At 40.0% G+C, this 133,713-nt stretch overlaps 3 protein-coding genes, 1 non-coding gene and 1 pseudogene across 6 annotated transcripts; 2 read left to right on the top strand and 3 right to left on the bottom strand.

Moving 5' to 3' along the window:
- The first annotated feature begins 326 nt into the window (after positions 1-326).
- ZNF667 (zinc finger protein 667) lies at positions 327-27,518 on the top strand. The gene is made up of 4 exons (XM_063088615.1): positions 327-487; positions 17,479-17,605; positions 19,803-19,895; positions 24,683-27,518. Exons 1-4 carry the CDS (start codon positions 353-355, stop codon positions 26,260-26,262), a joined length of 1,935 nt encoding a protein of 644 aa, XP_062944685.1. The 5' UTR covers positions 327-352; the 3' UTR covers positions 26,263-27,518.
- A 12,285-nt stretch (positions 27,519-39,803) lies between these two features.
- ZNF583 (zinc finger protein 583) lies at positions 39,804-62,702 on the bottom strand. Of its 3 annotated transcripts, none has more exons than XM_063088618.1 (5): positions 62,585-62,702; positions 60,223-60,323; positions 50,347-50,473; positions 49,953-50,051; positions 39,804-42,237 (listed from the first exon to the last, which is right to left on the bottom strand). In XM_063088618.1, exons 2-5 carry the CDS (start codon positions 60,229-60,231, stop codon positions 40,763-40,765), a joined length of 1,710 nt encoding a protein of 569 aa, XP_062944688.1. In that variant the 5' UTR covers positions 60,232-60,323; positions 62,585-62,702; the 3' UTR covers positions 39,804-40,762. The 3 variants fall into 3 exon arrangements, with proteins under 3 accessions (XP_062944688.1, XP_062944686.1, XP_062944687.1); XM_063088616.1 differs by having other exon boundaries at positions 62,476-62,598; XM_063088617.1 differs by lacking the exons at positions 60,223-60,323; positions 62,585-62,702 and having other exon boundaries at positions 49,953-50,048; positions 50,347-50,485.
- Positions 62,703-85,670: 22,968 nt separating this feature from the next.
- LOC134374155 (U6 spliceosomal RNA) lies at positions 85,671-85,777 on the bottom strand. Its single transcript, XR_010023031.1, has one exon. It is a non-coding gene; the product is annotated as a U6 spliceosomal RNA (small nuclear RNA).
- Positions 85,778-97,526: 11,749 nt separating this feature from the next.
- On the top strand, positions 97,527-111,236 carry ZNF582 (zinc finger protein 582). Its single transcript, XM_063088621.1, has 5 exons — positions 97,527-97,567; positions 99,173-99,261; positions 100,706-100,832; positions 101,079-101,174; positions 108,630-111,236. Exons 2-5 carry the CDS (start codon positions 99,253-99,255, stop codon positions 109,949-109,951), a joined length of 1,554 nt encoding a protein of 517 aa, XP_062944691.1. The 5' UTR covers positions 97,527-97,567; positions 99,173-99,252; the 3' UTR covers positions 109,952-111,236.
- LOC134371666 (solute carrier family 25 member 36-like) lies at positions 106,732-108,135 on the bottom strand (annotated as a pseudogene).
- Positions 111,237-133,713: the final 22,477 nt, after the last annotated feature.

A 133,713-nucleotide genomic window follows, 5' to 3' on the forward strand; every position in this document is an offset into this window, starting at 1 on the left:
GACTTCATTGGGGGGGCCTCTGAGGTGACCCTCGGGACTGCCCAAAGAAGGCCGTGTGCGCGCACGCTACCATCCCTCTTGTGTGGGTTTGCGAAGGGGCGGGGCCTTGCTTTGGTGGCTTTGGACGGTGACGCCCTCTTCCCCTCAAGGATGACTCTGATTGCCTGGGCGTGCGTGCGTAACTTCTTACGTGTGGAAGGGGCGGGGACTCAGGCCAGGGTCTGGGGGAACGAGTCCCGAGAGAGGTGAGTGTGAGCGCGAGCGCGTGCGCGCCGCGTAGCCCTGTTTAGGGGCGGGGCCTCGAGCTCCCGCTGGTGGCCTGGGGGCGTGGCCACGCGTACGTGTTGCGCAGATGAGGGGTCCTGGGCAGCGCTGGGCCCCGGGGGTCCCAGAGCGGAGTGAACTGGCGCTGTGGACGCAGAGAGCACGAGGTTCCTGCGCAGTTGCTATAGTGGGCGCTGCAGGGGCCAGGCCGGGGAAGACGGAGGTGAGGATGATTGAGAGCGTGTGATTGTGTGTCTGTCAGAGCCTGGAGCTGTGTGCCCGCTAATGCGTGAAATTGCGTGTCCAGGATTGCGTGGGGCGGTGGGCCCGAGACTGCGTGGGCTTCCGTGCTCGGCGACTACGTAAAGTGGTGTGCCCGATATTTCGTGGGATTATGTGCCCCCGAAGGTGTGCGGTTGCACGCCCGAGATTCCATGGGCTTCTGTCCCCACGATTGCGTGGGGTTGTGCACCTGCACTGGGTTGTGTGGGTGCAGTTGTGCCCTTATGACTCTGTGGAGTTTTGTGCCAGTGATTGTGTAGTGGATTCTGAGTCTGAGGTGAATGGCGCCAGCCGGGAGGTGAGGTGAGGGGTTGTGTCGGTGGCTCTGTGTGTGTTTGTTCGATGGAGTCGGCCTGTGTGGTGAAAGGAGCTGTGTCTCAGGACCACTTGTATATGAGTATGTCACTACGTAATCTGTGGCCTTTGTATGAGATGATAGAGCCTGTAGGGAGCTGGGAGTAGGTGTGTAAGTGCGGCTCTGAGGATTTCTGTTGTTGGAACGCATGTGCGTAGGACAGACTGATATGGCCGTTTATCATAGTCTGGGGTGACTGTGTGATTTGACCGTCGATCTGCCACAATATCAGTGGCTTTACGGTCGTGAGTATGTGGTGGTGTGTGACTATGTGATTGTGCCATCTTGGTGTATATCTCACTAACTGTGCAAACAGGTGTCCTTTTGGAGAGAATTATGAGAGGCTGTACAGGCATGACTGCGTATTTTGAGAAACTGTGAAACTGATTGTGCGAGGTTTTCATCCTGGTTAAAGTAGGATAATAATAGCACCTGCCTGGATGTTGGGAAGATTAAATGGGATAACATAGTTATAACAGCCTGCACAGAGCTTGCACATACTAAGCACTGCCTAAGTGTGGATGTTTGTTGTAGTGCTAATGGTCGGTTTTCTTTGGCCCTGTGCAGAGGTAAGGCTGTAGTGGTGAATCATGGAAGAGTTTGTGTCTCTGAACTTGGGACTGGGCATTCTTCGTCCTCACTAGCAGAGGATCTGACCATCTCCCGATTGAGCAGTGGTGCCGCCTCAGTAGACAGGCATCTGCGTTGTCTGTTTCTGAATGAATGTCCATTTGAGGAGAAGGCAAAGTCCACCCTGGACCCTGGGACCCTGGGTTGTGTGTCTCCTTCCTAATCAGGGTAGCTTGGGGAGTTAAGAGCATGGACTCTGAGGCCTCACTGCCTGACACTGACTCCTGGTTTCACCACTCACTACCTGTGTAAATTTGGGAGAGCTCACTTAAATCCACCACCTCTCAGTTTCACCTGCAAAACAGTGGTAATAGAACCAACGTCAGGTTTCTGATGAGCATTAAGTAGAACAGTGCCTTGCACAAAGAAATGATATATGAATTGTCATTATTTTTATTATTAGCATAGTAACCCTAGGGTTTTCACACTCAGAGAATAAAATCCAAAGGTAGAAAAGCAAAAAAAAAAAAAAAAAAAACCAAAGAGCCCCAGAGTAAAGGTTTCAGGTCAAGAGACAAAATAACCCTAAAGTTTAGGTCAGGGTAGTTCCATATAACACAGGGGTCTGGAAACATCTCTATGTCCATACCAGGGTTTCTCACCCTCCTCACTATGGACATTTTGGGCCAGATAATTTTTTGTTGGGGGGTGGAAGGGGGGCTGTCCAATATAATACAGGATGTTGAGCAGCAGCCACCAGATGTCAGTAGCACTTCCCTCCCAGTTGCAGCAAGCAAAAATGTCTCCAGACATTGCCAAGTGTCCTTTTGGGGCAAAATCATCCTGATTGAGAATTGCCGGTGTAAAGGACCGTGATGTAGGCACACTGTGGACAGACCCAGGGTATAACGATAGGGAAGAAAGCAAGGGGACTGGGGAAAGAGAGGAGGGAAGAGTTAATAAAGGGATATCGTTCTGAGATGAGAAGAAAGGTATCCATGGGCCAGGCACCCATGCTATCCTCTCAACATGACAGACAAGGCTCCTGCGCACCTGGAGCTTGCATTTAATAGGAGAGAGAAAAATAAAATCTATAACAAGTGGTAGATATTTTGAAAAGTAAAGCAGGGTGAAGGGATTAATGGGGTGACGGCAGGTGCTATTTTCAGAATCAACATCCAGGCTTCCCCTGGGCATCTCAGTCAACTCTAGAGCCAGGAATGGCCACTATCAGTGACTTCTTTGGAATCCCATGATCAGGGAATCTAAGAGTTTGGCTTTGAGCTTATCAAAGAGATTTCCAGTGCTGAGGTGTGGGCTTCAACAGGGAGAAGTCATATCTCCAGCCGTATTCCTGAGGCTCTGAGACTGAGGCAGTGGTTCTAAACTATGGCTTCCCATTAGCATCACCTTGGAAAGCTTTTTTAAAAAAAAAAAAAAAAAAAATAGCAACACCTTGACTAAATCCCCAGAGATTCTGATTTACTTGGTCTGGCATGGTGCATAGCCATAGTATTTATTAAAAAGCTCCCAAGAGACTCTAATGTACACGCAGGTTGAGAGCTACAGCTCTGAGTGCCTGCGGCACACCAAGTTCCTCTGGGGCCTCTAGGAATGAGAGAGATTGATTTCAAGGCGGGCAGGGGAGGATGCAAGTGACCAGTGCTACGTTGTCTTATCAAAACCAGTCCTCACAGCTGCACTTCCCTGCAATGGGGATATTTCTAGTACCATTGTACAAGCGAGGAACCAAATCTGTTCCTGGGCAAAGCAGAGAAGTGGCAGGCCTGACATTCATGTGCAAAGCCAATGTTCTTTCTATACAGCTGTGCTGGGGTCTTTGAAGAAAGTCTCTATGTTTATCTCTGGCCTCTGGGGCTGGCCTGTTTAGGGGAGGGGTGTCAAATATCTTCCAATATTTGACAGGTGGCATAGCAGAAGTAGACTGAAAGTGATGGAGCTCTGCTGGTCCATTTAGCTGGCTGGTTTTCAGGTATTTCAGGACCAGCCCCCAACTCAACATCCAGCACAGCTTGCAGGATCAGAGGGGTGCCAGGGCAGGAGAGGAAGAACCTTCAGTTGTTTTCCCTTGAGGGGAGGCAAAGCCAGTGACCAGTACTCTTTGAAGCATGTTTCTATCCAGATTTTAGCCATACTCACCTTGGAAGGCTATAGCTTTGTGCCTTTCAAAGCCATTTCCCATCTATCATCTGGGACTCAAAAACAGGCCAGGCTTACAGCCCTGCCCTGATGTGGTGTGTGGGAATCCAGCCTTTATTTTATTTTATTTTTATTTTATTTTATCTTTGCTTCTTGTTTTAAAGACATAATTATGCATGCATCAGGCAAAATGCCAAAGCATAGGGAGGAAAAAGTGAGTTTCAGAATTCCTTTTCAACGCCATGTGACCCGAGTCCCTTCTTCAGGGACAGTCACTGTCACCAACTCATTGTTTATCCTCCCAGAGCCTTTTTAAACTCGTGTTTATATCCTGTGGTTTTTTTTTCTGTATCTTTTCCCCCTCATAACCCTATATTCTGGAGATCATTTCACATAGAGCAGGTTTTTCTACTTCAGCACGGTTGACATTTTTAGCCAGATCATTCTTTTTGTGGGAGCTGTCCTGTGTATTGTAGGATGTTGAGCAGCATCCCTGGCCTCTACCCACTAGATGCCAGGAGCACCCCCATCCCCCAGTTGTGACAACACATTGCAAGTGTCCCTGGAGGACAGTATCGCCCCCAGTTAAGAATCAGTAATATGGTGCTACCTTGTTCCTTTTAAGGTCTCCATGGTGTCTCATTATGTGCATGTAATATTCACTTAGCCATTTTCCTATTGATGGGCAATTAGGTTGTTTCCAATCTCTTGATAGTAGTAGTAATAATAATAAATATAACTAACATTTGTTTAGTGCTGGTCCTGCTTCCTGGCACAACGCTAAGTGTGTTACATGTTTTAACTCATTTGATCTTCACCACAACCCTGTGGAGTCATTACTGTTGTTTGCCCCATGTTATAGATAAGGAAGGTAAGGCCCAGAGAGGATACATAGAGTGTCTGAAGTCACACAGATCATGAGTGGCACAGTTAGAAGGTGAACCCAGACAGCCTGGGTCTAGACCTACTCCCTTTCCCAAGAGACTGTACTGCCTCTTTCTACAAAACCTGCCACAATGAATATCCTTGTCTATCTGTCATTTTACACATACGCAAGGATGTCCAAAAACAAATACCAGAAATGAGGTTGCTGGGTTAAAGGGTATTACACGTATCTTCAGTCTTAATGACCTTGCCAACCTGCCTTCCATTGAAGTTGTACCAATTTCTCTCTTTCCAGTACTGTATGAGAATTCTAACCCCGGCCTTTTTGGCGAGTCTCAGTCTTCCTTGGTCTCCTGGATGCTTGATCTATACTGAGTTAAAAAAGAAAAGGAAGGCAAGCAATTACCATGTGCTGGTTGCTGAAGATATCTCACATAAACATCCTAACAGCAGAGGGTGAGGTAGATTTTCTCTACCCTCGTTGTACAGATGAGCAAACGGAGGCTTTGTGTAGCTTTCCCACAGCTAGTAATGGGCAGAGACAAGCTTTGAATCCAGAGTTACCTAATATCAAACCGCTATTCTTTCCTCCCCAGCAGTGCTGAGTTCCTTGGAGAAAATTGCTTTGTGGACAAGAATGCTTCTTAAATTTGGGGTATATGGGTGAGTGCAAATAGCCACATACCCCAAATTTAAAATGAGAACAGCAGGATAAACACAGTACAACTTCTGGAGCAATCCATTTTACCAGAGTAATTGGATGGGAAAAACCAAGTGATGTACTAATCAAGTAAATCATTTAAAACGTGATTTTTATATTATCAAAAACTCATTTATTATGAAGTAAAATGTAAAAGTTCACATGGATGTTTCAAAATGATACCAAAGACTTCAGAAGAGTTTTCTGTTATGGGGCAGTTGCTTTGGGGTACGTCTCAGACCACAGAGATAGGCACTAATCCTTCTCTGTTATTCAAGGGTATTAGTTGAAAGTTTGAGAATTCCCAGACAAAGGGTAGAGCTTTGTTTTGAGAGGCCCTGTGTCAGTAGTATGCTGGAGCTGGCTAGCACCAGGTCACACAGGCCCATTGTGCATGTATTATTCTATTTTCTGTTGCTTATAACAGAATACCTGAAATTGGATAGTCTATAAGAAAATGAAATTTATTTCTTACAGTTTCAGAGGCTGGGAAGTCCAAGGTTCAGGGGGCACATCTGATGAGGGCCTTCTTGGTGGGGACTCCCTACAGAGTCCCTGGTAACACGGAATATCAGATGGCAAGAATGGCAGGAGTGAGAGCTAGCGTGCTCACTTGCTCTCTTTATAAAGCTACTAGTCTGCTTCCTGATGACCCATTAAACCATTGACCCATTAATCCATTAATGGATTAATCCACTCATAAAGGCATACTCCTCATGATTCAATAATCTCTTGAAGGCGCCACCTTCCAGCACCACCACATTGGGAATCAAGGTCCCGTATGAGCTTTGGAGGGAACAATCATTTAGAACATACCAGCGCACGTGTCCCCCCTGCCTCATGTTCAGTGGCATCAGTTTGGTAGCTTATAGTCAACCATGGTGAGAATATTTACACCGTGGAAATTGGCAAAATGCTGCAAATCACCCACCCCACCTCACCCCCTTCAAGCTGCTTGTTACACATTCACTAGCACACCACTGTCCTGGGGTCTAATACAGAGAGCCCAGAACTGAGATGTCCAGGATTCTAGGGCAGGCAGGCAGGCCCCTTTGTCTCCGTTTTCTGTATGAGAGAAACCTTGCTCAGAGCAGTCAGAAAATTGAAGGCCAGGCTACTCAGTTTGTCACTGAGCCACAGTTCCTACACCTTAACATCGTATGTTCCAATTTCCCCCAAATCCTGTGGCCACTCTGATATAACAAAGGGAAATAGCTTATCACTATGGGGACATTTTCAGGAAGCAGTTCATCACATTGACACCTGTTGTATCCTGCCAGGGAGGACAGCAGAGGTGTTTTCTGTGCAGACTGCTGCACAAAGAGGGCAGATTGTGCCACTTGTGGTTAGGGGCTCAGATCTAAGCTCCATCAGTTAAAGCTCTGTGACAACAATCATCTTCCCTCTCTCATCCCCATGGTGAAAAATATGAACCCTGCATGATAGGTTTGCTATAAAGATTAAAGAAGATTGTGTAACACATATAAAGTATCCAGCACAGCTTTCATTCTCATCATCATTATTAACTGAGGAGGTGACGTTGCCACCCAGGTATTGAGCACATTCAACACACCTGAGCACTTACTTACGTAGAGCACATGAACAGAAGGACAGTAAATGTGACCTTTTACCCCAAACTCACAGCCCATAGAACTGGCCCCACTCAGCACTAATAACTTCAACAATGTTAATAAATATGACTTACCTCCATTGAGCACTGACTGTGGTATTATTTCATCTCATTCCTCACAACAACAGTCCTCCATCCTCCCTTTGCTGACATAAAGAGGAAGGTAAAGGCCCAGCAAGTTTCAGTAACTTGCCCAAGGTCACAAGCTACGCACACAAGAATGCTGGTCAAATCACAGTGTCCATTGGAGGACGAAGTAAAGCCAAAAGGCAAATGTAACAATAGAATGTGTTTCTCATGTAACGAAGTGGCACCTGGTGCCTGTCAAAGGGCACCTACCCTGGCCAAGAGGATTGGGGAAGGCTCCTTGAAGAAGTGATGATAAAGTTAGTATTTACTGTGAGCCATTCAGTCATTTAGTTAGCAAACAGTTAAGCCCCTTCCATGTGCTGGACACTGGTCCAAGGTACTGGTGATATACAGAGAGCCCTGTACTCAGGGTATATGCACTGGGTGGGTGGAGACAAGACTATGAGCACTAGACATAATAAGTAAATTTTGTAGCATGTTGGTGATAATGGCTGTGGAAAAAAGTACAAAACAAAACTAGAACTGGGTAAGGAAGAGCAGCAGTGATGGGTAGGTGGGATCGAGAGCAGGTTGCATTATAAATAGAAGAGTTAAGGTGAGCCTCGCTGAGAAGATGGATTCAAGCAAAGACAGAAGGAAGTGAGGAACTGACGAAGGGTTGTGGCAGCCCATTTAAGGACTGGCAACAAGGCACCAGCATGGGGGTGGGGGGAGGGGCATAAGTTTGAATCTTTTTCATTCTCACAGCAATTTCAGAAGTAGATTCCTTATTGTTATCATTTAACAGGTGAGGAAATTGCAGCACAGAGAGGTTGTGTAATTTTCCCAAGGTAACACAGCTAAGAACAGTTGTCACACCCAAGTGGTCTGACCCCAGAGTGATGTGACTAGCACTGTCCCGGCTGCCCGGCCCTTCCCTCCAATCCTGGTTAAAACAAGGCAGGGCCCCAAGCTCCCTTGTACAACCTCGATCTCTAGATCTTTGAGTCTGTGCATGAGGCAGGGCTGGTTGGTGTTCCAGGGCTCCTTTCTGCCCTGTTGGAGTGATCTTACAGGCCAACCTCAGCGATCGCCAGCCGGTCTCTTCATCTCACCATAGCCCATCTCTGAGATTCCTCTGAATTGCACATTTTTCCAGCACCAGGTCAATGACAAAGCAAAAGAAAACTGTTTGTTGGTTACATGAACTGGAAAGAAATGGCAGAAGGGTCACTGTGTGTGTTTCCTGTTGCCTCTGTGACAAATTGCCACAAAGTTAATGGCTTCAGACTGTCCATTTATTCTTTTGCAGTTCTGAAAGGCAGAAGTATAAAATGTTGTCCACAGGTACTTGTATTCTCTTCTTCCATCTTCAAAGTCAGCGGAATAGCATCTTCCTGTTGCTTTGCCTCCCACGGATTTGTCACCCCTTTCCCCCTGGGTGACGGAGCCACCAAAGATTACTTAAAGCCCATCTGTTTTGAGCAGTGAGAAGCCCCAGAAAGGAGTTAATATCCCAAAACTTCCTCAAGCACGAGGAGTCATTTCTTCCATTTGGGAAATTAACCACGAATTGGGATTCTATTCCTGCATTTATTCTCCAGACCAAGAAGTTACAGGAAGAGACATAGGTGGGGTTTTGCTAAGTACAGTTTAACAAGTTTTACAATAGAAGCTGGTAACATTCAGTAAAAAACAAGTCAGGTGGCATTCTGTTAGGCAATTAAGTGATCCACTAACAAAGGCTTGATTTAGCCAATATTCCTTTTCCCTCTAGCAGCTTTTTAGTAACTTTACATATCAATTAGTAACTTGTCTGTCTTAGAACCAGCAGCCTTGCTGTGTTACAATTCTTATCTTGCAAGGGAGACTCAATGCCCTGGGGGAAACATCCTGTCCTTTGCAAGGTCAATATTTGAAACTGCAAGGCTTTGGAAAACTAGGCCCTGTGAGGTACATTTGCTTTATGAATCCTCTACATCTTCCAATCTCTCTTTCTCTGACTCTGACCCCCCTGCCTCCCTCTTATAAGGACCCTTGGAATTATATTGAGCCCACCTGGATAATCCAAGATAATCTCCCAACTCCAAAATCCTTAGTCACATCTGCAGAGTCTCTTTTGTCCTGTAAAATACCATATTCATAGGTTCTGGTGATTAGGATGTGGACATCTTTGGGGGGCCATAACTCTGCTACCACAGTTACTAATGACCCAGGGCCTCCATTCCCCCTGCCCCAGCCCCAGGCAGGTCAAGTCAGGCATCCCCTCAGCGTGGTGTTGCATGTGTGGGGCATGGTGTTAATTAACAGCCCCTCCTGGACCATGGCTCAACCTCAGGGGACCCTGCCCCTACTTGTCCAGTGAGAGTGCCAGAGGAGTGGGCTGTGGCTCGGGCGGCATCCTGAGGGGTTGGAAAGTCCCACCTGTAGCTGCCTCCTGCTGGGACCAGGGCATTGATCTTGTGCCCCACCTTGGAACCAGCTTCTCACTGGTCCCCCTGTGAGGCTGATACAGCCAAGGGGTGTGGGGAGGGCAGTTACCTCTTACTGGCTCACATGTCAGTGTCCCTAAGACCACCTCCCGGGTCTGACCATTTTGCTAGGAGGACTCTCAGGACTCAGCTTATAGTTGTATTCACAGCTATGATTTATTACAGCAAAGGATGTAAAGAAATAGCAAAGGGAAAAGTTGTATGGGGCAAAGTTCAGAGGAAGCCAGGCATGAGGTCCCAGGTATTCTCTCCCAGTGGAATCCCGTGGGGCACACTAATTCCCCTAGTAATGAGTTATAACAACAACATGTTTAATGTTGTCTACCCACAATGCTCATCAGGGTCTTAGTGTCCAGGTTTGTTATTGTGAGCTGGTCATGTAGGCACCCTCTGCCTCACACAACAGATATACACCAGAGATATTGTGGGTTTGGTTTCAGACTACCCCAATAACAAATAGCACAACAAAGCAAGTCACATGAATTTGTTAGTTTCCCAGTGCGTATAAAAGTTATGTTCACACTAAAGTGTGCAATAACATTGTTTCTTTAAAAAAACAATGTATATACCTTAATGTAAAAATATTGTTAAAAATGCTAGCAGTCATCATCTGAGCTTTTGGCAGGTTCTCTTTTTGCTGGTGGAGCGTCTTGCCTCAATGTTGATGGCTGCTGACTGATCAGTGTGATGGTTGCTGAATGTTGGGGTGGCTGTGGCAATTTTTTAAAATCAGGCAACAGTGAAGTTTGCCACATTGATTGACTCTTCCTTTCATGAAAAAATTTCTCTGTAATATACCATGCCATTTGATAGCGTTTTACCCACAGTAGAACTTCTTTCAAGATATTGGAGTCGATCCTATGAAACTTTGCTGCTGCTTTATCAACTAAATCTATATAGTATTCTAAATCCTTTGTTGTCATTTCAGCAATGTTCACAACATCTCAAACAGGAGTAGATCCCATCTCAAGAAACCAGTTTCTTTGCTCACCCATAAGAAGCAACTCCTCATCCTCTAAAGTTTTAACATGAGACCATGAGATCACAGCAATTCTGTCACATCTTCAGGCTCCACTTCTAATTCTAGTTCTCTTGCTGTTTCTACCACATCTGCGGTTACTTCATCCACTGAAGTCTTGAACCCCTCAAAGTCATCTATGAGGGTTTGAATCAGCTTCTTCCAAACCCCTGTTAATATTGATATTTTGACCTCCAATGAATTAGAAATTTCTTAATGGCATCTAGAATGGTGAGTCTTTTCTGTAAGGTTTTCAATTTACTTTGCCCAGATCTATCAGAGGAATCACTATCTATAACAGCTATAGCCTTACAAAATGTATTTCTTAAATAATAAGACATGAAAGTAAAAATTACTCCTTGATCTGTGGACTGCAAAATGGATGTTGAAAACAACAATCTTCTTGTACATCTACATCAGAGCTCTTGGGTGACCAGGTGCATTGTCAATGAGCAGTCATATTTTGAAAGGAATCTTTGTTTCTGAGCAGCAGGTCCACAGTGGCTTGAATTGTGTCCCCCGAAAGTTTAATGTGTTCGAGGCTGTGTTCCCCACTGTGACAGTGTTAAGAGGTTGGGAAATCCTATTATGCTGATTGAAAGGTGGGGCCTTGAAGAGGTGATTAGATTGTGAGGACCTTGCCATGTGAATGATTTAATGGTGGTCATGGGTGTGGTTCTGAGGGCTTTAAAAGGAGAGCACCTGAGGAGCTATCTCTCTGCTCTACCATTCTGCCATGTGAGACTGTTGCATCACTGTTACTACCAACAAGGCCAGATGTGTTCCCTGGACTTTGGACTTCCCAACTTCCAAAACTAAGCAATAAATTTCCTTTTCTTACTAAGTATCCAATTTCAGGTACTTTGTTATAAGCAACAGATTAATACAGGGTGAGCTTAAAATAAACAGTAAGCTTAAAATATTCAGTAAACTGTGCTGTAAACAGATGTGTTGTTATCCAGGCTTTGTTGTTCCATTACTAGAGCACAGGCAGTGTAGATTTAGCATAATTCTTAAGGGCTCTAGGATTTTCAGAATGGTAAGTGAGCACTGGCTTCAATTTAAAGTCATCTGCTTCATTAGCCTCTAACAAGTGAGTTAGCCTGTCCTTTGAAGCTTTGAAGCTAGGCATTGATTTCTCCTCTCTAGCTATGAAAATCCTAGATGGCATCTTCTTCCAATATTAGGCCATTTCATCTACTTTGAAAATCTGTTGTTTTGCCACCTTCATCAATGATCTTAGCTAGATCTTCCAGATAACTTGCTGCAGCTTCTGCATCAGCACTTGCTGATTCACCTTGCACTTTTACAAGATGGAAAGCTTTTAAGCTTCTTTCCTTAAACCTCATGAACCAAATTCTGCTAGCTTCCAACTTTTCTTCTGCACCTTCCTCACCTCTCCCCCATCATAGAACTGAAGAGAGAGTTAGGGCCTTGCTCTGGATTAGGCTTTGGCTTAAGGGAATGTTGTGGCTGGTTTGATCTTCTAGCCAGACCACTCAAACTTTCTCCATATCAACAGTATGACTGTTTTTGCTTTCTTATTATTTTTGTGTTCACTGGAGTAACACTTTTAGTTTCCTTCAAGGACTTTTTCTTTGCATTCACAATTTGGCCATTTGGTGCAAGGGGCCTACCTTTCAGCCAGTCTTAGCTTTTGACATGCCTCCCTCACTAAGTGTAATCATTTCTAGCTTTTGATTTAAAGTGAGAGATGTGCAGTTCTTTCACTTGAACACTGAGAGGCCATTATAGGGCTATTAATTGGCCTAATTTTAATATTGTCATGTCTCAGGGAATAGGGAGGCCCAGGAGAGGGAAAGAGACTGCAGAAGGGCCAGTGGATGGAGCAGTCAGAACACACAACATTTATTGACTAAGTTTGTCATCTTATATGGGTGTGGTTCGTGATGTCCAAAAAGAATTATAGTAATAACATCAGAGGTCACTGATGACATCACCATAACAGATATAATAATAATTTAAAAGTTCGAAATGTGAGAATTACCAAAATGTAACACAGAGACACGAAGTGAGCACATGCTATTGGAAAAAATGGCGCCAGGAGATTTGCCAGACTCAGAGTTGCCACAGACCTTCAGTTTGTAAAAAATGCAGTATCTGAGAAGCTCAATAAAGTGAAGTGCAATAAAACAAGGTATGCCTGTGCCGTGATTTCAGACTTCCAGAAGGAAAGCAGATGTTCAGTATAAGTCATAATTTTTGTACAAACAGTGAGGCACAGTGGGCTACTCTTATTACTCAGAGAAGGTTTTATATCAAGATAGGGAACTGTCTTCCAGCCAGGTTCCCAGACACCAATTCAGGGCCAGCTTTACATGCAGGCCTCTCTCAGGAGAACAGCCTCAAGCCTGCTGTGTTGGCTGCTCTCTGCACAGCTTGTTTCCTCACACCTGGGCAGAGGGGAGAGCAGAGCACAGCATGGGTAAGAGCCAGGCATCTGGAGCAAATGCCCCAGTTTAAACCCTGGCTCTGCCACTTTTCTGCCTTATGGTCTTGGAGAAGTGATTCCTACCTCTCTGAGCTTCCACTACCTCATCGGATAAATGGCATTAATAATAGTACAAGGGGTCTTCCAAAAGTTCACGAAATGATTCCTATTGTCTTTTAATTCTATTTTTCCATGAACTTTTTGAAATACCCTCGTACTTGCCACCGTGGTTGGTGTGAGAATTAAAATGATAAACCTCAGAGTGGTGCTTGGCACATGTAAGTACTCAGTAATTATTAATCTTGTTAATAATTAATCTTAGTATTTATTACTTATTACTGTTACTTGTTATTATTGCTTTATCCCACAAAGAGAAGCATAATAAACCAAGCATTCTTCTGAGTGGGTTCTCTTAAACAGTACAAGGTCATGTTATGATTCATATTTTGCATCAAAACATACCTGTTATCTAACTGTGAATGTAAGCATGGCTTTCCCACCCCCAGGAGAGGAAGAAGAAACCATCTGTAGAGGCAAGCGTCCATATTTCCATTTGCAAGACCGCATCTTCCTGTACCTTTTTCATAAAAAGTCACAAAAAGAGCTTTGGGGGATGTAGCCACTGTGGTTGGCACATGGGTGTAATGATGGCATTCTTCAGAGGTGTGTGCTGAATTGTCATCATGTCTACAACTTTTAAACAATTTTTTTTTTAAGCATATGGAAAATGTTACATTTGGTGAAGAGTAATCAGGCATTCATTGTGCTATTCTTTTACTCTTCTCTAGATTTCAAGCTTTCCACAATGAGGAAAATACAAAGTCTGGCCTCATTTCTGCCCTCCTCCAAAAGATAAGTTAGAGGATTATGGAAGGGCTGCCCGCAGAACTGTTTCTCTATGATGAGGTTACATGATAAGATGGTTGAATTCCACCTCAGTTTCAGCACACAAGGTAGCACATTCAGGTCGTAGTTATTGCGTTAGTCAACAGTATTTATTGAGCTCCAGCTCTGTGCCAGGTGAGTTCTCAGCCCTGGAAGTAAAGCAGTGAACAAAACAGTCAAGGTCCTTTTTGCTCATCAAGGCCAAATCATTGTGGGAGGAGGGCATATTAACCACATAAACACATGCACACGCAAGCTTTTTTCAGAGATCAGTAAGTGCTATGAAGAAAACAAAATAATACACAAATATAGAGTCTATATTATGAAGCAGCACTATTCCACAGAAACATAACTTAAGGCATGTAATTTTAAATTTTCCAGTAGCCACAGCAAGAAATGTAAAAAGAAACATTCATCATTAAAGTTAATTTCAATGACACTATTTAACTCAGTTTATCCAAAATATTACCATTTCAACATGTAATCAATATAAACAGTTGACAGTGAGATATTTTGCATTCTTTCTTTCATACTGAGTCTTCGAAATCCCATACAAATTTTATATGTATGGCCCATTTCAATCTGGACACTTAATTTTCACTGGAGATACTTGATCTGTACTTAAATTTTACAAAATTTACCCTTGGAAAAGTAGAGTCACATACCCAACTTGTTCCAAACGTACTTAAAAGTTTTACAGTAACTGTATCAAGTATCAGTTTTTCATTTTACATTCATAACAAATTATTTTTAATTAAAAGTTTACCAATTATTTAAAATTTTATTTTATTAAATATTGCTTAATAGTAAATTGAATTAAATCATTAAAATTAGTTCCTCAGTTGCAGCAGCCTTATTTCCAGTGCTCAGTTATCACATATGACTAGTGGCATTCATCTTGGACAGTGCAGGTATAGACTGATTCAGGACAGAGACTCCTTTAGACTCTTTTAGTTGGGTAGAGGAGGACTTTTTTCAGGAGGTAATATTTGATCACATCTCACCTCCTTCACTCCTCCTACCCTGGTCCACACCACGAGCATTTCCCCCTGGATTTATACATAGCTGTCCAATGAATCCCCTCATCAGCTGTCCCCTGCTAACACACACAGTTTATTTGCCACATAGCCACTCCCCAGATTTTAAGTGTTAAGTTGTATTATGTTACTCCTCTGCCCAGCTCTCCCCCAATGATGTCTTGTTGCACTTAGGATCAAGTCCAAACTGTTTATCACCCCCTTCATGGACTGGCCACTCCTGCCCTCAGGCACCTCCTCCCCCATCTTACTCTGCTTTGGCCTGCTGACCTTGCTTCCCTCCACACTCAAAGCCTGCACCTGCCACAAGGCCTTTGCACCTGTCATACCTCTACCTGGAATGCTCTTCCCCTATCACCCATATGGCTCACACTTTCACTGCATTCAGACCTCAGCTCAATGTTGCCTCCTTGGAGAGGCCTTCCCTAACCACCCCATCACTCTCTAGCCCTGGCCCTTTTTTCTTCATAGAGATGATCTCAGCTATAATTGTGGTCTGTATGGACTTATTTTCCCTACTGGAATATAAGGTGCTTAAAAGCTGGTACTTTTCCACTCTAACTCACTGCGCTTTCCCCGGAACCTGGGACAGCACCTGACACCTAGTAGATGCTCAATAAATACTTGTCAGATGGACGCCAGGTGTTTGAGTACTTCTCATTTGCCTCCTGATCAGGAGCCTGCTGTGATCTTAGGAACAGACAGTGTTGGCTGTGTCCTTCCTGACCCTGAGAGAGGAAAGGAATGTGCCAGATGTTCTGACTTCCATTTTTGTAGGCATGTATGTATGTTTCCAGGTGAGGGGCTTGGGGACTCTTGAACCACCCAAAAGGCCCAATTGGCCTCATGAACTCTCTTCTCCCCCAGCCCCGCCTTACCAGCACTGTTCCTCTCTCTGAATCTGGAAAGGATGCCTGCTGCACGAAGGAAATCCAAATCCAAGGTAAGTGGTGAATCCTCTAACTTTGGGAACATTCTGTTTTGTCAGATGTGGACCATTTGCTTTCCTTCCATGGAGAATTCCTGCCTGTGAAAGACCCATCCAACAACCGTTATCCAATTTTCTCCCATCACCACGGAGGTTGGGAGCCTGAGGAGGGCCCAGCAGCCCTTTCTCCATTCTTCTCAGTGCTCATGTGACCATTCTCCTGCTCGTTCATCATCTCCAGGGGCTCTGTCAGTGCTGGGAAAAATACCTTCCCTGGAGGGAAAAAGAGCCACTGTGATTTCTTGATGGAGATGAATGCCCAAGTGAGACCTCTGAGGCAGAGGGATTCAACGTGTGCCGCGGAGTTAATCTCATCTTTTCACATTGCTTTTCCTTGTAAAGCCCATATATACATGGAGGAAATCTCTCTAGTTAAGGTTCCAAGTCAAGGAGGAACCACATAGCCCTTTTATTCAGTTTGAATGCATTGGAGTGAGGGCCGTGAGGAGGCATGGTCAGCCTCCTGTGATCTGCATACCTCAGCCCTGTAGGTGATCAAGTATTTTTCTACAAATGCAATTTCCCATAACAAATGCTTCTGCACTCCGAGTTATATGCATTAGCTCCCACTCACCACTATGATAAACTAACCACAAATTCAATAGCTCAAAACAGCACGCATTTATTATTGCACAGTTCTGTGGGTCAGAGCCCAGGCATGGCATAGTAGCATGTGCCAGTACTTCCTTTCTTTTCATTGCTGAATAAATTTGTTGTGTTTAGACCTCATCTTGTCTATCCATTCATCAATTGATGGGCATTTGGGTTGTTTCCACTCTTTGGCTGTTATGAGTATGCTGCTGTGAACATTCATGTACAAGTTTTTGTGTGGACATATGTTTTTATTTCTTTTGGGTATATGCCTGGTAGTGGAATTACTGAGTCCTCTGCTGTGAGTCTCACAGGGCTGAAATCTAGGTCTTGGCTGGCTGCGTTCTCATTCGGGGATCAGGTTCTCTTCCAGTCTTGCTGAATATTGGCAGGATTTAGTTCCTTCTCATGCTTTCCATGTGGCCCCCTTTTTCCACCTTTAAGCCAGCAACAACCAATAACCAAGTTGAGTCCAGGATAGTCGCCCTATTTTAAGGTCTCCCCATGTTAAGGTCAATGGTTAGTAACCTTGATTACATGCTCAAAAAACATTTACCCATGTGCAACATATGAGGGTACTTCAAAAAGTTCATGGAATATTTATGTTGTGTTTTAATTCTATTCTACGAACTTTCTGAAGTACTCTTGCATTGACATGCTCTTTAGAGAGCGTTAGGTTGGGAGCTTGAAGTGGGAGCCAGACTCTCCAAGTTGAACCCCACCACCTCCATAATAGCTATGAGACCTCTAGTAAGTTACCTTACCTCTCTGGGCCAGTTTCCTTGTCTATCCGTAACATACTGTGATCCTGTCGGTAGTGCCCCATCACTGGTTAGTGTGAGCACTAAATGAGCCAGTATGATTGGGTGCTTAGAAAAATGACTTGATTTTGTAAATGCCCAGCAGATCCAAGTTGCTATGCTTTGTTATACAACATAGTCTTTAGTAATAGCTATGTCATCACATTGTTTTTTAATTTATTTAAGACACCTGCCCCCTTTGGCCTCAGAACCCCAAATGCTTCCTGAATGTTTCCTGATACCATGTGATGTGTGGAAGCACAAGCTCTTGGTGAATGGACGTGTGATTTTCCATTTCAGGCACCAGTGACATTTGGGGACTTGGCCATCTACTTCTCCCGGGAGGAGTGGGAATGCCTGAGCCCCATTCAGAAGGATTTGTATGAAGATGTCATGTTAGAGAACTACCGGAACCTGGTTTCACTCGGTAAGGCTCTCCTTCCGCCATAATCCAGAATCAGCCTGTTGAGGGCCCTGTATCAGTCAGGGTCTAGTCGGGAAAATGGAAGCCACTCGAGTTTTTTATTTCTTTTTATTTTTAACAGCTTTATTGAGATATAATTCACATACTATACAGTTCACCCACATAGTGCATACAATGCAGTGGTTTTTAGTATATCACAAAGCTGTTCATCCATTACCACAATCAATTTTAGAACATTTTCATTACCCCCAAAAGAAACCCAAACCGATACCACAATCACTTCATTTCCCCTTTCCCATTCATCCCCTCCTCCCCAAAGATTAGGCAACTACTAGTCCACTTTCTGTCTGTATGGATTTGCCTATTCTGGGCCTTTCAGACAGGTGGAATCATAGTATGTGGCTTCTTTCACTTAGCATGTTTTCAAGGTTCATCCATGTTGTGGCATGTGCCAATACTTCATTTCTTTTTATTGCCTAATAATACTCCGTTATGTGAATAGACCACATCTTCTCTGTCCATTCATCAACTGATGGGCATTTGGATTGTTTCCACTCTTTGGCTGTGAACATTCATGTACAAGTTTTTGTGTGGACGTATGTTTTCATTTCTCTTGGGTATATACTTAGGAGTGGAATTGTTAGGTTATATGGAAATTCTGTATGTAACCTTTTAAGTATAACCTAGTCATTTTAAGAGAATTTAATATAAGAAATTGTTTTAACAGATGCTGTTAAAAGGTGACTAGTGGACAGTGATGTAATGCAGAGACGTGTAACTGCTGGATGCTGCCACCGTTCCTTGGGCTGGAAGGCCAAAGGAAAGAGTTTGGGGTTTTTAGGAGTAAAAGAAAGGGCCCTATAGAGCCAGAACTCAGACTTCTGAAGGAGGAGGTGGTGCACTGCTTGGTTGGTTTATACTTCTGAAGTGGTGAGCTGAGGGTAGTTCTGGGAGTGCAGGAAAAAATAAAACCAGAAATTGAAACCAACAGAGCTGCTATTGGTGGACATTGACAGGAAGCAGCTGGCAAAGGGGAAGTGTAGATTGCAAAGCCTGAGCCCTGGCATCACAAAACAGATCTTAGAAGCGTGGGGGTTGGAGCTGAAAGACAAGAGCTTAAAGACAACAGCTTAATAAACAGCCTTAAGAGTGTCTGACCCAATTTTCAGGAAAATAGTTGGCTTTTTAGAATTAGAACAACTCTACTGGCTATAAATGTATTTTCATCCTCCCTGTATGAGATTTAAAAAACCAAACTGTTGTTCCTACCTTCAAGCTCACCATTCAATACGGAGCACTCCAACACCAGATGTGTGGAGGTTTTCTCCTACATACCAAGCAGTTCTTCAGTGGACACCAGCTGGGTATCCTATAATTTAATTCAATTCTGTCACTATCTACCTGGAGATAGCATCACATCCCAAAGGTTAAGGGCTGATTCCCACAAGACCATCCCCCATTTCAGATGCCAGTTGCAAGTGTGGGCCTCTGGAACTTCTGACTGATCAAGTATAAATTGGGGGTTCCTTTGACCCACTTCTCAGGTTTATCATTTGTTAGAGCAGCTTACAGAACTCAGGAAAGCCCTGTACTTACAATTACTGGTTTAGTATAAAGGATATTACAAAGGATACAGATGGACAGCCAAATGGAAGAGATGCATAAGGCAAGGTATCAGGGAAGGGGTGCCACCCTCCAAATGTTCAGCAACCTTGAAGCTATCTGAATCCAGTCCTTTTGGGTTTTTGTGGAAGCTTCATTACATAGGCAAGGTTGATTAAATAACTGGTCATTGGTGATCAGCTCAACCTTCAACCCCTCTCCCCTACCCTGAGGGAGAACTGGAAGTCGGGCTGAAAGTTTCACCCTCTAATCATGTGATTGGTTCCCCTGGCAACCAGTCCCCATCAAGAGGCTTTCCAAGAGCCCCCAGCCACCAGTTATCTCATTAGCATACAAAAAGACGTTTATCACTTTGGAGATTTGAAGGGTTGTAGGAACTAAATGCCAGGAAACAAATAAAGACCAAATATTGATTTCTTATTATAAATCACAATATTACACTCTCCATTCTCCAGCTGCCCTTCACATCCTCTGTGCTTCCTTCATGCTAATAAACCCTTATTCTTTGACAAGGGCTTGGCTGTGACTTTTGTGCTGCCCACATTGTGGTCACTTCCCATGTTTGTCCTGTGTGCAGGTCTTTCCTTTCGGAGGCCAAATGTGATCACCTTATTGGAGAAAGGGAAAGCGCCCTGGATAGTGGAGCCAGTGAGAAAGCGCCCGGGCCCTGGTGAGTGACAGAACTGAAGCATATGTCTTAGTCTGTTTAGGCTGCTATAATAATACCATAAACTGGGTGTCTTATGAACAACAGAAATTTCTCTCACAGATCTGGAGGCTGGGAAGTCCATGATCAAGGCAGATTCAGTTTCTGGTAAGAGCCCATTTCCTGGTTCATAGACAGCACCTTCTCACTCTACCCTCACATGGTGGAAGGGGCAAGGGAGCTCTCAGGCCTCTTTTATCAGGGCACTCAGACCATGCATGAGGATTCCACCCTCACAACCTGATTCACTACCCAAAGGCCTCACCTTCTAACGCCCTCACCTTGAGGCTTAGGATTTCAACAGGTGAATTTTGGGGGGACACAAACATTCAGTCTATTGCAGTGTAGAAGTAGGCATTCTGTGTAAGAGCCCATGTGATTACGAGGTGGCAACCTCTTTAAGATGTTATTTGAGAGCCCCCTGCCCCCACCTCAAAGACCCCAGGCTTACACAGAGAATGCAGGTCACTTAAGTATGAGTCCTAGTGGGAGAATAACCAACATTTAATAAGCCCTTACTAGGTATCAGGCACTCTTCTAAGTATAGGTTCCTCCCAACAACTCTATAAGGTGGGTGCTATTATTACCCCTACTTTACAGATAAGCAAACTGAGGTTTAGAGAGGTTCAGTGATTTACCCAAGGTCACCCAGCTAGGAAGTGTCAGTGGAGCTGGGTTTGAAGCCCAGACTCCAGTCTGTATCCAGAAGCTCAGCTCCTCCCACTGTCATCCACACCTATCCCTCGCCTGTGTTTCTTTTACATTTCCCTTCAGAGAAAGTGTATTCCAACCTCTCTGGTGATAACACTAACCATGATAATGTTCAAATTTGCATCATTTTTGCATGCTTTAAAAAAAAAAAAAGTTAATTTTTTACACAACTGTTCTTTGGCTACTTTTCAAGGACTCATTTCCTTTACATGCCCTTTGGTTGGCCATGTTAGGCCTTCTTTTATTTGTTTTTTTAAGTAGCATTTGTAGAGTTTCTGCTTGGACAGGACATGCTGTTCTAGGAGCTAGGGACCAGCAGAGTGCTGTAAGCTGGGAGGAAGGGGCACTAACTCAGGCATCTGACTTTGGTGACTTCCAAGTTCTAAGAGTGTGTAATAAGAAGAAGCCAGACGGCAGATGGAAGGACCATCTTCACGTCAACGTGAAAGGAGGAGAAATGTCCTTCATTAAAATTCGGTTTTTTAGTTATAGAAGAAATTTAGCTACATTACATAAAGTTTGGAACAAGGAAAGACAAAAACAGTTACACATATTTATCACTGATAACTGTACTTGCTTATTTCATGAAATTGATTTTCATGGCTATTATCATAAAGTTCATATATTTCTGCTTTTTTCACTTGTTTTAGTAGAAATGTTCTGTTAGTAGACTCTTGTGACCTGTTTTCCATTTAGATTCTAATTCCTTATTAATCTCAACATATCTATATGAGAGTACTTCAAAAACTATGTGGAATAATAGAATTAAAAGATGATATGAATCTTTCCATGAATTTTTGAAGACCCCTCACATAAGTGGTTTTGCCATTGTGGTTTGAATCACGGAAGTAGGATCACTGGGCCAAAGGGTAGAACTACTTTTCATACTCTGGATACTTCTGAATTGCTTTTCAGAAGAATTGTCAAATTGCCAACCCTCAATAAATAACCTGGGCATAAGTCTCCATTGAGCTTTTCTAGTAGACAGCATAACTCACATGTTGTTGCAATTTGTTGCTGGAGGAATGAAGCGTAGCCCTTGTGATTCCAGGGGGAGAAGACTCCTGGAAGCTCATGCCTGGTTTCCTCTCGACTTTGCCCCATTAACCTGTTCCCTTTGCTGATTTTACTTTGTATCCTTTCACTGTAATAAATTATAGCCATGAGTATAACTAAAAAAGAATTATCAAATCAGTGCCATCAACAGTAATGGGATTATAGTGTCAGTTTGATTCCCATACTCACTGGTAGTGGATACTGTTGTTAAAACTTTTCTCTTAAGTTACTAAAATAAGTTAATATCAGTCAGCATTTATTGCAGACTTACTATGTGCAGGTTCTTTGTGAAGGCCTATAAGTTCATTATCTCATTTAATCCTCACAACACTTGTAGGAACCTCTGTCATTCCCATGTGACAGAAGAGAGTCGGAGTCCTAGGTTAAATAACTTTCCCAGGATCTCCCATCCAGGAAGTGCTGGAGCAAGGTTTGGAGCTCTGGCAGTTTGCCTGTTGAGCCCATATGGATATACTGGTTATCCACACTGGTCTATGTACACTGGGTAGACCATACTTCTTTTTTTTTCTTTTTAGCTTTTGTAATTAACTTTAATATAGAAAAGACATTAACCATTTGACATCCCATTTTATTTCAAATATTTCCGTATTCTGTCCTGTGGCTTTTTATTTTACTTACCTCTTATTTTTCTATCTGGGTATATGAAAGTTTTTTTCATTTTCATGTGGCTGAAGGTGTTGTCATTCACATTGTAATTTCTCGTGTTATTTCTATAATTAGAAATTTGTCTGCTTTCTAGAATTTGGGATATATTCCATATTATCTTATTTTAGTTTGTTGCTAATTGTTTTATATTTTAATATTAAACTAATAATTAATTTACCTGGGATTAATTTTGGTATATGCTGTGGTTTAAGGGACTTCCAGATTGAAAACAGGGAGAGGAGCTAATGGGATATGTTAGTATTCGACACAAGAAAGAGTGAGATCCTGATTAAAAGAAGATGCAAAAAAAAAAAAAAGAAGGCAGGAATTTGAGGAAAATGTGGGTGGGAGAAGCAGCAGAATTTATGTGACTTATGGAATATGAGGCAGAAAAGATTATAGGATAAATCCTGGATTTCTTGTCTGGCTGATGCCACTAGCTTCACTGTGAAAGTTTCAGTTATCTCCCTTCTTTCATTCTCCATTTTTGCCAGATTATTTTGTGATACTTCTACTAATAATAACTATAATGGTAGCTACTGCCAGATATTAAACAACTGCAGGTCCACAAAGCTTTCTCTAGAACCCTTGGAGTGAGATGTGTTTCATATTCAAAATTGTTCAGATTTTAGAAAAGTAAACAGGTCATATTGTGTAACACACACAGTAGGGGTTGGAGCAATACACCCAAATCAAATACATTAATATTTCCACAAAAAAATGTAACTGGTTAGCTTCCTATATACAATAAATGAAGGCTATGAATAGCCTCATTGTACTTCAGGGGGTTTTGTTCCAAATGTTCAAACACACACACACACAGAAAAAAAAAAAGCAAGAAAGAAAAAAGAAAAGAAAGCTTTGGCTCTCAGATTTTTTTAATACTGGAATGGCAGATAGGAAGGTATAGTATGTGCCAGAAATTTTGTACATGTTATTTTCAATTCTCACAAAAAAACTGTGAGGTAGGTAATTATATCTGCATTTCAAAGAACATAATGCTGATAGTAATAAAAGGTAAAGAGAGTTTTTCATGGTGATGCAGGTAAATGACAAGCACTTCAGTAAATTCCAAGTATGCTTTTCAAGCACAGCTGTCCAGTAGAAATATAATGTGAGCCGCATATGTAATTAAAATTTTTCTAGTATCTATGTTAAGATAAATTTTAAAAAATAGGTCAAATTAATTTTAATAATATATTTTATTTAACCTGTGTATCCAAAATACTATGACATGTAATCAATATTTTTATAATGAAATATTTTACTTACTTCTTTGTGTACTAAGTCTTCACAATCTGGTGTGTGTTTATTTTTTTATTTTTTTTATTTTTATTTTTTTTTTGTATTTTTTGTGACCGGCACTCAGCCAGTGAGTGCACCGGCCATTCCTATATAGGATCCGAACCCGCGGCGGGAGCGTTGCCGCGCTCCCAGCGCCGCACTCTCCCGAGTGCGCCACGGGCTCGGCCCTGGTGTGTGTTTATACTCATAATACATCTCAAATCAGACCAGCCATATTTCAAGTGCTCAGTAGCTACACATGACTAGTGGCTACTGTATTGAATAACATGGTTCTAAAGTCTGTGTTCTGTTTATTGTGCCATATACACTCAAATTTATAATCAGTGTGCCACACATGTACTTTACCTTTTTTTTTAGAGTTTTTCCTACTTTTCTGAGTTAAGTTTTTACCCTTCTAAATATCTAAATGCTCGATTCTAATTACTACTAGGTTTTTTTAAAGATTTGATTTTAGGAATACATTTTTAAAATTTATGACTTTATTGAGGTATAATTTACATATCATAAAATTCACCCTTTTAAGAGTATAATTCATTGATTTTTCATAAATTTACCAAGTAGTGTAACCATCCCCATAATCTAGTTTTAGAATATTTTCATCACCCCAGTGAGATCTTTCATGCATATTTACAGTTAATCTTTCTTCCCACCTCCAGCCCCAGGCAATCACGTCTGTTTATATAGATTTGCCTTTTCTAAACAATTCATATGATAAAAATATCTAATGAATAACCTATGGAGTTTAATGTGGTATATGGTATAAAATTTATCCTATAAATAAAACTTTGATTTATTCATTTTCAAATTGCAAACTCCCCTGAATTCCAGTTATTAAATATTTCTGAGAAGCCCTTAGTATGGTAATGGAAACAATAATAAGACACTAAAAAGTTATTGTTCTGGTTAGTATCATGGTTATTATGACTGAGGTGGACAGTGACTGCATTTATATTATACAAACTTCATTTTTCCCGCACAGGGAAACAAACATTTAATTTCTTGATGTCTTTCAGACTCAGGGCCTAAGTGCGAGACCAAGAAGTTACCTCCAAATCAATGCAACCAGTCTGGGCAAAGCATCTATCACAAACCAGTTTCTGCACAACAAAAAGTTCCCATAGGGAAGAAGGGCCACAACAAAAATTCAGCCCTAATAAAACCCAAGAAAGGTCATTCAGGGAAGAAATCTTTAAAATGTAATGACTGTGGGAAAACCTTTAGTCGAAGCTTATCTCTTAAACTTCATCAGAATTCTCATATTGGAGAGAGGCCTTATGAATGCAGTAATTGTAGAAAAGCTTTTAGACAGATCTCATCCCTCATTCTTCATCAGAGAATTCATGATGGAAAAAATATCCATGAATGTGATAAATGTAGGAAAAAATTCAATCAGAAAACCACCCTTATTCTGCATAGGAGAATTCATGATGGAAAGGAAACCTTTATTTGTGGGAAGGCCTTGCATCAATTCCCATCTCTCAGTACACATCAGAAAATTCACATCGTTGAGAACATCCACCAGTGCAGAAAATGTGGGAAAGCCTTCAGTCGGATGTCATCCCTTTTACTTCATAAGAGAATTCACAATGTAAAGAAAATACATACATGCAATCAATGTGGGAAAGTCTTCAAAAAGAAATCAGTCCTTGTTATACATAAAAGAATTCATACTGGAGAGAGAACCCTTGAAAGTGAGAAGGTCTTATCTCAGAGTCTACAGAAGAGAAGGCACCATTTAGAGAATCCTTATAAATGCAGAAAATGTGGGAAATCCTTTAATAAGATTTCACCCCTTATGCTTCATCAGAAAATTCACACTTCAGAGAAACCCTTCAAATGTAATAAATGTGAGAAAGTCTTCAAGCGGCTTTCAACCCTTGTTCTGCATCTAAGAACTCACAATGGAAAGAAACTATACAGATGCAATAAATGTGAGAAGGTCTGCAATCGGCATTCATCCCTTATTCAACATCAAAAAGTTCATAAAAAGAAAAAGAAACTCTTTGAATGTAAGGAATGTGGGAAGATGTTTTGTGGAACTGCAAACCTTAAAATACATCAGAACATTCATTCTGAAGAGAAACCTTTTAAATGCAATAAGTGTAGTAAAGTTTTTGGCCGCCAGTCATTTCTTATTGAACATCAGAGAATTCATACTGGTGAAAAACCCTATCAGTGTGAAGAATGTGGGAAAGCCTTCAGTCATCGAATATCTCTTACTCGACATAAGAGAATTCATACTGAAGATAGACCCTATGAATGTGATCAGTGTGGGAAGGCCTTCAGTCAGAGTGCACACCTTGCCCAACATGAAAGAATTCACACCGGAGAGAAGCCATATACATGCAAAACATGCGGGAAAGCCTTTAGTCAGCGCACATCCCTTATTCTACATGAAAGAAGTCACACTGGAGAGAAACCCTATGAGTGTAATGAATGTGGGAAGGCATTTAGCAGTGGTTCAGACCTTATTCGACATCAGAGAAGTCATTCTTCAGAGAAACCCTATGAATGTAGTAAATGTGGGAAGGCATATAGTCGGAGCTCATCCCTGATTCGACATCAGAATACACATTCCGAAGAAAAAGCCTAAGTGGTTTTAAATCCGTGAAAGTAAAGAAAGAGGCTGTTAAAGAAGCAGAGTCAGAGGCATGGGAAAAAAGGTATTTGTCTATAACATATATTTTGTATATATGGGACCATTTCATGATGTCACTTTGAAAGCCAAAGAGCAAAAGTCATTGGTGACTTTTGACCTGAGGATTTGAAATCAACTAAGGCAAGCTTAGAAAATTGGATCTGTTGTTATGACTGAAGACCATTTTTTATTTTATAAGAATTACTGATATTTTATTTCTAGTGTAGTGTTAATGATGTTTCATTGGTCACAAGAAAGTGGAATTGTGAAGTCCATTTTTGTGAATGGGACTTAAGACTGATTTAAGGTCACGTGAAAAGAGTATGAGTCTGTTCCTCAGAACTAGAACTATCAAATGTAAGGAACGTCCTCGTAAAACAGGATGCCACTTTCAGCTGACAGAAACTTGTGGGTGAAAGTAAAGAAGAGTGAATCTTTAGGGCTGTAAAGATAGCACTCATAATGGCATGGAGCAAAGAGTCATTACCATATTGTCTCCATGGATATGAGGATAGATAATCTTCAGAATGTAAAAATCTAACATGCCTGAGACAGGCTAACAGGAAAAGAACAAGGATGTCTCAAAGACTGAGAAACTTCTGAGCAGGGAGAAATTATTTGTTATTGTTTTATGTGAAAATAAATTGTCTGTATTTTTGTGAATAAACATCAGTATTTTTATGTAATGCTTGTGTGCAACAAGTGTTTGGTGGAATGTGGATTGTTATGGACTGTTTGAGTCCCCCCAAAATTAATGTGTTGAAGCCCTAACCCAAATGTGATGGTATTTGAAAATAAGACCTTTGGGAGGCACTTAGGTTGAGATGAAGTTGTGAGGATAGGGCTTTCATGATGGTATTATTGCTTTTATAAGAGACATCAGAGAGCTTGCTCTTTCTCTGCACCATGTGAGAAGGGCACAATGAGAAGGCAGCCATCTGCAAACCAGGAAGAGAGCTCTCACCAGAACCTGACCATACTGGCACCCTGATCTTGGACTTTCAGCTTCCAGAACTCTGAGAAGTAAGTTTCAGTTCTTTAAGCCACTCTGTTTATGGTATTTTTGTTATGGCAGCCCAAGCTGACTAATACATGGGGAAAACCCTAAATCTGGGCTCTCTTTCTGTCAGCTGTTCACCATATATAATAGCTTTCAGTCCCCTTGCTCCAGCTTGTGCAAAAATATGTAAGAAATAAAATCAAAGATTTTTTTTTGGTTTTTGGTTTTTTGTAATTATATATAGTTGGACTCTTCTGTGTAAGTTTTCCTTCTTTAAAAGCTGTTTTTGAGAACACCTGTACCTTGTTAAAATGACTTGGTGAAATGTATGTCCACAATGGCTAGGTCATTCTAACTTTGACCACAACTGAGAAAAAACAACCAAAATTGTGAGGAGTGAGTATGCATGCTGGATAACAGAACAACTAACTTTCTATTTAAATTTGTCCGTTTAGATTTATAAGTAAGCATAAAAACTCACCACGTGGAGCAAATGGGTGAGCAAACAGCACAGAGGAGGCTCATGGAGAAGCATGTGTTTCCTTCCTCCCCTTTTATACACACACACACACACCTCTCTCTCTCTACCTTGTTAATTCCTCTGCCAATCTGCCACAGAGGTTGGTTTCAGGTCAGTGGTCATATACCTGAAGAGTGGGGAGGAGCAAGAGGATGCCCTGCCCACGGTCACCTACTTTCATCAATATTCTCTCATTGTTTATTGTATTTCTTGCCCATCTTGGGGATTTCAAGAATGCATTGGAATGACAATACATTACAAAATAAAATCTAACTTGGAATTGGTTGTGAGAATTGCTTATCACTGCTTTGTTTATGACCTAGCCAAAATCCTCACTTTATCTTGTTTGGCTCATTCACTCAAAACTCCTCCTCTTCGGTTCTTAAAAGCACTTCTGAGGGTACCATGAAAGTAAAGTAACTCCAGGCACGTGTGTGCTCTCAACTACTAGGAACTTAGTTAATTCCTAAAGAATTGAAATCTTTGTTTTAATGTTTTTGCATTACATGAGTTTTAAAAATGCATCCAAATTAAGAAAAATCGTTTGTTCTTTTTTAAAATCCTGAAAACTTAATTGACAAAAGTATTTTGTTTTATCACTAGACTGGTGTCAGAGAGCCCATTATGCCAGTATTTTGCTTCTAAGAGACACCTGTGGATTTCCAGTTCTCCTTTAGCAAACATTTTGCTGCACATTTGTTGTGCATGAATCTATTTGTGTACCAATCACTGCTATAAGTGATTATATAAGCTAATAGGATGTATAAGCTAATAAGACACTATTCTTGCACACAAGCACTTACAGTTTACTAGGGAATATAGGATGCTGAAATACAGGAATAGGTATAAGGTAAACAGGTAGCATGGAGAAGAGGAGGATGAACTCCACGGTGATGGAGAATATGTAGACAGGGATCGCTTTTACAGATGGTGATAGAATTAAAGGAAGAACAGGAATTTATTAGGCACACAAAAGGCTATTGAAAGCAGCGAGAAAAGTACAAATGCATGAAATAATGGCAGAGTATTTGGAGAGTTACAACTTCCAGCATTTACTGCAGTGACTGGCACATAGTTAAGTGGTAAGCACTCAATAAATATTTAAATGAAAAAGTGAAAACAGTATAGCTGGACTGTCTCTGAGTCATAATCCAAAGGGCACACATAAACCTGGAGATGACCCAGACATTGAGATAAACCTTGAGAAAACCAGCCCTCACCCTAAAAATAAGAAATCACTAGTGGTATGTGAAGCCTGTGGTAAACTTAGGGTAACCCCAGCAACAATAAATCTTAAACCTAGCCCAATTCCTGACTATATTAATGTAACTTCCCCTGCCCCCATACACATACTAAAAGCTTAGTAGAAGGAAAGACATGCCCTTTCCAGTAATTAAATCTATTTACCTTTGTTTTTATTGCCCTATATGAGATACCTGGCTTTCAGAAAAAAAAAAAAAAAAATGCAAGAGAAATCAATACTTCCCCATCTCAGAGCTAAACTTAAAAATAACATAGCTGTTGGACTATCTGACAAGGAATTTAAAATAGCTATGAGTAATATGTTAAATGTTGTAATATAAAATGTGCACAACAGGTAAGATTAGATGGGTAATTTGAGCAGAGAGATGAAAACCATAAGAAAAAATCAAATGGAAATAGAAGTGAAAAACATAGTAACAGATGAACAATGTTTTCATCAGTTTATTAGTATACTTGACACAGCAAAGGAAAAGTGAGCTTGAAGATAGGTCAATAAACATTACCCACCAAAGTACAACGGGAGGGAGGAAGGGGACAAAAAAGAATAGAGTGTCCAAGGGCTGTGGGTAAGTATCTATTGGTTCAACACACATGTAACTGGAATTTCAGATGGCATAGAGTGAGAAAATGGGGCAGAATAAATACTTGAAGAAATAATGGCCAAGAAATTTCCAAAGTTAATGACCCCAGAACACAACTCTATGAAGCTAAGAGAACACAAAAAAAGATAAATACCAAAGGGACTCACACACGAAATATACCTAGGCATACGTTCAAACTGCTGAAAACAGAAAATCTGAAGGAAGCCCGAGGGGGAAGAAAAGATATTACATACAGAGAAACAAAGATAAGGAAGAATTACAGCAGTCTTATCAGAAACAGTGCAAGCTAGAGGACAATGTAGATACCCTTAAAGTACTGGGAAAAAAAAAAAAAAAAAACTCTCAAATTGACAGAAAAAGACTTTCTCAGAGTAACAAAACAATACATTACCAGAAGACCTACTGTACAAGAAATTTTAAATGAAGTTTGAAGAAGTAATATGAAACAACAGATACTTGGATATACACAAAGATATGAAGAGAGATGGAATAAATGAAGGTAAAATAATTGTTCTTTAATCTGAAATATAACTTGCTATCTAAAACAATGAGTAAAAAATGTGTTCATAGCTTATGTAAAAATATATGACAGAAGCACAAAAAATGGGAGGGAGAAAATGGGAATACATTATATAAGATATTTACATGTTAAGTGGTATATTATTTGAAGGTATAGTCTAATTAAAAATGTATTAATTAAAATCTATTATAAATCCTAGAGTAAAAATTTTCAAATGATGTAAATAGTTATTAGGATAAAATAAGAAAATTAAAAATGCTCAGCACAGTTGAAGGCAGAGAGGGAATAAAAACCAAAGAACAGATGGAACAATTAGAAAAGAGTTAACGGGATGGATAAATTTTAATTCAACTATATAAAAAATTACATCAAATGTTAGTGTTCTAAGCTTACCAGTTAAAAGACAGAGCGACTGTAAGATTGAATGAAAAAGCAGGACCCAGCTATATATCCTGTCTACCAGAAACCCACTTTAAATATAAAGGCATAGATAAAAGTAAATAGTGGGCAAAGGACAGACCGTGCAAACGCTAACAAAAAGCTGAAATCAGTATGTTAGATGAAGTAGACTTCAGAACAAGGAATATATTCAGGGATAAAGAGAGACATTACTTAATGGAAAGGGGTCAGTTTTCCAGAAAAACATAACAATCCTAAATGTATATGCATTGGATTACAGAGGTACAAGTTACAAGAAAGAACAATGGACAGAACTGAAAGACAAATCCACAAGTGTGATTAGAGACTTCATCACTTCTCTTGATAATTAATAGAACAAGTAGACAGTTCGGTAATGGGCCACAATAATCAACCACATTGTATATCGACAAAATAAAATAAAATAACAAGTAGACAGAAAATCAGTAAGGATATGAAAGACCTGAATGACATGATCAATCAACTTGACCTAGTTTACATCTATAAAACATTCCACTTAACAAGAGCAGAGTACACATTATATTTAACTGCACATGAAACATTCCCCAAGACAGACCATAAAACAAATATTAATAAATTTTTAAAAATTAGTTATCATACAAAGTATATCCCTTGAATGTAATAGAATTAAACTAGCAATAAAAGAGATATCTGAAAATATTTTAAAGAATTAAAATTCTTTTAAATTTATCACAAATTTTATTTCTTTAATAGTTATAGAACTGTTCTGATTATCTATTCTTGAGTAAACTTTGGTAGTTTGACTCAAGAAATTTTTAAATTTTAATGAAGTTGTCAAATTTATTTACATAAGATTTATAAAATTCTTTTGTCATTTACTTAATAATTATAAAATTTATAGTGCTGTCACCCTCTGCCATTCCAGATATTGGTAACTTGTATATTCTCTTTTTTTTTTTTTCCTGATTTGTCTGAATGAAGATTTATTGGTTTTATTGACCTTCTCAAAGAACCAACTATTGTTTTTCTGCTTTCTATTTCTTGATTTCCATTTTTATTTTTGTTATTTCCATTCTCATGCTAACTTTGGATTTCATTTCTCTTTCTTTCTAATTTATTAAGGTGAAAGTTGAAGTCACTAATTTGAAATATTTTTATAAAACAGGCATTTAGTACTATTATATTTCTAAGTACTGTGTTAGCTGCACCCCACACATTTTGGTATGCTGTGTTCCAAGTTTCATTCAACTCAAAGTACTTCCATTTTCCCCTTTGATTTCTTGTTTGGCCCCATGGGTTACTGAAAAGTGTGCAATTTTGGTCCAAATATTTGGTGATTTGCCAGTTATCTTTCTGTTACTGATTTTTAAGTTAATTTCATCTGCTCAAAAAATTATTTTGTATGACTTGAATTCTTTTAAATTTATTAGGATTTGTTTTAAGGCCTGCAACATGGTCTATCTTGGTAAATGTTTTGGGTGCATTTGAAAAGAATGTGTATTCTACTGTTCTTGGTGTGGACTGTTCTATAAATGTTAATTAGGCCAAGTTGGCTAATAGTGTTCTTCAAGTCTTTACTATCCTCACTGGTTTTCTGTCTCCGTGTCCTATTGAGAGAGCCATGTTGAAATCTCCAATCATAACTGTGGATTTGTCTGTTTCTCCTTGTAGTTCTATCAGTTCTTTCCCCCACTTCAGGTAGTTTCCTCACATCCACCTTCTTATCATTACTCAGGTAAAAACTAGAGGAGGAACGCTATGCAGATTTCTGGGCTTTATTTATCTGAGAGCACTCTCTTCTCAGGCACTATATCCTGTGAACTCTAGCCACATTGATCTCCCAGCTCCCATTTCCATCACCTCAATTCAGGGAGACCTGTACCACAACCTGGAAACTCTCCAGTCAGTAATCTGGAAAAATCGTTATGACTCACCTCATTTACTTCCCATTTCTCATGAATTATTCTTTCATTGCCTTATGTCCATTGTCTTGAACACCAAGCTTTCATATATTTTTTCCAGTTTTTTTAGTATTTCAGGTGGGAGGTTAAACCATTCCCTATAACTCCATCTTTGCCAGAAGTGCAGATCTCAGGTAAGCATTTAGAGAGGGCAGGAATCACTATGGACCTAGAATTTTTAATGTTTAAACAATGTTTTTTAACATTAACATGTTGAAATTAACATTCTTATACATATGATTTTGAAAAGTTTTACCAATATTTTGAGGATAAATTATTTTGTCAAAAAGTGGGTATATTTTAATAGATATTGCCAACTTGCCTTTCCTTACCAACCTAGTACCTATCTAGAGTGAAGAGGGATTCTAAGAGGAATTTTATGTACCTTTGTCCAGTGCTACCTACACCTTGACCCTCAGGTCAGGATATAGCAGGAGTTTTTCAGAATTACGTCCATCTACTTTTTCGTCCATTATGCTACTTTACCAGAGGGCAGATAGTGCCAAAGATGCTAGTATGTTCTTTCAGCTTCTGTGTTTCATTTTTAAGTATGTGATATGAAGTGGTACCACTTTCCATTTTCAATGAGGCTGTCACACTATTTCTTTTTATTCAGTTTTAGTACAGGGAAGTTCTGTACATTTGCATCTACCATTATTGAATAGGACTGTGAAAGGCTGGATTTATAAATTTTTGAATGAGGGGAGCTCTTCCTGAACTAGTTATTTATCAAAAAGGGCAGTACTTCAGACTAGCAGGAAGTTTGTTTTAGCGAATTTCTCAAACCTTAATGTGTATAGATCACCTGAGGATCTTGTAAGAATACAGATTCAGAATTGTTAGGTCTGGGATAGGGCCCAACATCCGAGAATTCTAACAAACTCTCAGGTGCTGCTGATGCTGATGCTGCTGGTCCATGGCCCACACTTTGAGTAGCAAGAATTTAGCCTTTACTTTGCAGCCCTGCACATCATTGGCAGTATTTTCTCTCCTCTGTCACATGATAAAATTGCCTTTTCAACACTCATGTTTCTTCATTGAGCCCTTTTCCTACTAATCCCTGCCACTCTATAATTGCAAATAGTGTTTAGGGACACTTCTAAAGCCAGACCGTTCACAGTGATACTGTGGCTCCAGTCAAGGTGCCCTTTCTTTTGCCCTTACAGAGGCACCACTTCTTTGGGGGAATTTTGTGCTCTTTGGTGCAACAGCAGTTTCCTTTCCCAGGATTCTCACTACATTTAGCAGCCCTTATTTTTGGTTTTTGAAGCCCAGAATTATAGATGTTTCTTCACTTCACCAAAGGTGGAGCTTCCACATCTGTTTCGTATTCTTCTTGTTTTAACTTAGTTTCAGAAAGGAGAAACAAACAGAGATGTCTTGGTTCCACCCTGTTAAATTCAGAAGTTAGAAAATATTTTTAAAGAGTCCTCATACATATATTCAAACTTGCCTCCTCGTGGGAATACACCAGTCTATCATTCTTCCTGGGAAAATTAAATTTCCTTACTTGAAAGTCACATTCTTTGTAGGTCAGGTCTGCCATATGGATACTTTATATATGTAAACAGCCTCAATTTCCGTGCGTTGTTTCTACCCGACACCTTCTGTGAGGAAGGCCTTCTTGGGGTCTTAAAAAGGACTCTCTTGAAATCCCCTGGCAAGTAAAGTCTAGGTGAGGCTCAGCCATTTCTTGTGACCCCATCCCCAGCGTCTTGCTGTGGGGGTTGTTTTGGCTAGCATGCAGCCCTCTCAGGATTACTGGCAAGACAGCTTAATTACAAATCACTTTGTACTGTGTACATTTAGCCCATCGATATTTAACTTAACCCTTACAACAGGGTCTGAGGCAGCAAGCACCCTTTAATCAGTTAATGTTTCTGCAGCAAAAGATAAGAATATTCACAGTAAGTGGGATGAATGTCTTTAAGTAGCCTCATGTCAGTTCAGTTTTGCACTTATGAGAACCGATTCTCAACCCACCTCCACCTGGCCCCCAATCCATGGGATTTTTGTGAAGTGGTGAGTTCAGTAATCTAATTTCCCTGACAAAGAGGAGATAGACCCAGGCTGGGCAGAGTGCTCCATACCATGGACCCAATGATTAGTCCAGAGTGGGCACACAGCCTAAGCTGTAAAAAATTATAACCCCTGGCCCCACCAGGGATTGACATGGAGGCAGACAGAGGCAGAGAGAAAGACACATTTAGGGCCAACCCCGTGGCGCACTCGGGAGAGTGTGGCGCTGGGAGCACGGAGCACAGCAGCGCTCCCGCCACGGGTTTGGATCCTACATAGGGATGGCCGGTGTGCTCACTGGCTGGGCACGGTGCGACCGGTCACAAAAAAGACAAAAAAAAAAAAAAAGAAAGAGACATTAAAAACTCTAAGGACCTTCTAGATCTATTATCAGATGCCATTTCTTTCCCACCAAGAAACAGAACCTGGAGAGAATGAAACACCTGAAAGCAAAGCTGAGTTACAACTCTGATAAGTTCAGGCACTTAAATCCAGCTTGTCTGAGGCTGTGCTCTACACTTTATAGTTACGTGGGCCAACAAACACCTTTTCCCTAAACGAATTTGAATTTGGTTTCTGCCAATCCTGACTACAGTTGCTGTTTCTGGATTTATTAACTTCATATATTCCTTCTGAATCTTTCTTTTGAAAGATGAGGATTTAACTCATCGCACCAAGTGTTCCATGTTAGCTGCTCCGTTATATTTTAACATGAAATATAGCTAATCTATATTTATTATTCTATCAACTTTAGACAGATCTCTTGAATCCTCTCTATGTACGATGAGAATACTATAGCCCCTTATCCTTGCTTCAGTTTGTCATTTCTCCATCTACCTTTTATCATCCAATTTTATCAGCTATATTTTCCTTTTACACTGTTAAGTAGATGTTTATGGTATAGATATACTTTAGCGATTTGTCTCTATATTTTAAATATAGAAAATAAAATAGCATTGTATTACTATCACCATGTAAATATTATTCTCTGAAGAGCAAGAGCCAAGTAATGTGTGAAGATTATATTTCCTTCTCTGCAGATCCAATGTTATGGTCCCAGTACCCACTTAAAGGAGATTATTCTAATATCAGTCAAATGAATTTTCTTTTTCCATGTTCTAGTTGCTTTCCAAAATCATGCCATATTTTATGGGAACTTGCTTCATATTGAGACCATGATATCTGGTATGGCTTTTTCTTTGTTTTTCCCAGAGCCAATAACTGCCTCTCTCCTTCCTAAGAACAAAATTTGCCACTACCCTGTTGCTAAGATCTTCCAGCTTCATATGAATTCTGTTTAATGGAACCCATATCATTCTTCATGAAGAATTTCTTCACTGAGTCCCTGAATTCTTAGGCTACCTGTAATTTGATCTGGTTGCTTTTTATGCTTGTTGAAGAGTAATCATCCTAGTTATCACCAGCACCACTCTGGGTTGGAGCCATTGTTTACTGAAGACTGTACTGCTGTTTCTTCCTTTTCTATACACATTTTGCTAGAGCTAAGCTTTTAAAACCCTAACAAAGGACATGAGGAAGTAAACTGAAATAAACTGCATGTCCAAAAATATCAATATTTGGCCTCATACTTTAATTATTACTGGCTGGGTATAGACTTCTAGGTTCAAAGTAATTTACCTTGTAACTTGGAAGGTGATATTCTGTATCCTATCATCAAATATTGCTGATGGGAGGGAGGGCTAAAGCTAGCTTGATTATTTGTCTTTTTTAGGTGACCTAGACATTTTTTGAAAGCTTTTAGAATGTCCTCATCTTTAGTATTCTGAAATTCCACAAGCAAGTTTCTGGATGTTTTCTTTTATTCCTATTGTGGTTTTCCCAACTCAGCCTGTCCAATATTTAGCGTGCTCTTTCAAGCTGAACACTCATGCCTTCCTTCAGTTTGGAAAGATTCTAAAACATTTATTCAATACCTTCTTATATTTTCCGTTTTTTTTCCTGGAATATAGTCAGGTGTTGGACCTTCTAAATTTCCATGTCCCTCTTTGTTCCTCATTTTCTGTCTTTTTAATTTATGTACTTGGAGAGTTTCCTTAATTGTCTTTGAGATCTTTGTTAAGTTTATTACAGCAGTAATTTTATTTTTTTAATTCTTAGTTTTGTAATCTAGTTGTTCCCTCCTTTTTTATAGCTTCCCACTGTTTAAAATGCAACTGTTCAAATGTCAGACTAAGATAATTTTTCTGTTTTTTTCTATTATCTTATGACTTTCCCCACCCTGGATTTAGTCTGTCTCTTGGTCTTTATTGTGCTGATAATTTATTTCACATGTGATGATCCTTAGCTATCTGTTCACATTTAATAATAACATGGTTTGATTACCCTAGGTAAATGGCAAGGAATTCTTTGGATATTCTCACTGTAGGTTTGTTTCCCAGAATGGGAAGCGTTGGTAAGTCAATGAGTCCCCAAATTCCAAAAATTTGTTTTAATTTAGGCCATCAACTCTTCACTCTAGCTGCGCTAAGTTCTCCATAAGTTCAATTTTATCCACCTTTGACCAGAACATCCAATCCCATTCCCTCCTCAGAAGAAACACTTATCAGTTGGGTGTCTGTTCACTTTTCCTAAGTATTTGCATACTTATATAAATGCAACAGAAATATATTTTTAAATATATAATACTATTCTTCAAAATGTTCCCTTTCAACCAGTAAGTCTTTTAATGAAATCTATATTATGCCCTTTTTTTAAAACTGCTGCATAGAATTTAAAATTTATTTTTAAATGATAAATAATCATCATGTATATTTATGGGTACAATGTGATGTGTTGTGCTGCTTATAATTTCTAGCCATGACTCTACTGATGGAAATTGTTTCTAATGTTTCATGTATTAACTATACTGCCCTCAAAAGTAGCAATAGTAGTGAACATTTCAAAATCTTTACTGCCTCCAAAGTAGCAGTGATGAGTGTACTTATTTCTCCACACCACTGCCAATATTTGATATTACAATGTTTAAATTTGCATTCTTAATACTAGTGAGGTTAAGCAGGGACTTATTTATAGGCCATTTGTATTTCTTCTATGATTTGCCCATTCTTATCCTTTTCACATTTTTATACTTGCTTAGCTGACCTTTACTTATTCATAGGTGTCCTTAAATCTTTCCCTGTGTATTACATTGCAAAAACGTTTCTGTCTTCCTGTTGCTTATCTTTCAACTTCTTAAAAAGCATGCTATCTTTTGATGTCATCAACTTCATAAACCTTTTCCTTTATGGTGTTTGTGTCTAATGTAGAAAGACGTGCCCAACACCAAAGTCATAAACATGTCCTACTATATTTTCTAATACTTTTGTTTAGTAATTTACTTTCATTTTTAGGTTTTTTGTTTTTGTTTTTGTTTTTACCTAGAACTCATTTTTTTGTGAATGGTATAAATTAAAGGTCCCATTCAATTTACTTGTAGAAGACAGGGTGGAGTGGGGAAGCCGTTGGCAAGGGCTAGTAATATAATTTTCACAAAGAAAAGCTTTTAACAGCCTTGTCATCATACCTCCTTGTTATCCCCAGCCTCTACACAAGTCAACGCCAAGCCTGAACTTCTCTAGGAATGTTTTAGGTAGATTGGCTCCCATTATTAAATCCTTCTGCCATTCAAACATTTCAGGTAAAGTTAAAAAAAAAAAAATTCAGGTAGCAGCTTCTGCTACATTTCATGAATGCTGTTCAAACTTTTGTCTTTTGCAAAATTTAACTCTTTCATCCACTGATGACCCTCATCTTTCTGGGGTTGTTTTTGTTTTTGCTTTTTGGTAACTTTTTTGTTGTCCTATTTAATGGGATCTGGAAGGAAGACAAAGTTGTGTGCTTAGTTTTTTTAATTGCAAAAGAAAATCTTGGTTTTCCCCAACTGAGCTAACCAGCCAGCCCCTCCCAATGAAAATTCTCATATTGACAAATTGCACAGAAAGACTGTAAAAATTCATACCTCCCCACATCAGTGCATAGAAGTATCTCCTTTCTTATTTCACAATGCAAATTTTTATCAATATATTGAAAATCAGATATTTCAAAGGTATTACTTGTATTTCTTCTGAACCTAGTGAGATTCAGTACTTATCACCTGTTTATCAGTCACTTGTTTCCTTCTTATATCCTTTGCCCATGGTGGGAAGAGAAGTAACATTTTCTGATTATAGGAGCACGTTTATGTTAAGAATATGAATTTCATAAGTTATAGATGCTACAATAATTTTCTCCCATTCTAAGGTTTAAAAAATCTTTTAACATTGTTTATATATATAATGTTTTAACATATGTTTATGATAGTATAAACATAAAAACTTTGTAAAGTTCTTATGCAGTCAAACCTATGAATTCGTGCAGGAGGGAGGGGAAGGGACACTTCTCGATCTCACATCATGTTTACGAAGATTGTTCTCATTCCATGATTATAAAGTATTACAGTGTCCTCAATAACTTTGTTCCACATTTAAGTAAACCACTTGGAAGTGACTTTTATGTATAGAATGAGATTATTTTTATACAGAGCAGAATCGATTTTCCCAATACTGTCAAACCACTGATGTGAAATGTCCCTTTTATTATATAGTTTCTTTATGTATCTGTATGAATGTGTATTTGTGAATTGTATGTTCACACACATAAAATGTTTCAAACCTTGAAAAATGATTCATAGGATTTTTTTGGGTAAAAGAAACTATAGATTAATTTGTGGGCTGCTAACATCTATATGATACTGTGTCTTCCCACAGAGGAGGATAAAATGTCTATTTATTAAAATCTTCCTTTTCATCCTCCATTAAACTTTCATCATTCTGTATCTATATTCATACATGAATTGGTTACTACATTGATTGGATACTGAAAGCCTTCAGGAATCAGGAAGTAATATAGAGAGTAAAACACGTCAGACATAAGGGTACAGGGAGTGGTTTCAATTTTGGAGAACTGGAAAACACAAGCCCTCCTAAAAGTATTGATATTCATTTTAAACTCACCGCATACTAAACCAAACATGTGTGTGGGCAGCCAGTTTGAGTATTGACCTATAGTTTTGATTTCTTTTCTCCTCTAGTTTTGAAATTTTAGAAATTTAACAACATCTTGTAGTATAAATGACACAGGTTTGATACAATTCACCCACTTAGAATTAGGAAAAGGGTCAAACTTTATTTTCTATTTTTCATTGGTTACTGATCATTTCAAGTTTTCTGCCTTTTTTAAAAAAATTCTATTTTGTCTTTGTTTACATGTAAATGATAGATACATCTCAGTAAATTCTATCTTATTAAAAATATGGCTTCTTAGAACTGCTGAATATCTAATGAAGTAGTTTTCTTAACAATTGTCATATATCTATGTATTTATACTGAAACAGAAGCCACCATCTTACCCTGTATCTTGGAATCTAATGTCAATCATATTATATTAGACATCCTCATCACCTACCTTTAGAACAATCACTAGTCTTCCTAATAAAAAAATCTTTTCAATCTCCAAGTCCTGAGCTGCTGCTTCTCTTTTTATTTCTCAAATGACCATGGCTGAGATGATCAGCTCTTCTTTGTATACCATAGTATCTTTTTATTTTACATTAACGTTTCAGTTATTATTTTATGCTAGGCACTCTGCTGAGCAATTTACATGCATTGTTTCATTTAATTATCCTATTAACTTCTGAGGTAGTATCATTATTATTCCCATAACACAAATAGACTGAAGCACACCAAGGACAAAATGCTCCACCAACATTAGAGGATTAGAAAGTGGAAGAGCAAGGATTGGATCAACCCAGCTCTATTTGATGCTGAAATACAAGTTAATTCTGGATAACTATCCAGAGAATAAGATGGACACTGACATGAGACAGGGCTTTGAAAGGTAGTCTGGAATCGGGGCTGGGGGATGAGGGGGTGGTCTTTTAGATTATTTTGAGGAATGTTTGTTTTAACCTAAGAACTACAGGATACCACCAAGAGATTTTAATGAGAGAAATGATAGAATCAAACATTTTTAAATGCAAATTTGGCTGCAATGTGGACAACTTATAGAGGCAATGGTGAAAGCAGGGAGACCAATTAGAAAGGTATCTCTATATACCATGTCCAATAGATTAATGTGTACTGGATAAAGATGATGAAATGGAAATGTTTTTATGGGGTCAGGCTCCAGACATATTTAGGAGATAAAACCTACAGATCTTGGCAACTGATTGGATGTGGAGGGTGAAGGAGAGGAAAGAGTCAAGAATGACTCCATAGTATGAATTCTCTCATGATGAGCAAGGTGTGCACGCTGCCTGAAAGATTTCCTGCAATCTTTACATTCATAGGGTCTCTCTCCAGTATGAATTCTCTGATGTAGAGTAAGAGATCCACTATAGCTAAAGGCTTTTCCACAAACATTACATTCATAAGGTTTCTCACCAGTATGAATTCTCTGATGTTGAGCAAGGCCTGCATTCTGGCTAAATGTTTTCCTACATTCTTTACACATGTAGGGTTTTTCTCCAGTATGACTTCTCTGATGTTGTGCAAGTGATGAACTATTGCTAAAGGCTTTCCCACATTCAATACATTCATAGGGTTTCTCTCCAGTATGAACCCTCTGATGTTGATCAAGGTATGCGATCTGGCTGAAGGCTTTCCTACATACTTTGCATTCATAAGGTTTTTCTCCAGTATGAACTCTCTGATGTTGGGCAAGGTGTGCATACTGGCTGAAGGCTTTCCTACATTCCTTACATTCGTAGGGCCTCTCTCCAGTATGAATTCTCTGATGTACAATTAGGTATCCACGATGGCTAAAGGCTTTCCCACACACATTACATACATAAGGTTTCTCTCCTGTATGAATTCTCTGATGCTGGGCAAGAAATGAACCATTACTAAAGGCCTTTCCACATTCTATACATTCAAAAGGTCTCTCTCCAGTATGAACTCTCTGATGTTGGGTCAGGTGTGCAATCTGACTGAAGGCTTTTTTACATTCTTTACACTGATAAGGTTTCTCTCCAGTATGAACTCTCTGATGTTGAGCAAGGTGTGCATTCTGGCTGAAGGCTTTCCTACATTCTTTACATTCATAGGGTTTCTCCCCAGTATGTATTCTTTTATGTTGAGCTAGGTTTGCACTCTGGCTGAAGGTTTTCCCACATTCAACACATGCATAGGGCTTCTCTCCAGTATGAATTCTCTGATGAAGTGTAAGGGATGAGCTCTGGTTGAAAACTTTCTCACATTCATTACATTTCAAAAGTTTCTTTTCTACATAGACTTTCTTATGTTTCTTTTCAACAGATTTTTTTCGGTAAGTTCTCTTTTGTGGCTCATGCTTATGTACTCTTTCTTTGGTGGGAAAACTCTTTTGTTTATCAAGTATTGCATCCTGATGAAATGCTTGCCAGGACTTATTATATTCATTACTTTGATCTTCAGGGAGGATTTCTTTATGAGTGATGATCAATTGACTAGAATGTACTTCCTGACTTCCCAACTGGTTCTTAAACCAGTCCTCACTTTCATATTCTCCCAAACCTGGGCAGACAAGGCGATAATTACTATGGTTTCTTGCCATTGTCACTTTTTTGGATAATTCTTCGTAAATATCTTGCTTTGATGAAAATTCACTGCTTTTGAATGCATACTCCCAATCTAAAAGATATCGAGAAAACAAATGTCTTTTGTATTTATTCATTAGAAGAAAAGAAACTTCTAACACAAAAATAGATGAGTAAAATACATAAGTTTAAGGAATTAAGAGTTCTTAATGCATTCTAAAAAGTATGAGATTATAAAGAATGAGAACTTAAAGTTCGTTAAGTAAATAAATTAACCAGTAAGGTAAATATAAAGAAAACTTAGATTATCTAAAAGCACAATCATCATTTTATATCTAACAGTCTTCAATACCTTTCCTCTCTTGCCATAAGGATGTTATCCTGCATTCAAGCTATGTTAAAGCATTCAAGCCAATTTTACAATGTCAATAATGTCACTAAAAAACCTCCATTGGATCCCCAGATCTAAAGAAAACATGAGGCAGCCTCAGAATGTACATGAAGCTCTATGGTTGTTCATGAGTCTATAGTTAAACTTTTGCAGTTAGAAAAACATCTTCCTGAAACTCATTTTCTATGTAAAAAATTCCAACCAAATGCAAATTTCCAAGTGATCCCTGAAGCTAAGATGCCTTCATATAAAAGGAATTTTGTATCAAACTGTTTGCTTTTATTAACCTAGCACAGGCCTTAATTTGCCTTCTCCTTTACAGTCCTAAATCAGATCATCTCATTCTTCTGCTCAAGACTTTCAAGTGGTTTCTCACATTTATAATAAAACCAAAATTCCTACTGTTTGCTTTTATTAACCTAGCACAGGCCTTAATTTGCCTTCTCCTTTACAGTCCTAAATCAGATCATCTCATTCTTCTGCTCAAGACTTTCAAGTGGTTTCTCACATTTATAATAAAACCAAAATTCCTACCATGGTTTACAAAATTCTACATGATCTGGTACTCTCTGACCTTGTCTTCCACTAATCTCATGCTTGTGTACTCCACTTAAGCCATATGGGCACTCATTTCATCCCCACTTTAAGAACACTGCACTTGCTGTTTCTCTACCTGGAAAGCACTTCCTCCAGATATTTGCTTGACCCATTCCCTCAACGTACTTCTTCACTTGAGTTTCTGCTCCTATATTACCTCATCAGTATGGCCTTCCCTGACCACTCAGTATAAAATATTACATCCTGCTCTACACTTTATAGCACTTAACTTATTTAACATTATATTACATGCTAACTTGCTCTCTATCCTGTCTAAAAAGTAAACTTTTCATGTTCGGGAATTATTTTTCACCCTTGAATACCCAGTGCCTAGAATAAGCTGGGCCAATAGATGGTGTTTAATATCTGTGGAATAAATAATGAATCAATAATACATGAAACATCATACTAATTCATCCTTTAATCAGAATGATCTGCTTGCATGAATGGGGTAAATGTCTGAAATGAAATGGAATGCTACCACTGAACTGGACATATTAAACAGAGTAATGAGATTTGGTAGGAAAGAAAAATCTAAAGACAACATGCTCAAATTGAGGCTGCTAACTCCTGCTGCCCTGCTTCAATGATCTTCCAAACTCCACCCTCCCCTCTATACAAACAATTACAAATCACACTCATGAATGCTCCCTAGAATGTCAACATGAAGATGAAATCCTGAAGACTCATAGCTAGAGAAGTAATATAAAATGACTGGCTGGAAGCACTGAATCTAGTTAAACAGAACTAAGAATCAGAATTAAGATGATAAAACTGTGATAAGAAAGTAAAAATGCAGATATAGTCATTCATAGTATTAATTCTCATTAGACCAAAAAGTTAAGAATGTGTATTATAATCATTACAGCCATGATTCTCAAATTTTAGAGTGCATCAGAATTACCTGGAGAACTTTTGAAAATACAGATTTCTGTGCCCCATGAAAAGAATTTCTGATTAAGTAGTTCTGGGATGAAGGTTAAGAATCTGCACTTCTTATGAGTTCCCAGGTAATACTGCTTGCCTCAAGACCACATTTTGAGTAACACCACCCTACAGCAGCCACTGAAAACATAATGTGAAAAGGTATACCTAAAAAGCCAACAGATAAGTTAAAAAGAAATTCTAAAAAATATTCAAACAATCCAAAAGAAGATAGGAAAGGGTGAATAGAGCAACAAAAGTAAAAGAAAAAGCAAAGAGAACATAATAGAATGGTAGACCCAAATCTAATTATTTATATAATTTGAACTACATATTCAATTAAAAGGGAGAGTTTAAAAGAATGGATGAAAAAGGAAGACCCAATTATATGCTGTCTACACAAAACTCACATGAAATATAAAGGTAAAAGTAAACAGTAAATAGAGAAAGATTTAACATGCAGTGTAAGTAGGCTAGAGCAACTATATTCATATCAGATAAAACAGACTTCCAAACAAAGTATCATCAAAGATAAAGACGGATATATCATAATGATGAAAGGGCCAATTTATCAGGAAGAAACAATAATCATTAATGTGTACACACTGTGCCTTAATATATATAAAACAAAAATTGACAATGTAAGTGAGAAATAGGCAATTCCATAATCATACTAGGTGATTTTAACATGCTGTGCTCAGTAATTGACAAAACTAGATGAAAATTAGTAAATACATACAGGATATCAACAGGATTAACTACCTTCACCTAGTTTATATTTATAGGACACAACACTGAACAACCATACAATATGCTATTCAAGTGCTTAAAGGTCACTAATGATGTCTAGTAAACTCCAAACATCTGGGAACTAAACAGTATATTTTTAGATGACTCATGGGTCAAAGAGTATTACAAGAGAAATTAGAAAATAATCTTGAATTGATTGATATTTTAATACAACATATCAAAATTTGTGAGAAACAGCTAAAACAGTACTTAAAGGAAAATCTATAGCTCTAAAATGCTTGTATTAGAAAAAAATTAAAAGTCTAAAAATCAACAATCTGAGGTGTCAACTCAAGAAGTGAGGGAAAAAACAAAATAAACCCAAGGAAAGTAGACAGAAACAAAGAAGCTAAGAAGAGAAATTAACAAAATAGAAAATAAACAGAGACAATAAAGCCAAATGTAGGTTCTTTGAAAAGATCACTGATCAAAAGGAGAAAAAGAATGCAATCAGCAACATGAGAACTGAAAGAGAAGTTATCACTACATATCCCACAGATGTTAAAAGATAAGAGAATATTATAAACAACTTATGTTAATAAATTAGACAACTCAGATGGAATGCACAAATCCCTTGAAAGATACAGCCTAGCAAAGCTGATTCATGAAGAAATACATAACCTGAATAACCCTATCAATTAAATATTTTAATATATCAATGAAATATGTATCAATTTATTATTATACATTTATGAATATATAGTTTATATATTTATTTATAAATTTGTAAATAAATAAATTTACTATAATATATTTATTTATCACAGTGAATATATATCAATTAAAGCTGCTACATAAAAAACCAGGCACAGATGTCTTCATTGGTGAATTCTACCAAACATTTAACATTTAAGAAAGAAATAATACCATTCTATCCAAACTCTTTCAGAAAATAGAAGAGGATAAAATACTTCCCAATGTGCTTTCATAAGGCCAGCATTATCTTGATAGTAAACATAAAGAAATCACAAGAAAGTAAACCTACAAACCAATGTAGCACATGAACATAAATGCAAAATCTTTCATAAAAGCAAATCAAATCCAGGAAAATATGAAAAGCACAATCTTTACTAAGTACAGTTTATCCCAGGAATGCAAGATTGATTTAATATTTGAAACTCAATGTAATTCACCATATTAACATATTAAAGAAGAAAAACCACATGATCATTTCAATAAACATAGAAAGAGTAGTAGGCCCACTTATTATAAAAATTTTTGTCAAATCAGGAATAGAAAGAAACTTCTTCAGATTGATCAAGGGTATCTAAGAAAAACCTACAGCTTACATCAACTTAATGGTGAAAGAGAGAATACATTCCCCCTTAAAACTGAAACAACACAAGCATATCTGCTCTTACCCCTTCTATTCCACATTGTACAGGAGGTCCTATTCATTGCAAAAAGTCAAGAAAAAGAAGGCATAAGGATCAGAGAAGAAGAAATAAAAACTGCATTTGCAGATGGCAGGATTGTCTATGCAAAAAATCCTCAGAAACCTGTAAAACAACTACTAGAATAACTATTACATGAATCTAGCAAGGTCATAAAATATAAAATTAATTTAAAAAAATCTACATTTTTGCATACCAGCAAAAAACCATTGGAAAACGGAATTAAAAAATATTCTATTGGAACCAAAAAAGAAAAAAAAAAAAAAAGACTCAGGAAAAAAAAATCTAAAAAACATAACCCCAATACACTGGATACTACAAAATATTCCTAAGAGAAATTTTTAAAGACTGTAATAAATGGCTTAATAAGTCATACTCATAAATTGGAGGACTCAATGATGTTAAGATGTCAATTCTTCCCCAATTGATGTACAGATTCAACATAATCCTAACCAAAATCAAAGTTTTTCCTGTAGAAATTCTCAATGTCATACTAAAATTTATATGAAATGCAAATGATTAAAATAGTCAAAGCAATTCTGCAAATTGCACTAATATAAAATTTACTGTGAAGCTACAGTAATCAAGACTGTGTGGTACTGGTGAAAGGACATACATATAGATCAATATAGTCCACAACTAGACACATGCATATGTGGTCAACTGATTTTCAGCAAAGGTACCAAGGCAATACAAAGCAGAAAGGAAAGTCTTTTTCAACAAAGGGTACTGGAGCAACTGTATATCCATACAGAAAAAAATGAACTTCAACATTTATCTAACACAAAACACAAAAATTAGCCCAAAATGGAACACAGGCCTAAATGTAAAAGCTAAAACAACAAAACTTCTAGAAGAAAACCTTTGTGACTTGGCAGTAGCAAGAATTTCTTAGATATGACATAAGAAGCACCAACCAAGAAAAATTAATAAACTTGACTTTACAAAAATTGAAACTTTGGCTCCACCACAGACAGCAGTAGAAAAATAAAAAGGCAAGCCACAATTGGCATACATATATCCCAACACATATAAATGACAAAGAACTTTTTTAAGACTATAAACAGAACTCTTACAACTCAGTTAGACAAACAACCAAATAAAACATGGGCCAAAGATTTGAACAAACTCTTCATGAAAGATATATGCATGGCCAATATGCATACGAAAAGATTCTCAACCTTATTAGTTATCACAGAAATGCATACTAAAACCACAATACAACATTGGAGTGACTAAAATTAAAAATACTACTGACAATACCAAGATATGGTGAGGATGTGAAGTGACTGGAACTCTCACACACTGCTAGAGGGAACATGAAATGGTACAATCCCTTTGGAAAACTGTTTAGCAGTTTCTTACAAAGTTAAGCATAAACCTATTACATGACTCAGTTCTTCCACTCTTAGGCATTTACCCAAGAGAAATGAAAACACATGTCCACATGAAGTCCTATATATGACAGCTTTGTAGCAGCTTTATTTTTAATAAATAAATAAATATAAATAGCTTTATTTATAATAACTAAATAAATATAAATTTAGTTATTTATAATAACTGAAAACAACCCACATGTCCATCACTAGATGAATGAATAAACACTTGAATGCATACTATTCAATGGAATACTATTCAGCAGTAAAAAGAATAATCTATTTATACATGCAACAATATGGATGAATTTCAAAATCATTATGCTGAGTGAAATAAGCCAGACATAACAGGATGCATACTATATGATTCCATTTAGTTCAGATGCACAAACTAATCTAAAATGACAAAGATCAGATTAGCGTATATTTGGAACTGGGAATGGAGAGAAGGATGGACTGCAAAGAGATACAAACAGTCTTTTGGGGTGATGGAAATGCTATGTTTCTTGACTGTGGTGATAATTTCATGGCTATATGCAACTGTTAGAACTCATCAAATTGTACAATTTATATGAATACAGTTCATGGAAATAATTGTACGTAATTCCTTAACAATAATACTATCTGGCCAAATACAATAAAACAATATGATCAAAATACAATAAGACCAGAAAACTCTCTTTCAAACCACTCTCAAGTAAAAGGTAAATTTTTAAAATGTGGATTATCTAGGAAACAGCAATAACAAAAACACTAAATATCAGAATATATAGGAGACAGCTGAAGATAAACTCAGAGGAGAATTCATAGCTCTTAATAATCTTTCAATAAGAGAGAATGAAATGAATAGGTTAAGCTATCACTTCAGCAATATGGAGAAGAACAAAATAAACAAGAGAACTGGAAGGAAAGAAGCAGTAAAGAGAAAAGCAAAAAACAGAGAATTAGAAAAGAGAAGAATGGTAACACTAATAGATAAATCCATAAACTGAGTCTTTAAAAACAAAGAGCTCCCCCAAATAGGTTGAGTTTTGTAGACCTGGCAGTGTCATTAGACAAGTTCTTTGTCATTATGTGTGTTGGGATATACGTATGTCAATTGTGGCTTGCCTTTTTATTTTTCTACTGCTGTCTGTGGTGGAGCCAAAGTGTTCAATTTTTGTAAAGCCCAATTTATGAGTAGCAACCTAATAAAGAAATCGTTTTTTAAAAAAAATAGCTATATGGGGCTGGCTTGTTAGCTCAGTTGGTTAGAGCATGGTGCTGATAACACCAAGGTCCACAGTTCGATCCCTGTACAAATAAATAAATAAACAAGATAAAAATAAAACAGAATAGCTGTACAAAATACGAGAAAATTGGAAACCATTATAGATATAACAAGAATATAATACACTTTGTTCAAATTCATGGAAATAAATCTGATAACCTAAATGAAAAGGACAATTAATTATCTAGGAAAATAAAAATGCATAAAATTTAACCAAAGACAGAAACTGTAGAGAGGCCATTTACCACAAAGGACACTGAGAAAGTTGACAAAGACCCACGTCCCCATAAAGGCCTCAGCATCAGGCTTTATCTCTCAAACTCTTAAGACCAGTGATCTCATTCATTCACACTGACATCTCTAAATCAGATGTTTTTTCTGAGCCTCTGTCTCCAAATCTAATCACAAGTTGCATCTCTTTACTTGGAAATCTCCCCATCCCATAAAAATGTCCCCAGCCAAATTCATCATCTTGCCTCCTACCAATCTATTCTTTCTTCTGCTTATTGTTATTAAATGCTATCATCTTCCAGTCACCCAGACTTGAAAATAAAACTGATAATATCTTAACTGATAATGCTTTCTTTTTTCTTTGATGGTTTTTATAAACATCTGAATAATCCCAAGAATTTAGCAGAATGCTCTGCTCAAAGCAGAAACTCAGTGAGTCTTGGTAAAAGAATAAGTGAATAAATAAATGCATCAATCCTTAAATCTAAAAGGAATGAGTAAATGAAAAGGGAAAAAAAAAGTCTGTATTTTTTCTAAATGAAATGAAGCAACTTGTGCAAAACTAAAAGGCAAGGATAAGGAGACACAGCGAGATCTGGATTCAGAAAATAGGAAAACGGGTTATCAGAGAAGACAGTAACTTGTGAGAGAACACGAGTATGCACAGGAGAATAAATTGGGGAGCTCCTGCTAAGGATGCCTCTCAATGTTTCTTCCCCGACCTTCAGCCGTTAAGGAAAGCGACCCACGAAACATCAATTTTGAGCTAGAACCTTTCAGAACAGCTCATCTTTATCCTGGCAATGGCTGCTACCTCTCTAGTTCATTCTTACTCACCAAGGCATGCGCCTCTTGTTCCCTCCTTCTTCACCATCCAGGGCTCTTTTCCTTGCTCCAATAATGAGATCACATCTGGCTTAGAAACAGAAACTCCTGCTTACAAGAAATTAAAGAGAAATTAGCCAGGACTATAAATGAGATCAAGTTCCTTGGTCATCAGGAAGGTTAGGGCATTACAGGAGGGAGTTGAGAAAGAGATAAAATATTCTGAAGAGTGGAGAAGATGAAGTTGCAGAAATAGTCTAATGACACTGCCAGTTTTACAAAACTCAACCTATTTTGGGGAGCACAAAAAAAGAGAAATTTAGTGAAGCACATCAGAGGCTTCCCAAACATTACATTGGAATGCAGTCCTATGTGCAAATTCTGAATTATAGGGAGACCTCCTTACCCAGTGAGACCAGGCTCCTATAGTTCTCCAACATCACCTTCCTGTACAAATTCCTCTGGGCAGGGTTCAGCCATTCCCACTCCTCTTGAGAAAAATTTACAGCCACATCCCCAAATGTCACCAAATCCTGAAATGACATAAACACATTCCTGCTCAACGAGCATTCATGCCCCTACATGGGCCAAGGTCTTCACTTTTGGAGAGAAATATTGCATATAGCAAAATTTTCTGGCTCTATCTTAGGTTCTAAGTGATGTATGCTAAGTAATTGCTAGATGACTTCTCTGTGCTTACTTTTGATATTGTCATGGAAAGTATACAATTTCAGAGATAATCTCTGCTGGTGGAGAAAAGATTTACAACACACACACAAAATTGGGCAATAACAGAACACTGTAAATAATCAAATATAAAATAATATGTTATTCATACTAAATGCCAGAGCATCTCTCAATACGGGGAAATCAAGATAAAGTGGGGCTGTAAAGAAAGACATCAAGGAGGAGGCAGACCATGAGTTAGCTGCTTACAAGATGTACATGGTCTAAACTGGCATTTTTCCAAATTCTGTACAATGGAATGGTCAACATTCCAGAGATAACAATAGGGTTATATATAAATATATTTGATGCTTAGAGTGATTTCCTAAAATTAAATATATATGTAATAGAAATAGTAAACAAATTTTATAGTGATTTTGCAAAAACATGAAATAAAAAAATGTATGCCATAACAGAACAATCAGGAAGTTGAGTGTCCAATCACCTGACATGTGAAGTTATGCCACCGAATTTGTGCTCCGTGGCAAAGACAACATTTGCCAACCAGCTGTCAAAGTGATGCATGTCATCTAATTGGTGACATCATGTATCTTACATATTTTATAATAAATATTACACATTTTTTATTTTCCATATTACACATCTCATAATTGCAACCTGAGTGTTTTGTTTGTTGTACATTAAACATTTATTTTATACCAACTCTTTCCCTGGAGATGGCTTTAAATGAATGGAAGGAATATGGTTTAAATGAACAGTGGGCTTGATGTTTCAAAAAGTATCTGAATTGAAACCAGCAAAAAGTTGGCATACACAAAATGAAGTTGATCAAAGCCTTTGACTTCTAATGTCTGAGAAGCAGGGGTAATATTGAAATAAATGTCTGAATTCACATAACCAGCACCCTGTAAGAAGAAATCAAAGAAGTACAATAAAAGTTACTTGTGCTTGGGATGAATTTCCTTTGGAAATAAAAATTGTCTGGAGACTCTGTGTAAGAGGCAACAAAAGATTATCTAACAGCTCTTGATAACCCCACTAAATTTCAAAGACAGCTGGTAAATTATGCTACCTAAGAGACAAAATAATAGTAATTTAAGCACTATTAATTAACATAAATAGTGACCACTTCCAAATATGATAATAAAGTGCATCAAAACATACCTATAGCTCTCTCCAGAGGAATATACACAGTTGTGCATGTCTAATGAGGAAGACAGTTTTTAAAATGTTACAATATAGTTCTCAAATAATACCACTGCATGTTGAATTAAGGGTCTTTATAACAAGGAACAGGACCTAGTTTGCTCCCTAAAAATTCAAAATGAGTGTTGTTCCTAACGAGTTAAATCTGCCCTAGACTACCAGGGTTTACAGTGTGGTTTGGTATTTTTAAGTTTGGCATGTCACAGATCAAAGCCTGCTCTTAAGCTGGGCTGATATGCAGATGGCACTCGATGGTACACCTGAACAGCTATACTGATTTCTTAAATATTGAAATACTGCAACACTGGTTGGTAAACAGCTACTGCACTGAGTCCTGCTAGAGACCACATCATATTTCCCCACAATCCAGCAACTAAAGACTAATGACCAGCCTGGGAGTAGCTTCCAGGATCCCAGTTGGAGTAAGTTTTGTTGTGTGCCCTTGCCTAAGTGGTTGTCAAATATGAACATCACCCTTATTCTTACACGACTCTTTGCAGATTAATGCTCATACTGAATATATACTCAAATACATTAGTGATATTACACAGAAACATTTTTAATGGAAAAATTGAGTCAATATTTGAATTGTTAGTTGCCTGAGCAATGCACAAAAATGTTAAAAAGGCTATCCATAAGAGAAGCAAAACTATGAATCCAAGAAACATCAGCTAAACATGCATTAGCTATTTAAAAATCCTTCCATCTCTGAAATACTTAATACAGGGAAATCTGAGACAGTAAATTAAGTCTTCAAGGAAGGAAGGGAACATGAGTCAGGTCTGAAAAATTAAACCTTGTGCTAGACAAGACTGGGCTCTGCCAATCATCAATTCCACTGAAAGCCAGACACTTCAATAAAAACTCGAACATGTTGTGCAAGAAAAAGTGTTCCACACACATCATTTCTTCTGTAGACAGAGTTGAGGCAGCTTTTGCTAGGTAAATTTCTTAAAAGACATTTTTTAGCTGAATGCCTGAACTAATGGATTCCAGGTTTTGACTGTCTGACATTTTTCCTCTCAGCCAATGAGACCTGAATATCTTTCAAATATTTTTATATTTATCTTGATTTGATAAATAAGGAATTTCATACAATTTTGTCATCACTAAAGAAACTTAAAAAATAATGTCCAGTATGCTATCCTCGGTGATTTTTTCCCTTTTTAAGTTAAAGAATTGTAATTCTTCCACTCCCATGTGTACCTCCCTGTGTCACCACATCTCCTGGAAGCAATCAAAATTTACAGTTAGGAAATATTTGTTCAATGTTTCCGTATACAGATATGTTTATGATTATCTATATATATTCATTTACCTGTAATACAACTTTTGTTGGCTGAAAAATTTACTAACCATATGCTTATTTTCAGATAAACATAGTCTTAATTTTTCACTATGATGCAGCAAAAGTCCATTCCTGTGGAATTCTTATACATGCATTTGTTTCTGGACATTATATGCTGATCTTTTCATTCGTTTCTTCTGGCTTCCATCCACACTATTACTGCTTTTGTTATTAAAGATTTATGTAGCTTTTTTTTTTTTTTTTGTCTTTTTCGTGACCGGCACTCAGCCAGTGAGTGCACCGGCCATTCCTATATAGGATCCGAACCCGCGGCGGGAGCGTCGCGGGGCTCCCAGCGCCATACTCTCCCGAGTGCACCCAGGCTCAGCCCTCTATTCAAATATAGATTTAAGTGTCCCCCCATTACTCTCTTTTTTCAAAAAATGTCCTATTTTTCCATATTAATTCTACTAATCCTAAACTTAAGGCCCAGAATATCACAGCTGTAGCCTGCACCTAACTCAGGATGTCCCTAAAATGGGACCTCATAACTCCCATGGAATCCTGCTCTTCAAAGCCCACAGACTACCTGGAAAAATCCCTGCCCTAGCTGACCTACACTTCACATCCCACGCCTAACCACCTTGAGCAAGAGACCATGCAGTGTTCGATGACTAAGACTACCCAACAGCCCTCCTGTCTTGCCTTCCTTCCAAAGGCAGCTCTGTGGAAAAGCTCTATGCTAACGGCCACATCTGAAAATACACCTCAACCTCAACGAATCAAGTCCCCACTGTTGGGCCGGCGCATCGAGAGGACTGGACAGCAGCAACAGAGTGTGGAAGGAGCCCCCATCTTGTGAACTCCACCCCCTTCCCTCTCCCCTCTCTCCCGGAAGGCGGGAACCGGAAAGTGAACCCTGCTCAATTCCATACCATATATGGGCAAAAAACCACCAACAGCTCCCCCTATAAATACCTACTTGTATCCACCCTGGGCACGACTTCCCCGGCCTCACTCCCTTGTGAGCAGTGGAACCTCACCGAGAGCGCTTCCATTAAAGCTTGCCTCGAACCCTCTGCCTGGCTCCTCTGTCACTGACCATCGCCGACTTGAACCGGACATCTGGTGCAGACCCGGGAGGAGGTTGAGGCCGCTCCGCTGGGAGCCTCCCTCCTCTCCTACCAGGACCTCATCTGAGCCCCGAGACACCGGGTAAGTTCCCCCAATTCCGTGCCCTGATCCGGGTGGTCCTGCCCGAAAACGTGGCCACGTCAGGGCAACTCCACCAAGTCACCAGGTGACTCCTGTCCGGTGCCTGAAGGTGGTGACACGTCCCCATCTTCACGGTAGCCTCTTTTAATCCGTCCGCAGCCTGGGAATCCAAACGGGGACGCCTATTTGAACCCTGGCCTGCCCGACAAGGAATCGTGGAAACTGCCGGACCAAAATCTAACCCTAACACCCCTCTGGAATGACCGCTGGTCGGCCTCTCACAGGATTCGAGGGCCACCTCAGGCATTGCCATTCAGGGGCTAGGACATCAATTAAACAATCAGTCTCAACGACTCCTTTGGGGCATTTCCTGCTATCAGGTTTTCACAAATTTAAGTAATTTCTGTGGTCGCCAGGACAAGTGGTCCAAAGTTTTTACAGGGGGCTTCGGGAGGCGACGCTCGGGCCCCTTTTTCCTGTGCCCTCTGTCTTCCAGGTTCTTAGCTCAGTTGTGGCTACTCCACTCCTGGCCCTGGAGGTCCCTTCCCCCTTTTTGGTCTTGCATTTTGTCAATTGTAACTGCTTCATTCTTTTTTCCAGAGTTCCTGGAGCTCCCTTTATCCATCACCTGTTTTACTTTCGTTTAACTGTATATTTTGTCCCTGTCTCAGGAGCTCCTGGAGCTCCCTTTACCCATTTTACTTGTGCTTGCTGGTTTCTCCCCGCTCTTGTCTTCTAAGTTCCCCCGCCTGGATCGGACCGAATTTTGGACTTTCTTTTTCCCTTTCTCTCTTCTTCTTTGTCTTAGCCAGGACCCACGGTTATTTCCCTTACCTTTACCTGTTTTCAGCCTTTTTCTGGGGGCTGCACGGCAGGAATTATGGGAATTGCCCAATCTAAAATCATTTTAAGTGGACCGGCCTCTCCTTCTTGATCCCCTGGAGTTCTGCTCACATTTCCGAACTCCTGGAGCTCAACCTTAACTTCTTGTCTGCTTCTCCATCTTCTACAGCCATGGTTAAGCTCCTGACCCTTTTTACTTCTGCTTTGGAACCAGACCGGGTTTCATTTTGAATTAACGGGCTTCTGCTTTCTGAATTCAACTCTAACTTCCTCCTCGTCCTTCAAGCTCCTGGAGCCCAACTCTGACTTCCTATCTGTTTGCCTTTGAGCTCCTGGAGCCCAACTCTGACTTCCTATCTGTTTGACCTGTTCCTCCCGACCCTCTGCCTGTTTCTCTGACTTCCTACTTGTTTCTGATATGGCTCCCGCAGCAGCCTTGCCCCCAGTGTGTTCACGTCCCTTCCCCTACCTACCCACCCATTCCCAAGTCCTCCTCACTCGGACCACACTGGCTCCGTCTGCCCTGAAAACCCCTGAATCCTTCCCCGCTTCTCCTCTGTCCAACCCCCCTGAAAACCTGGCCAGTCCGCTGGCTCGGGGGCCAGCAACTCTCCCTCCCCCTCGCTAATCACAGCCTCCTTCTCCTTCCCCTGCTCCTTCAGCACCTGCCCCGGGTGCCTCAGGCCGACCCAAAACCTTCACCCCCCGACTCGCCTCCCATTTCTGCCCAGACACGGTCCCGAGTAATCCCACCTACCCCCGACCTGGTCTGCCCCTGAAGGGAGGTGGCTGGTGCCGAAGGAGTGGTTCGAGTTCATGCACCCTTCTCACTCCAAGACCTCTCCCAAATAAAAAAGCGGCTGGGTTCCTACTGTGCTAACCTGGGAAACTATACCAGAGACTTCCAATATTTAGCCCAAGCACATGACCTAACATTGCACGACTTACATGTCGTCCAGACTACAACCCTCACAGCCAAGGAAAGGTACCGCATCCAGGCTGCCACCCAAGAACATGCAGATCTAACTGATCCGACTATGCGGTAGGGGCTTGGGCGGTTCCCACCACAGACCCTGGGTGGGACTATCAGAATGGTCAGGATGGCCACTGATGCCGTGACCACATGGTTCAGTGACTCATCGCCGGAATGGGGGCGGCTGCTAACAAGGCTGTCAGTTATGACAAACTGCGGGAAATTGCCCAAAGTTCAGATGAAAATCCCGCTGTTTTCCTTAATAAACTCACTGAGGTCCTACTTCAATTTACCTGCCTAGACCCCTCTACCCCGGCAGGAGCTACTGTCCTAGTCACCCATTTTATCTCTCAGTCAGCCCCTGATATTTGTAAAGAATTAAGAAAGGCTGAGGAGGGCCCTCAAACGCCCATTCCTGACCTGGTGAGAATGGCATTTAAAGTTTTTAATGCCCAGGAGGAAACAGCCAAACTTAAAAGACAGGCCTGGGTCCAGCAGAAGGTCCAACTCCAAACCCAATCCTTGGGAGCAGCCCTGCATCCGGCTGGCTCTGGGAACCAACGGAAAGGGGATAACCCAGGGCACCCCCCGCCCCGAGGGCTTGCTTCAAATGTGGCACTGATGGACACAGGGCCCGTCAATGTCCAAATCCAAAGGAACCAACACACCCATGCCCTCAATGCTGGAGGGTGGGCCACTGGCAATCTGACTGCCCCAGCATTGGAGGATCCCCAGCGCCTCCATGCAGGGGAAACTCCAAGCCAGTAAGTCCTGCCTTCCGGCTCTTTGGCCTGGATGACGACTGATGGGGCCCAGACTCGGAAACCCTCTCACCCACGCAGAGCCCAGGGTCATGTTCCAGGTAGCGGGTAAGTCCATTTCCTTCCTGTTGGACATGGGGGCTACCTCCTCTGTTCTGCCTTCCTACTCGGGCACCAGCTTCCCCTCCACAGTGATGGTCATGGGAATTGACGGCACCTCTTCTAATCCAAGGACCACCCCACCCCTTTCCTGTAGCCTGGATGGGTTTCCCTTTTCTCATTCTTTCCTAATAATTCCCTCCTGCCCCGCCCCCTCCTCTGCCGGGATATCCTTCACTAGCTCCAGGCCACCATTCATCTTTCCCCCTCACCCACTGTTTCCACCCACCTTGTTTTGGCCCTAGTTCCACCTGACCTTTCCCAACTGCCCCACTTCCCATTGTTGGTGGACCCCCAGGTTTGGGATACTTCTAAGCCAATAGTAGCTTCTCACCGTTCCCCAGTAAAAATACAATTAAAAGATCAGACCACCTTTCCTTCCCGTCCTCAATTCCCCATTTCAGAAACCCACCGATGAGGACTCAAGCCCATCGTAGATCCGCTCCGCCAGCAGGGATTCCTTATACCCATTAGCTCCCCCTGCGACACCCCCATCCTCTCTGTAAAAAAGCCAACCAGAGCCTACCGCCTAGAGCAGGATTTGAGACATTAGTGATGCCATAGTTCCACTCCATCAGGTTGTCTCCAATCCATATACCCTGCTCTCCAACATTCCCCCTACCACTTCCCACTTTTCCATATTTGACCTCAAAGATGCTTTCTTCTCTGGTCCCCCTTCATCCAGACTCTTATTTCCTTCCTGCCTTCACTTGGGAGGACCCTGACACACATACTTCACAACAACTTATCTAGACTGTTTTGCCACAAGGCTTTAGAGATACGCCCCATCTTTTGGGCCTAGCTGGGTTCAGCTATCACGTCACCGTTCTCCTCCTGACTCTGTCTCTTAGTCCCACCACTAGTGATTCAGGATACAGATGGAGATTTTATTTAACAGAAACCTGGACAACCAATCATCAAACCCATGCCAGACTTATTTCTACCACTGATTGCCAGCCTCAGGGATGCCAGGCCTCAGTTAATTTCTCTATCCCAGCTTTAAACTCTGCGCCACGAGGAAGCTCAAACCCTGCTGTTTTGTTTATGACAAAACACATTACAACTGCCACACTTACTCGGTTCAAACTAACGTCAGTTGCCCTTGTCATTATTGCACAATGCACACTTCCCAGCTAGATACTGCAGGTACCAAATGGGCCCAATACCGCCTCACCTCTAATGGAAAAAAAACACTTATTACCTAACTATTCCAGACCCTTGGGGTGACCGCTGGGCCACCAGAGTCAATGCCAAACTATACCGCTGGCCTTTCCAGTCTTACCCCGCCGCTTCCCTTAACATTTACAGAGCCTACACAAGGGTCATCCCTCAGGTCTTTTCTGTTCTCAGTAACCAGACTAGCATCATCCAGGCACAGGAGCAGCTCCTCCAAGAACACCTGCAGATCGGCCCTCATCTAGGTCAAGATGCCTTCTCCTGGGTAAAGCTCATTTAACAGGATGCCACCACCGCCAACCTTTCCAGCATGGATAACTTGTCTCACTGCTTTCTGTGTGCTGCTTTAGGTAAATCCCCGTTGGTGGCTGTCCCCCTTCCTGGCCCATTTCATCTCATCAATCCACCACCCCACTCCAACTCCTCAGGGGTTTTCGCTCTTTCTCCAAAACATTCCCTTGTTTACTAACCCCCAAGCTCCAATATTCCCCTTCTACTACTCTTCCCCTAATTCCTCTCTTTGCAATACAACCCAATCAAACGCCACCAGCCAACACGCCGTTGGAGGTTTCTTTTGGTGCAATGGCACCCTCTCCAAGTCTCTCCACGCCTCTGCCTCCCTCCTCTGCCTGCCTGTTTCATTGGTCCCCCAGCTCACCGTTTATAGCCAGGCCAAAATTATTGCCCTAGTTAGTCCCCCAGACAAACAAAAACATGCATCTTTTCTACCCCTAGTCCTGGGGGTCTCCCTGGCCGCCTCCCTGGCGGCCACAGTGCTGGGCACAGGGGCAATTATCCACTCTGTAGACTCCACCAGAGACCTTTCTGAAAGACTCCAGGTGGCTATCAAGGCCTCAGCAGAGTCTCTAGCCTCCCTGCAGCACCAGATCACATCGGTAGCTCGAATAGCCCTCCAGAACCGACGTGCCTTGGACCTGCTCACTGCATGTTCCTCAACGAAGCATGCTGTTACTACATCGATGAAACAGGCACAGTCGAAACCAATCTCCACACTCTCACCAAAGTTTGTGAGTCTCTTCAGACCCGGTATCACCCAGAAGACTCTACCTCACATCGGTGGTGGCAAAATCCATTAACCACATGGCTCCTCCCCTACTAAGCCCACTCCTTATTTTCGGGATATTGCTAACAGTGGCCCCTTGTCTCCTTTGCTTCATTCGGGAAGGAATTCGAGAGGTGTCTCGTGTGTCTGTCAACCAGCTTCTGCTCCACTCCTACTCCCACGTGCCTACTTCTGACAATCCCTACGATGCCCCTTACTCAGCAGGAAGTAGCCAGATGTGAGTCATCGCCCTATAACAAAAAGTCCAAATGTTGGGCCGGAGGGATCAGGAGGACTGGAAAGCAGCAACAAAGTAGCAATGGAGCCTCCATCTTGTTAATTCCACTCCCCTTCCCTCTCCCCCCTCCCTCCCCGGAAGGCGGGAACCAGAAATTGAACCCTGCTCAATTCCATACCATGTATGGGCAAAAAACCACCAACAGCCCTCCCCTATAAATACCTACTTGTATCCACCCAGGGTGTGACTTCCCCAGCCTACTCCCCTTGCGGGCGAGAGGGCTGCGGAACCTCGCCCGAGAGCGCTTCCATTAAAGCTTGCCTCGAACCCACTGACTGGCTCCTTTTACTTACCACTGCTGACTGGAACCGGACACCCACAATGAAGACTTTTATATCCCACCAAGGAGTGTTTTTTGCCTCTTGAGATCTCCTAACAGAACACTGAACCTATAGGAAGTGTTGAACTATTTCTTGAATGAAGATGAAAATGCTGGCTGGGGGAAAAAAGGGAAGCTCACTGGGCTTTGGGGGCCTTCCTTTTACTGGAATAGAAAACATGAGCAAGTCACTGGAGGAATGAGACTTTACTAGGCTAGGAGAAAAGCAAAATGTTCATATAACCTGAAAAATAAGATGGTGTTTCAGAGAAGAGAGAAGAAATGCTTCCTTACCTTGGACATGGCTTTAAGACTTTAAGAATTTATGATAGTCCTTCTGTCCTCCTCCCTCAGGCTCCTCTCTGGGAGAAGGGCAATGTCCTGAGAAAGCAGAACTGGAGAAGGAAAAAGAAACCATAAAATACCAGACGTGCCTGCAGCTTCCAGCATAACCAGCCCAGAAACCCTCCTTTCCTTCTCTTTCCCCTTCTCCTCCCATCACGGAAGTTAACTAAAGGTGGCACTGAATAAATCAATCATACCTAAATTTTTTATTCTTTTTTCCATATGCTTTAGATCCAAGAATACAATATACATTTTCTGTGCATAAGTTACCTCCTCATTTATAATTATAAACAGTAACAGCAATTACAGATGGCATTACCAAGTAAGGATTTTCCCCCCTTCCACACATGAAGGCTCTTTATTTGGTGAAATTGTTCAAGGTGTCATGGTAATAAGTAACTGAGCAAAACTGGAAACGAGGTCTGACTTTTTAGTCTTTCCCCCAGGTGATGATCTTGAAAGGAAATATGTCCCTACCCTTTCTGCAAGGATGAGAGATAAAGCTACAAAGGGAAGGCCTCAGAGAAAGCATCTTCACACAAAATGGGCATCAGAAGGGCCATGTGGTCTGGAGGACACTGGGCCAAAGAGGGCACCCTGCTTCTGGTCCTGGTTTATGACAAACTGCACCTGAAAACCAATCTCTTGACTTTTCTGAGCAATTTTCTCGGGGGGGGTGGGGAGCGAGGAGAGAGAGAGAGAGAACAAGAGGCTGTGCATGAACAGTCATTGGAACCTCTTGATCATGAGCTCTTTTCCACTAGACCTCACTGTCTTGAAGAGAAAAGTCTTTATGTAAGAAGCAGCATTATCTTAGTGGTAAGAATCACTCAACAGAAATCAGAATTCCTCGGTTCAAACACCCAATCCACTACTCTGCAACCTCTGACAAGGTAACCATTCCAAACCGGTTTGCTTATCTATGAAGCGGTATCTACTCCCTATCAATTGTTGGCAGAATCCTGAGACGATCCACATAAAACACTCAGTACAGTGCTTGTTTGTGCTTAAGAAATTTCAGTCATTCAGTCATTTATTTTTATAATCAGCACATTGTAGGTCTCCCCTTCCTTCTTCCTCTTCAATTCCTCACCCATCCCAGAAACTGAGAGGGATGAAAAGACTTTTCTTCTGAACCAGAGAGGGCTAAGGCCCAGCAGCCCAGTCTTCTGCTTTCCAATCTTAAGGCTGGAGCTCCACAGTCTCTCCCTCTCCAGCTCTCTTCCCCAGCTCCCTCCCTCTCTTCCCTTCTTAAACTTTATCCCCCTTTCCATCTTTTCCTCTTTATCTCACTCTCTCTTTCTCTCCCCCACAGCAGCAGTCTCCCAAAACCCTGGAGCACACTGGGCTCCCAAAGCACCCACACAGCCTCTGGCCCACCACACAAACCACAGACAGACAAACCACACAATCCCTCATTCTGTCACCTCCCCTGGCAGCCTGTGGACACACCCCTGCACTGTAGCCTGCTGTCCCCTCACAATGGGTCACACAAGGCCATTCGGGGTTATACTGTCATACTCAGTCTTGATGACACATGGTGCTAAAGTCACACAATCTCACGCAAACTCACGTGACCACAAAGTTACACAATTTCATATGGTCACACTCACTGCCCCATTCACCATCACACACAGTCACGCACATCCTTAAACTGTCACATACAGTCTGACACAGTCCCACAAACAGGTCACACACACAGTGACATGGTGTCACACTGCCTCACATATGTGACATGGTCTCATACATTCACATACAGTTTCACACAGTCCCACACCAAGTCACACACTGTTCACACATGATCACAAACAGCCTTACACGGTGACATGGTCTCACATGCTGTCACAGTCTCACATGATCCTACATACAGGGTTAAACTCTGTTCACACAGTCTCACAAGGTCCCACACAAGGTGACATGGTCTCACACACTGTTCAAACACCATCTCCCACAGTCTACACACTGACAGTCACTGTTCACATTCTCAAACACTATCACAGTTTCAAACGGTTACATTGTCTCACACATAGGTGACACGGTCCCACACACTGTCACACACAATGTCACGTGATCCCCCACTGTCACAGAACCCCTCACTCGGTGGCATGGTCTCACACTGACACACAACGTCACACGGTCTTCCACGGTCTCACACACGGTCTTACACCCCGTCTCCACACAATGTCACACAGGCTGACTCACTGTCACACACGGTCACCGACCCCTTCATACACGGTGGCGCGGCCGCTCCGGGCGCCGGCTCCATCCCAGCAGGCCTGCCCAGGTGCCCGCCCGATCCCGCATTCCTCACCGCCTCCTCCCTCCGGGTCTGCACCTCCCTTGGCGCAGTTCGCGGAGGCCGGGGCCGGGGCTCGATCTCGGGCCGCCGGTGGCGCTCACAAAGCCGCCGCCGCACTCGGGCAGGCAGCCGGAGCTGGCCGCAGAGGCTGCTGGGAAATGGAGTCCGGGGCCGGAGCGGCGCAGAGCATCCTGGGATTGGTTGCCGAGGGCGCCGGGCGGTAGCCGGCCCTGCCTCTTGGTTGCGAGTCGTCTCTATTGCTTCTTCTCTTCTACCTTCCACCCCACTGGCCTTCAAACCAGAACCTGGACCGGCCGAGCCCTTTCAGGCCGTCCGAACGACCGCTCCACCGCTGGTCCCGCCTAAGGCCTTGGAGGGCCGGCTAGGGCTGCGAAGGCCCAGCTTGCTGGAGTCCCCGAAGGCTTCTGAACCCGAGCCGGGCGCGCGTAGCGGACGGGGCTGTGATGCGCAAGCGTAGTGGCCGGGCCCGCGCTCGTGAGCACCCGACGGGGCTCTGAGCCTCGCGCTGGGAAAACGGAGCTGGGAGGACAGATGTGGGGACCAAAGCAAGCTGGAGAGGGGCCCAAGAAGGACGTTCGTGTGTTAAGAGCTCCGGCTGCCTGGGTTTCTTTTCCTTTCTCCTTTACTTGGAGATGTCTGCCTTCTCTCTGCCTCTTCACATGGTCGTTCTTCTGTGCCCACACATCCCTCGTGTTCCCGCCTTTTGTAAGGACAACCGTTATACTGGATTTAGGGTCCCACGCTAACAGCCTCTTTTAACTTAATCATCCCATTAAGGACCTTATTTCTAAATATGATTACATTCTGAGGTACTGGGGTTGGGACTTCAACATATGAAAGATGGTGGGGGCACACATGATTCAGCCCATAACGCAGACCTACAGCACAGCCCATAACATATGACCCAGCAATTCCAGTTCTAGATTTATATCTAAGAAAAATGAAAACGTACATAAATGTAGCAAAAACTACTACACGTGTGGCATTATTCATAATAGAATGGGAACCACCCAAATGCTCATCTTAGCCATAAAAAGTAATAAAATACTGATACACGCTACAATATGGATGAACCTTGAAAACATCATACTAAGTGAAAGAAATCAGTCACAAAAGACCACATATTGCATGAATCTATATGAAATATCCAGAATAGGCAACGTCATAGAAATGCTGGTGGGAGGGGATGGAGAACGACCATTAGGGCTGCTGGGAGGAGATGGAGAAATGACCGTTATTAACAGGTACAGGGTTTCTTTTTGTGGTGATAAAAATGTTTTATAATTAGATTGTGATGGTTACACAACATGTGAAAATACTAAACAACATTGCAGTGTAAATTTTGAATATGTGAATTGCACAGTGTGCAAATTCTCAGTAAAACTTAAGAGTTGAGCATATTTATGTTTATTTCTGGATTCTCTTCCATTCCATTAATTTGTGTGTGTCCCTTTGCCAATAACACATTGTCCTGATTACTGTAGCTATGCAGTAAGCATTGATGAGTAGAGTGATTTCTCCCACTTTATTTTTCTTTGTCAGGGTTGTTTTAACTATTTTGGAGCCTATGATTATTCATATAAATTTCAAAATAAGCTTTTCTATGTCTAGAAAAAAAAGTTCCCTGAGGTTTTGGCAGAAATTGCATTAAACCTATAGATCAATTGGGGGAGAACTGAAATCTTCACTATGTTGAGTGTTCCAATCCACGAACATGGCATGTCTCTTCATTCACTTAGGTCTTTTAAAAATTCCTTCATCAGTAATTTGTAATTTTCAGTATACAGATTCTATACATGTTTGTTATATTAATAATACCTAAGTATATTATTTTCTTGGGAGCAAATGTAAGTGGTATTGAGTTTTTATTTTATTTTATAAAGATGACCAGTAAGGGGATCTTAACCCTTGACTTGGTGTTGTCATCACCACGCTCTCCCAAGTGAGCTAACCCGCCATCCCTATATAGGGATCCGAACCTGTGGCCTTGGTGTTATCAGCACCACACTCTCCCAAGTGAGCCACAGACCGGCCTTGGCATCGAGTTTTTAATTTCAGCTTCCACATGGTCATTTTTGGTATAGAGAAATGTGGTAATTTTTTGTTGTTGAATTTATATCCTGATACCTTACAGAACTCATTTATTACTTCCAGGAGCATTTGTCTGTTTTTTTGTAGATTTCTTCAGATTTTCTAAGTGGACAATCATGTCATCTGCAAATAGGAACAGTTTTATTTCTTCCCTTCCAATTTGTGTTCCGTTTTTCTTTTCCACTACTATGTTGAGTATGGAGATAAACTGCCTTGTTCATGAGGGATAAAGCATCCAGTCTCTCACCATTAAGTATGATGTTAGCTGTAGGTTTTCTGTAGGTAAAGGGAAGCTGAGAGGATGGGAGAAGATCATCAAAACAGCCACAGGGAGAAATCCTCAGCTACCCTTGTATTTCTCAAAGCTTAAGTGAGTACAGATCTTTGGAGAAAAATGATGGTTCCCATGCTGTCCTCCTCACCATGAGATGCTGCTCAGTTCCTTGTTACACCACATTCTGTTCTCTCTCTGGCCTCACCCAATCAAATCCAAGGGCACCTGGACCATGCTTTGAAGGGCCAGAAGATACGATCAATGGTGGCCTCTTTCCCCTGGCCCCTGTCACTGACTTCTCTGTTGCAAATTTCATGTCCCAATCAGTGGCTCCCAGCTCAGCTGAGTAAGAATGTGTGTGTGTGTGAGGGAAGGGGAGGAGAACGAGAAAGGCACGATGGTAATGTATGCTGAGTTTGATAAAACTCTTTGCAGATGTGTATTTCATATATTTTCCTGAAAATGTAATTTCTAAGATTTGAAAATGAAAATAAACCCATTAAAGTCATTATGGATTGAATGTTTATGTCTCCCTCCCCCTCCAAATTCATACATTGGCGTCTTAATGTCCAACGTGATTGTATTGAAGGTGAGTCCTTTGGGAGGTAATTAGGTTTAGAAGAGGTCATGAGGGTAGTGCCCGCAAGATGGAATGTGTCCTTATAATAAGAGGAAAAGATGCCAGAAGCTTACTCTGCCATGTAGGAACACAGTGTGAAGGCAGCTATCTGCAAGCCAGGAAGAGAGTTGTTACGAGAACCTGACCATGCTGACACCTTGATCTCAGACTTCCCAGCTTCTACAACTGTGATAAATATGTTGTTTAAGGCATCCAGTCTATGGTGATTTGTTATAGCAGCCCAAGCTGACTATGACAGAAGGAGCTACTTTTGATAAACAAAGTTTATGATGATGTGACTTTAAAGAATATGTAAAAATTTTTTAGGATTCTATGATAAGATTCTAAATGGGAGACAAAAATGAATGTCATTAGATTTTTTTAATTGAAAATGTTTAACCTTCACACAACTGAACCTAAGTAAATCACAAGGGTTTATAATGCAAAGTTCCTCTCCTTTCAATACCTGAACCCCCAGGACACCCTCTCCAAAGGCTATTTTTAACTAGTTTTCCAGGAGCACATTGAAGGGCTACCTGGAACTTGAGATTGTTTTTATTTTTAGTAGTTTTTTTTTCCCACATCAGAATTTACTGGTATCATTAAAAGCAAGCATTATGTGACCATGTACATTTTGCTGACCACCACAATGATTAACAGTGAGGACTCTAGGGTCCTACTATCTGGGTCCTCATACAGCTCTGCCCCTTTATTATTACTGTAGGAATTTGGACAAGTTATTGAATGTCTGTGGGCCTCAGTCTAAACTGAAGAAAATGATATTACTTACCTTATACGGTTTGTGTGAGGCCACAATGAAAGGTCACCTGTTGAATATTCAAAACAAGGACTAGGCTTCCTCCATTCTGGAATTCTGCTCTGAAAATTCTAGTCATTCAAGTATTGGTCTTCCCATATTCCAGTCATAGTCCTCTGAACTCAGTGAGACTCCTGAACTCTGTTTAGTACCCCATTCCCTCTTCTGCAATCCAGAAACTGTCTCCTCAAGGTAGGATGAGTGATTGTACAGCTGTTCATTCATTTTTCTTCTCTCACGTATCCCAGTCCTGTGATTCCTGTTGTCCAGTATCTGGAAATAGGTGTGCTATGTATTTCACATGGTCATTGTTTTCCAGTGGGGTGACTATTCCTAGGCAGTTAAGTCTCCCGTGAAGAACCATCAGCATATGGAATGAAACAAAACTCAGCAAAAAATCATGAGTTAAATAATAATGGCAAAGAGTAAATTATCTGATACTACTCAGCTTTTAGGACATAGGACAGAGAATTCTCATTTGCCTTTGGTAGGAGTGTAACTCATAAAGTGATATAAGAGACCAATTTGACAATATTTCATTAATTTAAAGTTTGTTCTTATGCCTATAACCCAGTTTTTAAAAAATCACATGCCCTAGAGAATACTCGCTCTTTTTACATAAAGGTCATGTACAGACTGCTTGAATGGAACATGTGTGTGCACGTGCTAAATTTTGAAAGAAAACCCAAAATAAGAAATCAACTGGAGAATCAATGTATGCATTGTGATATACTTTTACTGTAGACTACTATAGAGAATTTCAAATTAATAAACTAGAATTGTATGTGTGCATGTGGATATATTTCATAAACACTGATGTTTATTTCATAAACAGTTGCAAAAAATTCATATATTATGGTACTGTTTAAAAGTTAAAAGCAATACTATGAGCTGTTTATGGGCCCTCACACATGCAGAAAAGGAATAAGCACATGCTGGGGAGGCATAAACCCAACTTCAGGATAGAAACTAACTTTGCAGAGCAGAGGGTAATTGAATTAGGATGAGGCCTTCTGTTTCACGTGGAATACTCCATTTGTTAAGCTAACTGGTGCATGTTAGCTACTAACCTGTATTTTTTGTATATCTGGAATATTTCATAAAAATAAAGTTAAGAAAGCTGTATTCATAGGACTATTTGGGAACCTTGCTTTTCAGGCCCAATCACCTCATTCTATGAGCCAAAAAGATCAAAACCAAACCAAACCAAACCAAAATCCTGCCCACTAGCTAGCAAATAAAACACTCCATGTTAACTGAGCTGAATTTCTTCCTTTGGACTTGATAATAAAGGTTCTTTTGTATCCTTGCTTTCCTCTCCAAGCCTTCTACCAGGTGTCAGCCAATTGTTGTCCTAAGCTTCTCAAAGAGATGAGATAATGCTTAGGGTAAATATTTGTGATTTTTGCTATAAAAAATTATCTTGTATGATAGTAAAGACACCCATGAAAACACAAAATTTTTTTTATTTATGAGTGAATATAAAAATGTAGGGTTCAAATAATTAACAGAATAACTCAGTTTTCATTGAATAAGTGGTTCGTGTAAATCATGACTTGAGCAACGAAAACAAATTAGAAGAATGGATTGTGGTCTCTGAAAACTACAAGACTCACCGTTACTCCATGTGGTGCCTTTGACTTCAGACTGCCCCTCCAGTCCTCCCTTCCATGCCAATTATATCAATATCTATAAAAGACAGGGGTTGTGGAATTGTTCTCAATATTTGGGGTTTCTCAGATCCTCAGTCATTTGCCCAATACTTCTGCTTTGCCCATGTATTATCACTAATATATATGACAATAATTTTTTCTATCCATAGTTTAAATGAGCTTAGCTTGGGTTTTTTGGTTGTTGCTTTTTTGTTTTTTTTTCCCAAAATGGGGGGATTTTCAAAATCAAGAAAGATTTTACAGTTAATAAAGGAATAGAGAATTCCTTCTCTAACATAGCCTTTCATATTATCATGAAGCCTTCTGACAAGAGATACACCTCTATGAAGCTGTAATTGAAAGAAAAATTTTAAACTCCTAGGTTGTAATATAAATTTTATCAGCTTCCATTAGAGATGACAAAAGCTTTGGGGACAGCCTTAAAGGGCTCAATGGTTCTAAATTCCTGTTTGTGTGTGTTATTTTTCAGCTGGGCTGAATGGAATCAGCTGATATTGGCCCTGCCATCACACATGAAGAACCCACCTGGTAGTACCAATGAAAAGTGAGAGGCAGAAGAGGGAAGTTCAGCTTACACATGTGATTCTTCCTCCTTTTCCCTCCAACTAATCCTTGAGCCCAAGTGCACATGAAAATGTAGAGAAGATGTGACATTTTTTTGACTAAGAGACATTTCAAATAACATTCCCCTAAATCTCTGAGAAAGTATTTATCAGGCAGACATGAGTATCTGGGAGGAGGCAGTGAACTTCCTCACGCACCTGCGGGAGTAAGGAGGTGGCTGTCCTTCTCTTTGAGATTGCTCAGTTCTATGTCCACGCAGGAGAGCAGAGGCTTTTCTTGTTTCGGAGATGACACAAATCCCAGTGAGAATGAATAAGCAAAACTCAAAAAAGTTTTTTCTTATGAAAGTAAGATATAATTGACATTTTTCATAATTTTATTAACTGTTTTAAATACATTGCATAACCTACTTGTTTGTTGGTGAAATATCAGTACATGAGACAAAATAAGAGCAGTTATATTTGTTGACTCAGTGAATAAAGTATCATACCATTCTAAAGACCACAGTAACTATTGAAGCATATGACTATAAAATAGAACAACCAATTTTATTGCATAAATAAAAAATATATATCTAGTCCACTCTTTCTTAGAATTGAATGATAAATTGGTGGTTTTCCTATTCTAAATTATGTCATGATACATATCTTATAAACCGATCTTTTTGTGGGTTTTTTTTTAACAGCTTTATTGAGATACAATTCATATACCATAGTTAGCTCATTTCATCGTTTTTTAGCATATCCACTGTTATGTGCAACCATAACTATAGTCCATTATAGCACTTTTCTTTTTTTGTCAGCTGGCCAGTACAGGGATCTGAACCCTTGACCTTGGTGTCATCAGCACTGCACTTTAACCAACTGAGCTAACTGGCCAGCCTCTAGAACATTTCATTATCTCAAAATGAAACCCTGTACCTATTAACTGTCCCTATACCCCCAGTCCTAAGCAACCACTAATCTTCCTGTCTCTACAGATTTCCCTATTCTGGATATTTTATATGAACAGAGTCATGTACTATATGATCTTTATGATTGGATTTTTTTTACATAGCATGTTTTCAAGGTTCATCCATGTTGTAACATCTTAGTTCTTCATTCCCTTTTTTTTTTTGTGACAGGCCACAAAGCGCTCAGCCAGTGAGCGCACCAGCCATCCCACGGGATCCGAACCCGCAGCGAGAGTGCTGCTGCGCTCCCAGCGCCGCACTCTCCCAAGTGTGCCACAGGGTCGGCCCGTTCTTCATTCCCTTTTATGGGTAGATAATAATCCACTGTACAAATATACCACATTTTATTTATAAACTGGTCAACCGATGAATATTTGGGATATTTTCACCATTTGGCTGTTATGAATAATCCTTTTATAAATATTTGTATACAAGTTTATATGGGGACATATGTTTTCATTTCTCTTGGGTATATGCCTGAAGTGGAATTGCTGGTATATGGTAACTCTCTGCTTAATCATTTAAGTAACTATCAGACTGATTTTCAAAGTAGCTGCCCCATTTGACTTCCTCACCAGCAGTACATGAAGGTTTCAATTCCTCCACATCCCACTGACGCTTGTTAGGGGAAAAAAAAAAGACCTAAATGAATGGAGAGATATACATGTTCGTGGATTAGAATACTCAACATAGTAAAGATGTCAATTCTCTTCAAACTGATATATAGATTTAATGCAATTGCTACAGAATCTCAAGAGGATCATTTGTAGATATAGACAAGCTGATTTCAAAATTTATACAGAGGCAAAGGACCTAGAAAAGCTAAAAATATTTTCAAAAAGAGAATAAATTAGGAGGAATCACACTAATGTTTAGACTTATATTATATAACTTTAGTATTCAAGACAGTAAGGTATTGATGGAAGGAGAGATACAAAGATCAGTGGAACAGAATAGAGAACCCAGAAAGACTCACAATATAGCCAAATTAATTTTTGAAAAATGTGCAAAAGCAATTCAATGGAAGAATGATAATCTTTTCAGCAAATGGTATTGGAAGACTTGGACATACTTAGGCAAAAACAACCCTGAAAAGAACCGGATGTAAACCTCACACTTTACACAAAGATTAACTCAAAATTAGTCATCAGTCTGAATGTAAAATGTAAAACTATAAAAAAGTTATAAGAAAACACTGGATAAACATTTTTCTGATGTAGAGGTAGGATTTCTTGGACAAGACACCAAAGGCTTGATCCATACAAGAAAAAATTAATAAATTGGACTTCATCAAAATTAGTAACTTTGCTCTGCAAAACATCCTGTTAAGGAGATGACTATGCACTATGATTAGGTAAGATACTGTTATTGGAAAAAACTAGGGGAAGAGTACACAGGAACTCTCTGAACTTTTTTCCAACTACTTACGAATTCTACATTATTTCAAAATAAAGTTACAATGGTGTGTTAGTCTGTTTCTGTTGCTTATAACAAAATACTTGAAACTGGGTGATCTATAAAGAAAACAAAATTTATTGCTTACAGTTTTGGAAGCTTGGAAGTCCAAAGTCCAAGGAACACATCTGGTGGTGGCAACAGTGAGAAGGATGTGAGATTCTCACATTGCAAGGTGGTGGAATCAGAGAGAGCAGAGAGAAAGAGCTCCTCACGCGCTCTCCTTTTAAAGCCCTCAGAACCACACCTCTGACCACCATTTTTAATCCATTCGCTACAGCATGGTCCTACAATCTAATCACCTTTTCAAAGCCCCACCTTTCCATTACCATGATAGGACTTCCCACCCTCAACAGTTAACAGTGGGGATTAAGCCTCAATGAGGTTTGGGGGGGGGGGTCATCCAGTCTACAGCAACAGGGTTGAAGAGAAATGAGAAAAAACCAAAGCCTTGGGCTGAGCCCGTGGCGCACTCAGGAGAGTGCGGCGCTGGGAGGCGGCGATGCTTCTGCCGTGGGTTCGGATCCTATATAGGACTGGCCGGTGCACTCACTGGCTGAGTGCCGCTCACGAAAAAGACAAAAAAAAAAAAAAAAAAAAAAAAAACCAAAGCCTTGTCTCTTTCCTTTCTGCACAGCTGTCTCCAGAACCTGGGATTGTCTGGGCTAATGAGTGAAACCTGAGGTGGACCCTGCCTCTTGGCTATGTTTGATCACTATGACAACCATATTTGCTTTTTATATAGCACAACTAACGATGGGAAGTAAAAGGTGAAAGAAAGGTAGGGAAGGAAGAATGAGTTTTGTTAACTAAGTTCATTCATCCAACAATTACGTACCAATGTGAGTCTAGCTCAAAGCTAGGCTCTTAGAGGATGAATTAATCTGACAGCATTACTTCATCAAGGAAGTTGCCATCAAGTGGGAAAGACAGACAAGGGCTAAGTACAATACAATGTACTGAGAGACCTGGGAAAGCTTATAGGAGTTGCAGGATGAAGAAGGTTTGTTAGGGGATGACAAAGGAATGGGAGTGGGAAGGAAGGAGCATGTTCCAAGCTGAGGAAATGTCATGGATAAAGGAGACAAGAAAGGACATGGTGAGTTAGAGGCCTACCAGAAATTCATCATACCAAATGGAAAGTACAGCATAGCATGACTGTGTATGTGGAGGGAGGAAGGTAGGGAATGAGGGAGAGATATAGCAGTAAGAGGTGTGCATGAAACACAAGCAGGGGTCAGGTCACTGTATCACTGATGACAGGTGCTTAGATTTTCTCTCACTGGGACTGAGAAATCATGAAAGGGTTTTAACCAGAGTTCTAATCAAAGGTACAAAAACTTCCCTAGGTCAGATAGATATTAAATAAAAAAGCAATGTTTCTAAGCCTGAGAGTCTTGCCCCAAAGTCTGTTCATAATCAATAGCCTTTACTGCCTCAAAATATGGGGACATGAAGGGGTAACAAATGATAAAATAATTCAAAGGAGCCCCCTTATACTGACCAATTATGATAGAATTACATAAAGAGAAAAGACTGAGCAAACTGTGTTCACAAGGAAATATACATATAAGGGTACTTCAAGTTCATGGAAAGATTTGCATTACCTTTCAATTCTGAACTTTTTAAATTCATGAACTTTTTTCTTAAATTCATGAACTTTTAAAAATACCTGCATGCATTTTATATTTTAAATATGTATAATATATATTATATGGATTGTAGGTCAGAAAAGTTATGGGAGGTACCCATGGTAATGCAGGAAGTAGCTAAAATAGGGCCAGACTAACTTTGTTGTTGTTGTTGCTTCTTTGACTCCCTTTGGAGGACTATGCACTACAGGACATGGCCTCTACACAGCTGATCTCTTTCATGTGATAATGGATAGTACTAACACAGAGAGAAAGAATCTGGCAGAAGCATAGATGTAGCTGGGGGTTTATAGGAGAGGGGAGCTGGAGTTACTTTGCAAATGCTTAGGCACAGGAGAGGATACTGGGAGAATGATGGTGATCTCTTGGGAAGTGGTTGACAAATAGGCTGTGGATTTGATAGAAAGGGGAGACTAGCTCAGGCATTCCCAATCTCTTGATAAGAAGAAACTGTGGTTTCCAGCCTCTAAGATCCTTGCCTCTCGGTATTCACAACCTTGTGTAGTCTGCACTCATACTGACTCAGTCAGAGCTGGTCTATGTGACCAATAGAGCATCATAGTATGTGACTTCAGATGGTTGGTCATAATAGACATAGCAGCTTCTGGATCACTCTTGCACTACTCATTCCAGGTGAAGCCAGCCTTCATGTCATAAAGATACTCAAGCCTATAGAGAGCCCCACATGAAGTGGAACTGCATCCTCCTGCCCAAGGCCAGCACCAACTTGCCAGCCATGTGACTGAGATACCCAGAAGCTGATACTCCAGTCCCAGGTGACCTCAGATGACTGAAGCCCTACCTGACATCTTGATTGCACCCAGCTAAGCTGCTCCCAAATTCTTGACTCACAGTGATGATAAATGTTGACTTATTTTAAGCCATTATGCTTTGGAATAATCTGTTATGCAACAATAAAGAAATCAAAGAAGTTAACATTATGGGAGATCACAACAGAGAATAAAAGATCCAAATGACCCAACATATAACAGGAGTATTAAAATTAAGAGAAAAAAAGAAAGAGAACTACTAAAAGAAGAAACATTTTAGTGAAAAAAAACCCACATATTAACCATGTAATATTTACAATTAATTATTTAAATGTCATGAAGAAAACTTCAATAGTCTTCACAGTAGAAATTTTACAGCTAGCATTGATTCACTATACTTTACAGCATAAATTGTAAACAGATTCAAGTGCATTTTTTTTAGGCTTGTTATATAATTTCTAGATAGATTCTTTTTTATTTGTTTGTTTGTTTGTTTACTGGTCATGAATATTCATGAGGTACAGAGCAAATTGTCACCACTCGTGCCTAAGATGTGATGGCCAGATCCATACTTGCAGCATGCCCATTACCACAAATTGTGATTATACTCCCTGTCCCCACTCAATTATCCCCCAATTATCCCTAACCTCCCTCCCCATCCCCCTTTCCCCACTCCACTGTACCCCTATGTATGTTCTCTCCCTCTGCAAGTCCAATGCACTAATGTGGTCTTTCTTTCCTTCCTTCTTTCTCTCTTAGCTCCCACTTATGATTGAGTACATATGGTATTTATCCCTCTGTGCTTTGCCTATTTCACTCAACATAATTTTCTCCAAGCTCATCCATGTTGTTGCAAATGGGAGAATTTCATTCTTTTTTATGGCAGAGTAGTATCCATGGTGTATATATACCACATTTTCCTTATCTGATCGTCCATTGATGGACATTTAGGCTGGTTCCATATCTTGCCTATTGTGAACACAGCTGTGATGAACATGGGAGTGCAGGTATCCCTTCAACATGATGATTTCCATTCCTTTGCATATATACCCAGAAGTAGGATGGTTGGATCATATGGAAGATCTATCTATAGTTGTCTGAGAAACCTCCATACTGTTTTCTACAGTGTTTGTACAAATCTGCATCAAAATACCAATGACATTCTTCACAGAAATGGAAAAAAACAATCTCAACATTTATATGGAACAATAAAAGACCCTGAATAGCCAAAGCAATCCTGAGCAAAAAAAGTAAAGCTGGAAGCATAACAGTACCTGACTTCAAATTATACTACAAAGCTATTGTAACCAAAACGGCATGGTACTGACACAGAAGTAGACACTCAGACCAGTGGAGCAGAATAGAGAGCCCAGAAGTCACCCTTCAGGCATACAGCAATCTGATATTTGACAAAGGGAACAAAAACATACATTGGGGAAAAGATTGACTTTTCAATAAGTGGTACTGGGAAAATTGAATATCCATACGCAGAAGACTGAAACTAGACACGCACCTCTCACCATATACTAAAATCAACTCAAAATGGATTAAAGACTTAAATATAAGACCTGAAACTGTAAAGTTACTAAGGGACAATATAGGTGAAACACGTCAGGAACTAGGTCTGGGCACAGACTTTATGAACACAAGACTGAAAGCACAAGCAACAAAAGAAAAAATAAACAAATGGGACTATATCAAACTAAAAAGCTTCTGCACAGCAAACAAAACCATCAACAAAGTGAAATGACAACCTACAGAGTGAGAGAAAATTTTTGCTAACTATGAATCTGACAAGTGATTCATATCCATAATATACAAGGAACTCAAGCAATTACACAGTTAAAAAACAAATAATAAATAACCCAATTAAAATATGGGCAGAGGAACTGAATAGACATTTTTCAAAGGAAGACATACAAATGGCAAACAGGTATATGAAAAAATGCTCAGCATCACTAGTCATCAGGGAAATGCAAATTAAAACCGCATTGAGATATCATCTCACCCCAGTTAGACTTGGCTATAATCAAAAAGAGAATAACAAATGCTGACGAGGATGTGGAGAGAAGGGAATGCTCCTACACTGTTGGTGGGACTGTAAAAAAATAAGTGCATTTAAAAACAAAAATCCCTATGAAGTTCTACAGAAAAATAAAGGTGAACATTTATAATTTAGGAATAGGAAAACTTTTAAGCAAAATAGAAAAGGATTTTTTAAAAAACTGATTTGCCTAAGTATGTAACAGAGCAATACATAAGAGCTACATGATAAAAACAAGCTCCAATTTAAGATTCTACCCTAGACATCTCCCCTGAACAGCATACTCAATATTTCCACTTGTATGTCCAACAGACATTCCCAGCTATCACATTCCAAACCAAACACCCAATCTTACACCCACAAATGTACTCCTTTCCTGGTCTTCCCATCTCAGTTAATGATGTTTCTGTTATTCCAGTTAGTCAGCCAAAATACTTTGGAGTCATCCTTATCTCCTTTCTCTTTCTACTCCATTCAGGAAGTCAGCAAATCCCACCAGTTCCACCTTTACAATATATATAATACAGAATCCAATCCCTTCTCACCTGCTCTTCTGGTACCATTCGGTTACTACATTAGGCCTGAGGTGGGTGTTCAGTGGAAAAGAGATGATTGGCCGCAGTCACTTCTGGGAGATGTAGTCCAGAGCCCAATAGTCCTAGACAAACAGAGAAGTCTTCCCAGTTCATCTATCTGAGACTTGAGTCTGATCTAGTCATATTGGCTGGCCACAGATGACCTGTCCCTGCTCAGGTTCCTTGCCTTCAGGTTTTGTGGTCTGGTCCAAATTTGTTCTCAGCTAGATCACCCACATGACTGATGCTCAAGGTCACAGAAGGCCCCGTTGGCTCATCCTACAGAACTGACCAAAGCACTGATGTTAATTCCAGCCTTTGTGGTCATTTCTTGGAAATCTCCTCCAGACAGAAATGGCTTGGCCCAGCACAAGCCCAGAATAGCCCAGTGGCTTTGTCCTCTAGGCACCCTCGCACTCTACCTCTTCTAGGTCCCAGCCCAGAGTCCAGGGCTCCAGTCTCTTTGTTTGATTCTGTTTCCATGAGACCTCATACTCTCTGTGATACCATGAAGCAAATATCTTCTCTCTCTGATGATGCTTTCTCCAAGGTTCCACCACATTGGCTCACCCACCACTCAGAAGGCAGAGGTAGTATTTCCCCCATATGTACTGTGAGGTCTGGTTTGATGAAAATATCAACTCATCCACTCCATCAGCTGTTTGTCCTTTACCAAGTCTTTTAAACTTTCTCCATCTCCATTTACTTCATATACAAAATGAGGAAAATAATACCTATCTAATAGGTTTAGGATATGTGAAGCACAAAGCACAGCTCTTTTTCTCTTTCTTTTAAATTTATTTTTCTTAATTGACTCATGATAATTATATATATTTATGGAATACAATGATATTTGGTACATTTATTATGTGTGCAATGATCACATCAGAGTGCTTAGTGTATCCATCACCTCAAACATTTGTCACTTTTTTGTATTAGGAACATTTAACATCATCTCAGTTAGCTATTCAAACATACACAGTACTTCGCTGTTAACTGTAATCTCCCTATATTACTACAGAATACAAGAATCCACTCTTTCTCTCTCTCCACTATTCTCTATCCACTGACCATCCTCTCCCTCTTCTCCCCAACCCCCATCTCTAGTCACTATTATTCTACTCTTTACTTCTATGAGATCAACTGAAGTTTCCACATATGAGGGAGAACATCAAGCACAACTCTGAATATTAGTTTGGGGATGTTGGAATCAGATAGTTTTTCAAAGACCAAAGAGTCTTTGAAGAATCAAAGAGGTGAGAAGAAAAAACTTTTTTTTGAACAAAAGGGACAGAATCCTGAGAACAGGGCAGAGTTCAATTAGATAGAGCATGATATTTACCCTTTCTCTCTTCCTTCCCACCTACCTTCCACCCTCATTCAAATTTGCTTAAGCAGGGCCAGGACTAGGATGAGGTGACTAAAGCACTCCCTTAGACATGAAGGCACCAAAAACAAAACAAAACAAAATAAACTCCATAATCAAAACATATAATAGTTTAATATGGTATTTTTAAAAATCAAGATTAATGCAAAAAATCCACGATGAACAAAACATCAACATTTAAAATAAAGTCAAGATCCGACCATTATATTAAACCAAGAAGTACGTGAGCACAGAAAGAATGAGTTTCACAATTTGAGAACCTTCAGTACAGGGAGACAGAATTTTAAATTCACCCCACTTGGTCAAACTTTCAGTTCAGTACAGCCCTCCACCTCCCCAGTCCTGTCAGGAGCTCAAGAACAGAGGTGGGCTTCTAATAGTTAATACCTAGTTCAATGACACTGGGAAGCAGTGAACAGCTTCTGATTCCCTTGGGCATCCTTTTGTTAGGGTGTGTGTGTGAGGAGAGGAAAAGAAATGAAGATTCAAATCAATACAGTGACACTGGGAGCTGCGAACCGGACAACTCTCTGGTGGCCCTTTCTCTTTCCTCACTCTACCTCCTCAGGATTTGGCCCTATCCAATAAGAGAAAGTTAAGAAAAGAAAAATGGCGTCTTCACTACTGATAGAGTTCTTGATCTCTTTCTACAGAAGACTGCTGTCTTAGTCCTTTTTTAAAAAAAAATTTATTGAATCAAATTTGATTATACATATTTTTGAGGTTCAACATTGAGATGTTGATCAAAACAATATTGCTAGCATATATATTGTTACAAATCATAATTATTCTTTATGCCACTTGTCCAATCTCTCCCCATCCCTCTTTCCCTCCCCCTCCCCCCCTCTAATTACCCTAGATTTCTTCTCTCCTTCTGAAAGAATAATGGTTACTCTGTTGATTTTTTGTTGCCTAGATGATGTGTCCAATACTGAGAGGCATGAGCAGGTCTCCCAATATTATCATAGAGCAGATGCTTCTTCTGTCACTCTGAAATGGGCTCTGTGGAGAGACATCCTCTTCTTTTCTTTCTCTCTGTTGGTGACTCTCCTTGTGTCAATGCACTCCAGTGGCTGGCAGGCCATCGGTATGGTGGTTGTGGCGTCTAGCTGCTTTTGCAGAAGTCGTGGTTATTGTGGTGACTGTAGTGGGCCACCCACATAGAGGTGATGTTTTTGGCATGCTCCTTGGTGCTGGCAGTGTGCCAGGTTGTGGAGAGTGTGTGATCCCTGGCTCCATACCTCAGGTCCCTGGGTGGGCTTCAAGGCACTGTCGTGGTGTGTCTGGTTGTGGGTGGGGGGGTCTGGTGCCCTTCTCCATGCCTCAGGTACCCGGGTGGGTCCTGAGGCAATGACATGGTGTGCCTGGTTGTGGGAGGGGGCCCAGTCCCCTTCTCCATGCTTCTGGTCCCTGGGTGGGCCCTGAGGTGTTGGTCGTGTGCCTGGATGTGGGAGTGGAGTCCAGTCCCTGGCTGCAAGCCTCGGGTTCCTGGGCAGGTCCCAAGGTGCTGGCGGTGTGAGTGGTTGTAGGCAGGGGACCTGCTGCTGGCTCCATGCCTCAAGTCCCCTGGTGGGCCCCAAGGCATTGGTGGTGTGTCTGTGCCAGAACTAATTTTTTGTCCTTTACTTACTTCTAACATGGGGGAACTTCCTGTGAGAACTAGTATTTGAGTTGCGTTGTTGAGCTAAATTGCTGCTTTGCTGCTGTTTCCCTAGGGAAGGCTTTTTGTGCAGCTCAGGGTTTAACAGCTTACCTTATAGGTATTTTCAGCTCTCCAGAGACTCAGTGCACCTGGGTTGTGTAGAAACACTGATCTGGGCCTGAGTTTTTTCATCAAACTGCACCCCATGCAATTCTGCATTCCCCGACCAGTCTCATCTGAGTGGTCCTGTGCTGATTGGGGGGTAGATCGGCTGTCCTTGCTGTGTCCCAGTTTTCTCCTGGTGGGCCTTTCTCCCCCACTGCCCATGCTCCAAACACTTCCCATGAGATGGGCCCTGCGCTGGTCCCTTGCATTGACTCACCAGCCTCTGAATGGCTCCCCCTTTATCAGCTGTTCTGGCTCCTCACTCCTGCATGGGTCCATGGGAACCCTATTAGTGGTCTTGCTGTCCTGGTAGCCACCAAAGTCCTCTTCTCCCCTGCCACCTCCAAGTAATACCACCTAAAGGGTACAGCTGTGGCTTCTGCTGGCTCCTGCTCCATGTGCTCCAGCATTAAAGCAGCCACAGCCCGAAGCGCTCCAAGCAGTTTTTTCTTTCTCTGATCGTGGTTTCTGTTGCCTTCACGAGCTCTGTAGGTCTCACCTCCTCTTCCCCTGAGCTCCAGCGGCCCCAGCTTGGTTTATGTTACATTTTTATAGTTGTAAATTGGTTGATTTGTGGGAGAGAGTGACACCGGGTACCGCTTATTCTTCCATCTTGACTGGAGCATCTCTCTTAGTCCATTTTGTGCTGCTATAACAGAATACCTGAGGCTGGGTAATTTATAAAGCACAGAAATTTATTTTTCACAGTTTGGAAGCTGAGAAGTTCAAGATCAAGATGTCAGCAGGTTTGTCTGATGAGGGTCCAGTCTCTGCTTCCAAGGTGGCACCTTAAATGCTGTGCTCTAAAGAGGGGAGGAACACTGTATCCTCACATGGTGGAAGGGAGAAGAGCAAAATGGAACAAACTCCCTCCATCAATCTCTTTTATAAGGGCATCTAATCCCATTCACAAGGGGAGGAGCCCCTGAACCTAATCAACACTTAAAGGCCCCACCTCTTAATACCATCACATTGGCCATTAAGTTGCAACACCTGAATTTTGGAGGAGACACATTCAAACCATAGCAAGTGTCAAAGAATGCCTCCCTTCCCATTGAGAAAAAATGTACACTGAATAAAACAGTTTAAAAAATTGCATTCCATAGAAACAAAAAATTTGGGCTGGCCCATTAGCTCAGTTGGTTAGAACATGGTGCTAATACTACAAAGGTCCAGGGTCGATCCCTGTACCTGTACCACCCAGCTGCCAAAAAAACAAAGAAATCTGCTCTAAGTTGAATGAAAGATTGCTCAAAAAGTGAATTTCCTTCCTACTCTTTGAAGAACTGTTTATTTCATAAAATACATTGAAAATTTTGGCCCCTTCAAATATATAATTGTTCAAAAATTAGGACACACTCTTAAACAAACAAAAATCAATCAAATCCTAAAACCCAGGGATAGCCCCAGTTAACATTATGTGGGGAAACTACAGGCTTTTTTCCTATTCACCTGCCTACCAAAAAAATAGAATTAAAAAATAATACGAGTCTTTCCATAAACTTTTTGAAGAACCCTTGTATATACATACCTGTCTTTTTATAATCTTTTTTATTTAAATACCATTACGTAACATATTTTGGCAACCTACTTTTTCATGTAATCATACATTGATGAAATTTCTGCCTTTAATTTCTACAGTTTAAATCTAACGATTACATATGGACCATTATATAGATATTCCTTAATTTACTTCCTAGATTTAGTACTTTGTAACTATGAACGGCCCCTCAGACAGACACACAGGCCTTATTGTTCATCTTGGCCTGGTGTAAAGGAAAGTAGAAAAGGTTTAGTCAGGCTCTCTCGTCTTACATCTGTTACAAATGAACAAGATTCAACACATTCACTAGAAACAAGTTATAAAGTAGTATAACTGCACATGTGTGCCCATTTACTGAATCAGCATGGTTGTTGCAATTATGTAATGCTTGGCTTGTGGTGACTATTGTGTACTAAAAGTAAAAACGTAGCTGCTCTGAACTGCTGGTCAGTAGAGCACGGAGAGAACAGCAGAGAATGGAGGGGCAGTGGAGTAGAGCTCATATCTGTGAAGCTCATATCTGAAGAATAAAGTATGTCTACCTTCCATAAAGGTATCTTCCTTCAATTACCTGACCCACAACCTGCACAGGAAGGGGCAGAAGGATCTGAGATTCCAGCCCGCACCTGGTCACACACTACCTTCATTGTCTTGGCTGATTCCACTCCTTCCCCCATCCTCCCAGATCTCTCGATGGGTAAGAATTGGAAGGTATAAACTCTTAGATGGCCCCAACTAAGTTCCATTTGTTTCTCTATGCAAGACTTTCTACTTCTAATTCAGATGTGATTTCCTTCTTAGAACATGGTGAAGAACACAGAAAATGAAGAGAAGAATAACGGGAAGGAAGAGGGGAAACATAGGCTGTCGTCATGGCATGGTAAAGCATGAGAAGGCACCGTATGTTTTTGAAGGACTATCAGTGATGCCCAATGGTGTCACATGATACAAAGACTTGGAGGAATGTGAGTTTTAGGTAGAAGAATACCACGTTCTGACCTATGTTTTGAAAGAATCACTCTAACTGCATTCATGAATATTGACTAGGGAGAAACAAAAGGAAGGGAAGTTATTAAAATGCCATTGCATTAATCCAGGTGAGAGATTACGGTGGCTTAGAGCAAATCAGTAGCACTAGAAGCAGTAAGTCAGATTCTGTACATATTTTGAAGGAAGAGACAACAAGATTTCCAGATTGTATGTGACATGTGTGAGAAAACTACGAGTCAACGTTGAAGCCAAGCATCCGGAAGGAAGGAGCAGCCATAAACTGAGACAGGAAGGCTTGGGGTATAATGTCTAGTCAAGAAAGTCAGAAATTCAGTTAGGGACATATTAAGGACTTTTGTTTGTTTTCTTTTCTTTTGTTCTTTTTAATCTTTTTATTTTCAAATTTTAAATTTGAGGAAAGTCTCAAGAATAACACAAAGAACCCACATATATCTTTCATCTAGTCACCAAATATTAACATTTTGCCATATTTTCTTTATCACACTTGATATACTTATAATTCTTTTTGCAAGTTGTTAGACACTACAACTTTGTACCCCTAAATACCTGTGTGTATCTCCTATATACATAACCACAGAGCAACTACCAAATTCCAGAAACTCGACCTTGATATAATAGTACTTTTATCAATATAAAATCCAAAGTACATCATTCTTTTCAGTTATCCCAATAATGTCTGTTGTGAAATTTATTTTTATCCTGATTCAGGATCCAATCCAGGATAGTGCATTCATTTAGTTAACCTGTTTCCTTAGTCTCTTATGATCTGAAACAGATCTCCAACTTTTATCTTCATAGCAGTGACAGTTTAAAGGAATACAGGTCAGTTGTTTTGTAGAATATCCCTTAAGTGCTTAAGATGTCCTAATGTTTATATTCAGATTATACATTTTTGGCAGGAATACTACATTGAAATGCTGTGTCCAACCCAATGTATTACATCCAAAGACACATGACGTGTTTGTCCCATTAATGGAGATGTTAACTGTGATCATTTAAGATGGTGTCCTCTGTGCTTCACCACTCCAAAGTGACCATTTTTGTCTTCATAATTAATAAGTTACCTGTGGGGAGATAATTTGAGACTACAAAAGTACCCTGTTTACTATCAGTCTTCACTAGTGATACTAGTAAACATCTAGTATTGATACTAGTAAATGGCTTGCCAGTACGAGGATCCAAACCCATGACCTTGGTGTTATAAGCACCTACCTCTAACATACTGAGCTAACCTGCCAGCCCTAGATTTTGTTGTCTTCTTTTAAGGAGCACTGAATTTTATTTTCTCAGGCAATTATTACCTTTGAGTCTATATTATTTTTGAGTCTTGTTTAAGCTCTGTTAGGGCAGTATCCTTTACTCCAGTGCATGTTTAGGCCTCCTGCTACAGTGTGACCTTTCTGGAGTCTGTACTGTTAAAGTCCCTCCATTCTGGCTGGTTGAAATCCAACGTAGAGAAGGTGGGGCAAAATGGCTGATTAGAGGTGCCTGGGGCACATCCCTCTCACAAAAAAGGACCAAAGAACTAATAGACAGCTACATATTGATAGGAGCATCTGTGAGAGAATATAGTAGTGCAGCAGGAGACTGGTGAGATCCCTGTGGAGCACAAAAGCCCAGGACAGCAGCATAGAGAGAAGAGAAAAGTACATGGCGTCAGACACCAAGTCTCCACCACTGGGATCAGCTCAGGAAGGATTTTCCCTTGAGGGGAAAAGGTGTTAAGAGGTCCCACCCCAACCCCATCTTCAACACAGAGGCCCACAGTTCCTACTGCAGGAGGGTCCTACAACCCTTGCAAACCCAAAGCCAAGTGTACGGAGCTGCCTAGAACACATGCTCTGAACTGCTCCAGAAGAGAAGCACATACTGTGCACGTCTCATTCCCCACCTTTGTGACCCGTGTCATGCAGTACAGCACCATCTTGAAATTCAAGGCACTGCAGGAGCACATCCTGCCCTAAGGCCAGTAGCCACTGTGCTTTCCGAGCCTTAAGGCTCTGAGACATAAAACACACTCATAGGAAAGGCTACAACACTCTGACCCCAGAGGCTTGAAGCCTGGGCCCAGGAGCAGCTATAACCTCAGTACTGTACATCTAGAAAGCCATTTTCAGGCCTACCAAACTGACACACCCCCACGTACCAAGCCAGAGATTAGACAAGCAGATTCTCCTCCCACCTCCACCTGACCGCAAGTGGGCTGAGTTCTCAGCCTAAGCTCCCAATGCACAAAACAGCTCACAGGTATTTACCCTAACAAACACAACCCTGGGCAACAGAAATAAAGCAGGTACATGCACTCCCAGAGAAGCAGCCAGGCAGTTTTGCCCTCAACAGTCCTGCCTAGTGGCCTCATCCACTGACAGAGAAGCAGTGAGTTGGGCCCCTCTCAGCAGGCCTGCTTTGCAGCCTTGCCACAGCCCAAGAAACAGCTGGCAGGAACCCTGCTCTGCAGTTTCACCTAGCAGACTCACTTTTGCCCAAGAGGCAGTCAGTAGGGCCCTCTCTCTATAGCCCTGCTAGCAGCCTAACCCAATGCCCAAGAAGTGACTCATTGGCCCCACCCATGGCAGATCTGCTCCCAAACCATGAAGGGAAACATGACCACACACCTGGCCCCAGAAGTGGTGTAGTGCCAGCTCCCAGCAGACCTGCAATCAGCTAGCCAAGCCTAAGTGTGCCCATGCCCCCAATTCAGAGACCCAGCTCTGAATCTTTGAGCCATCACATGCACACACATTCAACTGAGAAACAGCCCAGCTGACATGCTCCTGGTGGGCCTGCCCCGAGTCAGAGATTCAGCATGGTGACCTTGCCACTGACATATCAGTCCCAGAATCCCTGACACACCACCACCCACATTCCCAGCCTAAAAATCAATCCACACTACATCCCCAGTCAGCGAGCTCCTGAGACAATGACCCACAGTGAGTATGCACACACCCCTAGCCTGAGAACCCACACAGCAAGCTCACCCCCAGTAAAGCTGTGCCACTGCTGCCACAAACCCACCAAGCATAGGCCACTGACACATGTGTGTACATAGTGAAAGTGGATTACAGCTGAAGAAACTACACAGAGTCTACTGCTGTACCTATCCAGAACAAAGTCATTGTACGCTATCCAATCAACACTCAAGGATGCAAATGTAGGTTAAAGTCCTTCCCCACACAAGCTACCTACAAAACTCAAAGAAGTGACTATTTCACCAGAAGCACAGATATAAATGCAGGAAAAAAAGAAACATAAAAAAAACAAGGAAATATGATACCACCAAAGAAACACAATAATGCTCCAGTAATTGATCCCAAAGAATCAGAAATTGCTGACTTGTTGGAAAAGAAATTAATATTAATAATCTTAAGGAATGTCATTAAGATACAAAGGAATACAAACAATTCAACAAAATTAGAATAACAATCCATGGTCTCAATGAGAAATTTAACAAACAGATACTATTTTAAAAATTACACAGAAATCTTGGAATTGAATAATTCATTGAATGATATAAAAAATACCTCCAAGAGTCTCAAAGACAGGCTAGAGCATACATAAGAATTTCTGATCCTGAAGAAAGCTGTTTTTTTTTTTTTTTTTTTAAATTTTATTTTGTTGATATACATTGTAGCTGATTAATGCTCCCCATCACCAAAACCTCCCTCCCTTCTCCCTCCCCCCCTCCCCCCAACAATGTCCTTTCTGTTTGCTTGTTGTATCAACTTCAAATAATTGTGGTTGTTATATCTTCTTCCCTCCCCCCCCCGATTTGTGTGTGTGTGTGTGTGTATGTGTGTGTGTGAATTTATATATTAATGTTTAGCTCCCTCCAATAAGTGAGAAAAAAATATGGAACGCTTCACGAATTTGCGTGTCATCCTTGCGCAGGGGCCATGCTAATCTACTCTGTATCGTTCCAATTTTAGTATATGTGCTGCCGAAGCGAGCACCTGAAGAAAGCTGTTTTAAAATAGCCCAGGAAGACAAAAAGAAAAAGAAAGAAAGAAAGAATAAAACAGAATGGACAAATCCTACAGGTTTATGGGATACTATTAAGCAAACAAATATTTAAATTATGGGCATTCCAGAATGAGAAGGAAACAAAAAAAGTATTAAGAATATATTTACTGGGCCGAGCCTGTGGCACACTCGGGAGAGTGCGGCGCTGGGAGCGCAGCGACTCTCCCGCCACGGGTTCGGATCCTATATAGGAATGGCCAGTGCACTCACTGGCTGAGTGCCAGTCACGAAAAAGACGAAAAAAAAAAAAAAAAAGAATATATTTACTGAAATAATAGCTAAAAAATTTCCCTGATCTTCAGAAAGATACAAATATTCAAATACAGGAAATTCAAAGGTACACAAGTAGACTCAACCCCAAAAGGTCCTCTCAAAGACACACTGTAGTCAAACTATCCAAAGTTAAAGACAAAGAGAGATTTCTAAAAACAGCAAGAGAAAACTGTCAAGTCACTTATAAGGGAATCCCCATTAGACTAACAGAAGACTTCTCAGCAGAAACACTATATGCCAAGAGAGAATGGGATGATATATTTGATATACTGAGAGAAAATAACTTCCACACAAGAATATTATACCCAGCAAAGCTATCCATCAGGAATGAAGGAGAAATAAAATCTTTCTCAAATAAGCAAAAATTAAGGGATTTCATCACTACCAGTCTGTCCTTAAGAGAAATGCTTAGAAAAAGTCCTACACCTAGAAGTGAAAAAATGATAATAACCATCATAAAAACACCTGAAAATATAAAACTTATTGATAAGAGTAGATACACAAGTTAGAAAGAGAAAGGAATCAAACCTTATCAATACAGAAAACCACAAACTTGCAAGGATAAATAGTAAAAGAAAGGAACAAAGGATATACAAAACAACCAACAAAATGACAGGAGTAGGACCTCGCATATCAATAATCACCTTTTTTTTTTTTTTTGTCTTTTTTGTGACCGGTAAGGGGATCGCAACCCTTGGCTTGGTGTCGTCTGCACCGCACTTCAGCCAATGAGCGCACCAGCCATTCCTATATAGGATCCGAACCCGCGGCGGGAGCGCCACTGCGCTCCCAAGTGCCGCACTCTACCGAGTGTGCCACGGGGCCAGCCCATCAATAATAACCTTGAATGCAAACAAATTAAATGCCCCAATTAAAAGACATAGACTGGCTGAATGGATTTTTTAAAAAATAACCCATCCATATGGTTCCTACAAGAAACACATCTTACCTACAGTGTTACACACAGACTGAAAGTGAAGGGATGGAAAAAGATATTCCGCACAAAAGAAGTAGCTATAATAATATTTGATGAAACACTTTAAATCAAAATCTGTACTAAGACACAAGGAAGGGCATTATATAATAATAGAGGAATGAATACAGCAAGAGGATATAAAAATTATAAATATATATGCACCATCACCAGAGCACCTAAATATATGAAGCTAATATTATCTGATCTAAAGGGAGAAATACATGTCAACACAGTAATAGTTGGGAATTTAACACCACACTGTCAGCATTGGACAGATTATTGAGACAGAAAATTAACAAAGAAATATCATGTTTAAATGGCTGCATATACCAGATAGACCTAACAGACATTTACAGGACATTTCATCCAAAAGCTGCAGAATACACGTTCTTTTCATCAATGCGTGGAACATTCTTCAGGACTGACCTTATGCTAGGCCACAAAACTAGTCTCAACAAGTTCAAAAAAATCAAAATTATATCAAGTATTTTTTCTCACCATAATGGAATAAAGCTAGAAATCAATAACATGAGGAACTTTTGAAACTACACAAATACATGCAAATTAAACAACATGTTCCTGAATGACCAATGAGTCAAAGAAGAGATTAAGAAAGAAAACACAATATTTTTTGAAACAAATGAACATAGAAACACAAACATACGAAACCTACGGGATACAGCCAAGGCAGTATTAAGAGGAAAGTTTAGAGCAATAAACACCTACAGCAAGAATATAAAGCACAGCTAGGTGCCCCTCCCCCACACAAAAAGAAAGAAACAAAGAATTATTTCAAATAAGCCACCTAACAATGCACCTTAAGGAACTAGAAGAACAAGAACAAACCAAACCCAAATAAGTAGAAGAAAATAGGGCTGGCTGGTTAGCTCATTTGGTTAGAGGGTGGTGCAATAACACCAAAATTGGAGCAGAAATAAATGAAATTGAGACTAAAAATACAATATAAAATTAAAATACAATACAATCGAAACAATTTTTGTTTGATTTATTATAAAAATACAATACAATCAAACAAAAAGTTGATTTTTTAAAGATAAATAAAGTTGAAAAACCTTTAGCCAGACTAATGAAAAAAAAAAAAAAACTGAAATAAATAAAATCAGAAATACAAAAGGAGACATTAGAGCTGATATCACCAAAACACAAAGGATCATAGGAGACTATTATAAACAACTATATGTCAACAAATTTTAAACCTAGAGGAAATGGGCTGACCCAGTGGCGCACTCGGGAGAGTGCGGCGCTCAGAGCACAGCAGCGCTCCCGCCGTGGGTTCGGATCCTATATAGGGATGGCTGGTGCACTCACTGGGCGGACCAGTCACAAAAATAACGACTAAAAAAAAAAAAAAAAACCTAGAGGAAATGGATAAATTCCTGGACACATATGACTTACCAACACTCAACCAAAAAGAAATAGAAAACCTAAATAGACAAATAGCAAGTAATGAGATTGAATCAGTAAAAAAAAAAGTCTCTCAACAAAGAAAAGCCCAGGACCAGATAGCTTTACTGCTGAATTCTACCAAATATTTAAAGAAGAACTAATACCAATACTTCTTAAACTATTTCCAAAAAATTGAAGTGGATAGGAATTCTTCCAAACTCATACTATGAGGCTAGCATTAAACCAGGCAAGGACAAAACACAAAAAGAAAACTACAGACCAATATCCATAATAAACACAGCTATAAAAAATTTTCAATAAAATACTAGCAAACTGAATCCAATAGCACATCAAAAAGATTACACACCATGATCAAGTGGGATTTATCCCAGAGATGGAAGGATGGTTCAACACATGCAAATCAATAAATGTGACACATCATAACAAAAGAATGAAAGAAAAAAAATCACATGATCATCTCGACAGACACAGAAAAGCATTTGATAAAATTCAGCATGCCTTCATGATAAAAAGTCTCAACAATTTAGGTATACAAGGAAAGTATCTTAATACAATTTACGACAAATGCACAGCTAACATTACGCTGAACAGGAAAAAATTTTCAGCCTTTTTTGAAAAGATAAACAAAATTTACAGAACTAGAACAAGACAAGAATGCCCATGCACATGCCTTTTACTCAACATAGCACTGAAAGTCCTAGCCAGAGCAATTAGGTAAGGGAAAGAAATAAAGGGCATTCAAACTGGAAAGGAGGAAGTTATACTGTCCCTGTTTGCAGATGACATGATTTTACAGAGAAACCTAAAGACTTCCAAAAAATTCAAAGACCTGATAAATAAATTCAGTAAAGTTGCAGGGCACAAAATCAACACACAAAAATCAGTAGCATTTCTATATACCAACAATGAACTAGCAAAAAAAGAAATAAAGAAAGCAATCCCATTGACAATATCAACAACAAAAAATAAAATACCTAGAAATTTAACCAAGAAAGTGAGAGATCTCTGCAAGGAAAACTATAAAACACTGATTAAAGAACTGCCACACAATCTAAAATCCCACTTCTGAGTATATATCCAAAGGAATGGAAATCAACATGTCAAAGAGATACCTGCACCCCCATGTTTATCATGGCTCTATTCACAACAGCCAAGATTTGGAACCAACCTAAATGTCCATCAACATATGACTGGATAAAGAAAATGTGGAATACTACTCAGCCATAAAAAAAAATTAAGTTCTGCCATTTGCAGCAACATGGATGAGCTTGGAGAAAATTATGTTAAGTGAAACAAGCCAGGCACAGAAAGAGAAATACCACATATTTTCACTCATATGTGACCGCACAGAAGTAGAGTATAACAGGGGTTATTAGAGACTACTAATGGGAGAGAGTGAAGAGGGTAGTCAATAGGTACAAAACTGTAGAGGGATAGGAAGAATAAGATCTAGTGTTCTATAGCAATATAAGGAGACCACAGTGAACAAATTACTGTATAACTTCAAGCAGCTAGTTGAATGTTCCCAAGACAAAGAGGTAAAGCATATTTGAGATAATGGATATGCTAAATACCCTGATATGATCACTGCACGCTATAAATTTACCCAAATATCACACCATACTCCATAAATATGTACAATTATCATGGGTCAATTAAGAAAAAAGAAAAAGAAAAAATTTCAAAGACAGAAATATATTAAAGGTTACCAGAAATTGAGGGGAAGGAATAATAATAAGTTACTGCATAATGGGTACAGAGTTTATGTTTATGATGTTGAAAAAGTTTTGGAAATGGAGGCAGCAGTTACACAGCATTGTGATAATTAATTTCATGGAATTGTATGTTTAAAAATGCTTTAAATGGCAATCCTTATGTTTTATATATTTTACAACTTAAATTTGTTCTAAAAAGTTATCTTTCCCAGAATATCAAATAAATGGAATTCCACAGTTAAAAAAAAAAAAAGAAATTCAATGTAATTTTTCTTTTGCTAGCCTTTTAGAGTCTCACCTTCCACATGTGCAGCTTAGCTTTCAGCCAAAAACTCAACTAGATTACTAACCATATTTCTGAAGTTCTTTCTCTGAATAACTGCCTCCTCACTCTGCCCCACAAATTCTAGTCACTTCAATTTTACCAAACTTTTCTGTTTGTCTCAACTCAGCAATACTGTTGTGCTCTTGTTGGGTTCCTCCTTCCTGCATCACGGTCTGAAATATGCCTTTAGGGAGAAAGTTCTTGCAGTTGTAGGATATCATTTATTTTCCTTGTCTCAGGATTGAAGTCCTGCACTACCAGTTGTCCAATGTCTGAAAAAACTTGTTCCTACATATTATCTAGTTTTATATTTGCTCTAGAGTGGGAGTGCAAGTTCACTATCATTATACCACAATTGAAAGCAGGGAATCCTGTCTGATTTTTTTTTTAGCATTTCTCTGATTTCTGGGTCAAGAAGATATTCTGTCTTCATCTTGTACTTTCCTTGCCCCAATCCTGGAATCAGACATTTCTCCAAGAAGCTTTGGTTCCTTTTATCAGAGAATGGTATTTAGAAACTGATGTCCGGACACTAGGTATGCCCATTGCTAGTGGGGCATCATTGCTTCTAGGCCCATTCACCAAACAGAAGCAGGAAATACACTTTTTAAAAGTAACAATAAACTTTAATGAAATAATTTAAATTTTTCTTAATTTTATTTTAAAACATTTTGATTTACAGAGAAATTGCAAAGATAATACAGAGAATGCCCATTACCCTGCACCCAGTAACTCCTCTAATTAACATTTTATGTCAAGGTGACACCTTTGCTACAATTAGTGAAAGAATATTGGCACATTATTATAAAACAAAGTCCATACTTTATTTAGATTTTTCTTAGTTTTTACCTAATGTCCTTTTTCTGTGCCAGGATCCCATCCAGCACACCATATTACTTCTGGTAGTCACGTTCCCCTTAGGCTCCTCTTGGTTGTGAGTTTCTTAGAATTTCCTCATTTTCAATAACCTTCACAGTTTTAAGGTATTCTGATCAGGTATTTTGTGGAATGTCCCTCGATAGGCATTTATCAGTTATTTAGTCATTAGACTGCATTTACATGTTTTGGGGAGGAAGAGCACAGAGGTAAGGTGCCATTTTCATCACATCATATGAAGAGTATATTCTATCAACATGACATCAGCATTGATGTTAACCTTAATTGCGTGAGTGAGATAAATGTACACATTTCTTTCTTTTTTATTTTGAGTGGCTGTGTGGTAACAGGTATCAAACCTCTGCCCTTGGTAAATGCACACATTTCTAATCATTATTTTACACCAATCCAATACCACAGGGTTCTTCCTTACTTTCTATCATTTATATTTAAATCTCTTCTCTCTCACAGTAAAATACTGTCTCCCTACAAATCAATATATTTATTCATTTGCTCAATCCTACAATGCATACTAACAGTTTCCAAATCACTACCCATACTATTATAAAAAACAATCTCAATTGAGTTCAGAAGTTGCATATAGCTTTTTTGTTTTGTCTTTATATATTAGGAATATTAATACCTTATCTGAGATATATAAAATGAAAATATTTTCTGCCAGTTTTTCATTTGTCTTTTGCTTTTGCTTATGATGTATTTTACCTTGCAAAAGTGCTTTAGTTTTATATTCTCAAAGGCAGCAATCTTCGGGGGAATGACCTTCCAAGCCTGATGAAGCCTCTTACTGCAGCTTCAGGGGTATGGGGAACATGTGTGATGTGGAGTCAAGTCCTGCTGTCATCCTGTCTGGCCCTCTGTCTTCATTCAGGGCTGGGCCTCTTAAGTATTTGTTCACCCCTCCCCTCTGGCCATCATGTCTATCCCAAGACACCTGGGATGTAGAGTCCAGTGAATAAGCGAAGCCTGATCCTGGATGAGAATCCACGCTGTGTGCCAACTACCAGTTGCCCACCTGAAATGCCGGCAAGGAAACTGGAAACCACAAAATTGCAAAATCTCCCACTTCTGTATCTTCAAGGAGCACCCCGTATTAGAGTCCACGTTCTTGAGGGCTGGTGGGACAGGGGACCTCCCTCCCTAAATATCACCAGTTTCTTCTAAAGGAACCGTTGAATGATCCCTTCTCAGCAAAGAGGATTTTCCCAGTTTGGTGAGCATAAATTGATTTACTCTGAAAAGGAGCCACCAATTCTTACCTGCCCAAATCCACTTTCTCAAATTATGTTGTGAGATTCAGGGGAAGATATGAGAGGCTATCCTGTGGAAAGGGCAGATGCTCTGTGCCTTGTCAGGGCCAGCCTGTCTTAGGAAGCTGGCCCAAGAGGTCCCACCACAAACACTGGGCTCAGGGGCCTTCATGCCTCAGAACTTTGACCTGTCATTCCTCTAGCCCGGTAGAGTTCCTCTAAATGGGCTTTAGAGGGTAGGAAATCTGAATGGAAAATTCATTTAGATTGGAAACACAGGCTTTGCATCCTGACAGATGAGTCACAATCCCAAGTTCACCCCTTAATATTAAGCTCTGTTGTCTCAAACAAGACACTTCCCCTCTCTAAATCTCCTTTTCCTCATCAATTCCTACTGTAGCATTGTTGTAAGGATTGGACTTGGACCAGCCCTACACAGTCCTCTAAGAGTTTGCAGAAAAAATAAAAATAAAAAAAATAAGAGTTTGCAGAATACCCAGGAGGAAGGGGTTGGAAGGTGAAGGGTGAGCTGAGGGGTCTGATGTGCCTGAGGAAGTTTGCAAGCAGCACATCTCTGCACTCACATGGAAATACTGGGTCACACAAGGAGCTGATGATGTTTATCACTAGATGGTGGAACTGCCAAGAGTCTCATTTTCCCCTTTAGTGCTTTTTGGCATTTTTCCAGATTTTCAACATTGAACATGTTACCTTTGTAATTGGGGGGAACAAAGTAAATGTTAGTTTAAAAAAAAAGAAAGAAAGAAAGAAAATTTTAAGAAACTAATCAGGTTAAATGCTAGGTTTATACCATACATGCAATGAACAGTAGCTGAGAAAATAGTGAAATATTAAAATGAAAAATAGATAAATTTCTAAAGAGCATATCAAGTTTGAAATACATTTATACTCTTTATCTCAGGCCTTCCACTTTTGGAATTTACCATAAGCAATTACAAAAATACATATTTGCCTAGACATGTACTTTTATTAGCATAAAATTGGAATCAGCCTAAATATACAATAATACGTCCCACTGAGATTGTGCCAGCAGGGGGAAAAATGATATAATTTTATGTGACTAAAAGCTGAAACAAAATTTGATTTACACTATGGTTAGAAATATTTAAATGTGAATAACGAATAATTTATTTTCTTATTGTTAAATGACATACATTTGTGATTATGCTACTTTTGTAATTTTTTTTTAATAATGGAGTTTTCTTTTCTCATATCTTAGAAAAAGAAGTCCTTCCACGTAAGCTTCTATCAGACTGATCTCTACTCATTCCATCCTACTGAAACTTAAGATTCCTGTTTCTAACTCAAAAGATCTTTTCTAGGTTGTCATTCTCCTCTAACTCTCTGGATCCTGTGACATTAATTACCTTCTCCTTTATAAGAGCAAGGTGGTAACTCCTCAGGGAAAGCAGGATTTCCCAGGCAAAGCTTTCCTCCTAAATTGGTCCTCTCACCACAGCAACAAATAGTCGTTTCACTTTCTATCACAGACGGCTGTTTCTCTTATTCCGATATATTAATTAACAAATGACTTAGGAATATAAACTCCTCCTAGAAGAAACAGGAGACTTTGTTTAGGGGTTCAGACCCTCCCCTTTAGTCATTAGGGAAGAGAAACCATTGCATAGCCAGAGCTGTAGGTGAGACAGTCACTGGAGAAAGAAGATTAAGGAGTAGGAGTCAATGAGGTGCCTATCACCATCCCTCAAATCTCAACCATTTCTTCATGAACTGGATGTGTAACAACCAAAAAACTCCCCAGAATTTCACCACTAAAAAAATCAAATCATTCCTGGACAAGAGTTATATTTTCAACTACTGGGGGGAAGATGTTTTTGTCTGTAAGCCAAACTTCTGTAGTTTTCCAATACCGTATCCTGATATATATCCTTCTGTGCTAGCTTCAACCAACCCCACTCCTTTTTAGAGAAATAAAGTCCACATTTCTTGAATGTCAACAGACCAAGAAATAAACACAGTTACCCACCAAAAGGCTGGGACCTCACATTCTCAGGGAGGATTTGTGGACTCAGACAAGAGAGACAGTTAATGTACAAGGGTACTTCAAAAAGTTCATAGAAAAATAGAACTAAAAGATACTATGAATCTTTCCATGAACTTTTTGAACTACCCTTGTATATGACCATGCTTTTATCCAGTGTTCAGGGTCCTGAATTAAACAATACTAGATTGGTAAAATTATGGAATAGCATAAAAAATATAATTACAGACAAATATGTTCATGACTAATTTCAGGTAAGAAGAGCAGTTTACCAGACTGCATATGGCAGGTACTGCTTTTGAAAAGTACTATATAAAAACAGAAAGATAAACAGAAGGGCAGATGTAAATGGACAGAACAAGTATGGAAAATTATACCCTCAAATTTCAACCGTAATTATCTCTGGATTGTGGGATTATGAATAATGCTAATTCTTTTGTGTTATGAGTACTTTCTAAAATTTCTACAATCACCACATAATTCTTTGGAATCAGATATTCTTTAATATTTGTGAGGTACAGCGAGTTGTTTCAATACATGCATATACTGTAATACGATCCATTTAGTGTAGATTACACCTAAACATTTGCACCTAAACACCTTATCTTTTCTTTGTGGTGATTACATTCAAGATCCTCTTTTCTAGCTATTTAGAAATATACAATACAATATCACTACCTATAGTCAGCTTAGAACATCAGAACTTACCCTTCCTATTTACCTGTAACTTTGTACCCATTAATCCACCTCTTCCCCTCCCCCAGTCTCCCTTCCCTTTCCAGCCTCTGGTAACCATTACAGAATCAGATTTTTCAAAAAAATCATTTGTTAAATGCAAACTATTCTTCAACTAAGAGAGGAAGAGAAATTTTCTATTATATTCAGAATGTGCATTTTTTAATTCAAAACACATAGAAGTGAAGTGGCCATATCATCACTTTCTAAATTTCTCTTTGGAAGATTAAGTAGTCTAAAAAAATAGATATGATATAGAAGAAAGTTACCCTGACAGAAGGCTGGCTTTGCACCAGCTTGGTCCTCTTCCTTCCTGTCCTCCACAAGCAAACACACTTAGGTACACACAGACACACACAGACAGTGGGATGTTAGAGAAAAACTAGAGCCACTCACCCCTTCCCAGGATCAAAGAAAATAGAAAAAGATCCTTACTTTTTGTGGCTGCCCTCTGTTCTTGAACTTATAACACAGTCCATGAATAAGGTCAGGTAGGATAAATTTAAAACTATCTCTTTGAACTGCAGGTTCACAAATGTGAAATTCATTGATCCTTACTTAAGCTGTCTCTTAATATCAGTAATCAGAAATACCTAAGCTCTGAGCTTTGCTTTTATTGCATTATTTTATTTGATCTAAGCACAAAACTGCAAGCCAGCATTCCACTCTTACTTTTATGGAAAAAGAAACCTAGTCAAGAGACTAGAAAATGGCTGAGTTGGTATTTGAATCCACATCCAAAATACATCTTTCCACATCACTGTGCCTGCAAGGGAAATGCTGCCTTTACCCTCTCCTGAAGAATGTGTTAAAGAGGCAATGTGGGAGATTTCTTGCAAAAAGCATCTTTGGACAAAGAAAGCACTAGCTTCATTCACATCACCATCTCCTTATCCAAAGCAGTAGTAGAAGCATTCTTTTACATATATTAGCTAATTTAGTCCTTCCCAACAATTCAATAAGTTAGAAGCTATTAGCATTACCACTTTCAAATGTGGAAACTGAACTACATCTCTGAGACTGGAGCTCAGACATTCTGGCTCCAGAGTTCACACTCTTAACTACTACACCACAGAGGTCACAAGGTCTGAGAGAAACAAGATCAAATCGAGACAGTAGCTCTAGACTCTGGCTCAAGGACAAACTGTAGCACCTTGGACAGGGAAGGTTCCCTCAGTCAGAGACCGCGCATAACAGGGCCTGATAAGCATCCAGGACATAGGATCCCCGACCATACTATACTGGACCATGCTGCCTCAGTATGTGTAAAGTCCGGGACTTCTCACACTTTTCCACACCAGAGTCGCCGAACAGCAGAAGAGTATGAACAACTAACTACCTGTGGTCGTCTGGTAGTTGGCCAAAATATGACGCCCTTTAACAATAAACTCCTTGACATCTCCTTTATAACATTTTTGCTGATTTTTCATTCTCCTTCATAATCCACATTTATTTCACCATAGATTTAATACTTAAAATTAGTTACCAGATAAATTCTTAGGCTTGTTTCTGCTTCCAAACCTCCCGGTAAAATGGCTGCTCCACGGAAATGGTGATTTAATGGATGAGAAAATTTTTCACCAGACACACTTAAAACAGTCACACACAACTGTGTATCCACCGTTAAGTGGTTCCAGTCACACATTCAAAGACCCACGCCAAGTCAGAACCAAACACCACACACCATCACAAGAACCACCGCAAACGCAGTCACGGCCACTCACACACTCGATCAGTCATCCACAACCAGAAAATCACGCCCAGACAGAAAACTCAACGCCCAAGCCAACCCGCAGCGACCCAGGGAGTCGAACATGCGTTCCGCACGGGATCACGCACGCACGCACGCACAGGCTCCGCCCACCCTGAAATACCGTGAGATCCGGTTTCGAGGCTTGGCTTCGGGCTTTGCGCCTAGAGACTACGTTTCCCAGGAGAGATTGCGGCGCTGACCCAATCACGACGCAGCATCGGCGGCGCTTTGTGCGCCTGCGCCATCTTCCGGCTCCGGGCGGCGAGTCCGCCAGTACCAAGGTGGAAGCGAGTTCTGGGCCGCTGAGGGCGCAGCTACCGTAGTACCTGGACCCAAAGAAGGCGGCAGGTGAGGGGCTCCAGAGCTTTCCAGGCCCTCTGGGTTCCGTGCGGGAGCCGGCGCCGCGGCCGGGAGGGCCTCGGGCTTTAGAAGAACCGAAACATCTCAACCCGGCGTCGGTCTGTTGGTTTTGTGGCTGTGGACTACTTTTCCCGCCGACCCTCGCTGCACGTGCCCCGTTAGCGCCCCCTTTCTGCGTTCAGGCTCACAGCACAGGTCCATGGACCCCTTAGATGGGTGTGGAGGGGTCTGCGATCCCCTAGAATTGGGGATGTTTTGCATTCGTTCATATGCGTGTTTTTTGTTTTTGTTTTTTTTAAAATCTGGGGCTGAGTCTTGTTTCATGATGTTTTCCAAAATTTGCAAGACCCCAAAAGATTTAGAACCACGAGTTTTAGAAGCAGAGAGTTATTCTTGGGAACATTTAGATGATCTTGTCCAAATTCCACGTCCAACCGTGGGGAGACAGTTGAGTAAATCAGGTCGTCCATGTCATAGGATTTGTACAGCTAATACAAACAATGCATATAAAAGTGGTCATAATAAGGAAAAACTGCCTGTTAAACGACATTCGTAATTGGCACATTACTTAGAATTATTTGTAATATGTCAGGCACTGTACTACGCTTTTACAGAATACCACTCATTTAATGACGAATGTAAGAAGTGCTTAAATGACAACACTAAATACTTGGGTATTTTCTATTCCTGTTTGTTTTGTTTTTGTTTTGTTTTTAGCCCATGTGTCAGTGGGTGGATGGGTTTGACTTCTTTTGGCTGAATGTTCTCATATTGTGAAAGGATCCAGTTGTGAAAATCTTTTGTCGTTTAATGTTGGAACATCGTTTCTGATAGTTGCTTGGTGTTCTATTATATGGATATGCCAAAAATAATTCAACCACTTGCCTACTTGTAGACTTGCTTATTTATGTACTAATTTTCTATTCTGTTCTTCAGCCAATATTATTGTGCATGCAGCTTTGCACACTGCTCTGTTTCTGTAGAAGGGCACATTTTATGTGCTGATAATAGAGCGGCGACCCTGCTCCATCTAATTTGTCTAATTCCCTGCAACCCTATCCCATTTGTTGACTAAAAGAAGGCCCCCGGAAGCTTCACATTGGGCTGTAGGGCTCGTTGTAAATTTGGAAGTTGGGAAAAGAGTCAGGCAGACTTCTGAAGGTGTTACATTTGATGCATGCATGAGAGAGTTAAGTTGCCTGATTCTGGAAAGGCTTTATTCTGGGCTGGGGCTATGCAAATTATGCAGGCAGGCCCTTTGTGCTCTCTGGCTTAAGGAGAGCTTTTCTTGTCCCTGAGGTACTGTGTGAGTCTCAGTCACTGGAACAGGTCTGAGCATCCCTGTCTCACATTTGCATCAGCAACAAGGCAGAACCTCTGGGTATTTAGGGGAAATGAAAGAGAAAAGACCACTTGTTTCCCATGTCCTTGCAGCAGCTAAAGCTGGTTTCCTGGGGTTGGATGAGGATCACAGATTGTCCCAACTCTATTTTTTTTGGTGGGTGGAGGGCAAGTAGGTGGGGACTTTTAACCTTGGCATTCTGAGAGCTGTGAGGCAAGCCTAGCCTCTCATGTTTGCTCTTTCCTCCCCAGCTCTGCCATCTCAGGACTCTGCCCTTCCCCAAGAGAGGAACCAGGAGGAGGACCCATCAGCCCTTGAAATTCTAAAAGTCATGTCCCTTGTGAGTTTTAAAATCATGTAAATATTTGCTTTCCTTATCTTGATACTTTCCACCTGGGTTCCATCCCGGAATTTGGTTCTCAGAGGTTCCCATTTCATGGGGTAAAAGGACCAGGTAGCTAGTCCCCTCTCCCATTGCCCCTTCCTCTCTGACAGATGCCCAGGGATTCATACAGTGTAGCACTCCGCATCTACTGATGGTTCAGTCTTCCGCCAGGAGGTCAGATGGGGCATAAATCCATTTCCCTGTGTGAAATGAGAGCATCCCTTGTAGGATCTGACATTTGAAGAGATGGAAATAAACACTTATGAGTGGTCACATATGGAAAAAGCAGGGGAGGTGGTGTTGGTTGTCTCAATTTCGTTGTGTTGTGTAGGGTCCTACTTTGGGAGAGACTGATGATTGGGTGTATAATTGAGGCTTAGCTAGGAATCCATGAGGGATTAAGTGCCAGAATTAAGGTCTAGTTTGAAGTAGAACAGAACATTAGATTCTGGTTTGTTCTCCATCAACTTCTTCAGGGTAAGAGCAACAGAAGTGTAGAGCCAAGGACAACAGATGATAGCAAGAGAGGTGACCATCCAGATGGGCAGATGGGCAGAGCCTGGAAGTGCCTTAGAGATCTGATCTGACCTCTGGATCCAAAAAAGAGAATGTTTAAGTCATTTTTTTCACTTGATAGAAAATTGTACAGTCAATAAAAGTGATCTTTTTTTCACTAAGAAAAATGCTTGAGATATGTTCTGACATGATATTGAACTTACTTCTTCAAGAAATTCTTGACTTACATGAAAATCCTGTTTCTAAGATAGAAAACATTTTTTATAACATTTTTAAAAATAAAATATTTAGGGCTGACCTCGTGGCGCACTCGGGAGAGTGCGGCACTGGGAGTGCAGCAGGGCTCCCGCCCCGGGTTCAGATCCTATATAGGGATGGCCGGTGCGCTGACTGGCTGAGCGCGGTGTGGCCGGTCGTGAAAAAGACTAAAATAAAATAAAATAAAATATTTAGACAAAGTCCATCAAAAATCTTTTTTGTTGTTGTTCTTATTCCATCAAGATAAAGTAATAGGTCTCTCCTTAACTGAGAATTTTTTATGCCAGGCACAGAGTGGGCTACATGCTTTATTACACTCTTTCTTACAATAAGGAAAACTAAATTTAGCTTGATTTTTTTTTTTTAAATCCACCGAGTTGTACATTTAGCTTTATCTTAATTTCCAGCCCAGACCTGTGCACAAGAGCTTTGGTTTGCAGTCAAAAGGAGTGTTTGAGAGTGTTTGAATATTCTGTTTTACTAATGCTCATTTAGTGTCCTCTGCTCACATCCAGTCCCAACCTTCTTGTTCACCTTGTTCCTCCTGCAAAGACCTCCTACAGCTCCTTTATCCCACTGTGAAAACATTGAAATATGCATATATCATACATGCCTTTTGTTCCAGGGGCCAGAATTGTTCAGGGATGTGGCCATAGTTTTCTCCCAAGAAGAATGGCAATGTCTGAAGCCTGCTCAGAAGGATTTGTACAGAGATGTGATGTTGGAGACCTACAGCAACCTGGTCTCACTGGGTAAGGTGATGTGGTCTGTTAGTTTGGAGATTACCTTCGGGCATGTCCATTCTTTCCTGGTCATATTCTGGTTGCCTTTCAGTTTTGTGACTGGTTGGTCATTTCTGAGCAGTTAAAGGGCAGCCCATTGTCTTCCCTCCTATGGCCCTTCCTGCAACTGCCTCTCCTGCTTGATGACCAGGTCCTGAATCTGAATTCTGGGGCCCCCACACCATAACAGGGAGGCATGTTTCTTCTCATCTCCAGGTCTTGCCGTTTCACAACGTGATGTGATCTCATTCCTGGAGCAAGGCAGAGAGCCCTGGATGGTGGAGAGGGCAGCAGCAGGAAACCTGTGCCCAGGTGAGTGAAGCATTGATGGGAATGGAGCACCATCTACAGGTAACAGGTTAGTTGGTTGTCAAGGAAGCAGACCTTTGTATTAGAAAATCTTCCTTCCAAGTTGCCAAATTCATGTCTTGTTTTTTGGGGTTTTTTTTGTCTTTTTCGTGACTGGCACTCAGCCAGTGAGTGCACCGGCCATTCCTATATAGGATCTGAACCTGCGGCTGGAGCATCGCTGCGCTCCCAGCGCCGCACTCTCCCGAGTGCGCCACGGGCTCGGCCCCCAAATTCATATCTTAATCATCATCTTCCTCAGCTTGTCAGCAGCATTTGACAAAGGTGGTTGCTCCTTTCTTTCTGAAACATCTAAAACTTCAACCTGCATGTAGGGCTAGAGTGAATACAGATATGGTCGTTAATAAGGTAAGTATTTTCTCTTTGGAAAGATGTCCATAGCCTTTGATCACTTTTCAAAAGGAATTTATATCAGTTTGAATTTTGGAGAGTTGGTCCACAAGTATTTATTGAGCTTTTATTGTGCACCACGGAATATGCACTGGTAAGGCAGGCAGGCAGGCAGACAGACATTATCCCTGCCTTCATGGAACTTATACTGTAGTAGGGAAATAGACACTAACACACACATGCATGCATGCATGCACACACCCCCACCCACATAGATATGTGAAAGAACAGGTTTATTTGGGGTGCATGCTTGAGCTGATGGCCTCTCCAAGGAAAAGGCATTTCAGCTGAGACATGGAAGTTGAGTCAAAGTTGGTGAAACATTATTCCTAGCCAGTGTGTGTGAAGGCCCTAAGCAGGGAAAGCCCTTGCTGATTCTGAGAGAGTGGACAGCCAGTGTGACTGGAGTCTATGAGCAAGGGAAGGAGCACAAAGAGATATAGTAGGAAAGGCAGACATGTTAAGTTTGGATTCTGTGCTGTGGGCAGTGGGAAGCCAGTGTGGCAGTAGAGCTGAGTCATGATTTGTAGGGACCTACTTTAAGAGTATATAAATATGCTCCTCACACATTTTTCACCTGCTAGATTCAGAATTCACTGATAACTTTCTCTTGGAAATAGTAATTTTTAAAAAAACTTTATTATTCCTCATTTATTAGTTAGCATACTACTGTAAAGAAGAGTTTTCTCCTTTTCACCATTTATTTATTCATTTATATCAAATGGGTTAGTAGACTTATTCAGTAACAGATTATAAGCCATTATCATTTATCATGATGTTCATGTTTTTCCAAATTTGTCTATTGAGAATCCTTTCAAACTGGCTCCTGTGTTCTTTGGACATGATTCCCATAATTTTTTTTTCATAAGCACATTTTAACTTTTTGACTTAACAATTCAGATAAAAGTTAGCTATTTAACATAAATACAGAGCAAGTGCACGTAATTTACAGCCATGTATATAAATGCAAGAATAGCAAACCTCACATGAATCAAAACATATCAGCTCTTACAAAGTTGACTATTTAGCTATGACTGATAGGTCATAATTTAATTCTTCACATATGCAAGGGGTATACATTTAAAATGTTTATTAACACAAAAACTAGAGTAAAATAAGAATTCTATGTTTCTGAAAGGAATAGCATAAAAGTCAGTGTATAGATTAAGATATAAGGGCATGATGGAGAGGTGATATGAGAAGGCAGAAAGTACATTGTGTTAAGTGATTTTATATATTAAAAATCTTTCTAATTTAAATCACTGGGAAATATCTACAAGGCATCTTCAAAAAGTTCATTGAAGGATTCCTATTATCTTTTAATTCAATTTTTGCGTGAATTTTTTGAAGTACTCTCATATTCTTAGGAATGTTAAAGTCATGATCAATTTTGGAAGAGGAAAAGGCTGAACAATTTATTTTTCAGCCCGAAAGTGTTCCCTACCAGCAGTCTGGGCAGAAGGTCATGTAAACAACTTAGTATTGGGCATGAAGAAAAATGAAAGAGTCAGGGAGATTGATTTCTAGCCTTTAGGTCTTTAAAATGCAAGTCAACATTTTTAGTAATTTAAAACAAATCTGGAAATGATGAAATGTTTATACTTCAGTAAGAGTCACTGTTCATTTTTTTTTAACAACCCAAGCTGCTGGTCCTAATATAATAAAGTTGTTCCATATTGTCATTAGATGTTTTTAGAAGACAAAAGGCAGGGTTAAATAATCTAATAATAGTCTGTCATGGTTTCAAAATTACAAATCAATTGTGGGCTCCATCTAGTAAAGTTAGTTTCACAGTTACATACATAATGAGAATTACAACAAAGCTTTAGTGACATAGCTTTTTGAGGTATGCTTTTAAAAGCACTGTATGGTATCCCACAATCACAGGATTGATAATCCTCAGATTTGGGCTTTGAAACTGAGAAAACTTCCTATGAGCGAGTGGATTCAAGAGTTTTATCTGCTGCTTTGTTAGAGTACTACAGCATCTATTAAAGAAGTAGTACTTTCAGTATCTACTGCTTTAACTTGAATAGGTTCAATTCAACTTTCTATAATAAAAGTGCAACCGTTCTGAAAAATGCTTACTATCTCTATATTAGAATAAACAAGTTTTATTTGATAGAAAACAAGATACAGTCAGGCCTCTATCCATGGGTTTCAGGAAAAAAGTTGCATCTGCACTGAACCTTTGAAGACTGTTTTTCTTGTCATTATTCCCTAAACAATCCAGTATAGCTACTGTTTACATAGGATTTACATTGTATTAGGTATTATAAGTAACCTAGAAATAATTTAAAGTATTTAGGAGGATGTGCATAAGTTATATGCAAATACTACACCATTGTATATCAGGGACTTGAGCATTCATGGATTTTGGTATTTGTAGGAGGTCCTGGAACTGATACCCCACGGATACAGAGGTACAACTATATAGTTTTTAAAAATGTTCAGTGCTTTGCATATACTTTTTTCCTTCTTAAATATTTGAATCAATAATAATAATAAAAAAACTCCAAAGAAATATTTTGGAGACAGACTTTATATAGAACTTCCACATATAGTTTTTTTGTTTTTGTATTTTAATTATTGATGTCATACAAAGTAAATTGCAGATTGTACTTTGTTGGGGAAAAAAAACATGATTAAAATTAAACTTCATTGCTCCTTCCCAGTTGTTGCCCCAAAAAACAAAAGACTCCAGGGTCTGTTTTCTTTCTAGTACATACATAATACTTTTAAAAGCTGAATATAATGCATGAATAATGCCGTAAGTTTTATGTGCTGAATACAGAAGGATTAGAATATGTACGTGTTCATCCTCAAAAGACACTTGTTACAAATTTGCTACAGCTAAATAATGTTTCTTACTGCTGATTTTTATATCATTCTTTTATCATTTGTGGGATACTAGATCATTAAGATTAAGGAGAATCTCTTTCCTACATTCAACACAATTAATGTTGAGGAATCTTCAACAAGCACATGGCATTGCGTCAGGCATTTTGTAAATGGCACCTGAAAAGGCAAACACTGTAGATTGAGACTTTACAGAATGAAGTTACAAACCCCCATTTTTGTTTTTCAGTACATTGTCTCTAAATTGATTGGACTATTTTTGAATCCAATCAAAGCACCTCAGAAATATTCAGTTACTATTGATTACAATGAATTTGAGAAGCTGAGAGAATTTAAAACGACATTGTTTTTCATTGGTGACAGCAGAGAAAGCTTGGCAATTTTCAGTACTGTTAGGGGCACCACAGTGTACACAGATTACTTAAAACACTTACATTAAAGATCTCCAAAACAACATATCTTTAAAACCCTGAAGAATATTATGAACATGTTTCTGCTTAATATTAGCCAATATTTTTATTAAAAAAAAAATCTTGACATGGAATTCTCTCCTACTTTTTTACTCCTGAAAAAGGCCACAAAGTACGTTCACAAAGAGTCATTAAGATAAAGCCACTGCACAGAATGTACAGCTCATATATACTGAAATAAGTATCTCACTGGAGTTTAATTGTACATATTTTATACACCAGTATAGCAACATCCATAGGCAGAAATTGCTTAACAGAATTACACTGAATAGTGTCTTTAAGGACTGGACACATGACATATTTAAAGTATTAAAAGGTGCAGTTGACTCTGCTCTCTCTACTTCCACCATCTTGCAATGAGACAGAGACCCCTGGGTCACTGTTGCCATCACCAGATGGACTTTGGACTTCCCAATCTCAGAAACTACAAGCAATAAATTTTATTTTCTTTATAAATCAAAAAGAAAAAAAAGATGCAGTTGAACCTTAATCGCAACTTTTAAAAGCACTATCTTGTTAGCACATTTTCTTACATGAACTTGGATCTTTCTGTGATTTACTATTCAGGAAATTAGGACAAAATAAAATTCTTGTCAAAAGTACTTTGTTCGTTTACAAAACTGTAAGTCTACTGAAATCACAACCTGCTGAATTAGACAGCAGAGGGCCCCTTTTCTATAATTTTGTACTGTTCCAGATGTTAATGTAATGTCACCTTTAAAAACTTATAAGAGAAAAGCTGAAAATTACCATATTCTCTACAAAATACATATAGTCTTGAGAGATCTTCTGGAAATAATTAAAAGATTCAAAGGCTTAATGTGAAAACAAGCAAAGAAAAATTCAGAAGTGGTAAAGATTTCCTCCTTTAAGCAAATGATACCTAGGTGTGATAAATACAAGTAGGCGATAATTCAGGTTTATAATTAATAAATCACTGAAAAGACAGTAAGTTGCATTCTAGCTGTCTTCATGTACCACAGAGTTAGAGAAGATATGCAGATGTGCTCATATCACTGGAATGGCCAAGAATCAACATAGTATTGTTCCCAGTTGTTAATAGTTTGTCCTCAGTTATTACCACTTGAGTTTGATGTGCTAACAAACAATTGGAATGCCCAAATTATGCTAAACGTCAAGTACCTGTTAGAAGACGAAACATAAACATTTTTATGCTAGGTCTATACTAAAATTTTTAGACATTGTTTCATGGGTTGTCCAAAACAGTGACTACTAAATGCCCAAATAATTAACTTTAAAATACTGTGCCAGACCTTCAGGAAATAAAAAAACACAGACCTCATTATTTTCGTTGCTAGTTTGCAAATTTATAAGGACTTAACAGAAGCCAGAAGTTAGAAATTTATGACTGTTAGTACAATCTTTGGGTAGTTGTAGTACAGTATACAAGGGTACTTCAAAAACTTCTTGGGAAGATTTGTGTTTTTCAATTCTGTTTTCCCACACAGTTTCTAAAGTACCTTCGAATAATTAGGGATGGCCTTATTTAGAAGAGTGGGAAAGTGTTCATGGAGTAAACACCACCATACTCTGCCATAAATCAACAAAATTCAACTGTGTGAGATGGATGTAATAGAGAAAAGGGCATTTTGGAGAAAGGAGTGCTTTTAAAGGCATTTCCTTGCAAGCAGCCAAAGTTTTTTCCACATTGCCAGAAAAGACCAGGTCATGTGTGATTACTTTAATTCCTATAACCAAATGTCTATTTAGGCATAGTTAGCTGTTCCTAAACTATTTTTCTTCTATCCATCAGGTTGGTTTTAATATCCCGTGTCCATGCAGTCTCTTGGTTTTCCTTTTTTTGTAGGATGGCAACCAGATGTCCTAATCATTGAGTAGATCAGTGCATAAATGGCCATTATAATGGCTTTGTTTGGAATCTGTCTCACCAGATGACTTGCTAGACCACAGTAGAAAGACCCATAACCTTTCTCTTGAACAACCAAACATGGTATCTGAAAAAATACCTTTACTTTGTGCCCTCTTTACATAGTCTTGTTCTTATACTATGCTCTATAGTTGTGGCACACGATTTTGGGGTAACAGCTGCCAACATCATTCCCACAAAATCTTATCCATATTTCACAGACTTCATCATCTTCCATTGTAGAAGTAGTCTTAATTCCAGTAGTTTTTGCTTAGTACTTTAACAAATAACAAAATGAGGAAGTCTCTGATACACCATGATATGAAACAGGCATGCACCTATAAAGTCCTCTAATGCTGTCTGATACACTTTATGAACATATTCAAAAGCACCCATTCACTTCCCCCCCATGGCTCCTCGCATCAAGCTGTAACTGAATCTTTTCAAACTAGATGAGGTTGGTTGCTATAATTGCAGTAAAACCTGCCACTGCAGCTGAAATCATGTACAAGGTAGAATCAGGATCAAATATACCATTCACCTTTTCCTTTCAATTTGAATAAGCAGCAAAGTATGTTGTTCTGGAAGGAGTCCACTCCCAGTATATTGGGCTTAATCCTATAAAGGAACAAGGCCCCTTCTTTTTCCAAGGTTACCTTTAAGCATTGGAAACGTCTGGAAGATGCTACTCAGTTGACAGTGACTTCAGCCAGGGTGTAGGGCTAAGCTTCAGATATAGAAAACATCACAGGGGCCGGCCTGTGGCTCACTTGGGAGAGTGTGGTGCTGATAACACCAAGGCCGTGGGTTCGGATCCCATATAGGGATGGCCGGTTGGCTCACTGGGTGAGCGTGGTGCTGACAACACCAAGTCAAGGGTTAAGATCCCCTTACCGGTCATCTTTTAGAAAAAAAAAAAAAAAAGAAAACATCACAAAAGAAGATGACAGCCATGTTATTACAGCTTCCAGAGGAAATGTATAAAACTGTTCCACTACATCCCCTGGCAGATGGATGTACCAACATGTTCCTCTAGCTCATTCTCTCTCCCATATGTCCTCTGGGCACTGAGGCTAGACTCGGATCCAGCCACATACCCCTTCTGTCATTTTTATTTTTACTTTTTTTTTTTAATTGTGGTAAAATACACATAACATAAAATTTACCATCTTAACCATTTTAAAGTATACAGTTCAGTAGTATTAAGTACACTTGCATTGTGCAAATGTCACTACATACATCTCCAGAACTCTTTCCATCTTGCAAAATCCCCATCGTTTTTTAAGATCTCTGTCATACTGTAATTTATATTCATTAAAATGCACATTTTATGTGTAGTATTGATGGGTGTTGAGAAATTTATACACCTGCATAACCACCACCACATTCAAGACAGAGAACATTTCCATCACCCTGAGAAGTTCCTTGTGTTCCTTCCCACACAATCCCTCATCTTCAGCCCCAGGAAGCCAATAATTTGCTTTCTGTCACCCTAGGTTATATTGGTCTTTTCTAGAGTTCCATAAAAACATTCATTTTTTAGCAAATGTGGTTTAGAGGTGATTCTGATCCATACTAATGTTTTAGAACTACTCTTAACAACCTCTGTGATTATTTCCCTCATCTCATTTAAGGTATTTCCCTTTTCTCTATTCTACTTGCCCACTTTCTAATTGCTTAGCCACATTCAAGAGCTTATAGGTATTATTTTGAGTCTAAATATTGCTGTTTTTACTATAGTTCCTTTCTCTAGAAAAGGAAAAAACAAATGCTTTTTTTGTTCTTTTTCAGTATTGGAGTCTGGACATGATACCAAGGTATTATTTCCAAAGCAGCCTGTATATGAAGTTGACTCATCCCAGTGGAAGATAATGGAAAGCCTTACAAGTTATAGTCTTGAGTGCTCAAGTTTCCAAGATGATTGGGATTGCAGAAGCCAGTATGACAGACAACCAGGAAATTCAGACAGACATTTCAGTCAAATGATAACCAGTCATGAAGAAATTCCCACTTTTGACCAGCAAGCATCCTGTACTTTTTATCAGAAAATACATCCTGGAGAAAAACCCTATGGATATAATAAATGTAGAAAAGACTTCTGGCAAGAAGAATTCCTTATTAATCATCAAGGAATTCACACTAATGAGAAACCATATAAGTGTAAGGAATGTGGGAAGGCCTTTAAATATGGCTCACGACTAATTCAACATGAGAATATTCATTCTGGCAAGAAACCCTATGAATGTAAGGAATGTGGAAAGGCCTTCAATTCTGGTTCAAATTTCATACAACACCAGAGAGTTCATACTGGTGAGAAGCCTTATGAATGCAAGGACTGTGCGAAGGCCTTTAGTCGAAGCTCACAATTGATTGAACATCAGCGAATTCATACTGGAGAAAAACCCTATCAGTGTAAGGAATGTGGCAAGTCCTTCAATCGCATCTCACATCTTAAAGTTCATTATAGAATTCATACTGGTGAAAAACCCTATGCATGCAAGGAATGTGGGAAGACCTTTAGTCATCGGTCTCAGTTGATTCAACATCAGACTATTCATACTGGCAAGAAACTCTATGAATGTAAGGAATGCGGGAAGGCCTTTAATCAAGGTTCAACTCTTATTCGACATCAGAGAATTCATACTGGTGAGAAACCCTATGAATGTAAAGTATGTGGAAAGGCCTTTAGAGTGAGCTCACAACTTAAGCAACATCAGAGAATTCACACTGGAGAGAAACCCTATCAATGCAAGGTATGCAGTAGGGCCTTTAAGCGTGTCTCACATCTTACTGTACATTATAGAATTCATACTGGTGAGAAACCATATGAATGTAAGGAATGTGGGAAGGCTTTTAGTCATTGCTCACAACTGATTCAACATCAGGTAATTCATACTGAGGAAAAGCCCTATGAATATAAGGAATGTGGAAGGAATGTAAGTCATGATTCAACTACTGTTCAGCATCAGAGGATGCATAATAGAGGAACACATGTGAATATAATAAATGTAGAAAAGCCTTCCATCAGCACTTATCCATTATTAATCATCAGAGAATTTATGTTGGCAAGCAACCATATGAATGGAAGTAATGGGGAAAGTCCATTAGCTTAAGCTAATCACAGCTTACTCCTGCATCTTGAAGAAAGACTTAAGGAATGTAATTCAAGTGAGAATGCCTTCATTCAGAACTTATCTTTTATCCAATGTCAGAAAATTTATATCAAAGAAAAATTTTATCGATGTGAATTGTTTAGGCCATGCTTGTCAAAGAAGCAGGGAAAGGTTGAAAAAATTTTTATCATAACACATTCCAGAATCACATTTTCTAACCACAGCGTGGTAAATTTAACAAGAATCAAAAGTTTTAGTTTTCTTGGAAATAACAAAAACACAGCCAAATTACTCTTGGGTTAACAAGGAAATAAATCTTGCAGTTCTATGAATTGTAATGAAAAGAATAAATTGAGAGTTTTACGTGCCAAGAGGTGAGATGTAGCCAAAACTGGAGGAATTTTTACAGTCTTTAAATGCATGCACATACATGGAAACCTGAAAGATTATATTCACATGCATTGAATAAGCTACTCAAGACTAGCAAACACCCAAGCAATGAAAGCACAAATTAAAATAAAAACAGCAAATGATGAAATAGAAAATGATCATTTTATAATAATCTCAGTTTTTATTTCTTCCTGATTCAAGAGTAATCTAAATTTAGGAGAATGCTTCCAAATTTCCACATTGTTAAATTGTTTTATCTTGCATGACCTCTGTCACAAACATTGGTTGCCTATCCAGCAGCCATACCCAGGTCCCCTTATTGGCAGCCTCTGTGTCTTGCCTTAGAATCTGAAGATATCGGATGCTAACTTTCCAGCCTCCCTGTGCAGCTCAAGGTAGCCGATTTGTCCCAGTGTTGGCTAGTGGGATCTGCTGGGGCTTCTGGGAAAGGTTTTCCTCATTTAGAGGAGATAGACAGGTTCTGCAGACTCCCTCCCTTCTCACTTCCTGCTTTTAAACATTTTCCTATGAGAACATGGTGCCTGGAGCTGGAACAAAGAGGAAAAAACAAGACCTTAGAGCACACAGTTATTTTGGAACAAAAAAGAAAAAACGACCTTAGCGAAGCTAACCCAAACCCCTGACAACACTCAGCTACTAAGGCCAATACTGGAACTGCCTCTTTGATGCCTTGTCAGCACCACGCTCACCCAATGAGCTAACCGGCCATCCCTATATGGGATCCGAACCCGGGGCCTGTGGTGTTATCAGCACCACACTCTGCTGAGTGAGCCACGGGCCAGCCCTTGATGCCTTGTTATGGAATAAAAATAAACCTTTATTGCTGAACTTATTTTTAGCTGGATATTTTCTAAGTTTTCAGCCACAAGCATTCCAAATGATGTAACTTCAAATTTTATTTTATTGTGATTGGTAAATGTGGCCTATAAATACCTACTTTTTTGAATTTGACATTTTTCTTTGTGGTTAAATACAGAATTAACTTTTGTATACGTTCCATGAACACTGAAAAAATACGTATTGTATTTTATTATTATTTTTGATGGTTGGCTGGTATGGGGAACTGAACCCTTGATATGACAAGCTGAGCTAATCAGCCATTCCTGTATTGTATATTTTTAGATACAAGTTTCTAAATGAGTCTATTAAGCCAGTGGATTATAATGATAAAACTCTCAATGTTCTTATCTAATTTGGTGTGCCAGGTCAGAATTTCCTAAAATTTACATTTTGGTTTTTTGTTTGTTTTTTTAACCAAGATCTCTTTGAACTTCCAGAGATTTTTGCTTTTATGTGTAATTTATGTAGTTTGACTTATAAAGACATATTACTCTCTATTTATGAGTCATACTTTTTATCATTACATAATACCCCATTTTGCTAGAGCAGGGATCCACAAACCAAATCCAGCCTGCCGCCTATTTTATAAATAAAGTCTTATTGGAATACAGCCACACTCATTTGTTTATCATCTGTAACTGCTTTTGCACCAGTACAGCAGAGCTGAATAGTTGCAACAGAGACTGTATGGCCACAAAATGTATTTACTGTCACACTTTTTAGATAAAAAGTTTGCCAGTCCCTGGCCCAGGGCAATTCTTTTGGTATTTCGTTTCCACAGTGTTTAATACTTGTTAACAGTAATTTATCTTGGTTTACCTGGTATATTTTTGCCCATCATTTGTTTTCAACCCATCACTTTATTTTAAAGCATAGCTGATTTTCCAAAACTCAAACTATGAATCTTTTTTTCTAAGGGAAATGCACATTTTCATATAGTGTAATAATTCAACTTCATTCTTTTCATTTTATATTGTGTGGTACTTATGTCACCTTGGTCTTTTTCTTTCCTTATGTTGGCTGATTGTTCCCCTTTTCTTTTGCAATATTGGAACTTGCACTGTGCGTAGGATAATGATTATCTCCATTCTTTTTTCTCTTTAAAGATGACTGGTAAGGGGATCTTAACCCTTGACTTGGTGTTGTCAGCACCACACTCTCCCAAGTGAGCGAACCGGCCATCCCTATATAGGGATCCGAACTCGTGGCCTTGGTGTTTTCAGCACCACACTCTCCCAAGTGAGCCACGTGCCAGCCCTTATCTCCCCATTCTTAACAATCATTATTTGGGCAGAATGAGATTACTATTACACTTTCTCATCCATGGTGAATTTTGTTTGCCACCTTCCAAGAAGAGACTGCTCTTGCTTGCTCATTTTCCCCCTTTACAGGGGAATATTAAATTCTTTAATTTTTCCTCTATTTCACTAGCGAAGAGCTTTCCTCTTATTTCATTTATTTGATTTCACTTATTTGATACTTACGTTACTTACAGAGTCACCCAGATTTCCATTTAAATTTGAATACAGATGCTCCTCACCTTAGGATGGGGTGACACTGTCCTGGTAAACGCATCAGAAGTTGAAAATATTGTCAGTTGAAAGTGCATTTAATACACCTAACCTACCAAATAACTCAGTTTAGCCTTGCTTACCTTAAATGTGATCAGAACACTTACATTAGCCTACAGTTGGGCAAAATCATCTAACATAAAATCTATTTTATAACAAAGTGTTGGCTATCATGTAATTTATTGAATAATGTACTGAAAATTTTAAAAAATGGTTTTGTGGGTATTGAAGTGCAGTTTCTACTATATTCATATTGCTCTCACACCATCATTAAGTTGAAAGATCAAGGCAAACCATCATAAATCAGGAACCATCTGTATAATCAGAGAGTGATATTCATTGCTGGCCACTTTTTCATTATTTTCCCATCTTGAGGTGACAGTTTTATTTCAAATGCCATTTAATTGGGTATTTATATTCATCTCAGTAAATGGTATATTCTGAATCCTTGTATGTCCAGAAAAGTTTCGTGCACCTTCCCAAGTTATATTTTAGGTTAGTAGAACATTCTTGGGTTGTAATTTTTTATATAAAAAAGGCATGCGGCAAAATGTTTTCCTATCCTTTGCCCCCTACTGTTGATTATACCAACAGAACACTCTCTCTCTGAGCTTTGACTCTTGGAAGTGTGATATTCCTCCTCTATGCCTAACTCATCTTTTCTTTTAATATCAGTAATCATAATTCCTCAATGTAACCCTGCAGTCAGGTCTTTTTTTTCTTTTTTTTTTTTTTGACTGGCAAGAGGATCGCAACCCTTGACTCAGTGTCGTCTGCACCACGCTCAGCCAGTGAGCGCACCAGCCATCCCTATATAGGATCCGAACACGCGGCCTCAGCGCCATCAGCACCGCACTCTTCCCAGTGAGCCACGGGGCGGCCCAGGTCTTATTTTCTTTAGAGGAGAAAAATTAAAACAGAAATGTAGAAAAGTTAAGTTTCTTGCTTAAAAACACAGTATGTGAGTGCTTGAGTTGGTATTTGCATTAAGGCTTGTATGACTAAAAATCTTCCATCAAACAGTGCCTGCAGGGAGATGGGTCTCCATTTCTTCTCTAGTCCCTTATAGATGGAATCAAGATGGTAAATTCCTTAGAGAAAGCAATTATCAGAGATAGAAGACATCTGCTTCATGACATCACAGAAGTCATGAGGCCTGATGAAAACCAAACTAAATCAGGAGACAAAAATAGTTCTGGGACTGGTTCAGGGATAAACTGCTGCCTTAGACAAGCTTTGGAACCTTCTTAGGGAAAATATTCTCATTCAGCCCACGGGGGCGTGCCTGGGGTCCTCCCGCAGACCCAGAAGGAGAAGGAGCCGACAGGATTACCCCGGGTGTTGGGACCGAGGGATCTCGGGGAAAAGTGAGCCTGCTGCCCGCCAACCCAGCCCCGTGAAAGAGACACTCAGACATGGCAGGGGTTCTGTCAGGGCAGTTGCACTTTATTGCCGTTACACTGCAACTTATATAAGCAAGCAAGTAGGGGCTTTCCATGAACTAACCAATCAAAGGATCACACAGGCATGCATTTTGCACTAACATGTTGAGCATAGCGAGCACACAGGGTTCACGAGTGCGGAAATACTGGAGGACCCATAAAAACCTTTTGGAGCTACCTTGGGTTACGCCTCCCCTACTTCCCGCAGGCGTCATCTTCATCCTCCACCCATAGGTACCATGTGGCTCACAGATAATGTTTGCTCCTAAAAATGGGCCCAACACAGACAGTGAGCATAGCAGGCTATGCATATCCAGTACTTCAGGATGGAGAAAGCCAATTCTACAGTCCAAAGCTGGAATTTTTCTGCCCCCATCCTCCAATCAGAAGAACATAATGAATGACTGTAGATAGAACAGAGCCAAGACAGGCCACACCACAATACGTTGGAACCATTTTCATATTTTAACATTTCAGGCTGACTTTGAGTTTTCCTCAATAATTCTGAGTTTCTTTAACGTAAAAATCATGTTTTAACTTTTCCACCAGCTAAATTTGTTATCTTTGTTGCAAAACTAAAGGGTAAAAAGAAAGGTGCAGCTACCCTATTTAAAAATAGCGTAAGTAAACCCTAAAGAAGCTGTCACAATCCCACAGACAACCAAACAGAAACCCAAACTCATATAATCACATTTATGCATATGCAGCTATGTTATCTTATCTTAAACCCACAGTTTCTGAACTCTGGTCACACACAGAAGATAGGTTGACACCAACTTTCACACATAACCACAGTCACACGTTTTCAGACATGTGGTCACCCACGCAGCCACATACCAAACCACAAATCCCAAAGCACCACAGTGTCACAGAATCCATTCACCGTGCACACGCAGACGTAGGTACACCCAATCACTCAATCATTCTCCGGTATCCACTTACCTGCTCCGTCCCACACGGCTTCAAGACAAATCATTCTTGTCACACAGATCCACAAAGTCACCCCGTCACACACAGGCTGCCCCATACCTAACACTCAGGACAGTAGGTAGGAAAGGTATAACAAGTCATGTACCAGAGGCACAGAAACTCAAGGAGGAAGGCCTGGTCCTTGGCGGCCAGAAGAGGTCAAGCCTCATGAGCTGGCCGACCAGGCTCCAGACGTGACTAGAGCAAGGATCCGGAGTACACTTCCCAGAAGCCCTTGCGGCCGAGACCCAATCATATCCCAGAGTTCTTCCGCGATTCGCCCTGAGGGGCTGGGAAGCGGCCGGCTCTGGACTAAACTTCCCAGAAGCCACTGCGGCTCCGAGCAGTCATCCATGGCGCTGGACGCCTCCCGCTTCATCACGCTGGGACCGGGAACCGACCTTCCGCGCCGGGTGAAGAACCCTGGGCGTCCAGGCATTTCTGAGTCGGGGCCCTAGGCGCCGGGGCTTAAGAAGGTTTGGGGTAAAGGACACTTCCGATTTTGACTACACTTCCCAGAGGCCACCGCGACGCCCTAAGAATTCCCGCCGAATTTTCTGCGTCAGACAGTTTGTTCCTCGGTAAGGGAGTCTCGGGGGTCAGTGACGTGGGCTCGGCCCGGGTCGTGTTGGCTACCAGTCCAGGAGGAGTCCGGAGGGGAGGATCCTAGAGCGGCCCGAGCTGCGGGTGAGCAGCAGTGTTTGTGGGAGGGAGACGGGGTGGAGGGAGGAGGGGGCGTCCCTGAGGCCAGGTGCCTCCTGAATGCCTTTCCCTGTTCCCTGGAGATTGGTGAGTGGACTACATTTTCCAGAGGCCATAGCAGCCGGCCGCCAATTACCGAGGAGCTCGCGGTCCTTTTTTCCCCTCAGAGCCGTTTTCTTCTTTTCAGGGTGAGCTGAGGGTCGGTGGAGTCCACTCAACACTGGGCGCACCGGCGGTCTCACCTGTGGCCAGTAGGGGAGGGTTCTGGGTGCGCGGAATGTGTATGGGGGGTTCAGGAGTGGCTTGGGAGTAATGTTCATGCGAGCACGAGCCTCTTTACTGCGTTTCCTGGTGTTACCAAGCAAGGGCATGCTACCAGTGTGCACAGAAGCCAATAGCATCGTACCTGCTTTTGTGAGAAGAAAGGCTGTATTTGCGAAGGCGACTTGCACGGAGACTGGAGGTGCAGCTCTCAAGTCTACCTCCTAGTACCAGGGACTGAACAGGCTTTAAAGAGGTAGTAGGTAATCCAAGTCAGGCCAGATATGATAATGAGCCAACAGTGATTGGCTGGAGTAGGTAGTGGCTGATTGGTCGATTCTAAACTCAGTCCTCTGATTGGTTGCATCTGGATCGTACCTTGGAGGATTTTCAGGTATCTGAGGTACTGTGGAGGGCACAGCCCGCTCTCTCCATAATCTCAGTTTATACCCTGCAGGATGATTTTGAAATAACTTGAGATAGGGATATAAAACCTGTTTCACCTAATTTTTGATGGTTAGACTACCATTCCTCCCTCTGGACTACATTTTTCAGAGGTCACCACGGAACAGTGTACAACCCCAAATCAAGCACAGCATCTCTTAAAAATTTTTAACGTGGGATCGAAGGACTTAACAACCCGCTCGATGTTTTGATCAGAGTTCTGCTTTTTTTTAAAAAAATAAATCTGCATTTTTCTGAGGAAAGAGGATGTACTCATACAAATTGTCCAAGGTATTTTTGAGCCGCCTACCTGCGTGTGTGTGTGTGTGTGTGTGTGTGTGTGTGTGTGTGTGTGTGTGTGTGTGTGTGACACCCCCACCCCCAAAGAAAACCAGGGCTTGGCAGAAGTTAAAGTGGTAAAGTCAAATTTTATTGAGGAACTACTGCAATAGAGGAAGAAAGATCTCAGTATAAGACTGGGCTTCATTCCGAATACAAGGACAAGTGGGGATTTATAGCCAAGGAGCAGGGTGGGGGTCAGTGGATAAAAAATTACTAAGAGGAAACATCAAGGATAAGGGGTTTGGTTTCGCTAAACCGACCTGATAGGACTTTTTCTGAAGACAGGCCAGGGTGATAAGATATCAAGGGTGGGTGATGAATTTGATGATATCTCAAGGATAGGGGATTTTCCCTAAACCGACTCAGCAGGATTCTTGCAAAAACTGGACTAAATAAGCCAGGAATAGAGCCTGAGATCAGGGCTCTGTGGCCTTATAAGAGCCTGACTAGAGTTAGATCAAGGAGAAAGTGTCAATATGTATATGTGTATGTTTATACAGATATATTTACTGTGTGTGTGTATGCTAAAGTTTGTTGTTCACTACTATGCACTGTAATAAGCACTTCGTGTGGTTTAACTGAATCCTCACAGCAGCCCTTTGAGGTAGTGACATCAACCCTATTTTAAAGATGAGGTAACTGAGGCATAGAGAATTCAAGGATACTGGTGCAGCTGCCATTCCAACTCCAGGGAGCATCGTTCTAGTTTGTTCTCTTAATATAACACCTCTCAAAAATTTGGAACCACTGGTGTAGAAGCAAATGTCTAGGAAAGATCTCTGAGATGGTCTTGTCCAAAAGGAGTGCCTTACAACTGAGAATGACTGGGCAAATTACAGACTTCTGTGTGAATCTCATATGTCCATCCATGTGGTGAAATACTATATAGTTGATAATGATTATATTTTTGATGAGTTTTTCAGAACAAGGGAAAACATCTGTCATCCAATGTTAAATGACATTCACAATGATGAATGTGTTCTCCAGAAATTAAATTGTATTTAAATTGCATCTAGTCAGAAAGAAATTTGCAAAGATTACATTCAAAAAAATTTTTAAAAGGACGTTAGGTAATTTATCTGGTCTGCTGTTACTGGACTCAGAATACATTGAGGCTATCTGAGCCATTTTTTATAGTGCTCTACATTTCTTATGTGGCAACTTTACCTGTGCCCTTAGGGCCATGTAGTCACCGGCTCTTTAAGATGAAAAATGTTAGTTTTTCATACCACAATAGACACAAGAATGAAGCCATCAACTCCTCTTGAGTAGAGTATAGGTAGCTGATCTCCTCCCCCACCACACATATACACAAACATACATCTAGAGGGATGTGTACAGATTTGAAGATTATAGGAGTCTGGACTTGTTGGTTAAGATGTTTCTCTTATAATTTATTAACTGTCATCTAGAGCATTATGGTTCCTCCATTGTGACTTTCCAGGGAACTGTTCAAGTGTTTGAGTTTTGGAAGCAATGGTTTGAGATTTGTAAAGCTGGAAAAAGAAAGGTCTGAGTTATATCTGAAGCTGCATCTTCATGATCCACTAAGCCATTCTTTTTCTCTCTCTAAACTGATGTCCTCTCAAGAGACTGGGCTTGAATTTTGGGAGAGCAGTAGCATGACCAAGATCCATATGGATATACAGCTGGGCTGTATGAAAGGATTGGCAATTCAAAGCCAAATGTGATTTGTTTGTTGGAGCTAAGAGCTAGCCATTGATGGTGAAGAGACAGCAGCCTAGGTGAGTGAGGAAGAATTAAGCCATTGTAGGAAAAAAAGCTTATCTGTGTGGCAACAAGTCAGGACTTGAGATTTTTCTCTTAAACTCTTTCCTCAAAGGTTTATGGAGGAAACCGAGGCCCCTTTCTTTCACATGAGATCTCAAACTGTCCTTACCTTTGTCTTAGGGCTCAGGCTAAGCTGCTATGTCAGAAACCCCAAAATACAGGGGCTCAAACAATATAAGAATTTCCCTCTCAAATAATACTCCAGCAGTAGGTGAGCTGATAGAAGACTTTTCATTTTCAACATGTGGCCTCCCCTTATGAGTCCAGGACAGTTTTTACAATTTTCACACCAATGTAGAACCAGGGAACACATGTCCAGTCATTTTAAGAATAATATCCTAAGTTTCACCCATCACATCTCACATCTTTTGGGCCAGAACTTAGTCATATAGTCTTACCAAGTCACTAGGGAGGCTGGGAAGTTTCACTTTTAGTGCGCAGCTGTGGGCCCAGTAACAAGTCCAACTGTGGAAATAGGAAAGAATGGATACTCAGGGACAAGTAGCAGTCTGCTACAGTTAACTCCAGGACCCTAAAGTCACTGTGTACCTTTCTTTCCACAGAGAACACACTTAGTATCTGGTAAGGACTGAATTGTGTCCCCTAAGTTTTATGTATTAGAAGCTTGATCCCTACTGTGACTGTTAAGAAGGTGGGAAAACCTATTATGGTAATTGAAAGGTGGGGCCTTGAAGAGATGATTGGATTGTGAGGACCATGCCATAGTGAATGGTTAATAATGGTGGTCTTGGTGTGGTTCTGAAGGCTTTAAAGGGAGAACGCATGAGCTTTCTCTGCTCCACCATATTTCTTCACTCCACCATATTCACTGATACTGTGTCACTGTAGTCACCACCAGGAGAAAGCCCTCACCTGATGTGTTCCCTGGACTTTGGACTTTCCAGTCTCCAAAACTGTAAGCAATAAATTTTGTTTTCTTACAAATCACCCAGTTCCAGGTATTTTGTTATAAGTAACGGTGATGGACTAATATAGAATCTCCCCTAAGGAAACAAATAAAAACTCCCTTCAGTTGGTGCATTAACTCAAATGCTGATAAATCTTCCATCAATTTGCATATTGCTCTTCATGATTTGGTAACCTATAAACTAATAGAAAAAGTGTTTGTCCTCCACCCAACCCCACCCCCCAACACAGTATTCACAGACTGGGAACAGGATATGCCAGAATAAAAGCCCATGTTTATGAGAGAAGACTAGCAATCATAGCAGTTACTCGTCCATTTTATTCAAATTTCCTTAGTTTTTACCTTTTACTGTTTTAGAATCTCATTTATGATACAAATTACATTTAGTTGTCATGTCTCCTTAGGCTGTTCCTCTTGGCTGTGACAGTTTCTCATACATTCCTTGTTTTTGATAGCCTTGCCACTTTTGAGGAATACTAATAAAGAATTTTGTAAATGTTCTTCAATTGGGTTTTTTTTTTTTTTTTCCATGATTTGACCGGGGTGGTCCATGTGTCTTTGGAAGGAAGACTGTAGTGGTAAAGTGCCATTTTCATCACATAATAGCAAGGGAACATATTGTCAACATGCCTTATCATTGTTGATGTCGACCTTGATTATTTGGCTGAGATAGTATTTCTCAAATGTTTCTACTATAATATTGCTGATTTTCCCCCCTCCATACTATACCCTTTGGAAGGAGGTCACTATGTGTAGTCCACATGTAAGGAGTGGGGAATTATTCTTTGAAGGCAAAATAGCTACATCAATTATCCAAAATTCTTCTGTATGGGAGATTTGTCTCTTCTCCCCTAAGTCAGTCATTTATTTTTCTTAGTGTGGACTCCTAAATATTTAACTCATACTTTGGATTACAGCCCAATACTGCCTTTTAAAATTTTTTTAATTGCTTAAATTATTTCAGCTCTTGCCATTAGGAACTCTTTCAGTGGCTCCTGTGTCTCTTTACAATATCCCCATCATTGTCAAGGTTTCCACTGAATTCTCCTGAGTACTGTTGAGCTTGAATGCTTTTTCAAACATGTATTAGACATTTGGAATTCCTCTATGAAAGTATTGTTCAAGTCTTGTATCTTTTTCTTCTGGGTTTACTAGCTCTCTCATTTCTTTTGTTCTTTAGTGCTTTATATTTTCTGGTTATTTTGAGACCTGGGATGAAATTTTCTTCTTCCATGAGGATTTGCATTTGATTCTGACAGGTTCTTAGGCATATTGTTAGGAACTGGACCACTTTAAATTAAGTTTATAGCATGAGGTTCTTTGGGGTAAACCAGGTGACTTGTGTTTGGGCTACATGTCTACACAAGGGCTGGCTTCACAGGTAGGTGTTCCTTTTCCCCGACACTCTGCTCAGTGCCAAGGCAACTTTCCCTGCAGTCCTCTAAGAAGGGCTGGGGAAGGTTTATTTCTGTTTCACCTTTATCTTAAGAATAGTCCTTTGTGGATTCATCTCATTGTAGGGAGGCTCTTCCACTAGATATCTCACCTTGGACAGCTTTGGACTTTGACATCTCTTTCCCCATCCTAGGAGATCATCTAAACTAGGAAATTAGGATTGGGAAATGCACTTAGGGCAAATGCAGCTTCAGTGCTCTTGAGTTTGTATCTTAAGTTTCCTGGTAATTCTTGGCTATTGTTTCCTGATGTTTGATGCATATAAATTTTTTTTGTAGATTTTGTTTAAAATTTTAAAGAGTTTTCAGTGGGAAGGTTGCTTTGAATAACATGGCTTATGTACTTCTGAAAGCCTGGTTGGTTTTTTTTCTAATTTCTTAAGATCGGTATTAAGTTTGTAATATTTGTATCTTTTTTAATTATGAAGGTATTTAAGAATATAACATATGTGAAATGGGTGCTCATGAAGTTGTCAGAATGGCTACAGGAGCTGGCTCTAAGGTAGGTCTTCAAAAATGCATCCCAGAATATGGCAAAACTGAACCTTCAGAAGATCTGCTACTTCAGCCAGAATCAGGAGGAAGAGACCCAGGCGGCTGCAGCTGGAACCACTGACTTCAAGTACATGTTGCCTTGGCTGTAATCCAGAAAGGAAGAGGAGAAACCACCACCAATGCTGCCACTGTGCTTGGACACTAGAGTGTAGAGGCCAGCTCCACTGTCATTGCCACTGTCTTTTGATAGCCAAAGTAGCAGAAAATCTTGCTTTTGTCATCCAAGTTTCACATAGATACATCTAAAGGATGGAATCTTATTCCTGTTCAAAGTCTTCAATGCAAGGGAATTGGAAAATTACTTTCCAGCCTAGTCAGTGGAGGAAGGCCAACTAGGAGTGAAAATGGACAGGAACATTGAGTGCTGGTTCACAAAATTAACCATGATAACTGTACTTTTAATTAATTTTCTGGAATTGGGTTCTTTCTTGATATCCTGTGGCTTTGTTGGTTGTTTTGTTTTCTTCTGGCAGTATGGTTTTTGTTTCTTCCTTGCTTTCTTTACACATTTTAAGCCACACTTACATTCTCTCTCAGTTTATGTTGTTTAGTTGTTCTTATTCCTGTTTTGGGCTTGCACACTGCTCCTTGGCCAAGAGTAGCCAGTATCATCTTGGGTGCTGCTCTGGTGAGATTGTGTCTGGTCCTTAAGGACACAGGGGTAGCTCCACCAGGTTAGAGCCTCAACTTGGATCCCTATCAGCATTGCAGGCATGAGGGGCTGATCTGGCCGAATCCTTCCTGCTGAGAAAGGAACTCTGGGGATTATAGAGAATATAAAACCTGGGATAGGCAGGTCACCTCATCCCTGTCTCTTCACCAGAGCTGGAGATGGTTCCTCATAGTTGGTGGGGGCTGAAATACATCCAGGATCTCCCCCATTGACCTGAGTGTATTCGTTTTCTGTTGCTGCCTAACATATTACCACAAGCTCAGAGGCTTAAAACTATTATCTCACAATTTCTGTGGGTTGGGGTCTGGGCATGATTTAGCTAGATCCTCTGCTCAGGTTTTACAAGGCTGCAATAAATGCCTCAGCCAAAGCATGATTCTTTATGCAGCTCAGGGTCCTCTTTAAAGCCCACTGGTTGTTGGCAGAATTCATTTGTACACAGATCTAGTGCTGGAGAATTTCAGCAACTTCATCTCTCTTGGTAAGATGCTGTTACCCCTGGATGGTTGAAATTTGTTCACTGGAATATCTGCTGCCTTTTGTGTGAATTTCTGAGGTGCCTTTAAAGTCTCTGGTTGAGTTTCTGCTCTGTTCTCAAGAAGAATGTTTGTACAGGGTAGGGAAGGACAGTTCTGTTATGTAACACCTGAAGAAATTTCCGTATTTCAATGGTGACTTTCTCCTCTTCTCTAACCTATCCTTATTTCTTTTCCTCATTGATAACCAAGAACTGGATATGAATTCCGGGACAATCACTTTATAGCAGTGTTGCATTTCTTCTTGTGTATACAGGTTTTTCTGTTTCCAAGCCAAATGTGATCTCCTTATTGGGACAAGAGAAAGAACCCTGGGTGGCAGAGAGAGATGTGACTGGAAGCCTATGCCTAGGTGAGTGGGGGATGATTATTAGGAAGGATAATGGCACTGTAAATAGTGGTCCAGAGGTCGGCTGGGAGGAACACTTTGAGATAATGGCCGGGATGTTCCCCTCAGAGTTCATAAGGTTGTGGAGCAGAGTATGACCATCATCAGATTCCTTATAATTGCTATTATACTACATGAGAAATACATTTATTAACTAGACTACAATATTAGTATACTTGTTTTTTATCATTAGCTTCACAGTATACAGTCAAAATAGTGTTTTCTAAATATACTTAAATTAGTTAATTTTTCCTACCCTTGGAAATTATGAGAGTTCGTATAGCTCTTTGTTATTCTCACATACAGCTGCATAATACTTTATTGTGTATATGTACTATAGTTTATTGAACCACTCTCCTGTATGTGTATAGGTGTTTAGGTTGTTTCCCATATTTTTAAAATTATCAATAGTGCTGTAATGAATAATATTGTGCATATCTATTTTAATATTACATATGTATAATCAGATTAGATTACTATATGTGAGATTTTGGTAGGCACTACTGCATGCTTTTTAAATATCATAGTGCTGGCCAGTTAGCTCAGAAGATTAAAGTACAGTGTTACAACACCAAGGTCAAGGGTTTGGATCCCCATACCAGCCAGCTGCCAATAAATAAACAAATAGATAGATAAATAAATATCATACTTGGGAATTGTTTAACAAGCATGCCCATGGGCTGTTTCAGCCTCTATGGGATTTGTACCTTTGTTTGTCTTACTATTTACTGTTGGTTAGGACCTAGACTTGTGAAAGTTACTTGCTACCTTTGGACGTTTCCAAGTGTCCAAAAATAACCCCAAAAACTATGATTTTCATATTCCGTGTGACATAAATCAGTTTTCAATCTATTAGCAAGCTCTCTGCAGCATTTCTTTGGCAATATATGCATGTGAGTCCGTGCACTCATTTATTTACTGACTTCTTTGGAGCAGCTTTAGCATCATGGTGGTTCCTGATTAATAAATTAAATCTTTAACACATCTCCATTCTTTATTTGTATGAGTCATCTTACAACTTTTTGAAAATTATACTTTGATATTACTAATACTTGATTATAAACATAAAATGATAACTATTATTGTAGGTTACCTTGTCCTTTGTGATATTTCCTCTTAACCATCCTGACTTTTTCCCCCTTAATCTAGTGGTTTATTCCTTCAATATCTGTGAGTTATTTGGTATCAGTTGTATATTAGGCACTGAGTTTGAAGTTCATTAAACGATAACCAGTAAACTAGATTAGGTTTTCAAGCTTTCATGGAGGGATTGAGAAAATAAACAGGTAAATGAAAAAATCTACATAGCTATATCTTTATATGTATATATGTATGTAATATTTTTCAATTTTGCAAGAAGATTCTTGAACAGGAAATAATAGGGGAGACAGTATTTAGGTTAACAGAATGACAGCCATCCAAAGAAACAATGTTGAGCTTTAGATCTGAATTCTTAAAAAAGTCAGTTATGCAAAAATCAGGTACAGTGTGTTACATACAGAGCAGAAAGGAGTAACTTGATATACTTTCAGATCTACAAGAAGCAACTAAGGATGGAACACAGCTAGGAAGATGAGTAGCTTGAAATGAAATTGAATATATTTGGCAGGTTAAGGACTCAGGATTTCATTTTTGCATAACATGAAACTCTTAGAGTATTTTCAGTAATGAGTCTCGTACTTTAATTTGCAAGAAAATCATCTTGGACATCCTTATTTTAACAAACCTTTTAGGCAATTGTAATAATGAAAACTGACAATCTGTCTGAATAGCCACCTCACTTTTCTTATGAGCTCTCATACCCTGTTCCTCTTGTCCATTTTTCTAATTGCTCAGTCACATTTGGGAGCTATAAGGAACACTCTTTGGTTTTTTTTGTTTTTGTTTTTGTTTTTAATAAGCACTATTTTCCATTTAGAATTTCTATTTCTACTAAAGGAACTCTAAGTCTCTTAGAGCAGGTACTAAACAAGCATCTCTTTACTTTCTCATTATCCTTCAGAGTGGGTTCCCCATGGGAAAAAGATGGAAGAATTATAAACAAAGATTCTGAGGATCCCAGTTTCCAAGGTGACTGAGAATGTTAAAGGCATATTTGACAGACATCAAAGAAATAAGGAAGAAAAATCCAGTTAAGTTATAATCACATATGAAATGTCCACTTTGAGACAACATCCCATAACCTGCTTCAGAAAATCCCTCATGAGGTAGATCCTATGTAATAAATGTAGAAAACGTTTTTGGCAGAAGAAATCTCTTAAATTATCAGAAAATTCATACTGATGGGAAATCTTATGACTACAAGCAATGTGGTAAGTCTTTCCAGTGTCATTACTCTCTTTCTCAGCATCAGAGAATTCATACTGAAGAAAATCCCTAAGAATATAAACAGTGTGGAAACATCTTTTAGTTCTGTTTCACTCTTTACCTGACATCAGAGAATTCATACTGGTGAGAAACCCTATCAGTGTACTGAATGTGGAAAATCTTTTAGTAATGTCACTAATTACTCAAAATCAGAGAATTAAGAATGGGGAAAGGCCCTGTGAATGTAAGGAATGTGGAAAGGCATTTTATAGGCATCACAACTTACTGAATATAGAATTCCTCCTAGTGAGAAACTGTAAATATAATGAATGTGGAGAGGTCTTCAATCATTGTTCATATCTTCCTCAACAACAGAGAATCCATACTGGCAAGAAAGCTTATAAATGTAAGAATTGTAGGGAAGCCTTTAGGCAGGGCTCACAACTTAACATCAGACAGTTCACACTGAAGTGAAGCCTTATGAATGCAAGAAACGTGGGAAAGCCTTTAGTAAGTGTTCACAACTTAGTTGACATCAGAAAATTCATACCCAATGTATGTAAGAAATGTAGGGGGGCCTTCAGACATTGCTATAATTTCCTCAACTTTAGAGGATTCGTGCTAGAGAAAAATCCTATAAATAAATAGAGGAAAGTCTTCATCGGTCTCATCCCTCAAGGAACATCAGATTACCTATAATTATGTATAAATTTGTCAAGTGTGGAAGTGTTTTTGTTTCAACTCACCACATTCATCAGAGAATTCATCACTAGAGACTACATTAATATGATAGTGTAGAAAAGCTGTTCATCACCACCTATCCTTTAATTATTGGATAATTCATGTTGGCAAGCAGCTGTGTAAGTCGAGAAATTTTGGAAGGGCTTTACTTTAAGCTAATCCCAACTTACACCAAAGAATGCATAAAAGAAAGAAATCCTATGAATGTCTTGTATGTGGGAAAGTTATTTAGCCATAAGATTCTTTTAGTCAGAAACTTTATATTGAGGGCCAGCACCGTGGCGCACTCCGGACAGTGCAGCGCTTGGGAGGGCGGGGGCGCTCCCGCCGCAGGTTCGGATCCTATATAGGGATGGCCGGTGCACTAGCTGGCTGAGCGCAGTGCCGCCGACACCACGCCAAGGGTTGTGATCCCCTTACCGGTCACAAAAAGACAAAAAAAAAAAAAAAAAAGAAACTTCATATTGAAAAATGTAATGAAAGTAAAAAAAATTCCCACTAAGAGTGCATAATTCATTCATAGTGAATAAAGCCCCAGGCATGTAAAACAAGAAGTTAGGCATTTAACTATCAAAGTCATTGTGAAGTTGTGGAGAAGTTTGTCATGAATTCCACAAGTCATACTGGTCAGGTAAAAATGTGATAGATTAGACATAAAATTATAAAATAATAACATTTATGTCACCTACTAGGAACTTTTCTGCTTCCTTGAGACAATGAGAACACTGAAGTGAATGAGTGCAAAACCTGTAAATGCGAAACCTACAGGATGCAGCTATAGCCATACCCAAAAGAAAGTTATAACTTTACATGCATTTACAGCCCAGAAACTAAACACTAAATAATAAAGCAAGCCAATGGGACCTCTTGAGAAGCTAGAAAATGAACACAAACTCAGCAATAGAATTTCTCAAACTACATTCAAATATAAATGGAGAAGTAGGTTTTCATCACTAAGTTTGAAGACTTTTCTTTAAAAGGATAATGTAAACATCCTTAGCAAATTACATAAAAGTACTACACAGTATTATTTAAAATGAGAAGGGTGTAACAATAGCCATGAAAGACATTTTAAAAATAAACTTGTACTCTACAGTTTTGTTGGCAATAAATTTCAAATTTTAGGTAAAATTGACTTGTTTCCTAAAAAACTAAGTTGCCATAATTGACTTATGATTATCGAAGAATAAGTTTTAAAGGAAATCCAATCAAGTTTCTTTAAAAGAAAAGAAAGAAAAAACCAGAACAACCTGAATTAGCAGTTGGTAAGAAAAAAATAGTATTTTTAAAAAAACACAAAAAAACTAGTATTAGCAGTTGGTAAAGAAAGTTCTACCAAATTATAAGAGTATAGAAAATAGATACCGTATTATACAAATTTCGAACTTTGAAAAGTTCATTTGCTATGACTTGTGTAATCTCAGTATTCAAACAAAAACCAAGATTTGCACCACTATCCAGCTATCCTCAACCCCCCCAAATTAAAAAACAACAAATATTGAGTACCTATGAGTATCAGGCAGTGTTCTACATTGTTAACTATGAATGTAGAGTTAAAAACCCATAACTATTAGTAAATGTTACAATTTTTCTCTTTAAAAACGTTTTTTAAGACTTTATTTTTTAAGAGTAATTTTAGGTTCACAGCAAAATTAAGAGGAAGGCAGAGATTTCCCAGATGCCCCCTGCCCTCACACACATGATTAGCCTCCCCGTTATCCATCTCTCTCATCAGATGAACTTATGTTGAAACATGATTGATTACCCAAAGGCCATAGCTTATATCAGTGTTCACTCTTGGTGTTGTACATTCTATGGATTCTCTTTAAAAATTTTTAAACCAGTTAAATAATATTTAATATATTTTTTTAAACTGAAAGATAATCAGGAGTTTAGGAGAACATACCCATCCAGGGCTGATTATCCTTTCAGAGTTTAGGAAGTTTAGCACAGGACGATATTTAAAAATTACTTCATCTTTGCACTGGAAAAATGGTATAATGGTATATATTTGTAGAATTAGAATTTGATACTTGAAAATTATTAATCACAAAAATAAGAACAATTTAGAATCATCAGAACATATGCATTACGTTGGAATTTTTAAAAAGTTAGAAAATATCGAATAAAATGTCTTTTACCCAGCCTTGATTTTAAAGAACTTGTTTTTTAAAAAATGGGTAGAAAGAAAGCTACATCTCTGAATTTTTGTCTAACTGAGCAGGACTTAAGCCATGTTGGGATCTAAAACCTCATAGACTCTAGATGATTTTAAAAGATAAAGTTTTTTTCTTAGCAGGCATTTCTCTGAGTTCCCTTTTTTCCCCGTGGTTATCTGATATTTTGAACCTTGGTTATGGGGCAAGATGACATTATTTACATAAATGTAAAGTTTTTTGCAGTCAGCCTGGAGTTACATACATGCCACGAGACATGTACTATCCAGACTCTGAGAAACCCAGGAAGACATCAATAAAGCTATGCTGATTCCACCCCAAAGTAGGGCCCTAAGATAATATCAGGGACAAAAACAGAAGCCAGAATGAGCCTTGGCAAGAATTTGCATTTGGCCTCTTACATATCCCCTCCCTCCTCTATTTCCCACATTCTATTCCCTCAATCCCCTTTAAAAACACCTCAGTAAATCTGAGTCTGAGATAGTTTTAGTCTGGCCATTCTCCTTCAGGTTCACTGGAGAGTTGGGATAGCCTAACATCTCTCCTCAGGTCACCAGTATTCCTGAATAAAAGCTGACTTCTTATTCCACAAACATTTGACTTTTGGGTCATTTGTTTTTGGGGGCAGGCAGCTGGACCTCGATTTGGGAACTGAAGATTTTGGTGAGCCTAAGCCAGGAGCTGAGTGCCCTGGGTTCTGCAACAGATCTTGGGAAGCCAAGCCAGGGATTTTGCAAGGGGCAGGCATCCAGACTTGGGTTCAGTAGCCTTTTTGCATATTTCATTTATAAAGGCTGTCTTCAGAGTGCTGATAACACCAAGGTCAAGGATTTGGATCCCCTTCCTGGCTGGCTGACTGGCTGGCTGGCTACGTACATATATATAGACAGACAGACAGACAGACGTGAAATAAATAGAAATAAATAAATAATAATAGTAATAATTGATAATAAATAAATTAAAGGTAAATAAATAAATTAATTAAATAGAAATAAATAACAAATTAATAAATAGATCATAAATAAATAATAATTAATAAATAATAATTAATAAATGGAAGGAAGGGAGGAGGAAGGAAGGAAGAAAAGCCTATCCTCAGAAGAAAATTGAACAAAACTTTAGAAAACAATTCCCAGCTATGTCTCAGTAAGACCAATTTTAAGTATGTCTTTGTCTATATCCAAATGACAAGATTACTTTTGTGTTTTCCCTCAGTCAAGTGTAAAAAGGACACTTTTTTTTTTTTGTCTTTTTTGTGACCGGTAAGGGGATCGCAACCCTTGGCTTGGTGTCGTCCGCACTGCACTTCAGCCAGTGAGCGCACCAGCCATTCCTATATAGGATCCAAACTGGTGGCGGGAGCGTCACTGTGCTCCCACCACTACACTCTCCTGAGTGCGCCAGGGGGTCAGCCCAAAAAAGGACACTCTTGTGATTACAGTGTTTTGTTTTTAATGTTTGTGTGTAAGCACCTCTGACAAATGTCTAAGCAGAAGGCTTACTTAGAAGAATTGCTTGGAGTCCTGAAATGTTGAGCCCATTTTTAGGAGCAAACATTATCTGTGAGCCACATGGTGCCTATGGGTGGAGGATGAAGATGGCGCCCGAGAGAAGTAGGGGAGGTGTAACCCAAGATAGCTCCAAAAGGTTTTTATTGGTCCTCCAGTATTCCCGCACTCGTGAACCCTGCGTGATCGCTATGCTCAACATGTTAGTACAAAATGCATGCCCGCGTGATCCTTTGATTGATTGGTTAGTTCATGGAAAGCCCCTACCTGCTTGCTTATATAAGTTGCAGTGTAACGGCAATAAAGTGGAACTGCCCTGACAGAACCCCTGCCGCCTCTGAGTGTCTCTTTCACGGGGCTGGGTTGGCGGGCAGCAGGCTCACTTTTCCTCGAGATCCCTCGGTTCCCACACTGGGGGTAATCCTGTCGGCTCCTTCTCCTTCTGGGTCTGCGGGAGGACCCCAGGCGCGCCCCCGCAGAAGCTGGTGCCCGAACAGGGACCCACCACATAAGAAGAAACGACCCACCGTGCGGCCTTGAGAGAGAGGCGACGAGCAGCCACAAGCCTCAGCATGGAGTTTCCCTCTAGAGAAACGCCATCTCGGGGTAACAGACATTTTCAAGGTGAGTCTCCTTATTCCCAACAGGAGAATAGGGTAAGTCATTTTCACTCTTTTCTTATTCCTCCTCCTCTTATTTCCCACTATCCTTTCCCTCTCCGTTCCATGACTTTCAGTGAACAAGCAGACGGGTGTGGGACAATTGACAGGTCGTGGCCAGAGTTACTTGAGATTTCTGACAGTATGGCTGCCAAGACCTGGGAAACCGTTCTAGCCCTGGCTCCCTGGATTGTCTCAGCCAACCTGTTTTCTTGGGACACGTGGGACCACGTACAAACCCTTGCCCAGCAGCGTGAGGTTCGCTGCGGGGAGGACCCACCCTTAGGGTTTTACCTACTATTTCAGCCCTTAAGTTTTGCTTCTCGCAAGGCCACAAAGGTGATAGCCATACCCCTGCCTCCCCAGACTTAAAAGAGCAATGGGAAAAGTTTGAAAGGGAGCATATTAAGGGCGGCCTAACCGTCTCTTCACAAGGTCATGCCCAGGGTACCTTTCAGCCAACAAATAGTTTCGGGGACCCACCAGAGGAATGTGGCAGGTCACAAGAGGACCAGGACTTTTGCCAGCGTAAGCCCCCAGGGGAGGGCCTTAACCCTCCCCTCCCTCCTCTCACTAAAGACTTACAGGAGGGGGCCACAAACAATAAACAAATAACAGCCAGTTAGCAACACAAATTTCAACTAAATGACCTCTGGGAGGCTACAGACCTAAAAGAGCTTAAAAAAGGCTGTGGCTGAAGATGGTCCAAATTCCCCATGGGCGGAAACCATCCTCCAGAGATTAACACACCAACCCTGCACCACCCAGGATTGGAAAATGCTGTGTAGGACAGTACTCTCAGGTCCCCAGTATATTAAATTTTGTGCCTTTTTAAAAGAATGCCATGCTCAGGCAGAGAGGAATCAGGCCGCTAACCCAGTTATCCCAATAACCTTTGGGATGCTATCTGGAATGGCAGACCAATACAGCACAGGAATTCAGCAAGCTGCTATCCCCGCTCCATATCAAGACCAGGTTAGGGCCATCTGCTTAGCGGCTTGGAAAAAACTTGCGGAGGGCCCTACAGAGCCCCCCATATCAGGCATCACCCAGAGAAACAATGAGGACCTCCCTTCCTTTGTGGATAGGGTAGAAAAAAGCATACAAAGGAAATTCCCTCCAGGGCCCATAAGAGACTGGTTTGTTAAAATGCTGGTATGGGAGGGAATGACATCAGATCACAAATTGGCCTGCAAGGGTCGAAAGGACTGCTCCATAGAAAGATGGATTATTGCCTCTAGGGATGTGGGGACCCAAGGCCATCAGGCCCGCACCATTGCTACTGCCCTCCAAGCCCAAACCGATGCCTTCACCGAGGCAATGACTAAGGCCTTTAATACCATGACCTCCCCTGGAAATGACCTCTCTGGTAATAAAACAGGCCGTTGCTTTGCCTGTGGGGAACAGGGACACTTTAAAAATAGCTGTCCCCAAAATAATTCAAAACCAAAAGGCCAAAAACCTCTCACCACCCCATGCCCAAGATGCAAAAAGGGCTACCACTGGAAGGCAGATTGTAAATCTAAATTTGATAAGGATGGCAATGCTTTAAATTAGAAAAGGGGCAGCCTCTAGCCCCATCATCCCAAGGGGAACCCCATTTTCCACCACAACAAGTTAGAAACCCTCTAAGTCAACCTAAACCCGGATGCAACTCACACCAACCCCCCACAGAGCTAACAGGAGTTAACAAAGCCTGAAAACCTGCAAGGGCTAACTGGACGGTGCCTATTGTGCCTGGGTTAAGACCCAAAATGGATATAATGATCGGGGGGAAAAGATTTCCGAAGCCTAATTGACACCGGAGCTGACCGCACGGTCGTTAGAGAGGAGGAAGTTCCTAATAGCTGGAGGATGGTCCCAGGACCACAAATAATGGGGGTCGGAGGAAATACTCATTCCAAAGAAACTGTTGGCTGGCTCCCCTGGAAAGATGCTGATGGCACAAGAGGGGAAGTCAAACTTCTCATAGCCGCAGGACTTAATGCAAACCTCCTAGGCCAAGACATTCTGGGACAAGCAGATGCCTATATCACCACTGATTATAAAGAATTTTATGATGATATTTTAGATGAGGAGGAGTACCAGCAGCAGTTCAACCTCCTTCTTGCCCAAATTATAGAGGGGACCCCAAATTCCAAAACATGCGGGAGGGAAAGCCACTTACAAGATGGAAGATCCACCCCCAATTCTAAAGGCCACTGCCCCCCCCCGGGTCCCTCCCATCCGTTGGAAACCGGGACCCCCAATTTGAGTGGAGCAGTGGCCTCTCCCAGCTAACAAGTTGCAAGCATTTGAGGAACTTATCTCAGAACAATTAAAATTAAAACATATTCGCCCATCCACTAGCCCCTGGAATACCCCTATTTTTGTCATTAAAAAGTCTTCAGGAAAATGGAGACTGTTACAGGACCTTAGAAAAATTAATGAAAGAATGTTGCTACAGGGAACCCCCCTAAGGGGATTGCCTTGGGTACCAGCCATTCCTAGTAACTTATGCCTCATGGTTATAGATATTAGGGACTGCTTCTTTTGCATTCCTTTAAACCCACAGGATTATGGAAAATTTGCCTTTTCGGTCCCCTCAACTAACATTAAGGGACCAGATAAATGTTTTGAATGGATGGTTGTGCCTCAAGGTATGGCCAATAGTCCGTCCTTTTGCCAAAAGTATGTTTATGAATTACTCCAACCTGTCAAAAGACTCTCTCATGTTGAAATGTATGTTTACATGGATGATATTATCTTAGGAGCCCTAAATACTTCCCAATTAGCTGAGGCATATAAAATCCTGCAAATGTGCCTTACAAAGGGTAACTTGCATGTTGCAGCTGATAAAATCCAAGTTGTTCGTCCTTTTAAAATTTTAGGTACCCAGTTAACATTGCAAGGCGTTAGTCCTTTAAAACCTCGACTTCGTATCCCAGATTCTTGTTTTTTGGTTGATTTACAATGCCTTTTAGGTGAAATTAATTGGCTACGGCCCTAGATTCCCATTTCAACGGGCCAGCTGTTACCTCTTTTTAACCTATTAAGGGACAGCCTGCCTCATGATAAAATCTC

The sequence above is a fragment of the Cynocephalus volans genome, chromosome 3 (genome assembly GCF_027409185.1).
Source record: "Cynocephalus volans isolate mCynVol1 chromosome 3, mCynVol1.pri, whole genome shotgun sequence".
Taxonomy (NCBI): domain Eukaryota; kingdom Metazoa; phylum Chordata; class Mammalia; order Dermoptera; family Cynocephalidae; genus Cynocephalus; species Cynocephalus volans.

Excerpts from the sequence above, each read along its gene's own strand:
- ZNF667 (XM_063088615.1), top strand. The coding sequence starts at position 353 with ATGAGGGGTCCTGGGCAGCGCTGGGCCCCGGGGGTCCCAGAGCGGAGT. Across the intron at positions 17,606-19,802 it reads CCGGAACCTGGTTTCACTCG|GTCTTTCCTTTCGGAGGCCA; the intron begins GTAAGGCTCTCC and ends TCCTGTGTGCAG. Across the intron at positions 19,896-24,682 it reads GAGAAAGCGCCCGGGCCCTG|ACTCAGGGCCTAAGTGCGAG; the intron begins GTGAGTGACAGA and ends GATGTCTTTCAG.
- ZNF583 (XM_063088618.1), bottom strand. Across the intron at positions 50,052-50,346 it reads TAGGAGCCTGGTCTCACTGG|CAGGAGTTTCTGTTTCTAAG; the intron begins GTAAGGAGGTCT and ends ATTTCTTGTAAG. Across the intron at positions 42,238-49,952 it reads AACAAGAGGCGCATGCCTTG|ATTGGGAGTATGCATTCAAA; the intron begins GTGAGTAAGAAT and ends GATATCTTTTAG.
- ZNF582 (XM_063088621.1), top strand. Across the intron at positions 100,833-101,078 it reads CAGCAACCTGGTCTCACTGG|GTCTTGCCGTTTCACAACGT; the intron begins GTAAGGTGATGT and ends TCTCATCTCCAG. Across the intron at positions 101,175-108,629 it reads AGCAGGAAACCTGTGCCCAG|TATTGGAGTCTGGACATGAT; the intron begins GTGAGTGAAGCA and ends GTTCTTTTTCAG.